This window comes from Prionailurus viverrinus, chromosome C1, assembly GCF_022837055.1.
Source record: "Prionailurus viverrinus isolate Anna chromosome C1, UM_Priviv_1.0, whole genome shotgun sequence".
NCBI classification, from domain to species: domain Eukaryota; kingdom Metazoa; phylum Chordata; class Mammalia; order Carnivora; family Felidae; genus Prionailurus; species Prionailurus viverrinus.
The window spans coordinates 151,961,700-152,065,424 of NC_062568.1; the positions used below are offsets into that span (position 1 = coordinate 151,961,700).

General features: G+C 37.9%; 2 protein-coding genes across 6 annotated transcripts; one reads left to right on the top strand and one right to left on the bottom strand.

Moving 5' to 3' along the window:
* Window positions 1-38,365: 38,365 nt before the first annotated feature.
* Window positions 38,366-55,447, bottom strand: TYW3 (tRNA-yW synthesizing protein 3 homolog). Of its 3 annotated transcripts, XM_047870741.1 has the most exons (7): window positions 55,136-55,447; window positions 52,535-52,615; window positions 50,347-50,445; window positions 50,047-50,118; window positions 47,695-47,828; window positions 41,867-41,957; window positions 38,800-38,928 (listed from the first exon to the last, which is right to left on the bottom strand). In XM_047870741.1, exons 1-6 carry the CDS (start codon window positions 55,307-55,309, stop codon window positions 41,879-41,881), a joined length of 639 nt encoding a protein of 212 aa, XP_047726697.1. In that variant the 5' UTR covers window positions 55,310-55,447; the 3' UTR covers window positions 38,800-38,928; window positions 41,867-41,878. The 3 variants fall into 3 exon arrangements, with proteins under 3 accessions (XP_047726695.1, XP_047726696.1, XP_047726697.1); XM_047870739.1 differs by lacking the exon at window positions 41,867-41,957 and having other exon boundaries at window positions 38,366-38,928; XM_047870740.1 differs by lacking the exons at window positions 41,867-41,957; window positions 50,047-50,118 and having other exon boundaries at window positions 38,366-38,928.
* A 1-nt stretch (window position 55,448) lies between these two features.
* Window positions 55,449-91,482, top strand: CRYZ (crystallin zeta). Of its 3 annotated transcripts, XM_047870736.1 has the most exons (10): window positions 55,449-55,572; window positions 60,935-61,051; window positions 62,491-62,643; window positions 66,425-66,588; window positions 71,338-71,389; window positions 75,608-75,757; window positions 78,919-79,020; window positions 79,121-79,216; window positions 90,514-90,565; window positions 90,943-91,482. In XM_047870736.1, the coding sequence occupies exons 2-10, from the start codon at window positions 60,941-60,943 to the stop codon at window positions 91,062-91,064; spliced, it is 1,002 nt and encodes a 333-aa protein (XP_047726692.1). In that variant the 5' UTR covers window positions 55,449-55,572; window positions 60,935-60,940; the 3' UTR covers window positions 91,065-91,482. The 3 variants fall into 3 exon arrangements, with proteins under 3 accessions (XP_047726692.1, XP_047726691.1, XP_047726694.1); XM_047870735.1 differs by lacking the exon at window positions 90,943-91,482 and having other exon boundaries at window positions 90,514-90,729; XM_047870738.1 differs by lacking the exons at window positions 90,514-90,565; window positions 90,943-91,482 and adding an exon at window positions 79,654-80,731 and having other exon boundaries at window positions 55,453-55,572.
* Window positions 91,483-103,725: the final 12,243 nt, after the last annotated feature.

A 103,725-nucleotide genomic window follows, 5' to 3' on the forward strand; every position in this document is an offset into this window, starting at 1 on the left:
CTTCATCTTTTTTCCATCTAGAATAATATTGGGCTGGGATTATCTTGGGACCTAAACATCACTCTTTCTTTACATTAAAGAAAAAGATTTACTTCCAGAATTTTATGCAACATTTTGATTCTATTTCCTTCAGATAGCAAAGGGTCCAGATTTTTTTCTGACTAAAAGAAAAAATGTGCAGAGAAGTCTGGGGGATATCACAATACCATTTTCTACTCATCACATTAAGTCAACATTATTCTTGACTTAATATTGATAGATCACATATTATCTCTTCATATCAAATTAAAATGAGAGGGAGATGGCAACACAGGTCATTCCTGGTTTTGCTCCCCCTCATGAGAAGAACAGCTGACAACTATTCAAAAGCAAGACAACACTGAGAGAATTCTAGAACACAGGGATGAGGCTGAAGAGCCTCAACCACCTGCTTCACAGAGATCAAGACAGACTACATTAGAAGGGTAAGAGAAGCAGCTAATGTTGACCACATTGCCCCTCCCTCAGGCCAGTGTAGCACTACATGGAGAGGTCTCCCTGAGCCTCTAGTTTCTTCAGTGGGAAAAAAGAACCCAGAGTGGACACCAGCACCATCCGCAGCATTGTGGGTCAGTTTATGAAAACCCTTACTCTGATCTCCAACCATGAGGATTGCAGGAGAATCTTCCACGTCAACCAATTCTCAGTGGAATCAATCACCCAAAAATAGATAATATCAGGCTCCACTTGCCCAAAGATATTACCAGCAGATAACCTCCAGAAACCCAAACTGAACTGACTGAAGATCTGTCTCTACCAAAACTAATCTGTAAAGTCTAAAAGAGGACCCCAGTTACTCAAATATGAATATACTAATGTAAGGAATCAAGGATCATGAAATATCTGGAAAATAAGACACCACCAAAGGAAAATAATAAAGCTCCAATAACTGACCCTAAAGAAACAGAGATCTATTAGCTGTCTGACAAAGAATTCAGAATAACCATTTTAAATAAGTTTAGTGAACTACAAGAGAACACAAATAGACAACTAAACAAAATTAGGAAAATAATGTGTGAACAAAATTAGAAGCTTGACAAGGAAATATCAAACATCAAAAAAACTCTGAGAGTTGAAAAATATAATAAATGAAGAATTCAATAAATGGTTTCAAAAGTAGACTTGACCATACAGAAGAAATAATCAGTGACCTGGAGGATAAGACATTGGGAATTACCCAGTCAAGGAAACAAAAAGAAGAAAAAAAATGATAAAGAGTAGAGAAAGCCTATGGCAATTATGAGACACAATGAAAAGAAATAGTAGTGACATTATGAAGAAGCAGAAGAGAAACAGAAAGGGACAGAAAGCACATTTTAAACAATAATGGCTGAAAACTTCCTGAACCTGGGGAAAAAATGAACATCCAGATCCATGAGTCCCAGAGGATCCCAAATAGGTTGAACCCAAGTAAGGCTACAGCAAGGTACATTGTAATTAAACTGTCAAAATACAACGAAGAATCTTAAGAGCAGTAAGAGAAAAAAAAAAGTTATGTACAAGGAAACCTCCATAAGGCAACTGCAGATTTCTCAACAGAAACTTTCCAGGCCAGGAGAGAATGGATGACATATTTAGAATTTCAGAAGAAAATAATTGTCAACCAAGAATTCTATACTCCATGAAGCTGTCCTTCAGAAACAAAGGAGAGGTAAAGACTTTCCCACCAAAAAACAAAAGTTGAGTGAGTTCATTGCTACCAGATCTGCCTTACAAGAAATGCTAATGACAGTTTTTTTGTTAAAGAAGTTAAAGAACACTAACATGATAAAAATATGAAAAGTGTAAATCTCACTGATAATCATAAGTATATATTAGATTCTGCAATATGGTAATGTGGTACATAATTTACATAATATAGCTCTAGTTTGAAAGTTAAAAACAAAGACAGTAAAAATAACCATAACTACAATAATCTGTTATTAGTTACACAATATAAAAAACATGTAAATTGTTATAGCAATACCTAAAATGTGAGGGAGAGGAGAGGTAAAAGTGGAAAGTTGATGCATTTTATTGAAGTTAAGTTATTACCTGTTTATAATATGGCGTTATAAGTTTATAGATATTTTATGTAAGCCTCAATGGCAATCACAAGGGACAATCTTGCATAATTACACAAGAGAACACAATAAAGAAGTCAAAGCATACTGATACCAAAAGACATCAAAACATAAAAAAGACAGCAGGATAAGAAACAAGGAACAATAGATTGACAGAACAACCAGAAAACAGTTAACAAAACGGTAATAGTAAATCTTTCCCTGTCAATACTTTAAACATAAACATTAAATTCTCCTATTAAAAAACATATAATGGCTGAATGGGTAAAAAAACAAGATCCAACAATATTCTGCCTATAAGACACTTACTTTAGCCTTAAAAACACACATAGACTGTGAGTGAAGGGATGTAAAAAGCAAATGGTAACCCAAAAGAAGCAGAAGTAGCTATACTAACATCAGGAAAAATAGACTTCAAACTAAAAATAGTAAAAAGAGACAAAAAAGATATTATTTAATGATAAAGAGGTCAATATATCAAGAAGACATAACAATTGTAAATAATTTTGCACCCAACATTTAAGCACCTAAATATAAAGAACAAAAACTAATGGAACTAAAAAGAGAAATACATAGTAATACAATAATAGTTGAGGACTTTAATACCCCATCTCAACAATGGATAGAGCATCCAGACAGCGATTCAGTAAGGAAACAGTGGATTTGAACAATGTTGTAGACCAGATGGATTTAACAGAAATATACAAAGGGTTCTATCCAACAACAGCATACATTCTTCTCAAGTGCAAATGGAACATTTTTTCAGATAGAACATGTTAGATCACAAAACAAGTCCTAGCAAATTCAAGAAGATTGAAATCATATCAAGTATCTTCTCTGAACACAATGGCATTAAACAAGAAATCAATAACAAGAAGAAATCTGGAAAATTCACAAACACATGAAAATTAAACAACACTCTTCTGAACAACTAATGGAACAAAAACCAAATTAAAGGGAAAATAAAAAAGTTTCTTGAGATAAATGAAAATGGAAACACAATATACTAAAACCTGTGGGATGCAGCAACAGCAGTTCTAAGGGGAAGTTCATAGCCATAAACACCCACCTAAGAAGCAAAAAAGATTTCAAATAAACAACCTAATTCTATGCCTTAAGGAAGTAGGAAGAGAAGAACAAACTGAGCCCAAAGTTAGCAAAGAAAAAGAAATAGTAAAGATTAGAACAGATGTAAATGAAATAAAAAAACAGAACAACAGTAAGATTAACCAGACTAAGAGTTGCTTGAAAGATAAACCAAACTGACAAACTTTTAGCTAGACTAACCAAGAAAAAAAGAGAAAGGGCACAAATTAACAAAATTGTAAATGAAAAAAGACATTACAACTGCTATGAACAGGTATATGCTAACAAACTGGATAACATAGAAGAAACAGAAAAATTCTTAGTAACGTACAACTTATCAATATTGAATAGGAAAGAAATAGAAAATCTGAATAGACCAATCACTAGTAAGAATATTAAGTTAGTATTCAAAAATCTCTTCACAAAGAAAACCCCAGAACCAGATGGCTTCACTGGTGAATTTTACCAAACATTTAAAAAAGAATTAACACCAATCCTTCTCAAACTCTTTCAAAAATTAAAAAGGAGAGAACACTCCAAAACTCATTTACAGGGCCAGCAAATTAAAATGAGAATACTACTTAGAATTTTGAGAATAGATCCAGATAGGGTAAATGACTTATGAGGTCTCACATTTACTCATTCATTTATTTAGCAGCTACAATTTCTGGGCACTGTGCTCAATGCTTGTAATAGAGCAGGAATAAGAAAATATGCCCTGTCCTAAAAAAGAAGTGGAGCCAAGACTAGAAAGAAGCAGGAAACAAAACAAAACACTTTTGTTTCTACTTCCTACATTTTCTCCCTCACACCTGGACTAATTGTTTTTAAGTATATGGGGCGCCTGTGTGGCTCAGTTGGTTAAGCGTCCAATTTCAGCTCAGGTCAGGATCTTGCAATTTGTGAGTTAGAGCCCCACGTCAGGCTCTGTGCTGACAGCTCAGAGCCTGGAGCCTGTTTCAGATTCTGCGTCTTCCTCTATCTCTGACCCTCCCCCATTCATGCTCTGTCTCTCTCTGCCTCAAAAATAAATAAACGTTAAAAAAAAGTATAAAAAGGATCTTCTGCCATGTTATGGTTTTATTTTGACAATTCATTCCATGGTATAGATTTCATGGTACAGCCATTCCATGGTACACTTCTCCAGGTAGGATAGGTGATAGCCATAGACAAGAAAGAACACACAATTTATTTTTTTCAAACTGTTATCTCTCACATTATGATAATTATTTTTGCCTGGGATCTACAACTTATGTTTTTGCTGACATTAACAACCAAATCATGTCATTGTTACAACAGATTTATTTTAATAAGCCAAAAATTCATAACCCAATTTTAGGCTCCTTGAGAATTTTGTGACAGTTTTCAGAATAGTTCTGAAAAGGTATATGGCAAATGTTTTATCTTGAGCAATTTCTCACCAACAAGCTAGAATCATGGACCAGTGATACCAAAGAGCTTCAAAATTCACAAACATATAAAGTTGGAAAACCAATGGGGAAAATTTCCAGATGTTCTTAAGACTGGTTAATAGTCTTAGGTCCCTAGGAAGTACTATAGCAGGAGATGGAAATGAACTTGTTCATTATGACATTGATACCATATTAAACACATTTCTTGTCCAAACCTTTATTTAGCTTTTGAAACTTTTAAATTAATGTAGTAAATTAATGTCGACTTAGGCAAATCTTTCTTGTTTCATTTCCTTGATATGAAAAGTGTGATGTTCAATTAAAGCTCAAGTATTTTTAAAATTTCAGTGTGAGTGGCTAAAGCCTGTTGACAGAATATTTTTGGCTATTTGTTATGCAAACGAATCTAACAAAATACCCCCCCCCCCATCTTACTGTCTTTCCTTTCCTCTTCTCCCTCTCCTTTCTTCTTCCCACCATATATTTTCCTTGGTATAGTGTTTGTACATACCCACTGACTCTTCCTCCTTCATCTATATTGGACCTAATTATTTCTATTACCATACATAAGCCCTAGCAAACACCTCTTAGCTCTTAGCTTTAAGTTCATTTTTGCATTCCCTGAATCACTCATGTCTTCCTCATATTCCATTTTTAAATTAGTAAATATCCACTAGCAATTATAAAATCCAAACTCTTTTGCTTGATCTTTACAAAGTTTTCCATCACCTCATCCTCTTAGAATTCATTTCTAGGTATGAATTATGTAACACTCATAGATTTATTGAATCTACATGAATCTTTAGTGATATAAATTTAAAAATTGGAGTTTGATGAAGAACAGGATATTTACATAGCCCCAAAATATCTCCCTATAAAAATGCTTCTTAATTACAAATGAGAGAAGAATGGCTTTACATTGGATAAACCTGGGAGACACAACTTAATGAAATGATTAGAATGAACATCACTGTAATGCTGGCAAATCAAAATCATGAGCTACCTGATATGATGCAATGAGAACACGTGATCACTTTTAGATATTCCTGCCACAGATGCTTAGCCAGCCTGTAATCATGAGGGCATACCAGACAAACACTAATAGAGAGACACTTTACAAAATCACTGGCTTATAAACTTCAAAAGTATCAAGATCGTGAAAGTCAAAGAAAGACTAAAGAACTATTGCTGAACAAAGGAGACTAAAGGGACATGAGAACTAAATACAACATGTGATTCTGAACCAGATTTATTTTGCTAAAATATGCATTTTGGAGACTTGTAGTGGAAATTGAATGAGGTTGAGCATTAGATAGTAATATCAATGTTATTTCTATGATTTTTATAGTTTTATTGTAGCTTTGTATAAAAATGTTCTCATTTGTAGGAAATATACCCTAAAGTATTCCTGGGTATAAGGGCAACATGTTGGCAAGTGACTCTCAAATGGTTCAGGAAATGAAAATTTTTTGCACAGCACCTATCCCTTTTTCTTTTCTGTAAATTTGAGACTGTTTCAAAATTAGTGCAATTTTTTTAAGTTAAAAGAAGAGTAAAAAGTGACTTGTGAGTTTCTCATCTAGAGATATAACCATTGGTAACCTTGGTTTATAGCTTCCCAGGTTTTGTTGATATATATACATATATACACATACATATATATATACACACACATATATATGTAATTTATTATTTATTATTTTAGTGAATATGATCATACCATTCTTAATATTTTATAGTTTTCTTTTTTCACTTAACAATAAGCATGATGATTTTCTCATTTCATTTAATGTTTTTATTACTAAATAACATAAAATGTCTGCTAGTGTTTCATCATTTGGATTATGACAGTTTATTGAACCAATCTCTTGTTTTAGAACATTTAGGTTTTCTTTATTAAGTTACATGTATTATTTTACTGCTACATTAGAAAAGAAAATAAACTGTGAGCAGGTGCAAACACATGCCACTTCATGAATATTATAGAACAATGGAGGCCCCCAATTGTAGGTGCCTGGCTGGCTCAGTGGGTAGAGCATGTGACTTTTGATCTTGAGTTTGAGCCCCACGTTGAGTGTAGAGATTACTTTTAAAGAAGGGGCTTATCCTGTAGTGGGTGATAGGACTTTTCACACAAAGGTCATCCATGGTGAGATTATTGACAGCATTTTTGACATTATTGACAGCATATAAAGAAAGAAATTTGCCAGGTGGAGTTTATGTACCAATGGAAAGTTTAAAAATGAACATAAGGGAACATCGGCTACTCCTGACCTCTTAGCCAGGCAGTATGGATGAGAAGACATCAGAAGGTGCCTAAAATCTCTACAAACACATAGGTTTACAAAAACACAAATCCAAAACCAAAATACTTAGGCAATGTTGAAATTTGCTCTTGGGAGGAGATTCCCATTTTACAAGTGTTTGAACCCACTTTTTCCTGCTGGATAGTTTCCTTTGAAGGAAGAGAATTTTTTTTCTTTAGTTTTAGTTTTCTTTAGTTTCAGTCTGTCAAACTTCTCCACTTCTGACCTTTCACTCCTCCTGACTAAAGAAAAACTGAAGAATTGAAGACTGGCCAAAGGCCAACCACTGGACTAACTCTGTACCGTACCCTAGACGAACTTAGCCTTCCTGTGCAGAACCATTTTGGTTGTTTTCAGCTCACTTCTGTTCATTTCTATATGGAAATGAAATTTCTGAGCTGAAAAATATGCATAAAGTTAGGGTTTTGAAAGCATATTGAAAATTATCTTTCAGAAAAGTTGAACGAAGTTACTTTGCTATTATCTAACATTAGTGACCATTTTTCCACAAGTTCACAGATAATGATTATTATAAACCATTTTATTTTTTAGCAAAGAGTTCAAATAAAATATCATCTTAATTTTCATTTCAGTTTTGAGTAGATTATAATTATATCTGTCATTTGTATTTCTTCTTTTGGAAATTTACCTTTGCTTATTTTCTGCAATAGTACCCTTTTCTATTGAATATATTTATACATTATCTTTATGTGGAATGATATTAACCTTCTTTCTCTCATTTATCATGTAGGTATATTCTTTTCCATGTATATTGGCATTGTTTCTGTTTTCATTATTCTCAGGAAACAAAAATTTTCTCAATTGTGATTTGTCTTTCAGTGTTTTTACATTGCCAAATATATTTATTTTATTTAGAGTCAAGCTTAGAAATGCATTTACCACCTGATTATCATCTGTTTATACAAATTCATATATTTATATATATTTTAAAAGTGATTTAGTGTTGGAATTTCTTAAGTATACAGAGTAAAGTAGGGACATAGCTTTTTCTCAAAAGATAACATTGTGACGACAACAAAACTACAATGAATTCTGCTTACTTTGGTCTGCTCCTGGACTCTGAGGCTCTCTCTCAAACCAATATATGCCTTATTTATAGGCCTCGTTTCTTGGAGCAGGAGGACAAGCAATCATCATGCTCCAGAAATAGAGTGTGACTGTACAGTTTGGCGGGGGGACTCAATCAGGTACAATGAAGCCTTCCACATGATGGCCCTTGTTTTTGTTTGTAGTCTCTGTCTTGAAGAAATAAAAATCTAGGTTTTTACAGTACAGCAGAACAAGCAGAATTGTAGTAGTTTACATTTTTTGAAAGAACACATTTATTCAATAAAATGTCTGTAGTACTAAGAAACAAAGGTATCTTGTGTATTTGAAGTATGTTGAAAAATCAGTGATGTGTTTTCCAATAACTTATATCCAAATGAGGCTTTGGGGTCCAATTTCTGAAACAACTTTGGATAACAAGAATTAAGATCAACGCTTTTTGAGTCTAGATGGCACATTATTTTCTTTCTTAAATTTAGTTTTTATTTTTATCAAAATCTGTTCATAGAATAAAAAGTCAAACACTGACAATAACCAACATGGTAGTCTTTTTGCCAAACATTTTGGTTCTTTCCAGTTTTGAGTGCATGATAGGATTGCATGTTTTTGGCTTCCCTTATAGTTGGATGGAGCCAGTGAATTGTAAGCAGAAAAGGGGTGTGTCACTTCCCGGCTGGAGCACTTAATGATGAAAGTGAGACTTTCCGGAACTTTCTTCACCCCGGTACAGTGCCTGGCAACATTTAAAATGGTAGCTGCTCCATTAGCCTGCATCTACGAGAATACAACAAACAGGCTGCTGCTGTCAGCAGTGGACATTTAATGTAAGCACTAAATAAATATGTGTGCTTATAGCCCCTGAGATTTTGAGTTTTTTGTTTTTGGAGAATAACCTAGTCTATCATAATTGATATAATATTAGTAATGTATTACTTTTATTTTGTATTACTTATCACAACTATCTAATTATGATTATTTACTTTCATTATTTTATTTTAGTTTATATAATTTATTTATATTTATTAGTTTATCACTATAATTATTATAATTATAGCAAACAAATAGTTCTTATTATGTGTCAGACATGTTTCTAGTGCTTTACACGTGTTAATTCATTAAAAAAATTTTTTTTTACATTTTATTTATTTTTGAGAGAGAGACAGAGCACAAATGGGGGAGGGGCAGAGAGAGAGGGAGACACATAATCGGAAGCAGGCTCCAGGCTCTGAGCTGTCAGCATGGAACCCTAAGCGGGGCTTGAACTCATGAACCGTGAGATCATGACCTGAGCCGAAGTCGGACATTTAATTGACTGAGCCACCAGGTTCCCCTGTATTAATTCATTTAATGTTTAAAATTATTCACTGAGATAAGTACCATTATTATTCCCTTTTTATACATGATGAAACTGAGGAACAAGGAAGTTGCATAACTTGTTCAAGTAAGTGGTAGAACTTAATTTTGAACCCAGGCAGTTGTTCCCAGAGACCAGCATCTTAACCACCGAGGCAGTTCTATAACACTTCCATGGTTTTCTATTGCTGTGGAATAAGTTACCAGAACTTAGTGGCTTAAAACAACACCTATCTATGATCTCGCAGCTTCTGTGAAATAGGTGTCATGCCTGATTCTCAGCTAGATTCTCTGCCTCAGGATCTCAGCAGGCTATAATAAAAGCTATTGGCATGGAGGCTTGACTGGGAAAGAATTCACTTCTAAGTTTTTCAGGTATGTTGGCCAAATTTCTTTACAACTCTATGACTGAGGAATCTGGTTTTTTGCTGGCTGTAGGCTGGTGGCTACACTCTGGTCTGAAAGACTACCTGCAATTTCTTGTCATGTCAGCCTTTCCATAGGCAATTCACAACATGGAAGTTTATTTCTTCAAAGTCAGCAGGAGAGTCTCTCTAGTGCATGCCAGCAAGATGAAGATGTGTGTGTGTGTGTGTGTGTGTGTGTGTGTATTATATTGTAACATTGAGTTATCAGCTTAACATAGGAGTGCCATCTTATTACATTTACCGTATCCCTTACTTACTTATGGAAGGGTCAGCCCATCAGTATCATCATAATACTTTGCCATATGATATACTCTAATCATGGGAGTAACATCCTATCACCTTTGCCATATTCTACTTGTTAGTAGCAGGCCAACATCCCACTCACATTCAAAGGGAGGGATTGTGTAGGGTGTGAAGCACTGGATGGTGGTAGTCAAGCTAAGGTCCACTATAGATAGCAAAAGAAAATGGAAGTGGAATGATAAATAAAAAATATTCATGACATTTTACAAACACTATAAGTACAGAACTCTGTAAAAAGGGAAAAGACATTCAAAGAATAAAAAGGGGCCTTGGATATTAAGCATATGACTTTCAAAAAATTAATTTCTAATTAAATTTTAAATTTAAATTAAAAAACTTTTTTTTAATTTTTAAAAAAATTTTTTTTCAACGTTTATTTATTTTTTTGGGACAGAGAGAGACTGAGCATGAACGGGGGAGAGGCAGAGAGAGAGGGAGACACAGAATCGGAAACAGGCTCCAGGCTCTGAGCCATCAGCCCAGAGCCCGACGCGGGGCTCGAACTCACGGACCGCGAGATCGTGACCTGGCTGAAGTCGGACGCTTAACCGACTGCGCCACCCAGGCGCCCCTAAATTAAAAAACTTTTAATTAAAATGTGATTGCAGAATTTTTTTAAATCCTCCATCGAATTTTTAATATCCAAGGGCCTTTTTTTTTCTTTGACTATTCCTTCTTTTTATAGAATTCTGTGCACGTATTATGGATGTATTATTTCCTTTTATCTCAAAGAGTTTTAACAATTGTTATATTTTTCAATATTTCTCCTTTCTGCATGGCTTTGCTTTTTCTAAGTTTCTTTTACCTGTTTTTTGGGGGGTCTTGATCTTCCATATTAGGTGCTTGCCTCAAAGGTCTAGTGATTGTTAACTATTGGCTTATATTTAAGAATATGGAATAAAAAGCTGAGTGGAAGCTCTGTGATTGTGGGTGTGGTTTGCCTACTGGATTCTTCTCTGTAAAGTGATGTCATTGGGTGCTTTCACATACCCTTCATTGTTAGCATTTTGGGGTCTATTTTCTTGCACTGGTCAGTTCCAGAAAAGACTCTTTCAGTCATGTTTGTGGAGGGCATATGTTTAGCTGTACACATTTGGGGAGCTGAGAGATGGCAGGAGACTAGAGACCTCAAGATTAAGTGGGTAAATGTACACTGGATCCTTAAAATGTACCTGGTATCCCTGTTTGGAGAACAAACCTGTAGTCCTTCAGCTGAGTGGGGTGCAGAAAGGAATCTGACAAATTAATTGAATTTGATTACCTCCCCCAATTTTTAGCCTCACCTTCATTTCCACTTCCAGAGGTAGAAATGCTACCAGTTCCTGAAGGGTCTTCAGGGTTCCTGGGTGTAAATCCTGCTGTCTATCAGTTTTTCCCACTGAGAGCTTAAGGTGCTGTTTTCTCAAATCTTCAAGGTCAGTTAGCTCTCAGCCACTTGTTTTCTAGATTCTGAAGTTGCTGCTGCTGCTGCCTCCTTTCCCATTCTCTTTGTCTTTGTAATTTGTCTATTTAAAAACAAACAAAGAACTCAATAGGTTTCAGGGAAGAATTGAATGCAAATATGTGTATTCAATTCACCATTTTTAACCTGAAGTGATGGCTCTCAATTTACATTCTTGATTTCATACAATATCAAATTTTGTATTTTACCATATTTCTGACAATTTCTTTTTTTTTTTCTCTAGAAATGACAAGATTTTACACTGGGATATCATCATTCCCCTTCCCATCTTACCCTCTGTCTGAACCAAACTTCTAACATGTTCAAAAGAGTCATCTTTCTTGGGCCCACCCCCATACTGAGGAACTTACTCTCCTCTTCCTGACCAACAAAGGATTACTGGGATCTATAGCTTGTGTATCAGGTATCTTACTACATTGAAGACAGCTGGTCTTTTAAAGGAGTGTTGACATGCATGTAGTATGGAGAAATAAATGGCAAAAGCAAAAAACCCTCTTGTTTAGGATCAGAAGACCTGACTTTGAATCCTGGATCTTCTTTGAGCCTAATTTTTTGTCCTCAGAAGAGAATAATACTATTTATTTCACAAGGTTGCTGTGAAGTTTCAAAGGATAATACATGTAAAGTGTGAAGCAGAGATAGTTTTCAAGTTTAAGATGGCAGATCAAAAGTGTACCAGAGAAATGTGTCCCTTAAGGGAGAAAAACAAAAACAAAAACAAAACAAACAAAAAAAACCCAACAACCAAATAATAAAATGACCAGTAAACCTCAAAATCTACCAACTGTGAATAAGAACTGCATTGTGAAAAGTCTTGGCTCCCAAACAAGCACCCTTGTACCCTGTTTGTTTGAACACCAGTTTGGTAACTAAACTGAAATGAGCCGAAGCCTGAGGGTGACTCCCACACATGAATGGCAAATCCTTCCGTCCAGGTAGTTTTGTAAGCCCTGTGGAAAGCATTTAATCAGATCTCAGAAAAGAGCTAATAGTCAAATATAACAAGAGAGAAACAGGTGATAGATCAGGATCAAGATGGTGGAAGGTAGCAGTAGTAGCCTGAAAGATGATTAAATTTTGGATATAATTTGAAGGTAGAGCCTACAAGATTGGATGTGATTATGAGAGAAACAATACAGGCAAGGATGGTCTCAAGTTCTTTTGGTGTGAAGAACTGAAAATAAAGAATCTCCACTAGCTGAGTTAGGCAGGATTACAGGAGAGTAGGTTTAGGTAGGTGGGTGGGAAAGATAAGAAACTTAGTTTTGGTCATGTTATGTCTGAGACACCTACTAGACATTTAAGTAGGATTGTCAAGTAAGCAGCTGCATATGTGGGTGTGGAGTTCTGAGTAATCTGGGATAGATATATAAATTCAACAAGCATCAGAATATGTGTGTGTATGTGTGTGTATTTGTATATGCATGAATGTGTGTGTGTCATGGGATTGAGTGTGTAAATGAGGGCAAAAAGAGAGACACTTGGTACCTAAAGAAACAAAGTGATAATTAAAACATTATTGTGAAATCAATGGATAAATTATAAAGAACAAGGAACAGAATAATAATTGCTGAAAATTAAATTGCTAACATAATGGAATTATTTAGAATCAGGGGCGCCTGGGTGGCTCAGTCGGTTAAGCATCCGACTTCAGCTCAGGTCATGATCTCGCGGTCCGTGAGTTCAAGCCCTGCATCAGGCTCTGTGCTGATCGCTCAGAGCCTGGAGCCTGTTTCGGATTCTGTGTCTCCCTCTCTCTCTGACCCTCCCCCGTTCATGCTCTGTCTCTCTCTGTCTCAAAAATAAATAAATGTTAAAAAAAAATTTAAAAAAAAGAATTATTTAGAATCATAAAAAATACTGATAAAGAGAAATTAAAGCAATTAGAAGGGGCTGATTAATAGGTAAGCAGGACAGAGAAAGATAATCCAACATATGAGTAATTAATTTCCTAACAGTAGAGAGCCCAAATGGAACAAATGAGCATTATGGAAAATATAAACATGTTTGTTGAATAAACTAACATTTGAGTTGGATCAGTAAAGATTTTATACTTTGTTTCCTAGTTTGAGTAGTATGCATAGTTAGCATGCCTAATACAGAATTTTAATTTACTTAAAGCACTACTTTTAAGTCAATATTATGTAGGGTCAAATTTGTTACAGGTAATATAGAAAAATCTGGTGAGTGTTTTTTATTTTGTTTTGTTTCGGCTGTTGGAGAGTTCTCCATAACCCAATGTAAAACCTATTTGTTGAAGCCCATCTCATAAATACTTGAGCTAATACTGCTCTTGCATTTGCTTTTCTACCAGTTAAGTATTATGTTTACTCAGATTCAGTTTTGTCCCCAAACTGATCATGGGAACAATACAGTTAATACTAATCACCTAACTTAATTGAATATTATATAAGCCCATGAAATATGAGAGTAAAGGAGCATTATTTTTTCTCTGAGAACAAGGTGGGAAGGTCTCTGGTTTGGATATACAATGTTGTAAGAAACCATTGCTGTCTACCTAATTACCAAAGACAAGCTGGATAAGATTTAGAAACCACTATAGAGCTGAGAACACAAAGAAACCTAAATTAACCATATTCCAGAAAATGACATGCCTTCATAGAAGAGAAAAGACACATGGCTGTTTTCATGCCTTTTGGAAAACAGGGGAAGAAGAACTTACCAGAGATAAGGATAAGGAGAAAACAATCAAACTTTCAAGGAACTTATAATGGCTACCAATGGGTAGGTATCACAGCTTAGAATTCCACATATCACAGCTGCAGACAGATGGGCACCCACCCACCTACTCTTCTGAGGCCTTCACACAGTGCTTGGGGTAGTTTACCAAAGCCTGAGGGCAGAGCAGGAACGCTGACCAAGTGCAAGGCAGGCAGCCAGCGGAGAACAGGGATAAGGCAGGAGCACTGAAGAAACCCATTCAAGGCACACTGCAATTTCAGTTGGAGTGAGGCAGGAGAGCTAAGAGAAAGCTTCCCAAGGCATTCTGGACCTTCACAGAGTATTAGCAGCTACCCTTTGAAGTTGGCAGCAGGGCATCAGGGACGAGACAGACTTCAGGTTTATAAATCCTGAAGCAGGACTAGAGAGCAAAGAGAACTTCTAAGCAACTCCAAAATCTGACATCCTTGCTATAGGCAGAGATAGAGAGAGCTCCCATAGTTCAGAAAGCTGAAGGCATTGCTATAAGGTATAAAGAGATCTCAGGAGTCTCATCAGTTCTCAGAGCCTATCTCCTACTGATGGAAAAATCTCGATCCCATCCTCAAAACATTTAAAGCCCGTTGTGAATTGGATCAAACTAATGTTGCAAGAAAGACCAAATCCACCTCGACCACAAGTCAGAATCACTCAGCACCCCATCCCCACTCAAGCATTTTGGCAGGAAAAGAGGTGTGTATTGTTTTCTGGAGGCAACTATTCTTTACTTTATTCTCCATTATTCTTTTAGTAAAATATATCTAGAATAAAATAGAATTTTACAAGATACAGAAGCAAGAAAATGTGCTTAAGAGAGGAAGCAGTCAGTAGAAGCAGACTCAGAGATGAGCCAGTTGTTGGAATTGTCAGACCAGGACTTTTAAATAAGAATAATACAAATACTGAAGGATCTAATGGAAAAAGGTAAAAAAAAACATGCATGAAGAAACGAGAAATGTAAGCACAGACACAGAAACTATAAAAGAGAACCAAAACTGGGATAGAGGAGCCAATCTGAGTAATGTGTGAATGGTGCTCAGCACTTAGATCTATGCCCAGACAATCCCCATGCAGAGAGGGCTGTAAGTTAGAAAGGAGGAAGAGGAGGAGGCGGGAGAGGAATGTGATGTTTTGTGTACAGTATGGTACCTAATAGAAGTGGCAATGAAGGTCAGTAAATGTGTTAACACCCCGTGGGAACAGTAGAAGAGCAAGTATCTCAAGATGACTCACTCAGTTTATTCATGAAAATATAGTATATTTTGGGGACTCCCAAGAACATGTACTGAGGACTTTGCAGGGCTCTGGGGGCTTGCAGAACACATGGAGGCAAAAAGAAAAAGAAAAAGCAATGATGCGTGGATGGTTACTGTTAATATTATTCCAGCTATAAAATAGGTTGATGAGGCCTGCTTGAATTCGGGTTTTGATAACTTACACCAAATCAATTTCCTTTCTTCCAGAACTTTCATGACATGGAAAGCGGTTTATTTCCTTCTGTGTATAAAGTTGCTCAGTTGATATAACACATTCACTTAAGAGTTCAAAGAATATGCACCTTGTTTTAGTATAAGTCCTATTGATCTAAACCACAGGTGTTCCACTAACCTTTCCATTTGTTATTGGGAGAAATCAACACTCTTTCTCTCCTTTTGTTTGGCATTCTTTTTTCCCAGAGCACAGCTTATTGTGTGAGGCTATGCCTTTTCTATTTTCATTTTATAACAGCTACTAGGAGCTATTTTAGTTACCTGACGTTTATCTAGACAACGTATTATTCTCAGCTCACCTGTTTTTATTTCTGGTGAAACTCAACTATACTTAATAGACCTTTCTATCTTAATTAATTGTTTATTAGCACTGCATTTCAACTCTATTGGTTGATAACAATCAACAGTTTTAACTTCACCAGCCTTTAGTTCAGGTTTCAGTGTATTGATTTGAACAAGTATGCAACCCTGTCAAAAATGGATTAATAATGGATAAATGGTTAATGTAAAAATGGATTGCGGGTATCCTTAAGACTCAGTAATATTCTTAACAGAGCTCCAATGAAAAGCCACTTTTTAAAAGGTAATACAGGTAACATATAGTACTAAGTTAAGTATAAAAATAATACAGATAATGAGTTGCCTCAATTTATGTGCAACAGAATCTGATGGGAATGTTTAAACCCTGCAACACTTGTGATTTTTAACTCTGTATTTGCAATAACACTTGCATCTGTAAGATAAAATGTAACAATGGTAGTTACTGAATTCTTAATTATATGTATCCAGAGTTTTGGTTTCAAAAAACACTAAAGTTTACTATACAGTCAAATAAGAATACTCCTCAGTATTTGTGCAAGTGAGTGTGATTTTTGGGTATTGGTGGCTACATTCATACTGGTACAAAGGTGGGAAAGAAATGAAAGGCATCTAGGGCAACCAGACTGCATTTGGGGTATATCTTATTTATGATACACAACAAGTGCCAGATAAAAATCTGGACTTGCAAAGTAAACCTATTAACAGTTGAATATTTAATTTTCCAAAGCATTCGCTTCTGGGTATTTTTAAATTGTAGGCAGTGCAAAGTATTACAATGCTTGCCACGTTGATTACTAAAAGCAAGGTGTATGCACCCCTTCCACACCTGCAAACAGGTCCTGGGTTTGCCTCACAGGCAAGTTTATTTCCTTTTTTTTCCCCACCTCTCCCACAAGGAACTTCTAAACAGATGGATTTGCTAACAGTTTTATTCACATCTCTACCAAATTTGTTCGGAAAACTTGGCATTTAGCAGTGGTTGTAAATTTGCTACTGCCACTAATCACTAATGTGGGTGTACCTGAGAAGAAAGCATCTCACAAATGAGATAATGCAAGTGGGCCTGGGAGGGCTGAGTTCAGGGTCTCCTGCCTGACAATAAACTTCTTGCATCCTGATTTTTCTTCCTCCATTTACTCAGAGGTAGAAGCACAAAGAGTAGAATTTGTGGCGTCAGGTTCATTTATATACGTGCATTGTTCAAAACCATTTGTGACTTGGGCAGGGCTGAATTTTTAATTTCTGTGATCCTAGGTAAGAAAAGATTCAAATGACCCACATAAAGTTAACAATGAAGAGTTTAAAAGAACAAAACACAAAAAACTTGTTCTTTTGAAGTGAAAAGTTTCGGATTATTTTAAAGTAAATGGATTAGCAAAAATGTGTCTCCTTACAATGACTCAAGTATAATTACTGATTTTGTTTTTAACCTTTTACTTCTCTTTTTCTCTGATTCTTTTTTTTTTTTTGTTTAAAAAAATTTTTTTTTCAACTTTTATTTATTTTTGGAACAGAGAGAGACAGAGCATGAACGGGGGAGGGGCAGAGAGAGAGGGAGACACAGAATCGGAAACAGGCTCCAGGCTCCGAGCCATCAGCCCAGAGCCTGACGCGGGGCTTGAACTCACGGAGCGCGAGATCGTGACCTGGCTGAAGTCGGATGCTTAACTGACTGTGCCACCCAGGCGCCCCTCTCTGATTCTTTAAGCAATTATATTCAGAATTGATATAATGGTGTGCTCCATTAGGAGTTCAAAGGCGATTTGCTCACAATTGAAAACTTTTGTGCTTCAAAGACACTATCAAGAAAATGAAAAGTCAACCCACTGGAAGAAAATGTTGGCAAATCATTTTAGCAATAAGGGATTTGTATTTAGAATTCACGAACAAGTCTTATAGGTCAATAAAGAGAAAACAACCTAATTTAAAAATGAGCAAAGGATTTGAGTAGACACTTCTCCAAAAAGATATGCAAGTAGGTAATAAGCACATGAAAAGAGTGTCATCATCATTGGTCGTTGAGAATACAAATCAAAACCACAATGAAACCAATTTTATGTCCACTAGAATGGCTATAATAAAAAGACTGACAGTAGCAAGTGTTGGCAAGAATGTGGTGAAATTAGAACTCATACATTGCTGGTGGGAATGTAAAATGATACAGCCATTTTGCAAAACAGTTTGGCAGTTTCTCTTTTTTTAACTTTTTTTTTTTTAAGTTTGTTTATTTTGAGAGAGAAAGAGCATGCACACATGTTTGGGCATAAGCGGGGGAGGTGCAGAGAGAGAGAGAATCAGAGGCAGGCTCTGCATTGTCAACACAGAGCCCCACAGAGTCCCACAGAGCCTCCACAGAGCCCGAGCTCACAAACTGTGACATTATGACCTGAGCTGAAATCAAGAGTCAGATGCTTAACTGCCTGAACCACTCAGGAACGCTGGTTAGTTTCTTAAGTTAATCATAGATTTACCATATGACTCAGTAATTCTACTCCTACTCACAAAAAATTGGTAACATGTATCCATACACAAACTTGTACACAAATGTTTGTAGCAGCATCAATAACAACATCCAAAAAGTCAAAACAATTCAAGTATCTCTCATCAGATGAATGGATAGACAAAATGTAGAGTATCTATACAATAGAATACTATTCATCAAAGAAGAGACAACATGCTACAACATGGATGAACCTCTAAATCTCAAAAACATCTCAGTAAAAGAGCCTGATGTAAAAGGGCATATATTATTCTATCTATATGAAATGTTCCCAAAAGGTAAACATTTAAAGACAAAAAGTAGATTATTGGTTGCATAGGGCTGGGAGTAAAAATGAGGGTGATTGTTAATAGGCATAATATTTCCTTTAAGGATGATGACAACATTCTAAAATTGGATTCTATTGATTCACTAAAACTCATTGAATTGGGGGCGCCTGGGTGGCTCAGTCAGTTAAGCGTCTGACTTCAGCTCAGCTCATGATCTCACGGTCCCTGAGTTCGAGCCCCGCGTCAGGCTCTGTGCTGACCGCTCAGAGCCTGGAGCCTGTTTCGGATTCTGTGTCTCCCTCTCTCTCTGATACTCCCCCATTCATGCTCTGTCTCTCTCTGTCTCAAAAATAAATAAATGTTAAAAAAAATTAAAAAAAAATAAAAAAATAAAATAAAATAAAATTCATTGAATTGTACATCGAAATGAGTGACTTGTATGGTGATTGGTAAATTATATATCAATAAAGTTTATGGGAAAAAAATTGTAAGTTCTAACCCAGATCCTGAGGGAAACTACCACTTACCAGATGGTATTCTTAATTTTGGTGAGCTTCTCTGTATTGTACAAGGTTAGTAAGGACCCAGACTTGGGCAATGAATTTAGAAAAATGCAGGTTTGGTATTTATTTTATGGAAGTTATCTGGGTGCTTGGTTTGGGGAAACAGGAGCAGAACTGGGGTGATAGGACACATGCTCTTACATGGGCATTGCTACTTGATGATGACTGACAGGATCCAGGAAGGTGCCCAAGATGATCAGCTAATTCCAACTCTGAAGCTTCAGTTTCTTCCGGGGATTCTTTAATGAGTTTCAAGGAGTAAGATGCAATGAACTTAACTCCTGACAAAAATATTTCCTGACTGTTGACAACAAGAATAGATTGTCTTAAATTGGAGGATATATTAAGTAATTTTAAACCTGACAAACAGGACTCCAATTTCAAGAGCTTTTAATAGCATCTTTCTCTAGACTTTAAATATGGTGGAAAAACTTATGAAATTCCCTCCAAAACAAAAGTAAAGCAAAAAGCTCTTATTTTGATATCATTTCCCAGAGAACAGACACTATGCTAGTGCTAAATAAAGTTAAGTGTGCCTTCAATGCCTTAGTGTCTGCTTGTACCCCTACACCTGTTGTTTTTTTTTTCCTGGTGAGAAAAATAAAGAAACGGAAAACATGGTCTCACAAGCTTCAAGTCTCTGTCCAAACCTATTTATGAAGTGTAGAGGTCCAAGTTCCAACACAATTGTCATTTTGAGTGAAAATTTTTCTCTGAAAATGTAAAATAGGCACACATTAAGAAGCCAAATGTTTGTTAGTTACCTGCTCCCATCCTCCACTCTCCCCCTCTTTTTTTCAAGGGTATGTTCTGCATGATGGAAGCTAAAAGGTGGCAGCTGTGCCAAAGTAGTGGACCCTAAATCGCTGAGCAAAAATGAGAGAGGAGAGGCTCTGATTGCTCACAGTACAGGAGTGAATATGCGCTCTCAACCACAAATCAAGGGAACTGAAAAAAAAAAAAAAAGGCCCAATCAAGGCAGTAATGGCCTCCACTTCACAATCAGACAAGTGCTTCTTACTTGAAAAATCCTACCATTTATAGCTGATTGCTAACCCTGGCCTCATTTCTAATCTAAAGGGCGAGTAATAATTTGGAAAAGAAATTATAACAACTTCCCAACAATTTAGCAAATTGTTATTATTTCAGGGGGAGGGGAGGGGGGTAGAAAGGAGTTGCTTTTGTAACATGTTTCTCTTGTGGGCTACCATTTTTATGACATCAAATCCCATTGCTTCCATGCTAGAATACCAACTAAAATATATTGGAAATCTGTATCTTTTAAATGGTGATATTTTATGCCACGTTACATATTTCAATACGGTCGAAGTTACGGGTCTCCAAAGAAAACCGGAGGAAGAAGGGGTGTCAGTTCTTTCGTACACATTTACCTACAATATTCCCAAATAAGTTTGAGTGAATGTCCTCGAGTATCACTGTTTTAGAAGGGGTTTTGACCTTTTGGAGAATTTGACTTCATACAAAAAAAATTTATACTGTTAAATACTCCACTGGCTTTTTCCTTCATTATTGCAGTGTTGATGGACTTGGTTCAGGTAAGGCTTCTGTTACTAGAAATATAGTAATATATAATCATCTTCTACACTCTTACTTTTGAACTTCTACGTTAGAATGAAATATATAGGGGCGCCTGGGTGGCGCAGTCAGTTAAGCGTCTGACTTCAGCCAGGTCACGATCTCGCGGTCCGTGAGTTCGAGCCCCGCGTCAGGCTCTGGGCTGATGGCTCAGAGCCTGGAGCCTGTTTCCGATTCTGTGTCTCCCTCTCTCTCTGCCCCTCCCCCGTTCATGCTCTGTCTCTCTCTGTCCCAAAAATAAATAAACGTTGAAAAAAAAAAAAGAATGAAATATATATATTTCATATATATATTTCATATATATAATATATATATATTATATATATATTATATATATATAAACATAGGTACTGGTTTGGAAATTAATGTAATTGTTTTCTACTGAGCAAAACATTCACACACACAGACACACACACACACGTGTATATAATATTGTATGAAAGAGGTTAGGACCATGCTGCTTTCTATGAAAGAAAATTACTTGATAAGAGTATGGGACAGAGGTATATTGAATAACAGAGGCAGAAAAGATACTGGAGACCACCCTATTCAGCCTCTTAATTATTATACAAATGAGGAAACAAAGGCTGGGTAAAAGTAGTAGCTTCCTAAAGGCCACACAGCTAGTAAATGTCAGATTAAATTAAAACCTGGATATCTTTACTCCCACCATTGCACCTTTTGCATTATATCCTTTCTTCCAAATGCCTTTAAATTATGTATTTTTTTTTTTTTAGGAATGTGACACGTTAGTACCATCTTGTACAGACAGCAGTGATTTTTGTGAGAAAATATGATGCTTTTGTGAGCAATAGCACTGTTTCTGCATGTGATACCACTTTCTGTTATCCTTGTAATGAAACTTCTCTGTAGTTTAGAACCCTTTCATCCTTAGGGATGAGAAGATTCAAATGTCACCTGTTGAAAATATATCTCATTCTCTTTTATTTTGCAAATGAAGACCAGTTGCCCACAACAACTACAATAGACAATGAGTAGCAGAACTCAAACACAGTATTGTTCTTGCATTTCTCTTTTCAGGTAGGCAACCGACAGAAGAATTCTGCGGACAGAATTCAGGCCACTGCAGCTGTAGCTGTACACAGGCAACTGGCATGTCTGGAAAATCGGGTGGTAATTCTGATTCCAAGTTAGCAAACGTGGGACTCCCTATCATTTGAATCAATGTAAGCCCAATTAATGTGTTTGTTTATTACTTATTCATTTTTAGCAGAAAAGAATCACTTTCTTTTGGTATTTTTCATATGTCTAGCAAATACTAGGTATAGAAAATACCTCTAGCGTTGAATCAAAGGAAATACTCTGATTTAAATTGAAAATGTTAAACAGAATACACCATGCTTTCTGAAGCACAACAGATTTTAAGCAGATCTAAAAATTGGATTTAGAAAAACAAATATAACTATCTTTATTTATGTGTGTAACTAGAGTAAGAAGGCTAAATTTTTCAGATACCCAGAAATGATTTATTGCTTGTAATTACCTACTCCATTCAATATAAACAGGATCATAATTCATATTACATAATCTATAGCATATTCTAAAATATATAATGCTACTCTGAAAAAGAAATTTCCTCTCATGTCCACCACTATGACCTGAAAGTGATTTTTTTAAAAAATAAATAAAGACTTGACATTATTAAGTCTCAGAGACGAAAAACAAAGCATTTTTAGGAAGGAGTTTAAAATTTTAAATCTTTAAAGAGTAGGAAATCAGATATTGTAATGGAAGGTATTCGTTTTGTTATGGGAAGGAAAAGCTCTGTTCTAATGGATGTATTTGCTGTACTTCACAGATGTTTGAAAATTAGCGAAAAATAAGTAAGACTTTCACTGTGGCTGAGGAGGATCGGAATGTAAAAGCTTAAAGAAACGCAATAGCAAATCCAAAAGTCGATAAAATGTAAAGTAATTACCGTAGGCAAAAACACGAGATAAAGTACCAGGCCTGTGAAGTAGCCGGAATATTTTAGAATTAACAAAAATGAACTTTAGATAAGAAACTCAAAGCATTCTTTCATTTAATAGTTTCCAAATTAGATAAAGTAAGAGAATCTACTCACAGTCCAACTAGGAGAAAAATTTAGGGATCTGAGCCCAGGAAAATGTTTTTCAAGGATAGCACTCTTCTAAGAAGTGTCATATTCCGAACCTTCTGTTTTATTAAAACTAAGTATTTTAGAATATTCACATAAGCTAAAATGACCTCTAGTGTTAAGAAATAGATTCTTTAGGGTGAATCAAAAGCACCAAATATTGTTTATAAATACAGTAATGTTAGCACACACATTTGGTCACTGCCTTTAATACAATTAGCTGCTTTAGTCAACACAAAAAGACAAAGTGTGCGATAAAAGCAATCTCTTTTCTCTTGCCCATAAAATAAAAGAATATCTAATCCTCAGATCCACACAAGCAGTTTTAGATTTTTGTCATTCAGAGAGACTTTTGCTCTCATTACAAAATATATGTTTATAGCTATGAATTATAGCAGATATGCCTGCAAGGAGAAAAAAAAAGGAAGACGTTTTAAATAAAAATTCTGGTAGCATCATCCAGGACAATGCGTGGAACAATTTCAAGCAGGCTTCTTGAGTAGTAAAGGCACCTATATATGGGAAATCCTAGCTTTTATGGGCGAAATGGAAAAGTACTCAAGTTGTTTTAGCTGTATAAATCATTAGACACATTATAAAGAGACTCTAAAATGTAGAAATACTTAAAAACACTTGTTTCATTAAACCTATACAAATAAATTTTGTAGTAGCTACTTAACAATTCAGTTATATCTTAAAGAGCAAATTTTGGAGGGAGAATGTTAATATTATGGAATGAAGTTCCACAAGGCATCATAGAAGAGCAACATATACACTGTAAAGGTATCTCTTTACTGAAAAAACACAACCAAAAGAGTGTTGTATTAAGATTCTCTATTAACTCTATTATGATTTTTGTGTTTGTGGCAAAAAAATGAAACTAAATACCAGTCAGTGCTATTTAGAGAAGCAAGGAGGAATTAGAACACAAATTAACAAAAACCCTGAATGCACTGTAATAAATTCAAACTGAAACATTAAAATAGAAAATATAGGCATATAGTTAAGTGTTTTAGAAACAATTGACTGCAAATGATAGATACATATGCTAAAAATGGGTTTTATTTGCACTGCATTATTTATCAATGATAATTAGAAAAAAAAGTGAAAGTAAGAGCTAATAAAATGCAGATTTGTGATACAGGTTAAAAAATAAAAATTGCTTAACTGAATATCCAAGCACAATGTAACTAGTTTCAGAAAAAAAAAAAACTAATACCGTATACATATGCATATTGAAAATACACAAAACCATTTTCAAATACACATTTTGAATTCTGCTCTAAGCCTAATTTGAAAGCTTTCCTGGAAAAAAACACCAAGCTCCTTCCTATGTGCTTACTGCTACCACAGTAATTATCTACAAAGAATACGCCATGATGATAAATTTCATTACTCAATAACATGAGTAAACATTAAAATATTTAAAGAATATTGTACTGCATTATGGCTTATTCTATTTAAATCTCACAATTATAGCAGCCTTTTCTTCTTGTATTTCTCTATGGGATGAATTGCTAGGATTTGATAATCTGCTGCTAATGCAAGCTGATATTACAGTCATATGACCTAATTAAACATCAGGATTCATATTTAAAATATATAATTACCAGAGTGTCATTTTTAAAAATGTAATTACTAGTTTCTACTTTAACAGCAAAAATTGATGTGCATGTCAACAGACTATGGAAAGTTTTCTGGAAAATGTTTTTCTTCTATGATTGTAAAGAAACAATGAAAAATATCAGTGTTGAAACCCATCATTAATATTATTTTCATGGAATAAATTCCCTTGTCTTTCATCATTGTGAAAATTTCTGCTTCAAGAAGTATATTACATGTCATTTCTTATTGTCACTTGGAATCCATTCATCTTTCTTTATAGGAACATATTTTCATTTTTGGCATTAAAGAAATCCAGGCACAACATTAGCATGATAGGTAAGTGAAGCACAAACTTCCATTATTTTACAACAAAATAGACCCAAAGATTTGGGGCTTTGGGGAGGAATTTTTCATTTCTGAATTGCACAAAATCATTTATAATTACCTCTTAGTGATTTCAGTATCACAAATCCCTTCTGATTAGCCCTCTTTAAAAAAGAGACGAACCTGCTTTAGAATTGTTTGGCCCTGTTGGAAGCCCTGTCTTAGAGAACGACAGATTATGTAATTAAGTTGAATCATGTATTTTCCATAGAAACAAGGCATGATACTGGAGCTGATGCGAACTATATGCACATTTCTATATTTAGGCTGCTAATGTCAACAGGGCAGCAGTCACCGACAGACCAACCAAGAGTTAAAGCATCATATGTAGCTTTTTGATTTTAAAAAATAAGGAAAGACAGAAAAAAGAAGCGACTATAGAAATGACTGATGAAACGTAACCCTTTTAAAGAACTAGTCTTCATTCCTTGAGTGAAAGAAAGTCCCCTCAAATAGTATTTTCCCACTTAAAGGATTGATTTGCTTAGAGTGCAGTATAGAGAAGTCTGGGGAAATAGTTAAGTAGAGCATCCAAAAAAGAGATCCAGGCAAGAAAGTAAAAACGTAAGTTCACAAAGGAACACATGCCAAGTACCTCCAGAAGTTTGTAAGTGAAAATGCAAATGCAATATTTAAGAAAAATGCTCCTTTGTTTTTTCAAATACACAGTGTGAACTAGAGATTACAAGGTTAAGCCAGATGTTCCCAAGACGACATCCAACACACAATAGCAGTAGGAAGCACACACAAATCACTGAAGATTCCTCAGCATTTGATTATCTTTATCTTTGAATTAAGAACACTATTGCTTACCAGGCTTTACTTTTAGATTCTCTAATTTCTACTTTTTACTGCCAAACCACAGAGTCCTAAATACCCAGTTGTGCTGTGTTTTGAAACCCTCTGCCCTACACTCTACATTGAAAGTGTGCTTTCATTTACATTTCCTCTATACAATCTCAAAGAAAATTCAGTGTCACAAAAGCCCCTTAAGTCAAGGGATCAAAAAAACCTATAAACGGTGTACAAAATCTAGAATGTGTTGTCTAGAATAAATCACCAGGAATCAATGAGCCTCCATTTTAGGACAATTATTTTAGACCAACAGCAATGGATTATTTAGAGAGTTGGTTATTGTATATTTAAATTTTGTAACTAATTGTCGTCTAAGCGTTGAGCTTCTATTTAAGGTAAAGAATAAACAGGATTGCATGAGGAATAATAACATAAAAGTACTAAACAAAAAATTTGACCTGGAAATCTATAATCCAAATAAATGTAATTATTCACTCTTTCTCTAGGATTCCTATAGATTTAATACAAATATACAGAGAGACACAGCAATTTTCTTTTCAGGCCTATATAGAGTCATCTATAGATATATAGATTCATCTTATGAATTTGTACAAAATTACATTGGTTATTAATTCTTGCACATACATTTTACTTACGTGTGTGTGAAAAATATTTGAAGTTAAGAAGATGATCTTACAATTCTAACTATATGTAAATTTTAGATTCAAGCAGACTAAAATTTTGAAGTAAAACTTGTTCCCAGTATTTCTTTTATTGTACACCATAGACATGATACAATTTTAATGGCTTACTGGAATAACAAAGGTGACCATTTCTGAGTATATGGCTTTTGTTATTAAAATACCAAGTATCATTTGACATCACTTGATTTCATTTTTAGAGGAATAAGTGGCAGAATTTTGTTGTTGTTATTTTTTTCTTAAAAATAAAAACATCAAAATACTTTGGAATTGGTTTTATAAAGAAAAGAAAACAAACTAAAAACCCACACTCACCATTTCAGTTTTAAATGATGCTCAAACCGCTCAGCCAAGTCTACTGTTTGTAGTATTCTGCCACCTGCTGGCTGCTTGTGAAAACTCTAGAGAATGTGTTTCTTTTTCTTTCTCTACCCTCCCATTTATAGAACTAATGAATTAAACTTCAGTTTGACAATATGCCTGTTACTGTGGGAACACTGGCTGGTTCGTGTGACTTACTAATTTGCTTTTGCCTCATTTCAAAGCATCAGTACACATTAGCCACAAGATTCACAGGAGGTTTGAGTAACTTATTGGCAATTGTTAAGTAAAACGAAATTAGCCAGAATTTTTTGGTTTCTGCATGGTGCTTTTTTCCCCAAGGAGTTAAGAGAAGTTTATTGTGTTAAGAAGACTTACTGTGTCCTGGAAAATAGATAAGGGCAGATATGAAATGGTGAAAAACTGAGGAACAAAGGAACTCATTAAATGAATATAATGAGATAGCATTTCTGTGTATTAATGTGAACATTTCTGCTGCTACATTAGAGGGAAATAAACTTAGGAGACAGTTTGAGATGTCATTTCTGTCAACACATCTCATGGATGCTGTAAACTGTAAGATCCAGGCTTTGAATAATGATCACTTACTAACTGATTATTATACACTGATGAATCATTTCATAATTATGTGTGTGTGTGTGTGTGTGTTTTAAACTTGCTGTCATGAACACACCTAATGTTCAGAAAATAATTTCTTTTTTTTTTAATTTTTTTTCAACGTTTATTTATTTTTGGGGGGACAGAGAGAGACAGAGCATGAACGGGGGAGGGGCAGAGAGAGAGGGAGACACAGAATCGGAAACAGGCTCCAGGCTCCGAGCCATCAGCCCAGAGCCTGACGCGGGGCTCGAACTCACGGACCGCGAGATCGTGACCTGGCTGAAGTCGGACGCTTAACCGACTGCGCCACCCAGGCGCCCCCAGAAAATAATTTCTAAATGCCAAGGAACTGGGCTCTTCAGCTGATTCTGTGGCTGGGGGCAGTACATGATGAACTTGGAACATCTTCTTGTGTAAAATAATAAGGAAATGGTTAAAACCTGATGGGAACATATCAAAAGGGCACACGACCCAACCTGAAGTGACTCACACTGTCTACATCTGGGACAATTAAGAATGGTAGCAACAGATTATAAGCCACTGAATAAAATATTTGAATCCATAGTGATCTCTCTCTCTCTCTCTCTCTCACACACACACACACACACACGGCAAAGGGGAAACTTTCTCTTGAAGTAGAATGCCAACTAGTAAATGTAGAAGGAATAAAGGAATAGTAAATTACTCTTTTGTAATTATCATGGTAATAACTGATTCAAACAAGAATTATGCTACAATGTATGGATAGAAGTTTGATGAAGGACAGATTATTTGCATACTCATAAAGTATAGCATCCTACAAATTTCTTATTAAAAATGAAAGGAAAAAATATTATCTTAAGAATGGAGAAACCTAGCAGATATCATATTAAGAATTAATATTAGGACCACTGATAAGATAAACTGAAGTCACATGTCTCCTAAAATTATATATTGACAAGAACTCATCATTGTGTAGTTTTCTTGCCAAAAATGCATAACCTGAATCTAACTATGAATAAATATGAGAAAATATACACTGATAGCTATTTTTAAAAACCTTCTCCATATATTTCTCAAACATGTCAGTGTTATGAGGACAAAGACTTGCTAACTAATTACTAATGATTAAAAGAGACTAAAGAGAGATAGAAAGTCAATGCAATTAAAAAAAAATTTTTTTTAACGTTTATTTATTTTTGAGACAGAGAGAGACAGAGCATGAACGGGGAGGGGCAGAGAGAGAGGGAGACACAGAATCTGAAACAGGCTCCAGGCTCTGAGCTGTCAGCATAGAGCCCGACGTGGAGCTCAAACTCACGGACCGACTCACGACCTGAGCTGAAGTCAGACGCTTAACCGACCAAGCCACCCAGGTGCCCCAAGAGTCAATGCAATTTAAGTTCCTAAATTGGGTCTTGGATCAGAAAAACAAATGATTAAAAAGCATATCATTGAGACAACTGATGAAATTTGATAGGATTGGTGGATTATATAATTAGGTTTTTATATTTTTATTGAGATTATATGAGACTGTCTTCATTCTTAGGAAATATGCATCGAAGTATTTAAGGATAATGAAGCATGGTATCTTCAACTTCCTCTCACATGGTTCAGAAAAAATAGTTATATTTATGGGCATATATGTATATACCGATATACATAAAAAGACAGAGGGAAATGGAGTAGTCAGTATGGGGGAAATTACTTCACAATAAAAAGATTTCAAAAGGCTTTCTATAAGAACAGGATCTATAACCTTTGGTCACAAGGTGTATCTTGGAATGCTGAATCTGGAAATGTGGATACCTCATCAGACATAAAGCATGATATTATGCACAGTGTCTTCGAAGCTTAGTTTTTCACCCTATCCCTTGATTTTATCAATCATATAAAGATTCTTCCAAGAAATGAATAGTAGGATTTGACCAGGAATTTGTGATTTGTCTATAAAGTAATAAATTAGATAATGCTCTGAACTCTCACACATATAATGTGTCTATAAACTGAAATAGTTTAGAGAGTACTTGTTAGAAACCAACAATGTGCAAGGAATCAGAGATACAAAAATTATAGAAATATACCTTTCTCCTTCAAGTCGTCAAAGTTTAATAGGATGGTGTTGGTGGACGTATATCTGTGCAATTAACAAATATCAAGCTACTCCTTGATTTGCATGATTATAGAGATACAAACAAAGTGCTATGGAAATATAATAATGGGAGGGTGCTATGGGAAAACAAATGGAGGTAGTTAATTCTGAAATGGGCTATCTGGAAAGCTTCTGAGAAGAGGCAACATTTGAATGGGATTTGATTGATGAGTAGTAAAGAGCACAGAAGGTCTAGGCAACTATGTGATGGTGTACACAATACAGTATTTAATAATGCTACAAGATGGAAAGCCTTGTGGAGGTAGGGGCTTTGTCTTGTTTCTATGTGACTGACACATAGTTAGGCACTCCATAAATATTTGTTAAATAACTATTGTGCAATTGTTGTATACATGTATGAATGGCAAGTAAACAATTTGGTCATTGTGAAAGATTTCACTTTCCTCTTCAAGATTTATATTTCGAAGAAGGAGTTTTTAAATTATTATTGGTATAGCTAAAGAAAGTAGGTCACTTCTATGATATATAGTCATGTGAAAAGTTTGTGTTAGTAAATTTGACAGAAATATCTGGAAAAGGGTATATGGAAAGGGAAATAAATTTCTGGAAACTTTCTATAACCTGTCACTGACTTGAAAATGAACCAAACCATAAAGGGTTAGTATCCAAAATCTATAAAGAGCTTACCAAACTAAACACCTAAAAAACAAATAATCCAGTGAAGAAATGGCAGAAGACATGATAGACATGTTTCCAAAGAAGACATCCAGATGGCCAACAGACACATGAAAAGATGTTCAACATTGCTCATCATCAGGGAAATGCAAATCAAAACCACATTCAGATACCATCTCACACTGGTCAGAGTGGCTAAAATTAACAGTTTAGGAAACAACAGATGTTGGCGAGAAATGGGAACCCTCTTGCACTGTTGGTGGCAATGCAAACTGGTACAGCTTTCTGGAAGACAGTGTAGAGGTTCCTGAAAAAAATTAAAAATATAATTACCCTACAACCCAGCAATAGCACCAGTAGGAATTTATCCAAAGGATACAGGAGTGCTGATTCATAGGGGCACATGTACCCCAATGTTTATAGCAGCACTATCCACAAAAGCCAAATTATGGAAAGAGTCCAAATGTCCACTGACTGATGAATGGATAAAGAAGATGTGGTTGATATACACAATGGAATACTACTTGGCAATGAGAAGGAATGAAATCTTGCCATTTGCAACAACATGGGTATTATGCTAAATGAAATAAGTCAGTCAGAGAAAGACAGGTATCATATGTTTTCACTCATATGTGGAATTTGAGAAACTTAACAGAAGACCATGGAGGGAGGGATGGGGGAAAACATAGTTTCAACCAGAGAGGGAGGCAAACCATAAGAGACTCTTAAATACAGAAAACAAATTGGGGGTTGATGGGAGGGGTGGGGGAGGGTAAAACGGGTGATGGACATTGAGGAGGGCACTTGTTGGGATGAGCACTGGGTATTGTATGTATGTGATGAATCATAGGAATCAACTCCTGAAGCCAAGAGCACACTGTGTACACTGTATCTTAGCCAACTTGACAAAAATTATATTTAGAGAAAAAAAAATGAACCAGACAGAACTTCTAGAAATAAAATATAGTCTTTGAAATTTAAAACTCAGTAGGCCAGGGGCGCCTGGGTGGCGCAGTCGGTTAAGCGTCCGACTTCAGCCAGGTCATGATCTCGCAGTCCGTGAGTTCGAGCCCCGCGTCAGGCTCTGGGCTGATGGCTCAGAGCCTGGAGCCTGTTTCCGATTCTGTGTCTCCCTCTCTCTCTGCCCCTCCCCCGTTCATGCTCTGTCTCTCTCTGTCCCAAAAATAAATAAACGTTGAAAAAAAAAATTAAAAAAAATAAATAAATAAAACTCAGTAGGCCAGCTAGACAGATTAGACACAGTAGAAACAAGAATGAGTTTGCTGAAAGATAACCTGAGTACATGAGAAAGAATAAACTGCATAAAGATAAAGAGATGGAGGGGAAGGGGGGATGAAAGATAAGGAGAATAGATAGATAAATTAGGCCCAGTAGATGGCTAATAGTTTCAAAAGAGAATAGAGATGAGAAGAGGAGTAAACTATGGACTTAGTTAATATTACTGCATTGATATTGGCACATCAGTTATGACAAAAGCACAACACTAATGTAAGAGGTTAAAAATGGGAAACTGAAGTGGTTGGGGCGGGGGGGGGGCATAGGATGAGGGAAGTGTATAAGAACTCTCTGTACTTTCTTCTTGATTTTTCTGTAAACCTAAAACTTCTCCAAAGAAATAGAATTTATTAAACTCATTAAAAATAATAATTTAAATAAATACATGTGCCGTGAGTTAAAATTAGAGTTTAAACAGAACCATTTTAAAGACAGAAAGAAAAAGGGCTGAGAAATTCTTAGCAAGAACTGAATGCATAAAAATCCAGTACATTAAACTGTTGAGTTTAAGAACATAAGCATTTATGGGTATTACAATTCTTTTGCATTAAGAGACATCTGCATGTTGAGAGCAGCATAGTAGAGTAGGGAAAAGAGAGACTTGAGCGTCAAAGCCCACTTTGAATGAAGGTCAAATCCCATTTTTAAAGACCAAAAATTCTAACCAAAAGATATTCCTTATTATACACTTCATATGGCAGTTAAGTTTTACTCCCCTCCCCCAACAAAATTAAAGCAGTTCAAGGTCAACCCACCGAAGGAGGAAGGCATACATTTTTCAAGGTTCTTTAACACTTCACCCATGAGCTTCGACAACTCCTGTCAAAATGGGGAAGACCTTTGTTTTCAAAACAAGGTGCTCATCACCGCCTTTGCCTTTGCAATCAGGTGGCTCAAAACGGTTTCATTTTACTTGGTCTAAGTTTAGCCACGAGACCTTGGCCTTACCTTTCAAAACGTCAGTGATGAGTATTCAGTCCCTGTAGGCTCCTAAGCAGCTGCCCATGGTGCTGCCCCCTCAGGGGTGTTATGTGAAAGCAGGCACATTGACCAGGAACATCGCAGAGTCAGTAGCACTCTGCCCCGTTCCGAAAGGGGGTAGGAGGGCCAAACATCCTGACACACATTACGCTCTTCAACTCTAGAAACACCACGCCTCCAATCCAGGGCCAGCTTCATGGGTGTATAACCTGTGCAGCTGCACAGGACCCCATACTTACAAGAATCGCGTTGTTGCCATCTTGTAATTCTTGAACATTTTTCAACAGGGGCGCCCCTGTGGCATTTCGTTTTGCACTGTCCTCTGCAAATTATGTAGCCAGTCCTACTCTGAGCTTTTACTTATTGTGTAATGTCATAACTAACATCATTATATAGTTTAATTCTCCCTGAAGTTCTAACCAGGAGTTGCCAATGCTGATGCCCCTGGACAAGCCCTGAAGTGGGAAAGATTGCAGCCGTGAGTCAGAGAGCCTGCAGGAGGCGCTGCAGCTGTGGTAAGTGGAAAAGCCTTGTGGATACCAGTATTTGACTAAGTGTTGTCTCTGGCCCAGTTTAGTCAGATCTTCCAATTTTTAAAGAAAAACTAGAGATGTATTAAAAAAAAAAAAAAAAACAACAGTTCATCATATTTTAAAATATAGGCTCAATTAGGAAAAAAATAATCTGTGTAGGCCAAAACGGGTGTTTGTATATACCTCCACCACTAGTTTATGACCTCTGCCCTAGAATTTCAAAAACAAAAGCACGTTTTTAAATTTTCTTTCCTATTTCTCAGTAAAGCTAACAGATTTTTTTTTTCTGTGTTAGAGCAAAAAAGCATTTAGTTTGTAGATGATGTGGAGAAATGAGGAATCCAGGCTTTAGGAATAAATGACTGCCTCCATCCTGGGGGAAGGGAAAAGATCCCCTTCATTTTAGTTGGAACAACAATGAAAAGAAACCACAAGGTAATTCTCAGTAGGTTATCTTGCATATTAAATTATTACTAATTGCCTTGCTATAGTTATTAATATTCTTGATCAGGCATGTGAATTGAATATAAAATAATGTACTATGCTGAGAAGCAAGTGGGGTTCAATGTCTTTTTGGGCTTATGGCCAGCATCTGTATTCTCTTCTCTGCTAATCTAAGAGGAACAGGATAATTCTGTTACCTTAGATAAAAGGATTAGGAGGCAGCCCCTCTCTTCCTGATTCTTATGCATATACTCACTTTATAAAATTTTTGGATCCATAAATCCCTATGGGCTCAGTTTAAATGTGTTGAGGGATTATGAAAGCCAATGGATTATGAGATCTTTAGAGATATTTTTACACAACAGAACTCATAGTTATTCCATCACAGGACACCCCTCCCTCCGGTTCCTCCCCCCTCCCCCCCACTTCTATATGTATTTAGGGCTTATTTTTAAATTGTTTCTCTTCTCTTTTCATCCACCTGCTGCCAGGCATTTCCACATTTTAGTCATTAAATTAGAAGAAATGTTGCAGACATTCTGAGACTATAAGATTTCTTTCCTGCCCCAATTTCTTTTTGGCAAGACTGCTGTATATGTTAGTATGGAAGAATGTGCTCTGTATACCTTTAAGGAGTGCCTGGAGTTGAACAGAGTTCAAATGACACAGCTATACATATTGTCATTCCTCCTAGCATCTGCTTTAGACACAAGGATAAGGACAGTGACTTCATTAATTAATCTATCAGAACCTCTGCTTACCTTCCTATAATGTGTATACACAAAATCTGTGGCATAGGTACATGGCAACATCTGATCATGCTACTTTCTTTCGTTAAAAAGTCTTTAATTTCTCTCCAGTGCCTTCAGGATAAAGTCTGTTATCAGTGAATTCTAAAAGTGGTGGGCTGATTTTATCATGATCCCTTGCATGAGTTTAAAAAATGGATTCCTAGGGGCACCTGGGTGGCTCAATCAGTTAAGCGTCTGATTTCGGCTCAGGTCATGATCTCACAGTTTGTGAGCTTGAGCCCTGCATTGGACTTTGTGCTGACAGCTCGGAGCCTTGAGCCTGCTTTGAGTTCTGTGTCTCTCCCTCTCTCTCTGCCCCTCTCCCACTCACACTGTCTCTCTCAAAAGTAAATAAATAAACATAAAAACAAAATCTCTATAAAAAATGGATTCTTAGACTCCAGACTGATGATTCTGGCTTAAAAGACAAGTGAAGTCTGGGAGTCCGTGTTCTGAAAAGCACTCCCCCAGACACTGCTAGCCTGGGAGTTTCTGATGCATAGTTATGTTTAGGCAACACTGGTCTGTGTCCCTGGTGGATTGTAAAGCCCTTCGCAACTGGGCTTTAACCAACTTGACTTCATACCGTATATTGCATTTCAGCTTTTCCGGAATATTCACCATCACTGAATATATCATGCTCTTCAGTGCCTTAATTACATTACGCATTCTTTCTGTCTGGCAAGAGTTTTTCTTGGACTTTTTTTCAGTTAAGTGAACTTGTTTCTTGACCTCTAAGACATAAATGAAATGATACCCTCTTGAATTGTATTTCTAGTACTCCCACACGTAGAATCAATTATTCCTGCCTCTAAATTCTTACAATAGTATGTATTACACTGAGTACCTGGGTGGCTCAGTTGGTTAGGCATCCAGGTCTTGATCTCAGGGTCGTGAGTTCAAGCCTCGCATTGGTCTCTGTGCTGGTATGAAGCCTACTTTAAAAAAAAAAAAGTGATTCTCAAAAACTGTTGGTCAGATACTTCCCCAAAATATGTTTAAAATTACACACTTAGGGCGCCTGGGTGACTGAGTAGGTTGAGTGTCCGACTTCGGCTCAGGTCATGATCTCACGGTCTGTGAGTTCGAGCCCCGCGTCGGGCTCTGTGCTGGCAGCATGGAGCCTGGAACCTGCTTCGGATTCTGTGTCTCCCTCTCTCTCTGCCTCTCCCCCACTCATGCTCTGTCTCTCTCTCTGTGTCAAAAATAAATAAACATTTTTTTAAAAAAATAAAATTACACACTTAACATCATAAGTTTATTTGCATTATGTTTACATGGTAAATTTTAATCACTACCAATGATATAATTTCTAACATAGTAAAACATCAACTCTTTATAATAAATGTATGCTATCCCTTTAAAAAATAGATCCAAAGTAATCACAGTACCTGTTTTAGGTTAGGTTCTCGCAGAAGACACCATGCTAGTGCAAGTGATTTATTAAGCAGGCTCTCCCAGGAGAAACGGGTAAGGAAATGGAAAAAACATGATAGGATTCAGGTGAAGTCCCAGCCTCAGCCCGATGCTGCTGGGAGCTTATGCATGTCCAAGTTTATCCCATTTCTGGGCAACAGAGTTACCTTTGGAAGCTCTGCACTTGTCATTATTGGCTATGAGAGTGGGTGTATATGTGGCAGCAGGGTGGGAGGTGGATTGGAAACAGACTCCAGCCTTTGTCTTTATTTTAGAGTGGATAGGCTCCAGAAGCCTAAAGCAAGAGCAGCAAAGCATACAAGCTGGGAGATGGGGCACAACACTAAATAAAGGGAACTGTGGCTATTAGATTCCAAAGGTGTCAACAATCCCCCAACAATGTGACATTACCAATAATTAAAAAATATATATATTAGACTTTGATTCTGGAAGATGGAGTAGATATATTTTCTTCCTGCTAAGTGCAACTAAAAACTCTGGACATGTGTAGAAAACAAACATAAGAAGACTGAAAGGTGAAGAGGGGAAGGTGGACCAGCTAGGGATCTCGGGACCTAAAGAACAACACAGTGGTAAGTGCTCTGGGTTTTCTTCTTACCCCACATATCCCAGACTGGGAACTGGAAAAGCCAGAGCCCAGAAATGCCAATGGGCTCAGAAAAAAATAAATAAATAAAATCCCAGTAAAAGCCTGCTCTCTCTAGCCAAAGAACCAGGAAACCTTGTAAGGAGAGAAAACTTAGAAAGTAACAGCTATACGGGAGAAGCCCAGCAGTTAGCTGGGGCTTAGCAGACAGATCAGGGCAGGAGTTAGGAGTCATTGTCTGAGGTCAGAGCTGCTGGAATGTATGAGATGGCTGGGGTGAAGAGAGAAATGCAAGAAAGGCAAAGGCAGAAATAAGGAATGCCTACACATTATTGCCCTTTGGTTTACAATTAGAGAACAATTTGGTAGCTTAAAAAAAAGTACACATGCTTACTGTCCCTCCCTGGAGAGTCTCAGATCCTTTCTGTAGTTTTCTAAAGTTCTGAAGATGATTCTAAGGTGCAGTGAATATTGAAAACTGTTGAAGTGTTTTAGAAAAAAAGAACTGAGAAGGATTCACCCTAATCAGGAAAATGATTGAGAAGAAAGTGTTCAGGATGCCCATGGATGCAAGAATGATTAACAGCAGCATTGGGGCACCTGGGTGGCTCGGTCGGTTGAGTGTCCAGCTTTGGCTCAGGTGATGATCTCATGGCTCATGGGTTTGAGCCCCGCATCAGGCTCTGTGCTGAACTCTTGCTCAGAGCCTGGAGCCTGTTTCAGATTCTTTGTCGCTTTCATCTCTCTGCACCTCCCCTGCTAGTGCTTTGTCTCATTCCCTCAAAAATAAATAAATGTAGAAAAAAAAATTTTTTTTAAAGAATAATTAACAGCACCAAATGCTGCAGGATGGCAAGGAGATTGAGGACTCCAAGGAGCTTCTTTCTGGAACAATGAAAGAGAAGATTGTGTTGGAAGACTTCCTAAATGTTGTAGGGATGCTAAAAGAAATTAGGAAGAGTAAATATTGGTATCTTATTATGAAGGTCAAAGAAAATATCTCTCAATAACTTTAAAGCTCCTTGGCCATTATCCATGATGCATTTACTTAGAGGATAATAGATGTTTATGAAGTCTACCTATTTTAAAAATACAAGTACAAAATCAGATCTCAGAAGGTAAGCATCTGAGATGCAAATCTAAACATATTTACATGAAAACTTAAATTATAAAAATACTAAGAAATGGCAAAATCACAATGTTTACTATGTTGTATAATTTTTTTCTTGATATTCTGGTTAATTTTATCCTTAGTCCTATGACTAACTAGTAACTTCTCTTTAAATATAAAATTTACAATTTGATACTTTCTGAAAATATGGTATGAAGGATCTTCATTTTATAATGAAAATAAATGGAAAGTAAATGGTAACATATATGCAGAAGTCTATTAATAACTTTCTCATTTTTATTTAACATGATGCTGTCAGCACTCCTGTGGTGTAAATACAGCAGGTGTCAGAACTGCTATTATGCAGAAGAGGAAAGAGAAAGCCTTGGGAATTCAGTGATTTGCTCAAGGACCTCCTTGCAGCAGTCAAAACTCAAACCCAAGGTTTCCGATTCCTTGAAATTCTCCAAAATAGTATATAAAGATTCTACAAAGATTCCTATGTCTTAAGTTATCATTTCTGACCAGGTTTAGTGGAAAACTAGGTCCCACCTGTGTCACAGAGACCGTGTGTCAGTGGCAAGCTCTGGGTTGTGAGAAATAATGAGAAACAGGGTTCAGGTATTTTGTCCTGAACAAAAAGCCTATCAGTTCTTTTCTCCACAAGGTCAAAAGAAAGGGAAGAACTTGTTACTGGACTCCATGGCAACAAGAAGCAGACTTATCCCCCTTTAAAAGCTGGAGATTTCAAAGTTAAAAAGAAGTAAAATGTGGAGATGACTTTTACTCAAGTATTCCTAATGTTAAGGTTCTTCAACTGAAAGAGTATTATAGTTGTGTTTTTAAGAAGTAGAAATTGAAACTTAAAAAAAAAAAGTCATTTAAAAAGTCAATTTTGCTTTGTTTTTTAAAAGATTTTATTTTTAAGTAATCTCTATGCCCAACGTGGGGCTCAGACCCATGACCCCACAATGGAGAATCCTATGCTCCTCTGCCTGAGCCAACCAGGTGCCCCAGTCAATTTTATTTTTGCAAGGAAATCTCTATGTGACTAAAACAGATGGTATTTAATAAGCAAATATTATACACAGCTATTTTTAAAAGTTAGGGATTTCTCTAAAATACAGAGAAAGAATAAATCTTGCTTTTCTGAGTGGCTCATATGCTCAAGAAACTAAAATACTCTTATAAAGAACAGCTTTGGAATATCTATTAGAAACATTACACTACCAAGACCCAATCTTAGTAATCTTCAGGGAAGATAGTAACACTGATTCCTGGATCATCATCATTTTCAAGTGCTTTATCATTTTCTTCAATACATTTGCCACATGCTTCTGGGTTTCTTTTTTTCTTATGAGTATATGATGAATTATTTTTGTCTTTGATTTTCTCTTTGGGATGTGAGTTAGTAATAGTTTCTTTTTCCAAAGCATGTTGTAGGCAGTTGTAAAACCTATAAAAAAATAAATACTATTGTTATATCTATGTTCTGAAATAGCATGAATGAAATACATCTAGAACTTATATTTTGTATTAACCTTAAAATATAAAATGAGTTAGGGAAATAATATGCTTCTTGCTTTTTGGTATGATCATTTAATTAGGAAATGTGTTTTCAGTTTTTTAAGAACACTCCTAAAAATTGGTTGGAATCACCTCTTGACAACTGGTATTCTACCTCAAATTCTATTCCACGTGTAGGAGTCAAACAAAGAAGGTAAAAACAGAACAGATACTATTTTCCTTTATAAAAAATCACAAATCTAATAAAATCTCATTTTTGAAAATTTGGCAAATATATGAGGTTACAAATACGGATTACCTCTATATAACTACCTAGAAATAACTTGTCAATATTTTAATTCTTTCCAGTTTATTAATATGTTCTGAATTAATGTACTTATGCATGCACCCATATATCTACTGTATTTTACAGAATTTTTATATATAAAATTTTACATTTTCTGTTATATATTTATTGAAAAATTTTTTTATATCATCAAATAAACTACAGAATAACACTTTTTAATGATAGTATAACATTATGTCATCTAGATTGGCCTTAATTAATTTTCAAACTTTCCCTAATACAAACAACAGTGTGACAAACATTTTCAAAAATAACGTGACCTGAGTTTCTAGCTGTTTATTTAAGGCAGACCCCTAGAAATGTAATTACCTGGTTAAAGGGTATAAACATGGTAAAGCTCTTGATAAATACTACTTGTTTTCCAGAATGGGTGTTCAAAAAAATATGCTTCTTTTTTCTTTTTAAATGTTTTCTAATGTTTATTTTTGAGAGAGAGAGACAGAGTGCGAGCTGGGGAGGGGCAGAGAGAGAGAGGGAGACACAGAATCTGAAGCAGGCTCCAGGCTCCAAGCTGCCAGCACAGAGCCCGACACGAGGCTTGAACTCACAGGACTGCAAGATTATGACCTGAGCTGACATTGGACACTTAACCAACTGAGCCACCAGGCACCCCCCCCCAAAAAAATATGCTTCTAATAGCAATACTTGACAGACCACTTCACTCAAATATTGAATATTACCATCAAAAAACATACTTTACTTTGATAGGTGACAACGTCCCATTATTTTTTGTTTGTTTGCAAGTGAAATTGTTTTTCATCTGCTTATTAGCTATCTTAATTTTTTAAATATAAATTATTCTTTTCCTTTCCTCATTTTCCTACTTCCATGCTAGTGTTAATTTTGTGGTACAACAAACTGTTAGCTCCCTGAAAATTTTTCTTCATGTCTTTTCTTCTTCCGTGTTAGCACCTAATACAATGCTCTGCCTCACACAGTAGCCTTCCGCATATGTGGAAAGGCAGAGAGGTGGCATGGTGTGTTGCATGTGCTTCAGATGTGTTCCACTGGGAAAACTAAGCCAGGCTAATTCCAACTTTACTGAGTTTCGATTTCCTCATTTATAAAAGTGGGTATTATCTCGTACCAAGCTAAGTTGTCAGGAGGTTACAGGTTATATATGTAAGTACCTAGCACAGTGCCTGGCACAAAGTAAATTCTCAATATGATTATTTTTACAGAATATAAACTCTATGAGACCAAAGACCCCATCTATCTTGTTTTCTGTTAATATTCTTAAAATGTAGTGCGATGCTGACACACTTGGGAAAAATATGCCAAATAAGTGAACAAATAATAAATGCTGAACAAAAAGGTGAATATGGATGTGTTATAGTAGGTGCCAAATTAGAGTAATCTGGAAGCTCAGAATTCCCTTGCCATTGTGGGGATCTCATCACGCTTTACATTCTATTATAACGGCAAACTGTGACAGGGAATTTTGAGACCTATACGATAGATGGCTATTTGGACCAATTTTCTTCTATCTTAAATTCAACGAACAGGTTAAGTTCTACTTGCAAAGGCTCTAAACTGCCCTAAAAAACCCAAGATGTATTCACCTGTTTCCAAACATTCCACATAATTCTAATACATACCTAACATGAATGCTACATATCCTGTCCGTATTTCAAGTACTATGTACTTACCACTGTATACCTTGATACCCAACACCATGATTGGCAAGTAATAGGTACTCAATAGATATTTCTTCAATTAATAAATCAATCTCAAAGACGGAGGTATAGTACAAGGAAAAACAGTATAGTAGGAGGTACAGCAAAAGGCTTTGAAAAATAGTAACTGATGTATAATTTTTTAGACCCTGTCCTGTTCCATGGTAACAGTCTTTTAATTTAATGTACCCCTTATATCCTTACTTAACTGAAATCTGGTCCCCCCACAAATACACCATCTGCTCTGCATTCCTCTCAAGTGGAGATGCTTATTCTTTCCATATCCTACCTAACACAGAGTTGAGGTGAGGTCAGAATTCAGCTGGCTCACCAACACTTCACCAGATGAAACTCCTTCATCTGCCCCTCATGCCAATCTACCGGTATTTTGTTCAGTCCCTTACATTCATGAAAACTTCTATACTTGGCATGATCTTTCTCTCCAGGTCTTACCATCATCTTGGGTGACTTCAATGACTTGTTTTCTTCTCATCTTCCACACTGTCTATTTAGAATAGCTTAATAAAATGACCCTGTAGAATGATTCATTTTATATAAAACATAAATCCAAAAATTCATACCACAAAATGGTGTGAATCACCCTTATTTGATCATAAGAGGCTATCCATGATGTGAAAGTTCATTTTCTACCATTTCCCACCCAACTCTGAACTTTAGACTCAGGTAACCAAGTGTTTTTTTTTCTGTGGATTATACTTCATTCCTAGAAAATTAAAGGTAAGATTAAATTGCTCTTTTATGATCACAGAGAATTAATAGCTTGTGTAAAATATCTTGTCAATTGCATAAAAAAAAAAGTAATTAAAGAGGAACAGGTGCCTTACTTTAATCTTCCATTAAAGAACCTCAGAATTCAAAGCCACATCCGTGGGGTACCAAAAAACAACTGGTGAAATGGAACAAAGGCCCTTTGTGCTGAAAGCCAAGAATGAATATTTCAAATACTTTTTCCTTTTCCTTTTTTAAGACAATTTTTAAAAAGTTCTTTGGGAAACTATCTCTCTCGATAAGTCGGAAATTTGTTTTGCAATTACATGCTCTGCCCTCGTATGATGCCCCTTTACACAGCCTTCTACAGCCCAATTCTCAAAGTGCAATTTTCTCAGCTCTCACAGGCAACAAAAAGAGCTCAGGATATAAAAGGAAATGTATGCACAGGCAACAGTCTTCCCTACCCCTTAAGAAAATCAAATTGTCTTCAGTTTCTCTACTTCTGCAGTCAAGACTGTCATGCCACAGGGCAACTTGTACTTAGTTCTCTTCATGACAGAATTTTTCAGACCAGCCCTGGGAAAATGAATTCTTGTTTTTCAGGTCAGTTAGAGGACCACTTGCAATAAAGAGCTGATATTTCTCTGATTTCTTAAATAGGAACATAAAATTAATGAAAGCTGGACACAATTTCATACCTTTTAGGCTTCCATTATTCACAAATAACAAAGGTGGCTATTTTCATAAAAATGTATTTAGATTTTAACTGGATTAAACTCAAGCATTTTTATTTAAAAAACAGGCATGTGAACATTGCCTGTGCCAGGTGCTGGGAAAAGAAGTAAGAGACCCAGTTGTGCCCTCAGGGAGCTCAGGGTTTAAGGGGCTGCAGAACTGGTAAGACACATTCAGCATGCCATGAAAAAAGACAGGACAAAGTTGGGGCACAATGGCAGTACTCTGCTTTGAGTGAGATCATGGAACGCTCCTTGGAAAAAAAACCCAATGCCAGGGCTGAATAGTAAGAATGGACAGAAGTGGATTAGGTATGGGAAAGGAAAAAAAGGAGGGGAGGGAATATCCAGGAGGAACTACGCAAAAATAAAGTGTGTGTGTTCACTTTATATTATTTACTTCTTTTGACTGAAGTACCTAGGGAAACGTGCGAGTTATTTACTTGCTTTAATTCCATTTTAAAAATAAGACTAGCAACAGTAGGGAGTCTAAGACCTCTGTTATCCTTGCCTCTTCCTTCTCTCTACCCCCATTTCTAGTCTGTCTCCATGTTCAGTTTACACTCTGCACTATCGCTCCCATTCATCTTGCTATTTAGGGTCCTATTAACTTCTCACCAGGACTCTGTAGCAAGAGCCTACACCTGCTCGCCCTATCTGTAAGCCATCCTACACATCTTCCAGAATAATCATCTAAGGCTCTGAAGCCTTGTAAGTAGCACTGTTGATGGAAAAAGTCAGTTAATGAATTTAGCAAATATTTATTAACCACTATTCTCATGCCAGATATTCAGAAAATAAGTAACGGTCTTTGCCTTTGGGGAACACTTAATGTGTTAACTTTTAAGTTCTTTTATTGTCTGTTATTAATTCAATACACATGTATGGTTTTCCACTATGAGCTGGACACTATGTAATAAGGTTTTAGGATAAGAGTATGTAAAGTGCGCACGCGTGTGTGTGCGTGGGGGGGGGTGGTTGGTGACAGGGAGAAGTCAGTCCTATTTCCAATGTGACCACATTGTAGTGGAAAAAAAGGACATACGTACAAGTAAATAATTGTAATTCAACACAGTTCACATTTCTGTTTTGCCCTGAGTGGTAATAATACTGATAAATGATAGTAAATAAATACTGGTAAATAATATTGGTAAATAATAACTGGTAAATGGTAAATAATGCTGGTGAATGAGAACGAAGGCAATGGCTATGGGGTTGAGACTAGGATAAGAAAGATAATAAAGAAAGGCTGATAGAGTGAGTATTCTAGTTAGATGTGTTCAAAAGCTTATTGTATATATAGGCTCGGGACTTGGGAGAAATTTGGAAGACCTACCATTTATATGGGGAAGTAGCTGAAGCAATGGGCCAAGGGCAGTGTGTTAGAGAATAGTAATACTTAACCACCAGGTAGATTAATAAGGGAAATCCAGAAGGAAGCTGAGAAGGAGCACCACAAACAGGAAGGAAAGGAGCAAAGTGATATAAGAGAATTTCTTGCCAATAGGTATATGAAGACATGCTCAATGTCACTAACATCAGGGTAATGCAAATCAAAACCACACAGACATCATCTCACACCTATCAGGATGGACATTATTAAACACACACACACACACACACACACACACACACTCACACACAACAAGTGTTGGCAAGGAAAGGAGCCCTTGTGCATTGCTGGTGGGAATATAAGACAGTGCAGCTCCGGTGGAAAACGGCATAGCAATTCTTCAAAAAATTAAACCTGGAACTACCATATGATCCCACAATTCTACTTCTGGGTCTATACCCAAAAGAACTGAAAGTCGGGACTTGGATATTTGTACAAATATGTTGATAGCAGCATTATTCGCAATAGCTTAAAGGCAGAAAAATCCCAAACATCCACTGATGAATGAATGGATATATAAAATGTGGTATATAAATATATTGGAATATTACTTAGCCTTAAAAAGAAATGAAATTGTGATACCTGCTACAACATGGATACACTCTGAAGACAGTATACTAAGTGAAATAAGCCAGACATAAAAAGACAGATATTGTATGATTCCACTTATGTGAGGTGCCTAGAAGAGTCAAATTCATAGTAATAGAAAATAGAATAGTGGTTACTAGGGGCTGGGATTCTAGGGAATGGGGATTTATTGTTTAATGGGTACAGAGTTTCCGTTTAGGATGATGAAAAGGTTCTGAAGATGGATAGTGTTGATGGTAGTGGCTGAGTAACAATGTGAATGTACTTAATGCCATCGAAATGTACAGTTTAAATGGTCAATTTTATGTACATATATTTTACCATAAAAAAGAAAAGTTAAAAAAAAAACAACCAACCATCGGATATAGATTCATTTACTTTTTCTCTCCAGTTTGCTTTATCAACAGTATTATATGCCAATGTACTCAGCCCTTTTACTCTATATTTAGCATTTTCTTACTACACAGTTGGTGAAGAGAAGAACACGACTAACTTCATTGTACTCATAGCCAAATGTGGTTTCATCTGACCCAAGTCAGTCTTGATCTCTTATTAATAGATCCAAAGATAGCCTTCCTCTTGTAATTAGTAGTAAATAGATCTCCAAACTTGGTATTTTTTGCCTAGAAACCATTATGTATGAATGTATCTTACTCTTTCCACTAAGAAGTGGGCTGGGGAACTGTTTTACACAAACAAGACCTTTTTTATATTAAGAACATTTTACCTGTTAACTTTAATTTTCGCATTTCTAGATCATTTCTTATTGCTGAAATGTTACTCATTAGGATTTGACTTATAAAAATTCTACTATAGTCATTTGAATTGTGAAACTTTGGTCCTACGACAAACCAATTTTAGTACTCTATCTGATTGCATGACTTATCACCTCCAGTGTTTATTATTTTTTCACTTTTCAACATCAGAAGGGTGACTTTTCTCTGCCTTTGGTTGGATGTACAGCTGTTCCCACAGGAACTCTCTAATTTGTTCCCCCTTTCTGAATTCACATGTAATCTTCTAATCAGTATCTTGAGACACTTTTTACCCTTCTGTAATTTTTCACTGATTTCATATGATGAGCATGGCTCTCTTGATAGCAGCATGCACACTATAATCTCAAAACATATTTCCGAGTCAATGGATTTAAAGTATAATTTGATTTTATAGTTGGTGAACGTGGCTCAATTAACTTCACCAGGTGTATAGTTAGTTGCTCTTGGGCTATATTTATAATCTTGTTGAAATTCAAGTAAGGAAACAGAGAAACTGATTTGTTACTTCCTATGTTTTAGCAAAGAGTCTCACTGGAATACGATCTAAGAAAAGTAGTAAACTTTTGGAATGGTACCAGTAAGTACCTGCATGTGGTTCAATCTCTGTAGTCTGCTCAAGTGGCTGGGTGCTCTTCAGTACTTACTTGAAATTATCACTTCATTTAGAATGTTTGCTCAAAGCCAGGTAACCCCTCTGCTTTTTTCAACCAGGGTTACACCAGAAAATTAAGCTCTAATGCCCTAAGACATCCACTGTACATAATGACTTAAGTTCTCTCCAACGTATCTAGGATGGAAGATGTATACCATTGTTGAGAGAAATGAGAAACAGTCACTTGAATAATTTTGTGAATTCTATGGTTCAAATGAGGAGCTCTGGTTGAGAAAGTCTGGATGGTGGTAGTGATGTGATTGTAGGTTTATTTTCTATATGTGTCCGTGAAGAAAGAAAAGCACTACTCTATCCTGAGAATCCATGACATGACATGGATAGGGCTGGTCATTTTACATATGCTATTTAATGTATACTAAAACTGTTTTTTAAGACAAGTATTTCTCCCAAGTTAGACACAAGAAAAATTAAGCCAAGCGAGTTGAGTAAATTGTGGTAGAACCTGGAATCAAACTCAGCTCTGCCTCTGGGTCCAAATTCTCTCTCTTTCCACCATCCTACACTGCTACCATTGGCACCTGTAGCCTTAGCTTCTCCAAAGGGGGTGAGAAGGAAACTGTAGGTATTAAAGAATGTTACGCAGGCAAGTTGAACAATAAGATTCCTTTGCATTTTAGTCAGGATTCTTTTAACTTTTTAAAAAATTTATTTATTTTGAGAAAGAGAGAGAGAGAGAGAGAGAGAGAGAGAGAGAGAATAAGGGGAGAGGGGAAGAGAGAGAATCCCAAGCAGGCTCTGAGGTGTCAGTGCAGAGACTGATGTGGGGCTATAACGCACGAACCATGACATCATGACTTGAGCAGAAGTCAGACACTTAACTGACTAAGCCACACAAGTGCCCCTGCAGTCAGGATTCTGAGGGTGATAACAGAGAATGGCTTAGCAGAGAGACACATTAGAAGCATGCTACTATGAGACCAGCTAACAAGGCTATATTGCAATGGTCTTGAATAAGGAAAGTGACAGTACAGATGGGGAGAGAAGAATGACTTAAGAATTACTTGGGCAAGGATTGACCGGTTGTGAGGTAACCAAGGAGAAGAGAAAAAGGAAATTCCAAACGACAAGAAGTTGACCATCACTCCTTGAATAACTCAGAAGTATACATCTTGCTGATGGTAGTTCAGTGGCATTACCTTCATATAAGAAAAGCAGCATCATAGTCACTGCTTTATGTCAAAAACTCGGTTTTTAGGAAAAAGTTGAGAAGAAAGTAATGTAAGAGTTTTACTTACCAGGAGGTAAAGTTTAAGAAGAAGAAAAGTATAACGATGTGAATTGATAGCCATAATCCTTCCCACTGGAACAATTATGGCAATTCTAGATTTAATCCCTAAGAACCAGCCAAATATGTAAAATATTTATCAGACTAAAATTAATCAGATTGCTTTCCTCAAAAGGAGATTGTAGGTAAACTCCAGTAGAACACATCCAGGGGGCAGTGTGTACCTCTTCCCTGGCTGCCTTCAAGTTGATCAGTTATGGTCCCTGTCGCTGTTGGGCTCTCTTACCTGAGTGATTATGCTTCTCACCTTTATGCATGTTGCTGGCAGTCATGTCCCACTGCCCTCCATGGAGCCTCCCCTTTATGCTCTATTTAGTATCCATTACAGTCTGGGCTACTCTCATCTATTACTTTGATCATTTTTTTTATTATCTGTGATAAGGCTACAAATAGAAAAGTAGTTGGGAGTATAAACTGAAGATGGTATGTATCAATGTTTTCAAAGATGACCTAGATATATAAGAGTAACATGGAACTATCCAATTAATATACCTTTCAATTCTCTTCTTGTTTTCCTCCATTTTTTGATTTGCTATCTTTAACAGGAAGTCGATATATTCCTCAGTCACCATCAGTTTTCCTTTATGGCTTAATGGAACTTCTAAGCCATGTGTGCTCCGGATAGCCTACAAGGACAAACAATTTAGATACAATGATTTATGTACTCGAGACACTGAAGATAACTAAAGAAAAGTCCCAGTGTTTAAAGATAGTTGGGTTCCATTACAGGATTTAAGTTTATGCTTTAATATACTTTAGCTAAACACAATTGAATGAAAGGAGATTAAATAGATTTTCCCAACACATAAAGTTATTTCTGAAGAAAGTCATTCTACACATTGTTTTTCAGAAAAGCAGATAATATCCAAGAATCCAATCACTTTAACAGTTTCAGTCTCATTAAAGCTTAGTAAGACTTAATGCCCTATTTAAAGAAAAGAAATTAATGAAATCTCAACAGCAGCTTCAAGGGAAAATCAAAATGGACTGGATGCGGAAGAGCCTCTTAGTGCTGCTTGAGCAGAGTGTGGTTATAAGAAAAAAACAAGCCTGTCCTATCTCACAAAGTGGCTGCTTTTTCCAGGCTTGAGGGTTGCCAATCTTAGCAAACCTGTTGATGAAATAGTCAGCATGTGCCAAGTAAATCCAAACAATGGAAATAGGTTAAGAACAGCAGCAAAAACTATTATGAGAAATAAAAATTCTCTCAATAGACTTTTACAAAAGAGCATCTACGATGTTTCATGTGCTATGACAGGAGAGACACATGCATGTATGTGTGCAATATGCCCATGAGTGTACATATACCCATACACACGATGCTAAGGAAATATAGAAGAGGAGCAACTAATTGAGTCTGAGGCCTCGGCTTCATGGGAAAGGTAGCATTTGAGTTGGGATTTTGAAGGATAAATGCAATTTCACCACACATAAAAATGGAGGCAAGGGGTATTCCAGCAAGAGAATGACTTATCTATAGTCATGGAGACATGAAAGAGCATGATACATTTGGGAAACAACAGATAGTTTTCTATCTGGCTGGAACAGAAGTATGCTAGCAGAAGATGAGCATAAAGAAGATCGATGGAAAACAGTTTGGGTAAAGCCTTGAATACCAGGGGAAATATATGGAGACCCTGACTTTTTAAAAAGGGGGATTCTGATAGTAATGGCTCAGGGTGACTGACGGAGAAGATGGATAGCAGGAAGACCAGTCAGGAGACTGAGGTGTGGGACCATGAGGACTTATGTAGGGGCAGTAACAAGGGGCTTGAACAGGTGGGGTCGGGTGTAAGAAATTAGACGTGGATGTGATAGGACTTGTAATTAATTGAATATGGAAGACAAAGGAAAGGAAAGTGAAAGAACAACTCTGTTCTTGCTTGGGCTACCAGATGCAGTGTAGGGGAAGGAGACAGGGTGGGACACAAACCAGTACTGTGGACTCTGACTTTCTATTTAGTCATGCTTTTTTTTATAGATGTCTTCTTTTGTACGCCATCTCTATTTGGAGAATGGGCAATGTGTTAAAATAGAAAAATAGGAAAGTCTAGGGAGCTAGAATGGAGGAAAACCTGAAATAGTTCAAAAGCAAAGAATGCATGCCATTACAAATAGTAAATGCTACAGGAAACCGGGCAAAATCGCTAGGAGTTGGCTTGGCCAGGAAAAGGACTCAGAGAGGCTGGGGGCGTAGAAAGGTCTTTAAAGATCATCTAGTCTGGGGTTGGTAAACTTTTTCTATAAAAGGATAGATAGTATATATTTCTGACCTTGTGGCCATAAAATATCTGTCATTACTACTCAGTTTTACCACTGTAACACAAAAGCAACTTTAGACAAAAACTTATCAAGTGGGAGTAGTGGGATCTGACCTCCTGTGGACTGGACTTGGTCCCAGGGCAGTAGTTTGCTGGACCCATAATATGGCTAAGAAAATTCAGATCCTAAGGGATTAAGGAGCTTGCTTAAGCTAATACAGAACAGCTGTGGTGCCACCAATACCCATGTAGACCCTCTTTATAGACCCTCTGCCTATGAGTCTTTCCACTATATTATAGTACTTATTAAATTGAGCTTTGACTATGGTGAGGAGGGCACAGAGAATCTGGTTGAAAATAAATAGAGGAAGATAGTATAGGATCTCAGATGCAAATCTAAGAACTCTGGACTCTGCTCTGTAGCAAAGAGTAAGGTACTGAAGCTTTCTGGGCAAGGGCATGGCAAGAAGATTTGAGTAAGGAGAGACTAAAGGCTAGAATCTAATGATTCTATATTCTGGTTATTCTATATTCTGAGTCACTTTGTGCCCAAAGAATTGCTTTTTGCCAAAAGTTATCTTACCAACATAGTCTTTCCTCTCTTTCCCACAGTTATGCCAGAGTTCCTGAAACCAGAATCTATTGCCACTGAATGCTGTAAGAAAAGAAATTGTTTAAATTCCGATAATCTGGCTAATCAGATAAACTCTGATTATTTAGCTCTACATAAACTGAAGAAACATATATAACCCCAAATCTATAATTAAATTTAAAAACTAGTTAATTAAACTAACATTGCATTGTGGTTTTTTGGGTAGATTTAAATTTTAAAATTAAATCTACCCACATACCTATTAATTCAAGTATAATCATAAAAATTTACCAGAATCTGTGCATCCTGTAACTGTCGACACTGCACATGAAGAATAAGTGGTTCAAATTTCAAAATGGCATCACCATTTGCTTTCTTCAGAGCTACAATCTAAATAAATGAAAAATGTTAGCAATAGGACACAAAAATATGATTCTGTTCTTTGGTGACCCTTTATCATATGCAACTTCAGTTTTTCCCAGAAACATTCAGACTCATCCAGCAACCTTTTTCTGCAATAACTTTTTACTCTGCTTTTTTGGTCCCCCATCTCCAAAAACTGATTAATCTGCTTATTATTTTAAAAGACCTGATTTCTGGGGCACTTGGGTGGGTCAGTTGGTTAAGCATCCAACTTTGGCTCAGGTCATGATCTTGCAGTTTGTGGGTTCGAGCCCTGTGTTGGGCTCTGTACTGACAACTCAGAGCCCAGAGACTGCTTTGGATTCTGTATTTCTCCCTCTCTCTCTGCCCCTCCCCAACTTGTATTCTGTCTCTCTCTAAACAAATAAACATTAAAAAAATTTTTTTTAATAAAAAATAAAAGACCTGATTTCTAATTCTCCCATAAACATTTTGTGTCATTCTTTCCAACCATTACTTGGACTGTAAACTACTATTCTATTTAATTCCATAACAGATTTTCATTAAGGAATAAGTTATGAATGTGCTCTTTAAATGCTTTGTTGTGAGACTGAGATTTGAGACACATGTATGTCTGAACTAGAATTTATACAAGGCAGTTGTTATTTCTGTCCATCCAGTATCCCTGGGCAGTATCCTCTCTTCTTCATCCCATTTGATTCCAGTGGGACTGTCAATCATGATCCTAACACTATGACTGCTGCTATCGTAATATCAGAGATGCGAGTGCCCAGGACTGATCAAGGATAGCATTTCATTCTACTGGCAAAAATAACTGATCTAAGGGGTGAACATGCCCAAGCAAGGGGAGTCAGACTCCTCTGGGAATGACACCTGGATATTAGCAAGAATCTTTTTCTGCACGGCGTGCCGGCAGCTAACTTTCCCGCAAAAGCTTATCTGCAGCAGAAAAGAATAAGGGTAGATATGCAGAAAGAACCAGGACCCAAAGAAGGAGATGGAGACTGAGTGAGCACCCTGAAGACAACATGTGAGAATATAAACACATAAGGTAAAGTACCTAATAGAAACTTATATGAACTTCATCTAAACATTTTAATTTAGGAAACTAAATAACTCAGCACAGATGGGAAGATTTTCCAGAAGCAATCCAGATAAGTAATGTATAATTTATTTTTTTTAATGTCTGTTTATTGTTGAGACAGAGACAGAACGTGAGCAGGAGAGCATAGATAGAGAGGGAGACACAGAATCTGAAGCAGGTTCTAGGCTCTGAGCTGTCAGCACAGAGCATGACATGGGGCTCAAATGCATGAACTGTGCGATCATGACCTGAGCTGAAGTCAGATGCTCAATCAACGGAGCCATCCAGGCACTCCAGTAATGTATAATTTATTTATATCAGTATGCTGGTAATATACAGATAGTGTTAATCCCTTTCACTCAGCTCTTTTCTCCTATAATTTGTTCCATGTTACAAAGTCATCAAATGGTAGAAGTGATATTCCTGTATTTTTGATCTATGTGTCCAATATCCATAAACTCTCTATGTCCAAGAGGAATGCATACATAATTATATACATGTATATGAGTAATGGATACATATATGTATATGTATATATGTATATACAAGTAATGCATATGTATGTATATGTGTATATATATACATATATGTGTATATACGTATATATATACACACACACACACACATACATACATACTTTTATCTCTACAAATCAAAAAGCCACTGTAATGAATTCTCTTCGTGCTCTCTCATCTTCAGTCATTATGACTGTGTACATAAATCTACCTCTAGTGTTCTATGTTCTTTATTTGATGTGACTGTGAATTAAAAGTTTATTTCTAGGGGTGCCTGGATAGCTCGGTTGGTTGAGCATCAGACCCTTGATTTCGGCTCAGGTCATGATCCCAGGGCCGTGGGCTCAAGCCCCAGGTCAGACTCAACGCTAAGTGTGGAGCCTGCCTGCGATTCTCTCTCTCTCCCTCTGCCCATCTCCCCTGCTTGTGTGTTCTCTCTGTAAATAAATAAATACATTTTAAAAGTTTATATATAAATTTATATATAAAAACTTACCACATCATCTTTTACACAAGGTTTGTGTGTGACCAGTAGCCAGCAACAGTTTTGCTTTTGAACCTCAAAACCATTTATATTCTAAAATAAAAAAATAACAAACATAATTTAATTCTATCATATTTATAAAAATAACAAATACAATGCATAGCATAATTCTAAGCTTTCTTAGGTGAATAATCCCAAGTGGTAATTTTAAGTATTACTGAGAACAATTCAATAGGCTTTGGGTAAAGTTAACCCAAAACAAAAAATGAAACCAAATTAGCTGAGATAGAAAGAAAATAAATTGTTTATCATAAAAACTTAATATTTTATGAAATATGGTCATGATTTTGTCAGGAGAAAAGGGATTATTCTAAGAGGTTGTACACTAGCAGCCCTGAGTTGTACTCTAGTCTAGCTGTTTTATTTGACTTGTACAATATTAAAAAAACAAATAACAAAAAAACAACTTGAACTCCTTTTGTTAAGAAAGCACTGTACCAATCCCACACAGGGCTTACTACTTTTTACTGACACCTCAGCTGTTCATACCCTTATGTCTCTAGCCTCTAGAGGCATATATTTGTAACATGTGGATTAGACTTTATATGTAGTCCCAAAGGGCAGAGCTAGGACTGCAAGGTCAAAGTTTAAAGAAGGCAAATACCTAAACATCAGAGTTTTTTGTTTGTTTGTTTATTAACTGGGGAATGTTTGTTTTTAAAGTTCATTAGATTCTTTGGGTATAAACAGATCCTACCCTCTTGGAAAGAGAATGCAGTAAACCACAAGTACTTGTAAATCACTATACTTCTACAAAGTAACTATTTTTACAATGGGTACACAGGAGACTTGGCTATCTGGCTTTGAAAAGCGGAAAAGCTCTGCTTGTCCTGAATAACTGGTTTGCTTTCATTGAGTGACATGTATCTGATCTTACGCTGGCTGCTGTAAATCTTAAGAGTCAAATGTGTGGCCCACCTCTAGAAAATTTATAGAATATGGGGACATGTTTGGTAACTAATGCCATTTCTAGCTTCATCTTATCTATACTCCCTTCGCCTCCATTTCCCCACTTTTTATTTTTCTTCCTCTACTGCTTTTCTGTAATTCAATGCAATTCCTTCCTGAAATAAGGCTAAGTGAAAATAAATAATCTACATAGAATGAAAAGAGGTTCTGAAAAAGTCCTAAGGCAGTTCAGGAGAAGCAGTCATTACTTACAAGTGGGTGTGTATGCTTGTGTTCAGATGGGAGAGGGGAGTTTTTGGAGTCACATCTCAAACACGCAGAGATGGGGGAAAACATTTCAGGAAAAACAAACATGAAAAAGGCAAAGGCTGGTAAATCTGAGAAAGGACAGTTCAGTTTTAGTAAACAGATAAACATGAAGAGAAGTAGCAGAAAATAAGGGAGCAGCAGAAGGGTTGAAAGGTATACTAGGGTAGGGGTTCGGATTTTCTGATGGTGAAAAATGTGTAATAAAAGATTTTAGCATAGATGAGTGACATACACAGAGTTGTCTTTAGGAAAGTAAATCTGTTAACAGTACGTAACGTAGTTTGGGGTCTAAGGTAGTATCAGTGACCTGTTAGAAAAACACTGCAGAAATTTAGGTAAAACAGTGTAGTAGAAATGGTGGAAGAGAGTAAGCCCAGCTGGAGTGCCACTGTTCAGGAGGCAATGGAGGCGATATAAAAATATACAGGCCCTCCTAACCTGGGAGATCAGCAAATTATCAGTGAATGAGGGATCTAAAGAATGAGCTTATGAATGTGCTGTCTTTCGTGCTCTGAATTTAGTCCTAACGCTAAAATTAACATGGAACTAACTTTTACGGTGCACTTAACATGGGACAGACATGATGCTAACTAAACATTTCAAATTATCCTATTTCTTTTACACAGAATCCCTATGAAGCAAATACTCTATTATTCTCAGTTCATGGAACAGGGAGGGGCTGAGTTTAGGTAATCTTCTAAAGTCACATAGCCAATAAGTCCCATTAATGGTTTAAAATCTAAGCAGTTATCACTCCAAAGCCTGTGGGCTTGACCACTATCTCAGACTACACCATACCAAATATTCTATTGTACTCGGCCTTACGTAAAAATTCCCAGAGCTGTAATAAGGGATTTGGCCACCAGGAGGCAGTAAACTCCTTGACCCTGGAGACGTTCTATAAAGTAGTTAACAATGATTTGATAGGGCGATTGAAGAGAAAAGGAGCCTCGCCCAGCTGGAAAAGTCTTTAAATTCCCCCTAATATTCAGAATCAAATTCTCTAACCTTTGCAACTCAAGATCATTCCCAGGCCACCAGTTTCCTCATCCCTTGGGGCCTTGTTAGAAATACATAATATCAGCCCAACCCAAGAATTACTGAATCAGAATCTGTATTCTAAAAAAGCTCCCAATGATTAATAGACACATTAACGTGTTAGAAGCACTGGTTTAATTCAACCTGTAAGTTTCATAAAGAAGCCGAGACTACCCATCAGAAGGACAAACACAGGCTGGACTGGGGTGTTCGGACTGGGGTGTTGTTCAGGTGGGCACAGGACTCTGGTGTTGCACACCACAGAATGGGCACTGAAAGGACAAAAAACGGCCTCACCCCATCTAGGAGGATGATGCGCCCAGCGCAGGAACTCGTGGTGAAGTACTGTTCTCGCCCATTCAGGAGCTGCACAAGTTCTACCACATCCTCATCCACACTGCCCTTTCGGCTGAGGTCTGCTTTGCTCAGACCCTGTGCCTTCCATCTCTTGAACTCTGCGTTACGATCCATGTGAGGAAGGATTTAGAGTCTATACTTTGACGTTAGGTCTCGCCTTTCCCTGGGGGAAGCCATATTGTAGCGGGTGGTGGCCGGAAAGGCCCAAACTTCCTCTTCGTTCCGAGCTCGGGAGCTGGTTGCGCCCCCGTCTGGGGGCGGGGAGAGGCGGACGGACCAGGAGGAGCCAGCAAATGTAGAAGACGCCCAGGTCCGTCCCCTTTTTTGTGGAATCTGAGTGAGCCCTCGCAGAATTTGCTTCCCCTCTCTAGAACCGGGTAAGTGGTTTTAAAAAGTCCCGTTAGTTGTCCAGGCAGTGGATCTCCCCGCCGCTTGTCCAAAAAGGGGCCGAGTTGATTGAGGTGGCGCTCCTACCCCGCGTTCTGTCCTCCTGAAGAATTTGCAAAAGGAGCTCGTGGCCGAGGACGTTTTCCTCTACGGGCTGCTTGTTCCTCAGGCGTAAATCGCGCGGGTACTTTAACTTGATGGCCGCGACCTCCCGGCCCTGGTCTCCAGTGAGATCCGCGTTTGCGCTGCACCCAGCAGGGCGCCTTTGGCTCTGCCCTCGCCGCCGGGCCTGGACGTGGGCATTCCCGCGGCCGCGCGCGTTGGCTGCGTGGCCCCTGTGCTCAGCCCGGCGGGCAACGGCTTGTCCTTCGTGGTGCCTGCGTCTGCGGAGCTCCAGTCCGGCCCTATGTCGGCTCTGCCATCAGAGCTGCTGTCTTACTGTTGGAGAGAAATGCGTAGTGTTGTGGCCTCCCGTGCCCCGTGGCCCCCACCTGAAATCATTTTCAAAGGCAAAAAACTTAAAGAACACTGCGTAAACACATCGTTTGATGTTCACTTAGTTCCGAGATGAGACTTAACCTCAGTGACCAGGGAATGTGTTAATATTTGAACTGTTGAAAGGCTAAAGTTTGGACTGCCAGCGGGAAAGGTTGTGCAATTCTCACTGAAGCCAGCCGCACGCACCGTGTCTGGTCAGCAGCAACAAATCCCACTGAACTCTTCCTGAACCCAGAGAGCTGCCTGCCCAGTTCCATCCAATCTTTTCTTCCCAGAACGTGGAGGGGTTTGGAATTATCCATTCAACTCCTTCTCCACACCCTACCGTCCCCCTCTTATCAGAAGTGGGCACTGAGATCCAGGCCAGGGGAGTAACCTACAGCCTTCGAGAGACTTTTCTTAGGGTACTTCTATTTTTTTTTTTTTTTAGTATTTCTGGCTTAAGACTAATTAAAAAAAAAAAAAGGCTTACATAAGTCTTTCTTGATCAACAGCACATTTAGTAATGATTCTCTTGCCAAGTTCTTATTTTTTATGTCTTGCCAACAATTCTTAATTTCACTTAATGCTCTTCTCTCATACTGTGCCTTTGCTCTGACTTTGTGACTTGATCTCCTCATTCCATGTTAACATATATTTCTAACATTTACCCTATCCCTTTAGTTTTTATTGAAACCAAACAATTGAAACAGAGCATAGAAAAGATTTGAGGAAGAATTTTAAATTCTGATTTGCAAAATATACTTGGCAACTTTTTATAGGTAAAAAGTACAACCAAAAATTAAACCAGGATCCTCTGGTTTAAATTTTATATTTAAATACACTAGCAGGGTAGCAGGTCTGCTGACATGCAAATGATTTAACCTGAATAGTAGAGCTTATTGCGTGCTGGGCATGCTCTGAAGCACTCACCTGTGTGCTCTTGCAGTTTAATCTTCACAGGGATCCTCTGCTAGAGGATACTGGCCCCATTTTACAGATAAGAAAATTATTAGTTTTCCTAATTGAGTCATGTTCTGTGTATCAACAGTAGATCTCCCGAACTTCTAGGCATTTGGAAAATTTCAAACTCTGAGCAGATGCCTTAATCATAAAATATGTAATCCTACCTTCAGGTTAGTTGAATTTCATATTTCTAGCTCAGCCTGTCTCAGCTATCATCATTATAAAGTATATTTTTAAGAAATTAAGGCTCCTCTATGCCAACATTTCAAAGGATGAGATGAAAATGATTATACAGTAAAGGGAAGAAAAATCACTTTACAACACTTAAGATAGAGGACTTGGGTTCTCACTCTGCTTTTGTGTGACCTCTTAACCTCTTGGAATGTTTTCTCATCCACAAAATGGATGGTGATTTTATTTCCATTTCTGCATACAATTAAATGGTTGCTTTTTTTTTTTTAACCTATGGTGAAAATAATTATCCCAATGAACATGAAAGGCATGCTTTGTAGAAGAACTCAAGTATTACAGGGGTTTAAGAATTGTAATTGTTATTAGTGTGTTGTATTATTTTATTCTTTTTATTATTCCTTTTGACTTATCACCTTATGTATTATGAAGCAGATGATGACCCTGTGGGTAGTTGAGGGGGTTTTCAAAGGCAATTTGTGCAGATTGGAGCCTAATCAATCATAGTGGCAAAGGCTCAGTGGGAAATAAGATGGACAGAAGCAAAGTAGAAGACAGCGCTGTCAAGGTTATGCCCTGTCTCCTTACAAACTGGATAGGATAAGATGGCAGTACTGGACAAGGCAACAGGGTCTTCTAAATCCATTATTAAGGATGAGTATCCTCCTTCCTTTGTTCTTTTCTCCCAACTTGGTAGATGTCAAATGTAGCAGGGGAAATGTATGTGCTAGATAATTTTGACAGATCCTATTTCAGGGTAATTTTGCTTTTATTACTGCTGCAGTTCTTTGAGGATAATAATGATAATAATTTTCTGTTGGTGAAAAGGTAGATGCAAGTGTTTGAAAGAAGGAAATAGGTAGGAATTAGGTAGAAAGTGGAAAAGGAGCTACAGATCTTACATAGTGTATGTAGCTGTGGGAAGGAATGAGAGCACAGAGTGAGCAGGAGCTAGAAGCGGGGCTGGGACATTTTCTCTTTGCCCTTTTTATTCTCTGAGGTTAGCACAGTGCCTCGCTTACACTCAATGTTCACAAAATACGTGTTGAATGAATAACAACGTTTGATGTTAATGTGTCAAGGATTCTCTAGACTGAATTCTTTGAGGCCAAGGTCTTGTTTTTATAATCTGAGTCTTACAAATATTTACAATCAAAAGTGATTATGGAATTATAGAATCAAGAGTATTTTAATCAGTAAGAAATTGGAAAGGAGAAAATAGATAGGAAAGGAATAATGATATCTATTATATGTAAGAGTAAACATTTTTGCCAGATTCAGTGCCTGATGCTTGCTGTGTCCCTAGCACAGTGACCCTGAGTGGTTAGCCAGTTTTCAGATGAAGAAGCTCAAAAAAGTTGACTGCCTTGCCCAAGGCCATATGGCTAGTAAATGATTATAGATGGAATTCATATTGAAAGCTGTCAGATTTCAAAGCCCATACTCTTACTATAAAACTGTGCTGAAGACAAAAAGGAAAAAAAAAAAAAGTTGTGTTCTTATTTCCAGAATGGAAAACTCTGATCAGAGCAACCTTCATTTGTTGCTGTTGTTTCTGTTTCCTGGTCTTTGCATTTTCACTTTCTTGTCTAACAAATACCCAGCCTGAGTGAAGACCCAAATAGAAATATAGTAGTGAGACTGCTGGTAGTTACGGAGTGAACTGCCTTTTCCTAGTCCTCACTCCACACAGGTGTCACCCTCAGGACTGCCTCACTGCTCTACAGTGACCTTAGGCTTGTGTTGTCTGTCTGCTTCCACCTCCTTGTGTTTGAGGTCTTCCCTTCAGGATGTGTCATTGCTAAACAGCCTTCTAGCAATGGAATATTTACTTACTCCTCTGTGCTAGGTACTATATTGCATCACTTCAAGGGTTTTAAAATGATACAACTTTTGATTAATTAGATCAAGAACTTTCCATTAATAACACTATCCAAATGCTCTTGATTACCTCCTGTACATGCAGTGACATTTTATCATTAGCATGTACTCTAAGTAGCCCTGTGTTGAGCTTCAATATGGTAAAAGTCTGAATTCTTTCAAGTCCTAGTTTCTGCAACTGTTTTTTTTTTGTTGTTTGTTTTTAATTTTTTTAATGTTTATTTATTTTTGAGAGCGAGAAAGAGTGTGAGCAGTTAAGGGGCAGAGAGAGGGAGACACAGAATCCAAAGCAGACTCTAGGCTCTGAGCTGTCTGCACAGAGCCTGATGCGGAGCTTGAACTCAACAAACTGCGAGATCATAACCTGAGCCTAAGTCGGACGCTCAACTGACTGAGCCACCCAGGTGCTCCTCTGCAACTGTTTTTGATCTTTCAGCTATTCATGGTTGATGAATATAATTATTCCAAAAGTTAGCAACAATGTTCTAGGTGGTGGCAGAATCTAACTAAATACTTGATGTGGTTAATTTCAAGAAATAGTGATAACACACAAGCAAAGTTATGGAGATACAGTCAAAAGCCTTTCATTACATCTCTGTAGGTATGGAAAATTTCCATAATTGCCTATTTTTATTTATTTTTAATTTTAACATTTATGTATTTTTGAGAGACAGAGAAAGACAGAGCATGAGCAGGGGAGGGGCAGAGAGAGAGGGAGACACAGAATTCAAAGCAGTCTCCAGGCTGTGAACTGTCAGCACAGAGCCCGACGCAGGGCTTGAACTCACAAACCGTGAGATCATGACCTGAGCCAAAGTCAGACACTTAACTGATTGAGCCACCCAGGTGCCCCATTACCTATTTTTATATTCAAGTGTCCTTTACCTTTTTTTAGAGTTTATTTTAGCTCTGAGTTTTCATTTCAATAATAACAGTGGTAGACAAAAATAACAACAGTGGTAGGACAGAAAGGTTAACTGCAAATGACCCTTACAATTTATAAAAGATTACATACAAAGAAGTATTTTTAGTTTTTAATGTTTTCCTCTTTTGTGAGAGTACATGAACTTCACAAAGCCAAGTGTTTCACCATGGATAAATCTCAAAAACTTAATGTTGAGAGGAAAAAGCAAGTTGCAGAATTAAGTACAATGTGATCCAATCTAAATAAAGTTTGAGAACATGCAACACAATAGCACATATTTTTGACTAATGAATATATGTGTAGTAGTGGTATGATATCATACTTAGGAATGGGGGGCACTGAGTTTATGGTAATAATCACCTCTTAAAAGGGTGGGCTATAAATGGGTTTGGGGAAGGGTTCAGAGGCTTCAGTTATGTCTATAATGTTCTGGGCTTTTAAAATATTAAGATTTGGTAAAGCAGAGTGGGAAGTAAATGTGTTTATTATAAATACTCTTCATATTTTTCTGTATGTTTGAAATATTTCGTAATCTAACGGAAGGTCTATTTTTCTAATGTTAATAAAACTTAACATCAGCTCCTAAAATTTCTAAGATGTTGCAGCACAAGCTTACACAAAAAGAAACCTAAGATATTATATCATTCTATGTCTAGCCAGATGTTTTTATTTGCATGTTTGATTCCCCTGTTGAAGGCACTGAATCCCTACAGGAAGTAGTATGAAGTATTTTGCTTTGTAGCTGAAGGATTTGTAAGATGAAAGGTTCTTAAACATGAAATGAGATCTGTGTAAGCTCAAGATTTAAATTGTTGTTTGAAAAATTGTTTGATCTACCCCCTCCAGGGGAAAAAAAACATAATGGTAGCTTAGATGCATATGACAATACATAATTTTTTTTTCTTGGTATCTAGGTCACCATGGCAACTGGACTGAAATTGATGAGAGCAATTAGAGTTTTTGAATTTGGTGGACCAGAAGTGCTGAAACTCCAGTCGGATGTGGCAGTACCAACTCCAAAAGACCACCAGGTAGATATAATGACATAAAAACAGGCAATAATTACACTGAGTGTGAGTCTCCAGCACATCAGTTTAATGTCCAAAAGAAGCAGACTCACAATAATTTGTAAAAGACATTGAATTAGGACAGAGTTTATACTGATGATATATATGAGGTCTGACAAAGAGAACGTAATTATGACAGTTAGTGAGGTAGATCTATGAAAAGGAAAAATATCCTGTTACAAGAAAATTGTTGAAGTTGGGAATCATCTATGCAGTGCAGTAATTGATTTTTTCTGGATAAAATCATAAGTATTGTTGAACAAGTTATTCTATTACAAACTTCCATGATTTCTTTTTTGTGCACAGTAGGAAAATAATTTTCTTCTGCATACATGCTTTTCCATATATGATTTAAGGGAATTTAAATGGAGAGTTTAATCATTTCCTGTGACTTTAACGATATACTTTCTCATTAAAAATTATGTATTTTTATTACTGCACCTTCCGTAACTCTTAAGTCTCATTTCCTTAACGAAACTTGAACCTTATGAGTTTTTACAGTTTGGCCATAACCTAGCTTTAGAGTTTCATTTCTTATTGCTCCTTCTCAGTAGACTGTGCTATAACAAGCAGCATTGTCTGGTCTCCCCAGAGGATTGTCTGGTCTCCCCAGGAGGCCCTTTCATTCCTTCTGTCTTTGCACATACTATTCCTTTTACCTGAATTGTCCTTTTTCTCCCATTCTGAAAGAATGTTTACTCTTCTTTTAAGGCCTAGCTCAAATACTGCTTTCCTTGGAAGGCCTTCTCTTATTCTTGCACCAGAAGTAATCGTTAGGTATTAATTAAGGTAAAATTAGTTTCTGTGGTAGATGTAACCTCAAAATCTCAATGGTTCAACAATAGAAAATTGTTTCTCATTCACTGCATTGCAGAATTCTAAAACGTTTGCGGGTGACTCTTGAAAAATGATTTAGGGACCCAGGCTTCCTCCATCACTGTGGCTCTGTCACCCTCAATGCCTGTCTTCTGAGGTCCCTTCTAATGAAGGGGTGAAGGCACAGTGAGGATTGCCCAGAAGGTCTTTATGGGCCAGCCCTGAGAGTAGTTCTCATCATTTTGTGCCCAAACTCAATCATTTGGCTCCTCATAACTAAAGGCACCAAGAAGTAATATTCTTCCCACATACCCAGGAGGAGGAGATAGGTTTGATGAGCACATAGAGATTTGTGCCACACGACTTCTTAAATATTTCCACTACTATTTTCCCAAAATGTTTTGCGCACATAAACCATTCTGTCTTATCTTTTTATTTATATGTTGGTTTACAAAACTGTAATGTGAACTTGTTGAAGGCGAGGTTTCCCCCTCCATTTTTATAGCTCCCATAATCTGTATAGTCCTAGCATAATGCTGAATGAATGCCTAGTGTTTTGTTTTAACTAAAATACATTGGCGTTGCAGGTTCTAATCAAGGTCCATGCATGTGGTGTAAACCCAGTGGAAACATATATTCGTTCTGGTACTCACAAGATAAAACCACTCTTACCCTATACACCTGGTTCAGATGTAGCTGGGGTAATAGAAGCTGTTGGAGATAATGCATCTACTTTCAAGGTATTACATTTTAAATTATTTCTATTTTGGCGAAATATTTTTCTTAAAATATTTTGACATAGCTTTCAAATGTGTCTGTATATAAATCTTTAAAAGGCCCATTACAGATTAGGAGTTTACTTGTTGTGATGAGCACCAGGTGACGTACAGAAGTGTTGAGTCACTATATTGTGCACCTGAAACTAATATTGCACTGTATGGTAACTATACTGGAATTTAAATAAAAACTTAAAAAAATAAATAAAAGTCCCCATTACACAAGTTCTGCCACTTGGGGGACTCCTCTATTCAAAAAAGAGATTACCTCTTGTCTAGGTGTCTTCCTTGTTTGCATTTTTGGGGACAAGTGCTGGGTAAATTCTGTATCTTCACTTCCCCTCATAGAATTCAACTGATCCTTTTGATGTAGCAGAAACATGTAAGAAAGAAAATAAGCAAGGAAATTATACTATTTCCTAACTCTCGATAAAAACAAGCCTAGATGATGTTTCATTCCTTTTATAAATTCAGTTTCATAGGATAAAGGGAAAGCTAATTCTTTTGAATAATGAGTAAAAGATGAAAAAAATGCAAGGTCAACTATACATTTTTAGAGCTCTGACTCAGATCAAGGTGACTGAGTCAATGAAAATGTTATGATCAGGGCTTTTGTTATTTATATGCCAAAAGAAATATAAAACACAGATAGTATATTCATGTCCCAGCACCTTTTCTCATAATTCCCTGACCTGCTCAACTTTGGCAGCACATTTACCAAAATTGGACTGAGACAGAGAAGATTAACGTGGCCTCTGCACAGGAAGACCGTCAGATTCCTACAGCTTTGTACTCCTCGGCCTGTGGCAGTCTGGCTTCTGCCCCCATCGCTCCACTGAAACGATTCCTGCTAATGTCACTAATGGCCTCTCTATTGCTGGAGTTAATGGGGCCTTTTATGTCATTATCTCTCTTGACTTCTCAGTGACATTTGACACTCTCAGCCACTTACTTTTTCTTAATTTTTTTTTTCTTCAGCTTCTATGACATCATTTTCTCCTGTCCTCTTCCCCACTTCCTCCTGGACATTGTTTTTCAAGCTTGTTTTTCTCTGGATAATCCTCAAATCTTAGTGTTGCCCAGTGCTCTTGGCCCCTTACTTAGACCTCTGCTTTTTGTATCCTGTACCTTCTTCACAAAGATCTCATGCACCCCCATGGTATCCATTATCACATATGATATCTGTAGCTTAGAATTGTCTATGAAACTGTGGACCTGTGCTGTCTAATAAGGTAGCCACATGTGGCTATTTAAAATTCTTATTAAAAATTAAAATAAAAAAGTCAATTCCTCAGTCACAGTAGCAACATTTCAAATGCTGAATAGCCCCCTGTTTCTAGTGGCTACCCTACTGGACAGTGCTGATATAGAACATTTACATCATCACAGGAAGTTGTGTTGGAGAGTATGAGACCCACATAGTCAACCCTTGGTAACCTCTTACTCAGTATGTCTAAAACTGAGCTTATCATTTGTCACGTTAGATCTGCTCCTCTCTTGTGTGACTGTTTTGGTGACTTCTGTGCTTTGAGGCATATCTCTTCACTCCCCCCACTCAGCTCTCCCTTACTAGAACTGTTTTCTCTCTTTCCATTCCCACTGCCTATAGGCCAGGTTATTCTACCTAGTCCCTTACCTGGATATCTGTAATGGGTATTTAACACCTGCCCTCCCTCCTCCTCCAGTCAATTCTTGCTATATAAAGGGTGTTTTCTAAAATGTAATCGATTGTTTTACAGTTAATTCTTAACATTAGTTCCTTGCAGATTTCAGAGTATTGCTGAGACTGCTTATGTTGTTAGAGAAGATATTTCATGCTCCTTTCTAGTATCCTTCCATTCTTATCTCTATTCCTTCTCACCTGGTAGTTTATTTTTTAGTAAAGCTGCTCTTCCCTGCATACCCCACGCTCGCTCTTCTCTATCTTTTTTCATATTGGTTCTGCCGCTTGGCAGAATAAAACTGAAACTTATAAGCATAGGTGGACGAGATTTTACCCTCCAGCTTTAATTCCTTTCATTTTATCCCTGAAACTATTACATTCTGTATGTTAGACTACTTACTCATTGGGCACAAATGCCAGCGATTTCTCAACACTTATGCCACTGTTCCTTTACTTACTTTGTTTCCCTCACTCATAATGACTCTTCTCAGCTTTAGTTTTTAAAATCTTGTCCTATTCTTCAAGACTTACCTTAAATATTAGCTTCCCAATGAAGCTGTTTTTTACTCCTTCTACTTAGAAATAATCTCTTTCTTTTCCTGCTACCCAGCTTTGATGGCGCATCATCTTTGTCTTGCATTGTAGTTACTCTTACCCTTTTCTTTTCTGTCATCCTAGAGTTTAAGATGCTTTTAGTGGGGGAGGGTGTTTTGTTATTAATATCCATCACAGAACTCAAAAAGTACTGCTTTCATAGTGAATTCCTAGAAAATATTTGAATTATATTATAAGGAGTACAACCTCTTTTTAAGCTGTAAAAAAATGGTACTGATCTTAGTACAGTCATATTTGACCATTTGCAAGTGACACTGTTAAGTAGTGAGGCTTGTCTTTGACTCCTGGATGCCTTGTGAGGCTTTTTTGTTTCTATCGCACCGCATAGTGCTGTTACTTTTTCAGATCTCTTTTTTATAGTACAAATTTAAGTATACTGAGAGTTATTGCCTTAAAGTTGTGCTTCTTCCAAGGAATATTTTACATTTTTTTTTTCAAGAAAGAAGAGTTAGGGCAGGTGTTTACAGTGATAGGCTAATTTCCCTAGCATGCAGGTCATGTTGGACAGGCTTGAATGCTTGCATAGTGCCATACCTGACCCTCAACTATACATCCACTGTTCAATAGCAAGGACCCAGCAGAGTTTACTGAAAGTCTACTGTGTTTCTGGTGCTGTAACAAGGGAAGAAGCCTGTTTCGGCTCATTTTACCATCAGGATCCACAGATAGTTTCTTGCGCTTGGTGTATGCATGAAAAATGAGGGGGAACATGTAGAAAGGATTTAGAACAGGTATTTAGTGTGTGGAAGAAACCTTACGTTTTATTTTCTCCCTAGTATACCAGAGGGAAAAAATGGTTTTATTAACTGCCATTTACTAACTGCTTAATCTGAGCAAATTATTGAACTTCTTTGTCCCTCCCATTTCCTCATTTGTATAGTGGAATTAATCTAAAGTGGTGATAAGAAAAGTACTTACCTCATAGTCTCTTGAGAAGATCAAATTAGACAGTACTCATTAAGCACCTAATACAGTGTCTTGCACAGTAAGATCTCAATGAAGATTAGTTGTCTTCATGTTATACCATTCTGGAGGTTCTCTTTCCTCTTATTTTTTCTGTTTCCTTTAATTTTTCTTCTTCTTTGTTTCTGCGAATAAAACCTTTAAAAATGTTCAGGGGTACCTGGGTGGCTCAGTAGGTTGAGCATCCGACTCTTGATTTGGCTCAGGTCAAGATCCCAGGATTGTGGGTTGAAGCCCCACATTGGGCTCTGTGCTGAGCACAGAGCCCGCTTGGGATTCTCTCCCTCCCTGCCTCCCTCTACCCCTCTCCCCAGCTCGTGCTTTTTCTCTCTCTCTAAAAAAAAAAAAAAAATTTTTTTAACCTTCAGCATTTTGAAGCTAAGATGTAGAAAGCAATACATAAATACTTATTTGTTGTTATAATGGTTACATTATGAAGGATTATACCCATTTTGACATAATTTTTAATCCCTGGTGCATTTATTAATCTCTTGCTTTCCCCAGAAAGGTGACAGAGTTTTCACTACCAGCACCATCTCTGGGGGCTATGCCGAGTATGCTCTTGCAGCAGATCACACTGTTTACCCACTGCCAGAAAAACTGGACTTTAAACAAGGAGCTGCCATCGGTATCCCATATTTTACTGCTTATCGAGCTCTGCTCCACAGGTAATAACATACACTGTCGCTTATACTGCCAGTATTGCCCTCCTTCCTGCCATGCGTCCATGTATCCGTCTCTCATATTTGGTTACCATTAAGTATTTATGGAGTGGAAACTATGCTAATTTGGGAGATTATTCTAATCACTGGGGATATAAAGAAGAGCAAAACACTGTCTTTATCTTTAAGATGCATCTGACAGTCTAGTAAGAGAGATAGACATAAGAGTAATATTATTGATGTATAATATGGAGGAAGTACAGTGGTGTAGATGTGCATAGGGATTTGTGGGATCACAAGGGATGTAACAGTGGTGATGAGATAGGGCTTCCTGCCAAGACGTAAGGCTTGGATTATTTTAAAGTCCTGGTTCAAAAATCTTTGTTATCTAGCCCTAGAAACTAATTGCTGCAATTTAAAAGTATAGTACTCTAGACCCACTGGTCAGCTTCCATGGTTGGGATCTAAGAATCTCCCTATATTTTTTTTAATTTTTGCAAATGTTTATTTATTTATTTTGAGAGAGAGAGTGTGTGTGAGCAGTGGAGGGGCAGAGGGCAAGGGAGAGAGAGAGAATTCCAAGCAGGCTCTGCACTGTCAGCATGGAGGCCAATGTGGGCCTCGAACTCCCAAACCATGAGATCATGACCTGAGCCGAAATCAAGAGTCGGATGCTGAACCGACTGAGCTACCTAGCTGTCCTTAACACACACACACACACACACACACACACACACACACACACGCAAAGATTTTATTTTTAAGTAATTTCTACACTCAGTGTGGGGCTTGAACTCACAACCCCGAGATCAAGAGTCACATGCTCCACTGACTGAGCCAGCCAGGCATCCCTCTGAGAATCTGTATTTTCATCAAATTCCCTATGTATTTGAAAAAAAATCAGAAGGGGTTATCCTGGGGAAGGATAGTTCGGAGCAGGGAGGGAATTCTAGACCATAGGAATAGCCTAGCATCGGGGGGAAATCTTGATATTTAAGGAGAGCTATAGCAGTTTGGTTTTGTTGAATAGAAGATATCAAGGCAAAGAGTGGCATAGAATTAGGCTAGAATATAGTCATTTCTCAAAAAATGTTAGCTATCACATGGAATAGATTTCATATTATGAAAAGCAAGATGATAGAGCTCGCATATTGGTTCTGTAAGGGATTGGGGATCATGAAATGTTTCATTCAGGAGAGATACTGTCATATGAGTATTTTATTAAGATCACCTGTCAGCTATGTGAAAGGTGACAGGATTTGGTGACAGGAATGGAGAAAGAGATAGGGGGGTATTATGTGAATGTCTCTTAGGCATAATACTTACGGGCCAGAGTAGAAAAGGTGGAGAGGAAAGGATAACTATTGGAGGGTAAAATCAGGTTTATTTGGTTGAGTGTTTGCATGTGGACAATGAGAGAGAAGAGGAGCTTATGGATACTTCCAGCTCTTTAGCTTGGATAATGTTTAAAGAAAAGGAGGAAAAAGTGTCAAATGGAAGCTGAGTCCAGTTTTGGAGTTGAAACCAAGATAGGCATCGTAATGGAGAAGATCAGCAACCTGTTAGGTGAAAGTCTGAAGCCTGAAGGCTAAACATGTAACCGAGGGACTGTCAGCCTGTGTGTGGGAGCTGATGAGATGAAAGTGACTGAAAGCCTTCAGGGAGTGAAGTGCAGGGGAGTGAGAATAGAACCTTTGAGAATATCAGCATGTAGGAGTATAGTGAGAGGTAGGGACAGAGTCCTAAGAGACCAAAGGGAGTGTATGCCAAGGCCAATACTGTTTTGTCCTACGACCAGCCCTATGACCGTGGTCCAGTTACTTCCTTGCCTGAGCTGTAGTTTACTGATTTGAAATATGTGGATAGTAATAGCACCTACCTCCTAGGGGTGTGGTGAGAACTAAATGAGGTAACACTGGTAAAGATCAGCACAGAGTCTGGCGCAGAGCAAGTACTCCCATCAGTGTTGGCAGTGTTAGGGACAGTAGTTGATGTTGTTACTAAGGAGGGAAGCTAGCCATCAAATGTAGCAGCGAGGTGTTTGGGGAATAAAAAGAACAGGCTTCGCAGTGAGGAGGTGATTGGTGACTTGAATCAGGTCATTTTCAGTAGTGGTGAGACAGAAGCTTGAGTGAGTGGGCTAGAGAAGGAAGCGGAAACTGGTTCCTTGAATGGAGGTAGGGAGGGAGGAGGGAGCAGAAGAATACTCGAGGACAGTGTGGGGACAACAGGATTTTCTAAAGGTTGGGCAAGAGTTGAACATGTTTATAGCTGAGAAAAGATCTAGCAGAGAGGGGGCGATGGAAGGTTTGGAAGAGAGGGTGGAGTGGCAGATGGAACCAGATCCTGCAGAAGGCAAGATGGAAAGGACTTAGGACATATGTAGGGAGATTGGCTTCAGCTATCCGAAGGACAGCTCATCTGCTAAACCTATAAGATGTGAAAATGGCATAATTATGGAAAAGTTTGTGGGTAGGGAGGTGGAGTGTTGAAGGAACTCATATGTGATTGCCTCACTTTTCATAATTAAATATGCAAAGTGATCTTTTGAGAATCAGAACTGAAGTGACACCAAAATGCATGGTCATGTGAGTTTTTTTTTTTTTTTAATAGTACTAAGCCATTTGGATAGCTTATCAAAGAAGTTAGATTTTAGCATTCATCTAGGCCTGGAGTACTAGTGGCAAAATGGAACAGTGCAAAGGAAATGAGAGCATTGGAGAGGAAGAGAGGGAGGAGTTGGGGTAACCTACCTCAGGGTCCAGCTGTCCAGCAAAGGAAGCGAGGCCAGGAGCAACAAGTGGGCAGAAACTGAATAATTGAGAGATGCCAGTCTCTGGGAAGTGGAAAGAAAATTGTTGAGAGAATATGGGCTTACAGAATTAGGAGAGGAGGTTGCTGTCATAGCATTGGTTATTAGGGTCTGCTATTTCTCAAGTGGAATGGTTGAGGGAAGTTACCAGGTTCAGCCTTGGGAGAGAGTGGCCAAAGGGGAGGAAAATTCAGGGATTGTGATTCAAGGTTTTCTTCCCAGGGAATGTTGAAACTTTTTAGATTAGGGTTGGTTTTGGGTGGGAGAGAAAGTCTGTGTGCCATGTACTAGTCTTCAGTGACTGGGAGGGAATAAGGGACAGCATCATGGAAGGCCAGGCCAAAGCTCCAGCCCCTGCCGTGACCCCCAGGGGGAGATGACTGTATTCGTCAGGGTCCTCCAGAGGAGCAGAAAAACAGAATTTGTGCATACTTACGTATGTATATACATACACATATGTATATATATATTAGAGATTGAGGCAGGGAGATTGCTCTGTGGAGGCTTGGTGAGTTTAAAGTCTGAGAGGGTAGACTGGCAAGCTGGAGACCCAGCAAAGAGTTGCAGTTCAAATTCAAAGTCAATCTATGGGCAGAATCCTTTCTTGCTCCAGAAGCCAGTCTTTGTTCTATTAAAGCCTTCAGCTGATTGGAAGAGGCCCTTCACAGAGACATCCAGAATAATGTTTGACCGAATATCTGGCCCCATGGCTCAGGCCAAGTTGACACATAAAATTAACCATCACAGTGACTCTGTGCAAGGGTAGAAGGATCAGAGCAGTGGGCATCCAGAAGAGGGTTAGCCTGCTTTTTCACCACCCCACCCCAAGCCCAGTGGTTTAGGGAGAATGTGCTTTTAGTGTTTGAGGGCTTGTTTGTGAGTTTTTTAAAAACGTTACTTGGAAAAGTATTTCATATCCCACAGTATAACGTTAGTTATTCTTTCTCTTACATTTATTTGTGTTTTACTTTTTAAAGTATCAAAGTGTTTTGGTGATAGTTATCTTAAGTTTATCATTTCAGACTCTCCATTTAACTCACTGCCCTCAGTCTCCTTATCTCTAAGCAAGAGTATTGGGAAAAGCTTCATTTACTGCTCACAATTGCCATTTGTCGGCTGTTAGCATAGAGCCTTGAGCAAGACCCAGGGTTATTTTGTTCTCACTGCTAGATGTCTGACCACAATGTCTGTACGGTGTGGCCACCCCTATTGTTCTAGGAAGGAAGAGATCTCCTGAGAGTCAGATCTGGATCATAGAACAGCTGCTGGATTGTGACATTAGCACTTGTCCATCTGGAATAATAAAGCATCTCCTGTCTGTCTCGCTGCCTGTGCCTTATTTTTGGTATAATAGAAAAGTAGTAGTATGAACCAGAATTAAAAAGAATGTGTCATTTCACCAGAGGATCTAGACATTTTGGGGGTGACATAGAAACCTTTGTGACAGGATTTATCGTACTTCTTACTCTCCTACCATGCCAATTCAGCGTTGCTCTCTGAAATGAAGGCTTAGAGGTTATACAACCTGATGTTCAAAGGCACAGAGAAGGAAAATGTTTCCTTAAATAATCTGTCTTCTGTGTTTACTTGGACATTACCCCAGGCCACAGAATAACAATTAGGCTATAAAAAGCCTGTTTTGAGACACTTTCTGGGGGAATGAATTCGAGAGACAGGCATGCAGCACGGTGCCTGGCACATAACAGATTCCCAGTAAACGTTTGTTGAATGCATAAATAAATTTAAGGTTGTCTTTTGTTTGTGGCTCTGAAGAGCCATTGTTTGATCCTCTAAAACCTGGAGAAAATTTGGGGCTGTAAAGTAGAATGAGCTTCCTATTTGGGGAAGTGTTAGCTGAACTGAGGGTAGAGTTTTCTTAAGAATGACAAACTCCTGGGTTAATTAGCTTCAAAGTGAGGTGATGATCATGCCTTCTTTTGCAGTGCCCGTGTGAAAGCTGGAGAAAGTGTTCTGGTTCATGGGGCTAGTGGAGGAGTAAGTATTTGTTTTTTAAGTTTATTTTTAAATGAGATTTTGTTAATGGGTTTCACATTATATTCCTTTTAAGTCATTTTTAAAAGCCAAATTTATAAACATAGTCAATATTTATAGTCAATAAATATTCCTTTTTGTAGTAAAGCTTTTTTTAAGTTCTATCTTCTGAAGGTGATTCCTTGTCATTAGTTTAGCATTTCTTGGTTAATAGATTCAACAGACCACCCCATTAAAAATGTGTGTATTAGGTTTTCCACCTGTGTTGGGTGTGGACCAAGATAAACTGGCTTTGTTTTTGCCTTCAAGTAGCCTATGTTATAATATATTTATTTAGAATTTGAAACAGTTTTTTAAAGTTAATGTTAATTCCTTATTCCCTTAGATAAGGAAACTAAGGTTCGTTAAAGCTTTACCTGCATTGCCCCAGACAGCACTGCAAAGCTGCACTGTGAATCCTGAGGCCCTTCTATCTTCCTTCTACTGCTCGCCCGCTGCGCTTTGATGACATTCATGGAAGGCACAGTGTACGGCTGTGTCCTTAACTCCACAACCCGTGGCTTAAAATGCTAATGTGGGGAGGTGGGGAGAGGACGGAGAACTTTAAAATAAGCCCTTCAGTGAAATAACCCAACACCGGGCTGTCAGAAGCTTCTTCAAGAAACCGGCTGTCAGTCTGCCTCTGAGGAGCTTAGAGGAAAAGTTAGAGCTCTGAGGTTGGAATTTAACAAGAAATCCACATGACCTCTATCCTTCATGTAGAGGCTTTAGAAATTTTGGAGATGAGATTTCACATTTTTAAAATACAGGTCCTGGGGCTCCATGGCTAACCTTGGGGAAGCTGGTTAACCCTTTCAGAGCATTATGTATTCTGCAGAGTAAATCGACACAAGTAACCTATTAAAAATGGCACATTGTACCCAGCATAATGAGTGGCATCCTGAAAATGTGAATTTATGGCTAAAGGTGGCCAGGTGGTACAAACAGAGAATTCAGCCCATTGTGTTTCTGTTACTTTAGAGAGATGAAGCACGAGGTACCACACTTAGCTTCCTGTCTACCTCAAATAGATCAATTCTGAAGGATATCACAGATCAGACTATTTCCTGAAAAGACCAAGAATGTCTTTTGGGGGCTTGAGAAAATATGACAGATATACCTTGTCAAAACTTCCCATTGCATACCTTCACTGAAGAGGCTATTTTTGGGTTAAATTAAATTTCACCCAAAATAAAGGATCTGTCAAACATGCATTTATTTAAATTGCTTTGGCTTTGAGAGAGCTAACCTTGTGCTCTGTATAAAAGAGAGAGGTTTCAGTAGGAAGGGGAGAGAAGAGTTTAAAGAAAATCTTTTTATTCCCTTCACCCTCTTATAAAAAGCTCAGTCGCTTCACCATGATTTTTTTTTTTTTAAGGCAAAATCCATACTGTTCTCTGAGCTGGCTGAGTTTGTTAAATCCTTGGCTGGCAGGGATAGGCTGGTGGCCTGGTGTGTGAAGCGCTTCTGATCCTCCCTGCCCTACCACAGGGAAATAGTACTGGGTTTTGTCTTGCTTCTGTTTGTACTTTCTGTCCTCATTTAATGCAAATTCCTTTGGGATTATGGTGTGTATTTAAAATGGTGTGGAATTTATGAACACGATTGTTATCCAGATATGTTGGTGGGAGTGCCCTATTTTAGTGTCAGCAAAGTAAATAGAAGAAAAATAGTTGACACATTAATGGTATATCATCTATCAAAGGGGTATTGCTGATATAATTGTTGACAAGAATAAAGTAAACAGTACCTTCAGAACAGCGATTAGGTGCTTCTTTAAAGTAGAATATAAAGAGATATATTTACAGTAAGTTTTTAGTATAGGTGCAGTTTTATTACAGGCCTGTTTTTTTTTTTTTTAAATTTAAAGTAGCAAATCAATAGTGCTAACTCCATAGTATAATGTATTTCATGGAATTGAATGTCTCTCTCATCAGACAGTGAGTTTTTTTGTTTGTTTGTTTTGGTTAAATCAAACAAATCCCTGCCAAAACCCAACAGAGTTCAGGCTCATCACTCCCATATGCCATACAATCTTTAAAGTCCATTTCAGGCCTGGGGAGTCTGTGATTCTGTTACAATTTTAATCAGTTTCTATCATCATTTTTCATTTAAACTCTTTACTGTCATGCCTAGTCCATGATTTTACCTTCCTCTTAATCGTTGGTTATCAGCGATGGGTGGTTTGGCATCATCTCTTTTCCCCCTCGAACATTTGGCGCAGTGTCTGGGGACATTTCAGTTGTCACTGGATGGAGGGCTTCTGGCCTCTAATGGGTACATGCTACTCTACACATCCTTCAACATACAGGATCGCACCCACATCATAGAACTGTCCAGCCCTGAATGTCAATAGTGCTAAGTTTGAGAAGCCCTGCTCTAAATGTACGTGACACTTATTTGTGCCATTCATAGATCATGTAACCAAACATAGATTTCCTAGCACTGTAATTTAAATAATTACTTTTATCCATATTCCTAATATACGTTTATTTCTCCTTTATCCTAAGCACATTTATGTAATGATCTAGTTACTTCGTGCAATCTGTGGCTCTAAATACCATCTCTAAACTGATGAATCTCAAATTTATATTTCCAGCTCCATATGCTTATTCAGCTGATTACTACACATTTTCACTTAGGTGAGCAAATACAGCTCAGCTTGCTCAGAGTGAGTCTTGATACTCTTACAAACTTGATTCTCTGTACTCTTTCTCAGCCCTATTAATCTACCCAGTTAACCCGGCCAGAGACCCAGGAGACAGCCTTGACTTTTCTCTGTGCCTCACTTCTCGGATGCAGTCCATGAGGAAGGTCCATCTTACTCCTATCGCCACTCCCCTCTTTCTGTCTCCCATATAAAATGTTCTTTTCATTTATTTATTTATTTATTTATGTATTTATTTATTTATTTATTTTGAGAGAGAAAGAGAGAGAGCACTTGGGAGGGGCAGAGAGAAAGGGAGAGAGAGAGAACCCCAGCAGGCTCAGCGCTGTCAGTACGGAGCCCAATGTGGGGCTTGAACTCAACAAACTGTTAGATCATGACCAGAACCGAAATCAAGTGTTGGTCGGTCATTTAACCGACTGAGCCACCCAGGTGCACCTGTCTGATAGCTCTGAGTTATCTCTTAAATATAATCCAGAGCCTTTACCTGCAAGGCCCTGTGTGCCCCTCTGGCCACATCTTGCTCTGTCTCCCATGTGCCCTGCCTTTAAGCTGCATGGACCCTCTTTCTGTCCTTAATGCCCCAGGCTCATTCCCACATCACAAGGTGAGCTACAGCCATTCTGCCCACAGCATTCTCCACCAGACTTTGCAGATCTGCACATGGCTCGTGCCTCACTTCACTCAGGTCTCATCTCTTCAGAGTGGCCTTTGGTGATGATCTAACTAACCCTTCTCTCTATCTCCTTGTAACACAATAGGCTGGGGTTTTTTTCATAGCACGTTTTTATTTTCTGAATTTAATTTATTCATTTATTTGTTTGTGTTTATTATTTTTCCTCTTTCTTAGAACATGTTTCTTACCATGTCTAGCACAATGTAAACATTTAACAGTCATCATATGGATGAATAAGTTAATTTGCTCATACGCCTGTCTCTTCCACTTAAATGGTATAACATTTGTTGTGTAATACTTTAAGTGTACAGTGAAAGTATGAAACCAGTGAGCATGTTTTGAATAGCTTTAAACTCTGTACCTTCTGTGCAAAGCAGATGCTAAGTACACGTTTTGATATAGTGGTTAAAGGCTCAAGCTCTACAGACTGATTTGGTCCAGCTCTGTGACTTGGTCCTGTTCCCATCTCTGTGACCTGGGCAAGTCACTTACATTATATAAGTTTCAGTTTTCTCATCTACAGAACATGGACACTAGTCATATCTACTTCATGTCTACTTACATACATGTAGACATTTCATGTCTACTACATACATCATGTCTACTTAGACTTACTGTGAGGATAAAATAAAGCAATGCATAGAAAGTATTTTTTGTGGTACCTGGCACATTATAAATGCTCAATAAAAGTTAGCTGTTCTTATTTCTTCATTTAGACTCGAAATTCCTTAAGGATAGGGTAGGACCTAGAGGAACCTTCAGTTTATTATATATATTTAAGAAATATTTGCAGGGATGCAAAGAATCTAAAAGTATGCGTTTGTATTTTGTTTTTCAGGTTGGACTGGCAGTATGCCAGATTGCTAGAGCTTATGGTTTAAAGGTTCTGGGCACAGCTGGTACCGGGGAAGGACAAAACATTGTTTTGCAAAATGGAGCCCATGAAGTGTTTAACCACAGAGAACATAATTATATTGATAAAATTAAGGTAAAATTAGTCCACAGTTTTATGAAAGTAAATTTTGTTTCTTGAGAGACTTACTTTTTTGTAACCTTTTTTAAGCAACCACTCTCTTAAAGCTGTTTGTTTTCTTTTTTTATGCCTATGTGTGTTTTAAAGTTTTAATTAAAAAAGCAGAGATGTCTGATTTTCAGACCTCACTCTCATTTGACTTGTTTATGTTTATCAAATAAAATATAGCCTTTCCAGAGTCTTAGTTATAAAAATTGGTACTCTTTAATGCAGTCACATTTTGAGTAAAGTCATAGCTTTGTATTTAGAGCTGAGAGGTGTTCTTTTAAATTTTTTTTTGATATTTGTATATATCATATATTGTGAAATGATTACCACACTGAGTCTCATTAACATCCATCACCATACATAGTTACAAATTTTTTTTCTTCTGATAAGAACTTTTAAGATATGCTCTCAGCAACTTTCAAATCTGTGATACAGTATTATTAACTATAGTTGTCATGCTGTACATTATATCCCCATGACTTATTTTTTTTTAATGACTGGAAGTTTGTACCTTTTGATCACATTCACCCATTTCACCCAGTTCCCACCCCCACCTCTGGCAACCATGAGGTTTTCTTAATTTCTTAATATAATTTCTGTTGGTTTAAATTTTCCAGAGAAGGTGAGGTAGTTACAGATTACAAATTGGATCTGTCTAAGCTAGGGGACAAAGTTTACTTGTCAATTGTATGCCATGGAAGAATAATCACTACCACAACCAGAGTGGTGAGGTAGGCTTTAGTTACTCGTTGCATATATTTCATTGCTAGAGCAGAATTCAACCTAATCCTCAGAGTAGTTGCTCATGTTGAGAAAGAATTAGAATTTTCCAGGTACTGATTACTATGTAACCTAGGTCATTACAAATTGAGGAAAATATGAGTGAGGGTTTGTGTATTACAACTACATCATCTTGCCAAAAAAAAAAAAAAGCTGTGTAAAGGCATTCTTTTGTTATATATCTAGAAAACCTAAAATTAATTGAATATTCATGCCTGATACTATTATCCAAGAATATTTATAAAGATGAAAAATGCTCAGTTATTTTAAGAATATGTTTTTGTTTTGCAGAAATCTGACCTTAAGACCTTGAGGTCTTATGGCTTCTATGTCTTCTACTGGCTCCTTCTGCTTAAGTCTCTCTCATTCTCCAGACCATTCCCTTAACCCTTTATCAAACCCTCCACACCCTCTACCACCACACTTGAGAAAGTAGTGAGGACATCTTTTACTTCCTTACCTCCCGTCACCTTCCCCCGCATGTTGCTTCCACCCCAGCTACTTATACCTCTTGTCAGAGGTCACTGGTGGGCTCCTAATTACCCATCTGCTGCTTTTGGCTTAGGCCTCATCCTACTTGATTTTTTTGGGTTTTTTTTTGGCAGCAGCTGCCCCTGACCACGTCTCCTGAAAGCTGGTTCTCGTCTTACTTGCCTGACTTCATTTCCAGCCCCCTTCCTCCTCATATTACTTAAATGTTGTTGCTCCTTAGACTTTCCCCTTGGTCTGCCATCCTCCCTGGTGCTAGACCTTCCTCCTGACCAATCTCATCTCCCCTGGTCAGTGCCTGCATCCTGCTGGTATCCAGCACTGTCTCTGGCGTGAGTTCCCTGCCTTTGTGTCATTGGCCTCCTGGATGTCTCCACTCATCTGCTCCCCCCAGACAGAGTCACAAGTTTTATTTTATATTTCTATCTTTTAATTATCATTCTCCTTCCTACCCATCAGGCCGATCACCTCCCTCTATCAGTTTCATCTCTGACATGCCTTTCAAATATATCTTCTTTGTTCTGTTCTCCATTGTGACTTAGTTTAGTCTTTATCTTCTCCAGCTTTGTCTTTTGTTTATAACTGACTTACTATCGCCTTCTATCTTCACTGTCTCCAGAGTTATTTGTTCTCCTAAAAAAAAAAAAAAGATATATATATATATATATGTATCTCCATGAGGATAGGAATTTTTGTCTCTCTTGTTACCTGCTGCAGCTCAGTATCCTAAAACAGGGTCTGACACAAAACTTAATTAATACCTGCCCCCCAAAAGTCTGGATCCTGTAATGTGGCATCAATGTGTGTTCCCAGTCCATAGCAACTTATAGTCTCTACCTCTCTCCCTTTCCCTCCTCCCCATCCCCCCCCACCCCTCCATGTTCCCAAACACATGCCTCAGCTCTGCTTGGCTACTTTCTGATCCTGACCTGGACTCTCATTCCATAGCTCTTTGCTTTTCTGTTTCTTCTGTCTGGAGGGACTATGCCTCATGTGTGTTCCGCTGGCTCTTCTTCCTCCCTTTTTACTTACAGGACTCCTGTTCATTCCTCAGGGCCCAGGTCCTCACCTCTGTGGAACTTTCTGTGATCATTACAGGTGATCAGGGTTGTAACTCTGTTTTTCTCCATAACCTGTGGTTTATTTCTGCTCACGCAGCACTTGGCCCATTCCATCACAGCTGTGTCAGCGGTATTTTCCATCTTTCTCCCTAGCTGTGTTTTGAGTTCTCTGTGTCCATCTTTGAATTCCCAATACTTAACAATATCTGACACAGGTATTCATTTTTTTTTTGTTAGAATAAAATGAATATAAGGTGTATATGTATAACTTACTTAAGAGACAGTTTGGGATGGCCGAGATCTCTGAAAAAACCCAAAAGAAAAGAAGTAGTAGCCAAGCTGATTGTAAACCACTTGGGACAAAACTGAATTCACACACACAAAAAATCTGCAACGCCAGACAGCCAGTGATTTTCTTTTGTTTTTTGGGTTTTTTTTTCCAAAGTGAAAACCTTTTTGGGATTTACGCTTTGTTTTTTTTTTTCTCTGTGAAAATACATTTTGAAGACAGAAAATTTTCAACTATTTATAAAATAGAAAGTATTTTATAGTCGACTCGAAGCACGTGAAATTTATTTAGTATAAATCTTTATCACTTTAGATGTTGTGACTAGTACCTTGGAATTACATCCTCAGTATATAATTAGATCATTAACATTTGTGTTATAGTCTTAAAAATGTAGTATTTATGTCTTTTGAAACACATTTCTGCAATATATAGGACTATGATAACTATTTTACAGGGTCTTTTTTTTACTTGTTTTCTTATCTCACTCTGGGTTCTTTTTTATTACACAGAAATCTGTTGGTGAAAAAGGAATTGATGTGATCATTGAAATGTTAGCTAATGTAAATCTTAATAATGATTTGAATCTTCTGTCACGTGGAGGACGAGTAATAGTAAGTATTTTGGTTTCTTTTTACCACTTTGAAGTTTTACCATAATTTAATACTATTTTACAGTAATCTTTAACTATAGACATGTTATTCTTCATAATAGGTTGTTGGCAGCAGAGGTCCTATTGAAATAAACCCACGGGACACCATGACAAAGGAATCTAGTATAATTGGGGTTGCTCTCTACTCATCAACTAAGGTAGGAAAAGAAGTGATTCTGATCTTGGTAACTTAAACACTGAGACAATCTGCCTATTCAGACAGACTGAAAGTTAAGCAGATGTTTAACTTAGTTATCTGACTACATGAGTATGTTAAGTATTAGTCACTATAAGATAACCAGAGTGACAATGTGATTTATTTTCCAAGTCAAGACACTTTTGAGAGAGAAAAGACATACTATTAGTAATTACTTTAGGACAGTAGGTATTTTGTGAACTGACACTGTCTCAGACAAATTGGGCTTATGGTTATTCTATATAGAACTACTTTTTCTGTAGTTCTGGACAAGTCGACAAAAGCCACATATTTGTAAGAAACCATTTATGTTCTAACTCTTAGAATCTGAAAATTTCTAGTGCTTCTGAAACTTAGGTCGTATGTTCTTCTACAGACATACCTTTTTCTTTCACTTAGGAGGAATTTAGGCAATATGCAGCAGCCCTTCAAGCTGGAATGGAAATTGGTTGGCTGAAACCTGTAATAGGTTCTCAGTATTCATTGGAGAAGGTGGCCCAGGCTCATGAAAATATCATCCATAGCAGTGGGGCTACTGGGAAAATGATTCTTCTCTTAGAATGATTAAGTCTTTCATGTATTTCTTGTGCAATTAGAAGTTTCCTGCCCCAGTTTTACTTATACTACTTTTGCTCTAATAGTGAGTTTCTTATATTGAAAAACAAGATTTAGCTTTAGAGATCTGGAATAAATTGGAGTACAATTTATTTTATAGTTCACAATATGCTTTATGCCTCCCACCGAGCTCTAATCAAGGAGTCATCATAGTAGGAAGTAGAATGTTAGTAGCTATTTGGCATTGGGTACATTACAGAAATTCCTAGTACTTGATCATTAATTCCATACCTTGGACTAAAGCAAGCTAATTCAAAGTAAGACTGCGTGATTTCCAAGCCTATTTGTGCTTGTAAAGGATCTTCAGTATATGTTCAGCCCAGAACTCTATTGGACTCTGAAGATTTTCTAGACTAAACAAGACCCCTTTTCCAAACTAATCTCATTGGCAAGATAAACAATGTCCACAGAAATTTGTTTTTTAAAAAATAGTTTTCCAATATTTCCCCAAATATTAGAACATTCACTGTGTTAATGGTTGATTACTAATTATCCATATATTCTGTGAAGACAGCAGCCTTATCTTTGTTATAATGTGATAGTAGGTCCGTAGTCTCTCCAGATAGATACTTCTTGATGATTTGATTTTCAAAGTAAATTTAGAATTATCTGTGTGATGGGAGTCATATATTTTTCTTTAAATTACTAAACAAATTTGACCTATTAAGAGTGGGCGGCTTTTGTTTTCATAGCATGGTAACTTGCAGTGAATTCTGTAGAAAAATAAAAACTGTTTATCTATTTCATCTTTATATAATACTTGCCTTACATCGCATCTCTTACATAGTTCCTAATGATTAATTCCTAACAGTGTTCTGTGTTGGAAGTCTTTATCTATACTAAATAAATGCCATCAATGTTATGTGCAAGGAAATGAGGTTTGATTGTTATTTTTGTCCTGTTTTTCTTTATATGAGCACAGCCTCCTATATATGTACAAACACACATGCGTATGTATAAAGAGATTTAAGGAATTTTCTCATGCAGCTATGGGGACTGATAAGTCTAAATCTATAGGGTAGGCCAATAGAGTTTCTATATTGCTGAATTCTTTCTCTGGGAAACCTCAGTTTTTGTTCTTAAGACTTTTGACCGATTGCGTGCAGCCCATCTGCGTTATGAGGATAATCTACCTAGAGTCATGTGGTGACTTTTTGTAAGCACATAAATAAAACATGGTGACATTACATTGATACGTAAAACCAATCATCACAAGCGAGTGACATAAGAACACAGATGAAGGGAACTTAATGTAGCATGAGATTTCCAGTTACACATTTAATATTTTTGATGCATTTGTCAGCTGCCTCTATCCAGAGTAGCTTTGGCCATAGAAGTACAAAACTTGGGTGCTTCTAAAAGGTGGGGGGGGGGGGGAGGAGTAGCATTTCATTTTTTTTCTTAATTTTTTAATGTTTAGTTTTTGAGAGACAGAGTGTGAGCAGGGTAAGAGCAGAGAGAAAAAAAGGGAGACACAGAATCTGAAGCAGGCTCCAGGCTCCGAGCTGTCAGCACAGAGCTTGACACGGGGCTTGAACCCACAGACCGTGAGATAATGACTTGAGCCAAAGTCAGATGTTTAACTGACTGAGCTACCCAGGTGCCCCAAGAGGTAGCATTTTATAATGTCCTTAGCTCAGCTTTACTCAGGCAAGAAATTCTATGTGCCAAGGGGCTTCCACAATTCACCGTGTAAAGAGCTTTTTTTTCTGTGCAAGATAACACTAAAGAATAGCAAAACCTATCAGGTCGCTTTGACCTGGCTCTCTCTGCCTCCTCAACCACGTCTCATAGATGGGAAAACACCTCAGATCAATCCTTAATTCTTTTTCCAACACTACCATTTTTTAGCATGGTGATTTTTTAAAAATATGTCATTTGAAAATTGTCCAGGACAGTTTCACTATAGGGCTTTAGGAATAGCTCATATTTGGGGAACTTCCTATATCGAAGAAGAGAGCCCAGAAATGTTATATCATAAAAAGTGATCTAGATTCACTTTGGTGAGTGAGTCGGACTGTTTGGTGTTGATGAAGACAGTCTATGTATACTCTTTAAGAGTGAGTCTAGGGGCACCTGGATGGTTCAGTTGGTTAAGCTTCTGACTCTTGATTTTGGGTCAGGTCATGATCTCAAGGTCATAAGATTGAGCCCACGCCTGCTTAAGATTCTCTCTGCCCCTCCCCCACTCACGCACCCACACTCTCCCTTTCTCTCAAAAAAAAAGAAAAGTGAACCTAAATCAAATCACAAACCTGCTGTGTGATACAGATGCTTGTTAAACATGTTAAACATGCCAGAGGTTGGTAATCCCTGGTTATCCTTTCCCAGCTGCATGCAAAAATTCGCACAAAGATTATAACAGTACTAGAAACTAAAGAAGAAACCCTGTGCCAGAATCCACTGGGAATTTATAGTAACTCCAGTGTCCATCATTTGATTCATTGACCCAAATTAGCTGGAGAGAAGTTAGTAAAAAGCTCCAACTCAGACACTGCCTCAAATTCAGGGCACAGGAGCTACACTACCTAGAAAATCAAGTCCCTGCTGCCCAGACATCATCTGAGCTAGCTAGAATTGAGATCTATGCCCACCCCCTCAGTAGTCCTCTGCCCCTTTCTTTCACCTGCATGATAGAAACTACAGATTTCAGTTTGGGGTACACCTGCAGACTCAGGAGTGAGGGGGACTTTGCGCCGCTGAGTGCACAGTCACCACAGAGAAAATCTTGCTAATGGGTGGAGGGTGGAGGATCCCTAGATTGTAACAAATGCTGGAAGGTGTATAACCCTTGCACAGAGAACATTTGTCTGACTTGAGCAATGGCAAATTATCTAAGAATTGGAGCATAAGATGCTCCTGCATTAGTGCAGCAGGCAGTGGAATTGACTCAAGGTATTTTTGAGGCCACCTCATTCCAGGTATAGATCTGAAAGGAACTGAACTCCCCTATGAACAGACGCAAGGGCATGTGAAACCAACTGTCCGGTAGTGTTTTTAAAAGCATGGGTTGTGGAGGCAGATGACCTGGCTTTAAATCCTGGCTTTCCTACTGACCAGCTGTAGAGTCCTGGGCAAATTAACTAGTCATTCAGTTTCAGTTTCCTCACACATAACACAGGAGTAATATCTACCTTAGCGTTTGTAGAAAGTTAACAAGTTCAAGTCTGTGAAGTACTTAGTGCTCTGTTTTGCATAAAGAAGTGTTTAAACAAATAGTCTTTCATTTTTATTAGGCATAAAAAAGGAGTAAGTTGAAATAGAGGAGGAATGAAAGGGAAGCATCCTGAAATATGAAAAAATAAAAGCAAACCCCCAAAGCAAATTCCCATACAAGGAATAAATCAGCATAACTGACGCTACTGAAAACTTCAATGGTCATATGGGTAAATTTGATCACTCTAAAAATGTGGAGAAAGAGATGAGAAAAAAAAGATATAGCAAACAAAAGAAAGAAAAATACGAGTTTTGAATTATAGTGTGCCACTCCAAAGAAAACAGAAAGATCAAAGTAATATTTTCCTAAACTAACCAAAAGAGCTAAGTTTATTTACTGATAGTTTTTATTAGATCTATGCAAAATTAATAACAACTACTAGTTTTTTTTTTAAGTGTTGATTCATTTTTGAAAAACAGAGACAGAGCACAAGCAGGGGTGGGGCAGAGAGAGAGGGGGACACAGAATCCGAAGCAGGCTCCAGGCTCTGAGCTGTCAGCACAGAGCCCGACACGGGGCTCGAACTCACGAACCACAAGATCATGACCTGAGCCGAAGTCAGACGCTCAACTGACTGAGCCACCTAGGTGCCCCTAAAAACTACTAGTAATAAAATATATCCTTTAAAATTTTTTTTAATTTTTAAAAATTTTTTTTTAACGTTTATTTATTTTTGAGACAGAGAGAGACAGACCATGAACGGGGGAGGGTCAGAGAGAGGGAGACACAGAATCTGAAACAGGCTTCAGGCTCTGAGCTGTCAGCACAGAGCCTGACGCGGGGCTCGAACTCACGGACCACGAGAGCATGACCTGAGCCGAAGTCGGCCGCTTAACCGACTGAGCCACCCAGGCACCCCTATCCTTTAAAATTTTTAGAAGTCACACATACAGATATTAGAAGGGAGCATACAGAAGAATCATTATTTACAGTTATATTATCCAAACCCTGGAGAATACAAGAGAATAAATGGAAAGAGTTCAAACTTATGAGTTCAAAAAGGTAGCTAATTGCATAATAAATATGCAGAAATCGGGGCGCCTGTGTGGCTCAGTCGGTTAAGTGTCTGACTTCGGCTCAGGTCATGATCTCGCAGTCTGTGAGTTCAAGCCTGGTGTCAGGCTCTGTGCTGACAGCTCAGAGCCTGGAGCCTGTTTCAGATTCTGTGTCTCCCTCTCTCTCTGACCCTCCCCCATTCATACTCTGTCTCTCTTTGTCTCAAAAATAAATAAACGTTAAAAAATTAAAAAATAATAAATAAATCTACAAAAATTAATATAAACCTGATCAATCAGAAAATATATTGGAGAAAGATCTATTAGCAATAGAAATACTACTTAAATTTAAAAAGCAGTGAAATATAAGTGACCAAATTTACAAGAAACATACAGGACCCTTAAAAAGAGAACTACAGAACTCCTGGAGGACATAATGGAATACTTAAAGATTTCTTGATCAGATTCATGTACAGATTTTCCTCTTGTACTCTGGAAATTCAACGTAATTCATACCAAAATCTCAATAGGACTTTTTAGAATCTTGAAAAAATGTTTTCAAAGCTTTTTTGTGGGGAAAAAAAATAGGCAGATAGCCAGACACATTAAAAAAAATACTTAAAAAGTTGGAACGAGTCCCAGCAGATATGAAAATTTTTTTCCCAAGTTAGAGTTACTAAAGTATTAGTCCAAGATCAGTGGAACAAAAGAGAGTCTAGAAATGTTTCTCACTTTTGTGGTTGACAATAGGCTTTGAGATGGTTCAAAAACTTGAATATAATAAATAAAATTATATACAACAAACAGATGGTAGAATATTTTTTTATAATCTTGAGAGGTGAACATCCCCTTACACCATTACTCAGAAGCCCAAACTATCAAAGAAAGAACAAAATAGGAAAAGTAGAAAAAAATCCACAATAACACATAAAGATGAATCATCTTAAAAAAATTCTGTATTAAATGATGAACACCCTCGAAGAGAATGAAAATGAGTGGATAACCCATTCAACAATAGATGCATATGGCAGCAAACCTAGAGAAAGAGTTGTTCACCCTCATTAGTAACTCCAGAAATGGGCACTCATGGACTATGGATGGAAGTATGAAATTGCTTTTGTTCTGGACAGCAGATAGGTAATGTCCTTAAGTTTAAAATGTGGATCCTCTTTGACCCACTAATTCCACTGCAGGAATTTATCCTAACGAGATAGACATGTCTATAGAGGCATATGTCAAGGTTGTTTTCACTGCAGCATAGCTAATTATAATAAAAAATTGGAGACAACCCAGATTTTCATCAGTTAAGTCATTAAAAAGCTAATGTATTTGTATAGCACAATACAATGTAGCTATTATAATGATCAGGTAGATCTATAGCTATTAGCATGGAAAGATGTTCAGGACACAGTATTAGGAATATTAAGTTTAAAGAGCAAATACAAAATATGTATAATTCCAGTTCTATTTCACTGCAGTTAATTATGCATTTCAAGAGATGTCTGTTAGATACTTATCAGAAGGTTCTGATTTAGTAGTGGAGTTACAAAGATTTTCCCCCAACACTTTTATTTTTTCAATATTTTCAAATATTTTTGAACAAAAGTTATTTCTGACAAACCAACAGCTAAATTTTATTTAAGACAAATTCTTCCTTATATAATAAATATTAGGTTCTAAAGAGTTTAATATAAAAACATCAAAACAAATGACTAAGTTTCAGAGTACAAGTATATATCTTACCATGAACCATCTGTAATTGTATGCCTGCACATTCAGAATTCGTTTTTATCTGTGTTGGTAATTTATGATTTATTCTTATGACATGCTTGTTAAAAAATTATTGCAGTGCATTTGTGTTAAATTTGCACTAAGTGGATTGTAATGATTTACTTATTTTATTCTTGGTTTTGAAATAATAAGTTGTCCTCAGAAAATAGTCCACTTTGTTTTGAAAAGATAAAATATTCTTCAGATGAGAACTATCTGATCTTGGGAAAGCTTTGTATGTACATTTTTAGTAATGAACTCTCAGATTTAACTTAGGGTTAATAAAAAAAAAACAAGAATAACTTAGGCTTATCAATTTGTCTTGGATGTTTATTTTGATTGCAACATCACATTTGAAATCCAATTGTAAGCATCAGTTGTAATCAAAGCATTTTTAGTAGGTGTGACAAATGCATTGTAACAAAATTGTACCCATGTATTATTTGGTGAAATATTATTTTGCTTAGGAATTAACACTGTAATTCTGTTTCACAGTGTTTCCATACAATTTGGGTTTTTACATGTCTTGCAGTTTCTTTTATCCTAAAGTAGGTTTGAGTTTATTAGCTGGCTTCACATAGTCTTGTTTATAGACCTATCACTATAGCTTCTAAGTGCTTCTCAGATTATGTTCCTTTTTATGTCTATCAAACTACATTTCCACATAAATGAAAACTCTTAAGTTGCTAGAATTCTTTGCCTCTTTATCGTCAGCCTGCTGGCTAACTAAATGAGGAGCACTGTTTTTCAGTTTTGTTCCACCCAGTGGTAGGCAATTTATCTGGAATTTTTATTTCACAATGAAGAAAACATTAAGCTATTTATACTTACATGTTTATTTGTATCCTTTGTCTTCATCTCTTTCATTGGAAGTGATGACCATTCTGTTTATTAAGCATTAATTTCTCCATCTTTTCTCTGAATCCTTTTGCTCTGGCCTCTTCATGAACCTTGCTCTGTCGAATATTCCTGAATCCTGTAGCTTCATCATCTCCCTAAGTATATAAACACCCCAGATTCTTTCCTATCCTGACTTCCAGAACAACAATCTCCTGATACCCTTGGTTTCTTTGCAGTTTCCTTTGTAAACATCTCTTCTTCCATTCACCTTTTAAATGTTGGCATGCTTTACTTTGAGACTTTTTTTCTCTGTACATTCCTCTTGACTTGCATCAGAGCCCAGGCATCAGTATCACCTTTGTGCACTCAAACCTTTATCTCCAGCCTCTTCTAAGATCCATAGGATGAACCATCCACTGGACAGTGCTTGGATGTTCCACAGACATCTCAAAATCAGTATGTCCAGAATTGGATTCTTCCCAGTCTCAAACCTGTTCCTCTTCTTGCATGTCCTAACTCAGTGAATGAAGACAGCTTGTACCTGGCTACCCAAGTCTAGCAGTTGTTTCCAATTCTTCCCCCTCCTTTGTTCCCAGTACTGCATCCTATGGGCCAGGAACCTGAATGGCTTCCATTCTTTGTACCTACAGAACCTGGTCTTAGCTCTCGTTGCTTCCTGCTTGACTTTCTATCATGGCATTCTCACTGGCTGCTTGGCCTTTATTCTGGCCCAACTTTGAATCCATTGGCCACACAGTACTAGAGTGATCTTTGTGAAATGTCTCATTAAAATCCTTTAATGTTGTTTCAAGAAAAACAAAACAAAACAAACAAAAAACCTCTTTACCTTCTCACAAATGGCACTCCCTCTTTAGCCTCTACCCTCACTATCTCTCCATTCTACCCATCTGCTTGTCCTTCCTTAAATGCATCATACTCTTTTGTATCTCTCTTCTGACATGCTTTCCTCCAAGTCTCCACCTATGTAAATCTTATTCATCCTTCAAAACTCCTCCAACATGACTGTTCTGAGCACCTCCTTTCCACCCCACTGGTGAAGGAGGGATTCCTCCACCCGAAATAGTGTGAGAAGGCCAAACATGCAACACCCAACACTGGCCAGGTGAGGTTGGCAAGAGTTACTTGTCATATACACCCACAGCCCAGGGAAAAGGGCACTGAATGCCAGAGAGGGCCACATGGGTAGTTGTACTTGGGAGCCAAATGAATCAAAAGGCACTTTGGGAGGCTGGCTTGGTAGTAACAAGAGGGTAGGGTACCCCCTGGCTCCCACTGGGGAATGTGATGGGTTTGAAGAGTTTTACAGGCTGGCAGAGAGGTCCAACTCATTGTGCTGAGGACAGGATGGGTCATAACCAGCCCAGCTGACAGAGGAACAAGGGTGGGGAGCCTTTCCCACCAGGTCAGGGACATTTCTGGCAAGAGTAGGGGAACTCACAGCTAAGCCTTCAGGGCCCTGTGAGTCTCAAAGATGTGAAGGCAGCACATGGAATCTGAAGCCCTACTAAATACAATAACATCCTGCAGACAATCTTCCTTGACCACCCCTAATCGGAGTTAGGCACCCTTTGACTCTGTTCCTGAAATAAATCTGAACACTTGCCACCCTGCCTAAGGTAGTCATTTCTTTTTGGAAGAAGGTGAGTACACACACACACACACACACACACACACACACACACACACAGATGCCTCATATAAACATGGTAACAAAAAAGCACACCTTACACCATTGCAGTTTACTATTGATTTGTCTGCTTTGCTGACGAGAATGGCATATATTTCTTGAGTGAAGGGACTCTGTCTTTTATTTACTAAATCTGTCTCTGTACCTCACTGGTAAGCAAACATTTATTGAATAAGTTAATAAATATTTATTATGCACTGATTTGTGGAATATGCCTTAACTTCTGCCTGAAATTGTGTTCATAATGCATTTTTCAGATATAAATTCCAAACACTATGGTTTGACCAAGGAATAGGGAATTTGCAGCCAGTGGGATCCTAGCACTGTGCCTGTTTTTCCTAGAGGCATGTCAGAGGCTGACTGGAGGACAGGGGTACACAGAAGAAAAGCAGCAGCCATAGGACCAGGGAAAGAGCCATGATCTAGACAGCTCTGGACCCCCTAGAAATACTTGGGGAAGATTTTTCAGGGAGCTGGATGCCCTAGGCCAGACACTGGACTCACTTGAAATAATAGGATTTGTGTTATTACTATTATTGTGGCCTCACTTCCAGCCCCTGCAGTGGTGAGGACTGGGAAGATTTAATTTAACATGCCTTTCTAAAGTGACTAGACAGTGAAGAAATCAGTTTCCAAAGCAGAGGTACTTTAAAGTCCTTTAAAAAAATTTAAAATATACCTGTTCTTTGACTGCATTCAGTCCTTCCACTCATTTGATCCCTCATTGCTCTTCAGTGGGTTAGCCATAACCAGCCCTCGCATTCCACCAGGCCTAGGTGGTGACTGGAATACCTTCAACTAGTACGGACACCATCCATCTACAGAATCACTCAATGAAACCTAGCCCTGCATCAAACCTGTAGTCAACCCCCAGTTTCCAGTCTTCCTTTCACCATGTCATCTGCCCACTGAGGCTCTAGACAATCAAATGAAACATGTGCTGCTGAGCTGCCCCCTCTCACTTGCCCTTCAAACCCAGAACTTGCCCGCCTGTACTCCTGTTGATGCCATTTATGTCCCGTTATTGCCCTTTCTCCAGATGTATTCAGGAATTAAGCATTTGATTAATCACAAGATGATCTCACTATATCCCTGTGTGCAGTGTTTGGAAGATGAGCAAGGCATTTTTCCCTCTGGACGGTAGATAGAATGTGGGAGCAGCTACTAATCAGATATCACTGAAACTTAACGAAAGCAAATTGCTGTAAACCACAAGCTAGGGAAGAGCATGAAATAGCTGAAGCTTAGTAGGATAAGCAGTTGCTAATCAGGAGGAGTGAATGTTTTTATCTTTTGATTTAACTTTTTTGCACTAGAACTTAAGCTTCTTGAGGTGAGGAATAAAACCTAATAGCGCTGTAGAGGGCAGGCATTCAAGTGTTTGGGGAGTGAAGGATTATAATGGCCAGTTAGGTTTTTCCTACCTGCAAGCTTTGCTATATCAAGTTGTATTTATAGCTCCACTTATATTTGTTTTGAATATATGTTTTTAAGGCTTTTTGTTTTGTTTCTTCCATAAAGACAACTTTTGTCTTTCTTTACATGTCTATTTTGGGTATGCCTTACATAGATTAAGAGAAAACAAGGATTTGGAAAGCAGAGTATGCCTTTTATTACAATTTATTTTTACATAACCTTTTTAAAAAAAATTTTTAATGTTTATTTATTTCTGAGAGACAGCATGAGCTGGGGAGGGGCGGAGAGAGGGGGAGACACAGAATCCAAAGTAGGCTCCAGGCTCTGAGCTGTCAGCACAGAGCCCACCCAACACGGGGCTTGAACTCACAGACTGTGAGATCATGACCTGAGCTGAAGTCGGTCGCTTAATCAACTGAGCCACCCAGGGGCCCCTTTTTGTATAACCTTTTTGAACTAGATTCAGGTAACTGCCTAGCTCTCCTATCAGAGGAGAAGGGGGCTCTGCACTGTAAACACGCAAAAGAGAATTTTAGAAAATAAAATATTGTAAATTGATCCATTATGATTTTTCAGTTTTCTCAAGTACATTGCAAAGTAGGAAGAAAAGACAGGATGAGGGCAACATGGTACTCTAACAACCAGACCATAATAACCTTAGTTAGGTTTAGTGTACTCTATATTTTTTCTCTGGACAGGTACAAAGGAGATTCAAGTGGACAGATGGATCTTTTGCTCCCAGTAATCCTGGTCAGTGTTTATCTAAACTCTCTGAAGCATATGAAGCCTCAGGTGTGCAACATAACCCTGCACAACCACAAACAAGGGAGAGGCACATCTCCCAGAAACAATACTTGCTTATCAAGTATTATTACAAATAATGCTATATCTCAAGTATTACACACACACACACACACACACACACACACACACACACATGATGTATATTACATATATATTTAATTTGAAGTTGAAACTGTATTGCAATTTACATATATATATATGCACACACACATATAACACACATATATATACATATATATATTTAATTTGAAGTTTAAACTGTATTATGGTTTACATACCACAGAGGTATGTAAACATGTTGGTACATTAACTGTAAATTGCAGATTTAACACTTGGATCAAGTATGAAAAATTTGGCTTTGTATACTGTCAAAGCTCAGCTCTGGGTACCTGCCATCTTGCTTCAAAGAAAATCTCACTCTGGATGGTTAAGAGGAAAAAAATGAAATTTTGAAGAAAATAAAAGTAAAACCGATGAATTAAAACATTCATTTTCCTTTATTATTTTACTTGAATGAAACAAGCATCCAGACGTCATAACCTTACTTAATTTTAGCTTGAAAAACCTGTAACTGTCTAATTTTTAAACTTCTATTCTAAATATAGAAAGTATATAACACAGGTAAGTATTAATTTTTAGATGTCAATTCAACTTAGTAGGAAAAAAGCAATTGATGTGCTTCAGTAATAACTTCCATTTGTTTTTAACTTGTTTTATTAAGGCTTGCAATTCTATTTAATTGGCATGTAATTTAATTGCCACATAAGTTATTTAATTATATGCTATAAATGGAAAATGTTGTTTATAGGCAATCATATCTCTTTTGTTAAAATCTGGAATACTGGCTCTTCCTCAGTCTTGTGTTTATATTATTCTTTCCTGCTGATTATTTGCATTGCATGATTGAGTTATATCACATATTAAATTGATTTTGCTATTGTTTATAATGGGGTGTGTATGTGTGTGTATTTTTTATATTTCAGTAATTCAGAGAGCAAAATTTAACCTTCTGTATTAATGAAAACAAAGGTCCAGAAGTTTCTTTATGGAAAGTACAATGTTGTGATACTCCACACAGGCTGTCCATCCAGCTCAGCGTGCTCTCCCCTCCACCCTGCCCAATTCTGGCCCATTACTTTGAAGGTTTACCTTAGATGTTACTTCTGCTTGGAAGACTGTTCTGAGCTCACTCATAGTTTAGATGGTTCTTCTCTGAGTTTCTTTAGCAGAATAACTATAATACAGAGTTAGACCTAGACCTGGTCTAGTCTTGAGATTTTCCCTGTTCTTTTCGAGTTTTTGTCGCTTTGTCTTTCTTTCCCACTCAGAGAGTCCTCTTTAATATTTCTCGCAGGGCTGGTTTAGTTACACCTAGCCTAGGCTTTTTTTTTTTTCATGTTTATTTATTTATTTTGAGAGAAAGAGAGAGAGAGAGCAAGCAGGGGAGTGGCAGAGAGAGAGAGTGGGAGAAAGAGAATCCCAAGCAGGCTCTGCACTGTCAGTGTAGAGCGCCATGCAGGGCTTGCACACAAACCTTGAGATCATGACCTGAGCCAAAACCAAGAGTCGGATGCTTAACCCGACTGAGCCACTTAGGCCCCCAGACCTGGTCTAGTCTTAATCTTTCACTAGTGTGGCAACCTTGGGCCTTGGTAAGCTTCAAGTTTCATGGTTGTAAATCGGGGATAATGGTTACCGGCTGTTCTAAAAAATATAATAGATACATCTTTCTATGCCTTTGCACAATGCTTGGCACATAAAAAGCCTGTGAAGAAACTCCACTCTCTTCTATTAAGTACTCAATAAGTACATGTTGAATGAACAGGTGGATTACAGCTATCTGTTTCTTTTTCCAGCTTTATTGAAGTATAATTGACTACAATTATCAACTGACTTGTCCGACCCCCACTGCTCTGTTTATCCAGGGATCCATGGGTGGTCTTTTGTCTCATAAAAGCTAGAGAATAGTACCTGCCACAGAGTAAGTGGTTGGTAAATTGATTGAAAACCTCTAGCTTGCCCATCTAACTAAAAACTTAATAAATATTTCAAACAAACATCATCCATTTGACAAATATTTGTTAAGCACCTACTCTGAACCAGACATTGTTCTATGCCCTGATTAAACGTCGGTGACAGTCTGTGGTTTCATAACATTTGAATTTTAGTGGAGAGAGGCAATGATACACAAATAGATTAATTACGTAGAACGTGGAGTGGTGATAAGAGCTATACAGAGAAATAAAGCAGAGTAAGGGGCAAGAGAACGTTGAGAGCAGGTGCTATTTTATGTAGTGTGGTCAGGGAAACCTTCCTATGAAGGTGATATTTGAACAGAGGACCTAAAGGAAATGAGAGACTGAGTCATGCAAGTAGATATCTGAACAGAGCTTTCCAGACAGAAGGAATAGTGAGTGCAAAAACCCTGAGGAAGGAGCATCTCTGTAGTGTTTCAGGATGATGAAGGTGCCCTGACCCGGGCGGAATGAGGGAGTGGGAGAGTAACAGAAGATGACATCAGTGAGGTAACAGGGAGCCTTGCACATCAGTGGAAATATTTAGATTTTAAATCTGAGTTAGATGGATAAATGTATCCATTAGCATTTGGATACAGAAGTAAAAGCACTCTGGTATGTAAAGCAGGACGTGGTTTATACAGGGAATAAGTGCACGCCCTTGTCTGATACTCAGTGGACACGATATATTCCTTAGATTTATTTTGACGGCAAGGGAAATCATAGCCTCTCTCGCATTGTATTTAATTTCAATTTATAATTATAGCTGTTCATCTAAAAATTTCAAACCTTCCTCTGAAAACACATTATAGTGATCCAAATTTCCCAAGGCCCTGGGTGTGTGTTTTTTTATGGGAGTATTTAAGCACTGTTGATACAAATTGGTGTCTCTGGGCCCTTGTTTCCAAATTGCATTCATTAAATGTTTTCAGGTGCGATCAATATTTTTTTGAAAGTCTCCAAATTTAGTTTGTAAAATTGCATGCTTGGATTGTGGAGCAATTATGCTCTCATGTGATGAGAAATATTTTTAACTCTTTCCTAAGACCACATACAAAGAGAAGTAAGACGTCTACATTCATAGGAGGGGCTTTCCTCTCTTTGTTTAAGGAAAAGAAATGTTCCTTTTATTTGGGGCATGAGATATAATCCTTCTTTTTTCTCAGAGCCCACGTTTAAACATGTTCTAATACCGGCTGCCACTCTTTCCTAAAACACTTTCTACTGCACCCGTTCCCTGCGCAGTTCAGGTTCTCATCGCTTTGAACAGCTTCCTATTTTACAAGGACTTGAGTCCTCCTCCCTTCCCTCCACCCTGGAGCCAGGCTGATTTTAGTAGTGGAAAAATCTGACCGAATCACTGTCACGGTTACATCTTCCAACGGGTCCCTGAAGCCTTGATCACGAAACCCACACTTCTTTTTTTTTTTAATTTTTTTTTTCAACGTTTATTTATTTTTGGGACACAGAGAGACAGAGCATGAACGGGGGAGGGGCAGAGAGAGAGGGAGACACAGAATCGGAAACAGGCTCCAGGCTCTGAGCCATCAGCCCAGAGCCTGACGCGGGGCTCGAACCCACGGACCGCGAGATCGTGACCTGGCTGAAGTCGGACGCTTAACCGACTGCGCCACCCAGGCGCCCCATGAAACCCACACTTCTTAAACTAAGCTTCTAAAGCCCTTCTGAGTTGAGGCTCTCTCTGTGCTTTAGCCCCATCTCTCTCCATGCTCTGTTTTCTCCAAGCACCTGAAATAAGTTCTGGTCAGTAAACCCGCATTCTCAGCCTCTCAGCCTTGCCCACGTGCTGTCCCCTTAGTTTCCAGTGTGTGGCACTTTCCGCACTATATACCCACCTCCTACCTTGTTGCCTCACAAAAATGGCTCATCCTTCAAGACTTAAGCAGCACCACCTCTGTGAGGCTGTCCTTGATCCATAAGGACTGGCTGGCCCTGTGGCCCCCTATAGCATCTTATGAAACACCCAACCTAACTAGACTGCCAACATACTTGATTGTCATCTCTGTAGGTAGGAGTGTAGATAAGAGATATTTCTTCCCCAAGAGAAATATCTTGGGGATATTCAGTTAGACTGTTGAATGTGTCAGTATCTCTGGTACTTGTAGGAGAGCCTGAGATATGCTGGGTGTTCACAAAAGATGGGTTTGCTGGAATAAAAGCTATCCAGGAGGACCCTTGTGAGAATTGGTTTTTGCTGCTGTTGACAAATGCAGTTTGTTCCTCACCAGAAGGTGTCACACTAACTCTACGTTTTCAGCACAGTTTTTGGCTTTCCAGCTTTGCTCTAACATATTAATTGGGTTGTTATGGGAAGGAGATGATAATTTAGGCAGTGTTTACAGAATAAAACTGATTTAACCTTCAGTTTTTCTGCGAACATTTTTTCCCCCAAACCTAGCGTTCCAACTGAAATTGCCAAAGTAAAAAGGAAGACTTCAAATTTAAAAAATGATTAGAGTGAAATAAAAATTCAAGATAGGGCATCAAGTGAAGAACACAGGAAAAATGTGAAGCACAAAATCAACACCTCGGAATGGTAATGGCCCAGTAATAGCTATAGCTACACAAGTGTTTCTTTCCATCTCAAGCAAAACGCAAATTGTGTTTGGTATTTGAGCAAAAGTGCTGAAAGGAAAAACAAGGGCTGGAATGAAATGTGCCTTGTTTGTAGAGTTTCTTTAACTTTGAAGAGCTCAAGATCCTGTGTAAAGAACTCTTAATCATGGATCCGTGAACATCATACTTTTAACACTTTTACAAACAGAACCAGAGGAAACTGAGAAGCAAACAAAAGGAAATGTGATGGCACCCGGGGGGCTCAGTCGGTTAAGCCTTTGACTTCAGCCCAGGTCATGATCTCATGGTCCGTGAGTTCGAGCCCCGTGTCCTGCTCTGTGCTGACAGCTTGGAGCCTGGAGCCTGCTTTGGATTCTGTGTCTCCCTCTCTGTCTTTGCCCTCCCCTACTCCTGCTCTGTCTGTCTCTCTCTCATAAATAAACATTTAAATTTTTTTAAAAAAAGAAAGAAAAGGAAATGTGAGGAAATAAGTGATAACATGATCCTTGAAGATATGAAGACATAAGTGAGGAAGAATTTTTTTTTAAATAAAAAAAAAAAAAAGCAGCCAGGTACACATCACTGAGTACTTGCAGCTCAGAGCAATAAAGAGGTAGAGAGTTCTCGGAATCAGAAGATCCGGGTTATGGACTCTAAAATGTACTAGCTGTGTGCCCTAGGGCCAATAGATCTGACCTTGCATCATCCGTGTTTCCAAACAAAAAATAAAGTGTTACCTCCAGTGTCACAAGTGTCAAGTAAGATAATGCATGTAAACATAAATCATGCTCTTTAAAATGCTACATTAACATAAAGTAGTCTTACAGGAGAAAAGTGAAGGCAACATTTTTTTTTTTTGAGCATTTCCCTGCAGCAGGTAAGTGCTGGGCACTTCACATAAAAACACCTTCAATTTCTTCCAGTTGGGTGAGATTCTCTCCCAATCAATGAACTGCAGCCACTGCCCCCCTCTTTCCCATATCCCTTTTCTTTCTTGGCCCTATCACCATGTTCCAATAAATATCCCTTACATATAGAAAGTATGGATATTTCTAGCCGTCCCTAAACTTTGAAGGATCTTCACCAGGGGTGAGCTTTATTGCAACTCGTAGTTTTCAGCTTCCAGGTGCCTTGGGGTAGTGGTCAGTTAGAATTAGTGCTTCTGGGGAACCTCTGGATGTGTTTGCTAACAAATTCCTCGTGGAAGCTTTTTTTGAAGGAAAAAGACTTAAAGGAATCTGCCATCAGATCAAGAATACATAGACCTTTTAGACCTCATGGGGTGAATAGATGAGACTGTTTTTCCCTGAAAAGGTTCCTTCTATTACAGGGTAAAACCAGTTGTTGTTGTTGTTTTTTGTTTTTTTTTTAACATTTATTCATTTTTGAGAGACAGAGAGGGGGAGGGGCAGAGAGAGAGAAGGAGACACAGAATCTGAAGCAGGCTTCAGGCTCCGAGCTGTCAACACAGAGCCCGATGCAGGGCTCGAACGCATGAACCATGAGGTCATGACCTGGGAAGATGACACTTTGAGACAGCAGGAATAACCTAGCCCTGGATGTGCTCTCAATCAATGTTTACGAAATAAATTGTTATCAATACAATATGTATTGTTATCAATACATGAACAGAATTATAACTTGTTTAGTAGTTTGTGATTTCCATTCCAGGAATGATTGGATTTGGACAAGCAAAATATGTTTTCTTGCACATTCATAATTTTGGATGCACTGGGATCAAGGGGGTTAATATTCTAATGAACATCATGTGGGCTGGGTGAAGAAGAAGTAGCCAAAAATAATATAGTGAAAGTAAGGAAATTCCAAGATCTTACTCAGGTTAAGGTGTAGAAAGCAAACCGTGAGCAGTGTGTGTCCTCAGTGCAATCCTTCTATTTATCCTTAGCTTTTATAGAGATTATACTTGAGGTATTTGCTGCCAAAAGAAACCAAATAATGCAGGAAATTAAATTTTCATCCTAAAAACGTAGAAGTTTGGATCGGTATCACACACTGTTAGAATATTAGCAATCTATGCAATGGATTATAATTTCTATAGATTTTTTTGCGTACTTCTGCAGAATTTCATTATTTCCAAGACTGTTGAGCTGAAACTGTTGCCAGTTAGTAAAAAGGCAGGGCAAATATTATGTCAGCTGCTGGTTAGTAGATCTATTCCTTGATTAGTTTACCAGTGTTGCCATTTGATGTTTTCTGCAGAGTGGAATTAATGTTGTTCCAGGAGGTAATGGTAATGAACTTAAACTTGACATCCATAGTGGAGACTGGGCAGCAGGGCAGTCTTGCACTTTGGTCTTTATCTGTAATCAGATGCTTTAGCACCAAAAATTCTGTCTGTCAAGCTCCCCCCAAATAAGCTGGATTTATTAATACAGGTTGTTACTTCTTGTTCCGATAATGAGCTGCATCACTGGTGGCTGCTCAGAGAACCACAGAGAAGCAGAGGACCTGTCACTAGACAGCGGACTACATAGGCAATGGGAATTGGATATGGCTTTTAACTCCACGCCATTGATGGTAGGTTTTGGTTGCTCGCCTAATTTGCCTGGGGCAACTAAAAACATCACCTTAGCTTTATTCAGGCTAATTGTCATCCTGTATGGTGGTGCCAAACTTGAGAAATGATTGACGACTGGATATACGTCCTCAGGTATGTGACCTTCCAGCTCATACTCATTAGCACTCAGTCACTCAGGGTGGCCTGCACCACAGACATTAGTGGAGGCCAGCCATCTGATGAGACCGAAGAGCTCTGGGGAGGAGCGGCAGCACTTTCTCACCCAGGTGTTCACAATGCTTGTTGCATCACTGACCAGCCCCGTACAGGAAAAGCTGGATGGCTTAGGGCCTCTCGATGACCTTGTTTGACACCCATTTGTGTGCAGGGGTGGTTCAGACCGGATGCCATCTGGCCTGATTTGGCCAGCCGTTTCATCATGCGGCTGTTCTCCACGTTGATGGATTTCCCTGAATAGCAGAGTGTGTCAGGCATTAGCTAAGTAAAACACAGTGCACAAACCCTGATGCCGCTCATCACATTTCTTCTCAATCTAGAAAATTATAAAGACTGCCTGTCTGTGACTTGCCTATAATTTTAGGAAACACACATGATTATAAAATACATTGCTATAATATCTATATATTACATCCATCACCTTTACAATCTATCTCAAACTCCGTTCTTTGTCCATTTATTCCTTTTAAACACATTCCCCCACACAGGGAAACCATCATTCTGTGCTGTCACTTTTTTGGTGCTTCTAGCGCTCTGCAGTTTAACCAAACTTCTACCAAAACTCAAATTTATATGAACAAGCTTCTGGAGCTTCAATCTAAAAACAGGGCTGAGTTGCCTGGGTGGCTCAGTCAGTTAAGCATCCGACTTCAGCTCAGGTCCTTGGGTTCGAGCCCCGCGTCAGGCTCTGTGCTGATAGCTCAGATCCTGGAGCCCATTACGTGTCTCCGTCTCTCTCTGCCCCACTCCTGCTCACACTGTCTCTGTCTCCTTCAAAGATAAATAAACATGAAAAAAATAAATAAACACAGGACTGCTGTCAGATGCACCGTGTACTGAAGGATTATACCTTAATCAGGGAGAGAGGAAACTACACAGCAAAGAAGACTTTCCCCCCAGTGTGAGGGGAACAAAATCCAAGGAACGACAGCATTCATGAGGTCTTCCGGTGGCCTCCCCATGTCTGTCTTTGCTGAACTTCTTAGATCTCTGCTCCTTCATAAGAATGCCTCTCTCTTTAAAAATGATTTTTCTCAGGATGCCTGGGTGGCTCAGTCGGTTAAGCGGCCGACTTCAGCTCAGGTCATGATCTCGCGGTCTGTGAGTTCAAGCCCCGCGTCGGGCTCTGTGCTGACAGCTCGGAGCCTGGAGCCTGTTTCGGATTCTGTGTCTCCCTCTCTCTGACCCTCCCCCGTTCATGCTCTGTCTCTCTCTGTCTCAAAAATAAATAAACGTTAAAAAAAATTAAAAAAAAAAGAACTAGAGAAAATATATTTAAAAATAAAAAAATAAAAATGATTTTTCTCTTAAGGTGCCTGGATGGCTTTGGTTGCTTAAGCGTCTGACTCTCTGTTTCAGCTCAGGTCATGATCTCACGGTTCCTGGGTTTGAGCCCCGCATCAGGCTCTTGGGAATCCCTGCTTGGGATTCTCTGTGTCTCCCTCTCTCTCTCTGCCTCTCCCTTATTCATGGCTCTCTCTGTCTCTCAAAATAAATAAACTTTTTTTTTTTTAATAATTTTCTCTTTGCCCTGAGAATTTTTGTTTACCCTTTGGGGAAAAATCTCCTCCCTTCTACAGGGAGTTCTACAGGGGCTGGAGTTGCCTGAGGATCCAGTGGCCTTCCCAGGTCTGTTACACAGGAGCTCCAGCAGCACAGGGCAGGGCATCCTCTCACCCTTCAAACCCTGCTGAGCAATCTCATGGGGGGCAGAAACTTTCATCCAGCCTCCCTTAGATCTTCCCACCAACAGTGTTGTCTGTACGTTATCTTCAGTTGCCCGGTAGCTACGTGCTAATTTGCATGGAGATGTAAGTGCATGCATGGGCTTCCCATCACTTTTCTGGGAAGGATCAGCCTTCCTGCAGCCATAAACTGGAAGCCAGTGAACAGATTTCTAACAACAAGTAATTTTTGTGCAGCCTGATAATGTTCTCAAAATTAGAAAAATTCACCAAAAAAAAGCTTTTTTAGCTTTTCTGGAAAAATAAGATGTGGCAATTTTAGAAAGCATTCTAGAAGGCAACGAGCAACTGAGCCCAAGGGCAGTTGCCTTATAAAACCGGCCTTTAAGACTGGCCATGCAGCCTCATCTGTACAGGCTTGTCACTCCCTGGCATCTTACATTTTTCTTCCTCCCTTTTGAGTTTTTGACTCCTGGTTTAAAACCATAAGGTGGAAGAAAAACATTCAAGATTGAACATCTCTCTCACAGTGGAGTTGGCAGAACTCGTTAATACACAGAGCAGTGTTACGTTCTTTATTTCTATTCTCACACCCTTTTATAAATTATTTTAGTGTTTATTTATTTTTGAGAGATAGAGAAAGACAGAGCGTGAGTTGGGGAGGGGCAGAGAGAGAGGGAGACACAGAATCCAAAGCAGCCTTCACGCTGTCAGCACAGAGCTGGATGTGGGGCTTGAACCCACAAACCATGAGATCATGACCTGAGCCAAACTGACTGAGCCACCCAGGCACCCCTCTCACTCCCTCTTAAAATTGTGATTCTTGGATCATGAAGTAATAAAAAATAAAACAGGTCTGTTACTGTACCATCTATTCTCTGGCTATTTGCTTAACTACATAAGACCTTATAGGAAATTTGAAATGGTCACATATCAAGTTGGATCAGGTACCTTATATAAGGCCTCAGCCTCCTTCAGGGGGAAGGTGAAGGAGTTTCCTTCTTTCTGGGCTGGTGGAGGTTCATAGCGAACTGTCACAGTCTCTATACCATCACAGAGATAGAGTTTCCTAGAAAAAGCCTTTTAATCCATTTAGTTTAGTATAACTCTATGTGAAAATCTCTAGGACATTTGATTCCCCTTGATCATTTCTCAGGATAAGGAACTATTTATTATCAAACACTTCCCATTCCGTTTTTGGATACATTTCTGTACAACAGAGGTGTGCTCTTACTTAGGGTTGTTGCAATACAGTTTCTAATTGGTGCTTGGCTCTAGAAAATTCTTTCTTTTACTGAGCCAAAAATCATCTTACGATTTCTAATTATCTCCCATGAAACTTCTCAAGTCTCTTCTCTCTTCTCCATCAAACCCTTTCAAATATTTGATGGCATTGATACTTTCCATAGTCCTATCATGTTTAATTTAGACATCACAAGTTATTTCAATGGTTTCTTCTATAAAATGATTTCCAAGGTATTCCCCATTTTAATAAACATATTTTATCATTGCATTTTAATTTTTTATTTGTTTTACCTTCTGCAGATATTTAAGTTTATTTTTTTAATGTTTCAAATTTTTATTTATGTTCTAGTTAGTTAATATATAGTGTAATATTAGTTTCAGGAGTAGAATTTAGTGATTTATCACTTACATATAATCCCCAGTGCTCATGCCAATAAGTGCCCTTCTTAATACCCATTACCCATTTAACCCACCCCCAACAGCAACCCTCAATTTGTTCTCTGTAGTTAAGAGTCTCGCCCTCTCTGTTTTTATCTTATTTTTGCTTCCCTTCCCTCATGTTCATCTGTTTTGTTTCTTAAATTTCACATATGAGTGAAATCATATGGTATTTATCTTTCTCTGACTGACTTATTTTGCTTAGCATAGTACACTCTAGTTCCATCCGTGTTGTTGTGCAAATGGCAAGATTTCACTCTTTGTTAAGGCTGAGTAACAAAGCCATAACATATGCCTCATCTTCTTTATTCATTCATCAGTCGATGGACATTTGGGCTCTTTCTGTACTTGGGCTATTGTCGATAGTGCTGCTGTAAACAGTGGGGTGCCTGTGCCCCTTTGAATCAGCACTCCTGTATCTTTTGGATAAATATCTAGTAGTGCAATTGTTGGGTCATAGGGTAGCTCTATTTTTAACTTTTTGAGGAACGTCCATACTGTTTTCCAGAGTATCTACACTAGCTTGCATTCCCACCAACAGTGTAAGAGAGTTACCCTTTCTCTGCATCCTCACCAACATCTGTTGTTTTCTGATAATTGCATTTTTAAATATCACGCTTTTATTTTGAAATGGTGACTGTAATACCCAGGAGTAAGTGAAACAGGCTTTTTCTATCTAAGCTTCAGGAGAGGCTCCATAATAAGCAGAGAATAAAACAATAGATGTCAGTAAGGCCGCCAAGTTGCATAAATGCAGGGGGCACCATTCACATCATGGTCTGTGTACCATGGAGTATACCCTGGAGTATACATGTGTACCAGCAGTATACCCTGGAGTTCTGCATGACCCTGTGTGACCCTGCATGAAATTCCCAGATGCTTCCCAAGAGAGAAGTGCTGGACACACGTGTAGGATATGTGTTAGTCCTTCACTGACTACCAGGGTATAAGGAAGAAAATTCATTGTAAGAAGGAACAAGCTGGTGATGAGGATTTCATTGGAGAGAGCTATAAGTGTGTTGATTTCTCTCTGTTCCTACACCTACCTACCATGGATGAGAGGGAATGCTTTCCCCTTACCTTGGGCCAAATGAGAAAGGATTTCAGAGCACAACTCAGAGAGCTTTGGCCTTGCCTCTGAATTTGAAAAATGCAGTGAATGATACACATCTTGAGCTATGCCTCATGGAAGCTCACTGTTCCAGATGTGATCGTATCAAGGCAAAATATAGAAGAACTTACATATCTGAGAATGTAAACCACTATCGTATTTATCTTTAGTTTTAAGATTATATTGATCTCAAAATTGCCTTATGTGGAGTTTCCAAGCAACCTTCCAGGTATTTCTCATACAGACTGTTAGATATCTTCTCAGTTAGATATCTTGATATTTTCTACGAGCACATAATTTTTTGCAGTTAAATCAGAACCAGCTTCCTACAGAGACAGATCATTCAATGTGGATTTAGAATTCCTTGGTTTGTATCTCATTGTCTTCTTTGTTGGTTGACCCATTAATCTCCTTGAGCCTCAATTATCTCATCTGTGGCATGAGAATAATGGTACCTCACCTCCCCCACCCTCAGAATTCTGAGAATTTGATGAGGTGGTGCAAGTGTATGGTTAGCACTTTGGGCGTACTTGATAAATGGTTCCCCTCTGCCTTCTTGATGACACCCTCGGTTTGCGTCATCCCCAGACACCCTGCAGGGGACAGTATAACACAGGGACTGAGAGCCATTGCTAAGGAAATGTCACCACTTACAACAAGCAGGTGACTCCAGGCAAATTACTTCAATCCTTTGCTTTTCAGAAATTTTCTACGTAAAAAGGGGAAAATAATGGTATTTGAGTATAAGATAAGACATAACATGTGAAGTATTTTAGCACAGAGCCTGGCACACGGCATGTATTCGGTAATTTTTAAAATTGTCATTACTCCCGCAACTATAATAGTTTCTTATTTTCTTTGATGACAAGGCCTGTAACTATCCTCTAGAAATCTGAACAAAAGATCTATTTGAAATACCTTGACCACTGTCAAGGTTGCTCTGAGGACAACTAAGTGCCTTTAATTTGGTCTGAAAATGATTAGCTGATTTCTAGCAGAGGGAAGTAGAGGGAGGAATGCCCACAGAATGCCATTTTGATGGTTTCCCCTTAATTTTGACCCATATTTTCTACTAAAATTTCTTGCCAATTCCTCTGAGAGGTATCCTCCCCAAAATTCTAGGTGTCCTGTCCATGTCCCCCAAAGTGACAAGGCTGCTCTGTCACTTTTATTTCATTCATCAGCTCTTCCTTTTATCACGTTAACTAAAGAGCCATCTGTGTTTATGCTGTGGTGCTTCCCAGTACATCTCAGAACTATAGCGGATAACTTGGATTATT

Excerpts from the sequence above, each read along its gene's own strand:
- CRYZ (XM_047870735.1), top strand. The coding sequence starts at position 60,941 with ATGGCAACTGGACTGAAATTGATGAGAGCAATTAGAGTTTTTGAATTT. Across the intron at positions 66,589-71,337 it reads TATCGAGCTCTGCTCCACAG|TGCCCGTGTGAAAGCTGGAG; the intron begins GTAATAACATAC and ends CTTCTTTTGCAG. Across the intron at positions 79,021-79,120 it reads CACGTGGAGGACGAGTAATA|GTTGTTGGCAGCAGAGGTCC; the intron begins GTAAGTATTTTG and ends TCTTCATAATAG.
- TYW3 (XM_047870739.1), bottom strand. The coding sequence starts at position 55,309 with ATGGATCGTAACGCAGAGTTCAAGAGATGGAAGGCACAGGGTCTGAGC. Across the intron at positions 47,829-50,046 it reads AGAGAGGAAAGACTATGTTG|GCTATCCGGAGCACACATGG; the intron begins GTAAGATAACTT and ends TTGTCCTTGTAG. Across the intron at positions 38,929-47,694 it reads AACAAGAAGAGAATTGAAAG|GTTTTACAACTGCCTACAAC; the intron begins GTATATTAATTG and ends ATTTTTTTATAG.